Source organism: Stegostoma tigrinum, chromosome 13 (genome assembly GCF_030684315.1).
Source record: "Stegostoma tigrinum isolate sSteTig4 chromosome 13, sSteTig4.hap1, whole genome shotgun sequence".
Lineage (NCBI taxonomy): Eukaryota > Metazoa > Chordata > Chondrichthyes > Orectolobiformes > Stegostomatidae > Stegostoma > Stegostoma tigrinum.
Genome location: NC_081366.1, coordinates 23,408,121 through 23,536,350, shown reverse-complemented (window position 1 = coordinate 23,536,350; position 128,230 = coordinate 23,408,121). Strand labels below are relative to the sequence as shown.

Sequence of the window (128,230 nt, the reverse complement as noted above, 5' to 3'; positions counted from 1 at the left end):
ATTTTCAATTCACTAAACCCATCTTATCAGTCATAAAATTCAAGTGCCATCTACAAAGTAAGGACATTGACTAGTATATTATAAGAATGGTAGACTTGGCACAGCTGGTGCTTTTCACAATTTGGAGAGGTTGGAATGTAATAAATTTCATGCAAGTTTAAAATTCCACGTCTGATATTTCAGCTGTTCATTTCTAGCCCACATTACAGCTACAGAGAAGTTACTTCCAGTAAAAGAACAATCCATGTTTACCAACTAATGATCATGGCTTCTTAATATTTTCTTTTTAATTAGTACAGAAAAAGTTCACTAGATTTCTATTCTTGTATATAAGAGAACATAAATGACATCAATGGAGAGACACAGATGATAGAATATTTAGTGTGAGGAACCCATATTCTCAGAGTCAGGGTTCTTCAAAAGATGATCAACCAGCTACTCTGGTTCTCCAATAGAATCCAGTTCCACATCTTCCAACTTACTGTTTTTAGTAAACTTTGCACCTCATGAATGTAACTCAATGTCCTGCAGTGGCAAACTCCGGGCATTATTCCGTTAACGTATTTCTTTTTGTGTGAAAATACTTGTAGAGTTAAGAGCATGTTCCGGGCAGGGATAGTGGAATTGTCTTTTTTCAAACTAGCAAGACCAAATACAGTAAACATGTATGACACACAGACCTATATACAGTACTTCTAATTCGCCCCACTGCTAATACAAATCAAAATGGTTTGCCTAACTAATTCTCACCCGACATAAAATGGATGCTTCCATTGACATGCACAATTCAATTCAAGAAAATTAGCTAAGATTTACTTTCTATCCAAGAAGTGAAGTTCGATCACTGCCTCAGTCAGAAATGTTTCTCAATGTACAATCAGCTTGCAAGATGGCAAGGTGCTTGACACAATGGTAAGGTGAATTGTGTAATTCAATCACTCTCAATAAATCTTTCATGTCTTGCATGAGCAGACAAAGCAGCTTACGCACATTGCCAGTGACCCTGGGCCATGGTTTCTCTCATAAATTGCTAGCTTGTGATTGGGAGGTAGCAAGCATGAGGTGGAGATATAATTAACCCTCCACAGCTCAGGGAGGGAAAAAAAACAAACAATCATACAGGGGCCTTTATAATATTAGTTCACAACTTCAAACCATAAAAGTGAGAGATAAAGATGTTTTAATGCAAATGAACTCTGTTCTCACAGATTTAACTCTTTGAACATCTCCTTCATGAGATATTCTTTCTGAACCATGATGCAAGGTTTTGGCTGATATTTTCACAATTCAAGGACACCATTACATTCTGCTGATAAAACACTCCACCAAATTCTCTCAATTATTAAATAGAAAGCAACTTGCCAAGACATTTAGATAGCTATGGTAAATGTACCTGCTATTCCTCAAGGCAATGGTTTATTCTCACTGGCAGTGCTCAATATCTGGAAGACAGATCCAGATATTTCTTCCCTTGCACACTCTTGTCACACCAACATGCTCTTTGTTAGCAAGAAGGGAGAAAATGTTACAAGAGCATGATCAACAACCATGCAGACAATGAGGCCAACTTGAACCGGGCCAAAGCATGCAAGATTTTAATAAGAACACATGGTTTTTTGGAAATATGTGATGACATTGTAGACAGTGGGGACTGCAGATGCTGGAAGCTACAGTCAATAACAGTGGAGCTGGAAAAGCACAGCAGGTCAGACAGGAGCCACGGAGTAGGAAAGTCAACATTTCGGGCCGAAACATTGACTTTCCTTCTCCTTGGATGCTGTCTGACCTGCTGTGCTTTTCCACCTCCACTGTTATTGGCACTACGATGACTTTGTGTCCAGCCTAGGTCATATGACGCCATAATAAGCAATGGTCAAATCCTGAGAAAAAGTTGACAACATGTCTAGATTTGATATCATTAACCACACATCACAAACCGAAGATATCATCCCAGTGAACAACGATAGATTGACAACAAATGATATACATCTATCCATGACAACAGATAGCACACTGCAGAGTGAAGCAAAACCACTAAGTCATGATAACTGTAAAAGCAGTAGATCTGGTCATGTCATATGTTCACCAAGGTGTTATTTGAATTTATTGGAACATTATCTCTATATACACCATTTGTATATGTTTATCAGAAAAAAAGTTTCCATCTTTAAGAGGGAGATGGAGAGATGTTGTATCATGGCATAAATTTCAGACAAGACATTTTAAGATAGTTACATGAAGAAATGACATGTGGCATTCTGATATAAAAGGTTCCCGCCTTCCTTTCAGTCTCTCTCTCTGTATCACGGAGTAATTGCAGCATGTTCAGTCATCTATGTTTATGTAATGTACATTAATACCAAAAAGGACAGAGCCCAGATTATGTGCCTACACCTGTGACATTGTAACCATATGAATAGGGAGTGTTTTTCATAAACTTCAGGAAATCTGTCTCAACAACCACCTGACTTTGTGATACATGTAATGTGGATAAATATATACAAGACTGCAAAGTACATCACACGAGTAGTGAAGTACATGAGCGCAAAAAGCTGGTCATGACAGCCAGACAACGGCAGTAAGGGTGACTAAAGGCTGAAAAAATGGAAGCTGTTAAGTGTTTTTTTTTCCTAATTATCATCCATCAATCTGTCTGAGTGTAGAATTAATGTTACAATTACAATCCAGATTAAAGCGCTAAAACCAAAAGTAAAATGACAAACCTGTACTGAAGCACAGCGAGTACTCTAACTGTACCCCTTTGCTCTTGCGTTTACAAACAACGAATTTTACTGTTCCACTCCAAATAAAAAGGGCAGTTTCTATGTAATTATAGGAGAGCTCCAGCCTAAAAAGAAATGGTCCTAGAATAATACAGGTAAAAACATTTCAGAAAAATCTTACCTGTATATAGACAACGGTTGCTTCTGCCATTCCCTTTTCCAAAATGGTGTGAAAATTTGAAAAAAAAATGCATGTGACATCACCACAGCTTTTTTTGTCAAATGCTACCTATGGAGCAAACTTGTAACTTTTAAAGGGGCAACAACATTTAATAATGGGGACAAAATTTCAAACAACAAAAACAAACAGAAAAAGCCCTGCACCACAAGTTAGGTTTTGTAGCTGTAGATACAAGCATGTAGACAGTTCTCCCAACTTAAGCCAGGATAAAGTACACAAGTTTGAGGTTTTCACCATGGAAAGGTTCTGTTTCACCATGTCCAGCCTAGATCACATGAGCTGTAAATAACAATGGTCAAATACTGAAAAGAAATGGACAATATATCTGATTGCTCTTAATGACACATGGAATAATGACTCAGTTGGGAAAATACAATGAGATTGGAAAAATTAGGTTTTTGATATCGTTTAACAAAACAGCCCAATTTTCCATTCAAGCTTTTAACAGTGACATAAGAACTTCACTAGTGAGTGTGAGAAGCACATTTCCATGTATTAACACTTAATTTCACCAGATTTATTTGCAGAGGGAGATGGTGGCATGGCAGTAATGTCACTGGAACTAGCAATCCAATGTCCTAGGCTCATGTCCTGTGGATATGCATTTAAATCACATCATGGCTGATGGTGAATTCACTAAAATTCTGAAATTAAGGAATCCAATTGAATGCTGACCACATAACCACTGTTGATTCTTATAAAAACCAATCTCATTCACAGAGGTCCTTTAGGAAAGTAAATCTATCATTTTAATCTGGTCCTAACAACATATGACTCTAGACCCACTGGCGAGGCTAACACCTTTAAATGCCCGCTGGGCAATCCCAGCCCGCGATGCCCATAGGCCATGAAAGAAATTTTAAAAGATTTTGCAAACAGTGGCGACATTCTTGACATGAGATTCTGAGCAGTACCTGGTGGATACTGCTCACTGCTGCTCCTGTGGGTCACATGTTGTCCAGCATTCCCCACTATTTCACGATATGCTCCATGTGCCACTGCTGCCTGTATCCTTCATCCACTGAAGTTGGCTCTGAATAACAATCAGCCTCACATTGTCCTCATATTATGTCTCTCTGACTTGCTTACAGTACAGTTCTCAACTTCAATGCTGCAATTTGGAGTGCACCAACACCTTTTACTGGAACACTAATGTAAGGTCACTTTGCATGTATCTCATGCATTTGAACAGGACACATTTAAGTGGTCTCAGTTGTTCTTCTAGCATGAACCCACTTTGTACTTTCTTGGATGTTCACGGCATCTCTGCTTTGCCTTTTCATGCGTTGCAACTTCATTTGGGTCTTGTACTTTCACAGTACATCTGTCTTGCCTTGCATATTAGTTAAGCAACTTGTCATGGTTGCCAACGGTAATTAGTCAAGGGGGAAGCTGTGTTGCTGCATTGTGCTACATCAATATTACACTTACAGCAAGTGCCAGTAGTGTACATGGCAAACAGACTGAATCAAATGGCTATATCTTAAAGTCTAGGAGGACCAGTTCTCATTTAAGTACAATATCACAGACACCTTTAACCTGTACTGTGTAAGTGCCTAAAAGTGGACTGTAATCAGTCGGGGATAGACATTATCCAACTCAGTATAGGCACATGAGCATTCATGTTAGGAGTTCCATACCATTATAGTCCAGGGATTGTGCCACAGTTAGTCTACTATAACCAGTACGGGCATTATATTAAGTCAGTCAGAGAGTTGCAGAGATGTCATTCAGGGTTGGTCAGTCATCAGTTGTGGCTGTCGCTTTATGTTAGTTGGGGAAAGACCACAGTCAGGTCTCATAATCTGTTCAGTGAAAGTCAAATGTAGTTAACAGGGACTACTGCTTTGGTGGCAAGTTGACAAAATCAATAGTGGGTCTTGGAGACATCATGCTGGGATGTAGAGGGGAAATAATTGTGAGAGGGAGAAACCCAGTATTTATGATAATAGTGCAGAAAAAAGCATTGGAGGTCATGGGTTACTACAGGAAAGGTAATCATCAATGGTCATCCTCAGCCTGACTTCAATTGGAGGGGGCGGGGAGGTTCAGTGTATCGCAATGTTTGGCATTAATAAGCCAGGAAACCAGCCCTTTGGGCAATGTGAATGTATTAATTAGGCACTTGCCCTGCACAGGTCAAAGGTATCTGTGATCATGGAATTCTGGATGTGAGCAATGTAATTCTGAATGCAGTCTCTCCATTTTTACAACATCCTACTCTATTTGTGCAGATGCTAAGAGCTGATATTATTTATGTTGTTTTGATGTTTTTGACATGCAAGCTATTGCCAAGGTATCACAAAGGGATATTATGGGCGGAACACAAATTTCCTGCAGCAGGACAAGTAGTGTTACTAAACATTTGAGTGCCCATTTTACTGGTCAGGTCTTCACACATCATAATTTCCTATTTAGTTTATGGAACCAGAAGTTCCATCAAAGTCTTTACCTTCACCATCATTGACAACACTTGCCCTTGCCCTGTGCTTTCATTGAACTCGTCAGAAGCCAAATGACACCTGACAAGGTGGGTTATACCTAGAAAGCTCATGATTTCAAATAAACTTGTTGGATTATAACCTGGTGTCATGTGACTTCATCCACCCCAATCCAACACTATCACCTCCATTTCACAAACTCAATTGTGGCTAGATTCATCACTTGATCAGCTAACAGTAACTTTTCAAAGAAAGCTTCAAATTGTTTTTTAGTTCCTTCCAGGGTATCTTCATACTTCATCCATATAACCTACACAATTTGAAGCCCTGGTTCCAACTTGGCTCACGAGTCTTCGGAAAGTAGCTAGATAATTTTATAAACCTGAATGGCATGACCTGGCATTGAAATAACCTACATGGCATAATAAAAGCTGATATTTCATTTAATCTTCATATCAATCGTATTGCCCGTATCCCTTCAATAAAAACATTTTAATAAACATGAGGCGCTATCGGTACAATATTTCATCTGAGGAATTGTTATGAATCTGTTTTTGATACTGCAATTACTTTCCTGTAATCTGTGTAGAATCTAGTTGGCATATTAGGGTTAGGAACTAATAGAATTAGAGAACTCCAAATGCTTTGATAATGTTCAATCAAATAGTTTTCTTTATTTTTGTTTCTATATCCAGAAGTGCTCTTAAACACCATTTCTGTATTTCTAAACACCATTTGGAACATTTTTATTCCATCACTAAATCAGCTCTGCTTCTCCATCTATTAACCAACGCCAGTAAATCACCTGTGTTTCCAATTGAATAATTTACACGCAAAGCCCATTTATGGTAATACAAACCATCAAAGGTGAGGGAAAGGTAGGGAAGAGAGGGTCAAATAATTTTTCTAATTTTTAAAATTGATTACAGGTAATTGTCTAATGTGTATCGAATCTTGTTTTCACTTGAGTCTGTTTCTCTGGACTGGGGCATTAAGGATGTCATTATTGGTACAGCTTTTCCTGCATCCATACTGAAAATTTGTACAAACTTTAGCACATCAGCTGCTTCCCTAACAGATTTATTGCAATAGTATGATAAGGTAATGTTTTTAAAAGAGAGCCAAACAGCACTGATAAGCTGAAGGCAATTCTAACAAATCAACCAATGTAGGCCATCCTCTTACTTCATTAAACTCTTTAAAAATAGTGGCTGATGCTAGTGACTTGGGGTAAGTTATTAATGCATCATGATGAAATAGGCATTGAGAAGTCAGTTGGGTATTCTTCTAAAAAGAACTATTTATTAATACACAAAATGGTGATGATTTTGAGTTTGTTGAAGAGGTCTGGTGATGTCTCTTTTATTCTGGAAAGCAGTATAAAAGGGAAATGATTAGCTTTTTTGGCAATTGAATTTAAATCACTGTATTAATAATGGGACTTCTGGAGAGTTGGGCTTGATTATCAGCACATCCTGTCACAGTCTTAACATGTTCTTACTATGATGTAGATTCCAGTCTAGACAGTAAAACATCACAACATGTAATATTCCACTTCAAAAAGGTACCCACCTCATATTGACAGAGTCACCGTACTCTTATGATGCAGGAGGCGGCCATTCAGCCCAATGTGTCTTTTCAAACTCTTCAAACAAGCATCATTCCCCAGAACCAATCGCCTGCTTTTTCCCCATACCCCTGCATGCTATTTCCATCCAAATAATTATCCAATGCCCTCATGAATGCCTCAATTGAACTTACCTCTACTACATTTATAGACAATCAATCCATTTCATGCCCTGACTACTCACTGTGTGAAAAAGTCTTTTCTCACACTACTCTTGCTTCTTTTGCACATCTCTTTAAATCGATACACTTTTGCACTTCTTCCTGTCACAATATTTAATCACACACACAGTTCCGTGAAATATGTACTTTCATAGAGTCATACAGCATGGAAACAAACCTTTCCATCCAACCAGTCCATTTCAGTCAGTTGTGTGTATGGAATGTTCAGTAACATTCGTGGGCACAGAATCAAAAGTGTGTGTGCAAGTCTGAGACATTGAAGCCATGCAAATAATTAGTGTTGTTAATAAACTTTAAGACAACTGTCTCAACATGAACATAAGTGCCTGTGCTATGTAATATCTGGACCAAGTGTTTAGCAACCCACACAATTCATCATAGTGAAACTCACTGGTCAATAATGGAAATAGTACAATTATTGGAAAAGTGATTGAAAGTGCTGTCTGTGTTGAATTAATTAACCTTAGCTTGGTAGCAGCACTGGACTACCAGTTGTCTTCAGTTAGGAAAAGGCAAATCTACTGGAAATCTATGAAGACAGGATGGTACTTCTGAACAACAAGGAGAAATTAGCCTTCTGGTACTTATACATGAACATTCCTAGATGGAAAGCTAGTGCTATTTTATAACTATATCAAGCATAAGGCTGTCCCCTGAAAAGGAGGGAAAGCTGAAAAACACAAAAAAAAAATCACATTGATGACACATCTGGGGATTTATTTTCCTAGTGACATCTTATTGCAGTATCAGCAGTGACAGAAGATATTCTCAAACATTCATAATTTTATGAGATGGGTGTAGTTAATTTACAATTGAAAATTGTCATTGGATATTCACCTCTGTGGTGATGATCTTATTTCCAATTCTGTTCTCTAAGAGAGACCATTTAAAACTTAAGGTAAATTTAATGCACAGAAGATGGGACTTAAATAATGGGCCTGCTCTGAAAGGTTAATAAAATCTCTTCTAATGAGACATTAACCGAATCACATTGGAAAAGGCTTCATCTGACAATTCCAGGAAAAATGTTAAAATTGGCAAAAAAAACTATTCATTTATAGGGCCTGGTGATATAATTGTGAAGTGCTTATTGCTTATAATGTTAATCCCTGGATTACCGTGGAATTACACATTTCTGTTGCATCCTGTAAAATTAAGCCAATCTATATTTATGTAGGCTCACTGTAAGATACTGCATTTCTACTTAAAAAAAAACACAAGTGAAGAGTTAACTCCAAACTCTAGTGTGTATGAGTTGTTGCTCTCAATTATCATTTAATTGATGACTAATAAAAAGAACTATATCCATCCAAATTTCTACTTCAACTTGTGTGATAAAGAGAGGGATCTATGCCTCTGCATTAGTGCCTTTGAGTTTTCCTTCCTTCTATATGTGCAGTAACACCATTGATCAGAAGCAGACTTGTATCAGCCATTACAGATGGAGAAGTATGCTTAAAATTCCTCGATCTCAACTATGCTGCTGCAATGCAAAAAACAGCCACATTGAATTTCAGTTGTCAATAATGTCTTCGAATGCCACTAAGTGAGGAAAAATCCTTCCATTTACAACACTTAACACAAACACCAAGCCATATCCATTTTAAAACAAAAGCATGTCAAAGCATTAAAAATAAGAAGTATTTTCCAGTAACAAGCTCAGAAAACAGGATTTCTTTTACACTAACAATTTTAAATCTGGAATTGCAAAGCTTTGGCATTAATCCAACTTGTCAGAATCAAATGGGCACTAATTCTTTATATACACACACACACAAATTTAACCATACCGAGAAATTGTACTGGAAGTGAACAGATCAAATAGCAAAGAGGAGACTGGAAAGATAAGGCTATTCCTATTGATTGAGGAGTTAGGACTTTATAAAAATGCATCTTCAAAGTACAGCCTCTTCTATAAGTCAAAGAATAGGGGTAAGAATTTGTGTCCTTGCTGATTGCAAGCTTGGAGGTGAAAAGTGCATTGGCAGGGTCATGTCTTAACTGAATCCTGTTACATTCCCTCATTTCTGAATATTAAGTTCTAGGTAGGAAAGTCCAAGGTTGATCTTCATGATCTTGCCAACTTACGCCCTTAAACGCCCATGTAATGATCCGATCCCAATCCCAGTGCTGCTAGGAATAACTCAGCTGCAGAATCAAAAGAAAAACTAAAAATCACATTAAAAAAAGCAATACAAACCAATTCTATGGACATGTTATTTGACTCTCAATTTGATGGAGAATTCTAATTCATTAAAGCTGATGCCTTCAATTATATTCTGTTCAGACTGATATCAGTATGAATTGAAACCAAATTACCTACTTCTTTACTAAGACACCTTTGCGACAAGGCAAAAGACAAACACTATAGGCAATTTCTGAAAGAAGTGATAGTGCATAAATTGAGCCAATGGGTTTTGCCATGGTTTAATGATTCCAAACCAACTCAGAGAAAGGGTCAGAGTTATACATGGTTTTAAGAAATAGCAGCATATTTAGTAAGTACAAATAGGCCTCCTATGGCCTTGGTCATGGTTAGATAAGGTAAACTGCATTTGATATGAATCCATTGGGAAAAATGTGGGAGGCAGAGGTGATGTTAGGAGGGCTGAGTAGCACTTGTTAGTGCTACATTTAAAAGAAATAAAATCAGGCATTACAATCACACTTAGGCAATAATAAAGTCAGAGGTGTCAGTAATACCACAAAAATATGACTAAAGTACAACTTTTGGAAATATTTCAAATATCACAGGCAGAATGGAGTGACCCTACAGCCAACAGATCAGATCAGATCAAAGCCCTGCCATCCTGCTATGTTCAGCCATAAATGGTAGTGGACAATTCACAATTACAGAAGGAGCAGGTCTCATAAAAGTCCCTTTCCAATGATGCTCAGACCACCGTAAGTGTTTAAAAAAACTATAATCAGTTTCAGCCAGAAGTTTCAAGCGATTGGTTCATTTTGTCCTCTCCTGAGGACCCTGCAATCACAGAGGTCAGTTTTCAACCAATTTGATTTACACCATTTGCTATCAAGAAACTGGCTACATCAAAGGGATATAGGCCCTGACAAATTTCCCAGTCAGAGTGCTGAAGATTTGTACTCCAAAATTGGCACCCTGTTTAAGTCATTCCTGCGCATCTTATACAAGGAATTTCCCAGTTACGTCCCGTTTACTGAAAGCAGGACAAATACATTCTGACTGATCGCTGTCCATAATGCACGCTTCACGAGTGACAGACCACGACAATCTCCAGTAGGCGAGAATCCAACTATCACTCCTCGACATTCAAAGACATTACCATTACTGAATTCCCCACTATCAAGACTCGGGGTTGACATTAACCAGAAAATAAACTGGAACAGTTTTGAGTATAAATACTCAAAAAGGTAAAGTCACCACAGTTTTACCAGAACATACGGCTGCTCTCTCATTAGGGAGACAACTGGTGGTTAACCTGAGGGAATGCCTCCAGAGTAATGTCAGCTGGTGCAAGAATTAAACTCATGCTGTTGGCATCACCTGCATTTCAAACCAACTGTGCAGCCATCTAGGTTAACTGACTATATTGCTTCAAGACTAGGCCAGACCTTGGAAGTCTGTGGCGATTCATTTACCCCTTGTCTTTCCAATACTTTCTTGAAGCTCAAGTCAGAAGTATGATGGAACAATCCACACTTACCCTGATAAGTGCAGCTCCAGTCACACTCAAAAAACTCAATACCATCCAGGACAAAGCATTCTGTTTGATTTGTGTCCCATCTACAACATTCCACATTGACTTCCTCCACCGCCGAGTGTATACCCTCTACGAGATGTTATGCACTAAGTCACCAAGGATGAATCTTCCAAACCCATGACCTCCACCACTCAGAAGGACAAGTGCAGCAGATGCATGGGAAAGACACTGTCTACAAGGCACCCCCCTCTCCCCCGAAGCCACGCATCATCTTGACTTTGAACCATACTACCATTCTTTCAATGTTGCTGAACTCCGTCTCTAAAAGCACTGTGGGTGCAGGCACTTCACATGGGCAGCAACCATTCAAGAAGGCAGCTCAGTCAGGATGTTTGCCACAGACTGCATTCTGTTCAGTACTATCTGCCACTCCTCGAATAATAATAAAGCAATCCTCTGCCTGCATACCTCAAGTGCTGACATCATTGAACTTTGTTACAAGTGAACATACAAATAGGCCACATGGCCCTGTAAGCCTTCAATGCCATTCAGTAGGATTATTGCTGACATCATTGTTTCACAGTCCTGCCTACCCATAATCACCTTGCATTCCCTTGTTTATCAAGAATCTAAATATCCCTTAAAACAATCAAAAGACTCTTCTTCCACTCCTTTTGAGGAACAGAGCTCAAATAACTCATGAACTTCTGTACAAAAAAAAAATTCTGTTAATCTTTATGTCTACCTTGGTGGCCTCTAATATAGAACTAAATGTCATAGTTTCAGTGTTTTTCCACATGAAATAGGATCCTTCCTGTCTGCACCCTGTCAAGACCCTACAGGTTCTGTTTCAATGAAATTGAGTCTTACTCTTCAAAACTCCAGGAGATACAAACTGAGTTTGTCCAACATTTCCTCACAAGACAATATGCTCATTCCAGATATTGAACTAGATGTTGGAACAGCTTCCAACACATTTACATACTTGCTTAAATAAGGAGACCACTATGCATAATACCCCAGATAAAATTTTATTGGTGCCTTGTATAAGTGAAGAAAACTACCCACACTTGTATTCAATTTCCTTCACAATAAATGATAGCATTCTATTAGCTTTCCTAATGACATCCTGCACCTGCATACTAACTTCCATGTTCAGGGATGCCCAGGTCCCTTTGCATCTCAGAGCACTGTAATCTCTCACTATTTAGATTTATACTTTTTTTACTCTTCCTGCCAAAATGGATTATTCCACATATTCCCACATTATACTCAATATGCCAGATATTTTCCCAGTCATGTAGCCTCCTGCATCCCTTTTGAAGCTTATGTCCTCTTTGCAACTTACTTTTCTAGCTAGCTTTGAGTCAGCAAATTTAGCAACCACATGTCCATCCAAATTGTTAATAGAAACTGTTTAAAAAAAGGCTTTGGCACTAATTCCTCTGGCGTACCACTTATTAAATCCTGCCAATCAGGAAATGACTCATTAATGCCTAATTAATGCCTATACTCTGTTTCTAGTGAGCTAGCCAATCTTCTAGCCCTACTAATATGTTACTTACTACACCAAAGCAATAAATGAACTTTTACTTTTTGCAGTTATCTTTGATGTTGTGTGTTATCAAATGCCTTGTGGAAATCTAGGCGCAAAACATCTCCCTGTGTCTGTCACTAATGGCACATTACTTCCTTAAAGAACTCCAAAAAATTGTTCAAAAAGATTCCTTTCACAAATCCATATTGATTCTGCTTAATAATAAAATGTGAGGCTGGATGAACACAGCAGGCCAAGCAGCATCTCAGGAGCACAAAAGCTGACGTTTCGGGCCTGGACCCTTCATCAGAGAGGGGGATGGGGAGAGGGAACTGGAATAAATAGGGAGAGAGGGGGAGGCGGACCGAAGATGGAGAGTAAAGAAGATAGGTGGAGAGAGTAGAGGTGGGGAGGTAGGGAGGGGATAGGTCAGTCCAGGGAAAACGGACAGGTCAAGGAGGTGGGATGAGGTTAGTAAGTAGATGGGGGCACAGCTTGGGGTGGGAGGAAGGGATGGGTGAGAGGAAGAACCGGTTAGGGAGGCAGAGACAGGTTGGACTGGTTTTGGGATGCGGGGGGGGGGGGAGAGCTGGGCTGGTTGTGTGGTGCAGTGGGGGGAGGGGACGAACTGGGCTGGTTTAGGGATGCAGTAGGGGAAGGGGAGATTTTGAAACTGGTGAAGTCCACATTGATACCATTAGGCTGCAGGGTTCCCAGGCGGAATATGAGTTGCTGTTCCTGCAACCTTCGGGTGGCATCATTGTGGCACTGCAGGAGGCCCATGATGGACATGTTGTCTGAGGAATGGAAGGGGGAGTGGAAATGGTTTGCGACTGGGAGGTGCAGTTGTTTGTTGTGAACTGAGCGGAGGTGTTCTGCAAAGCGGTCTCCAAGCCTCCGCTTGGTTTCCCCAATGTAGAGGAAGCCACACCGGGTACAGTGGATGCAGTATACCACATTGGCAGATGTGCAGGTGAACCTCTGCTTAATGTGGAATGTCATCTTGGGGCCTGGGATAGGGGTGAGGGAGGAGGTGTGGCGGCAAGTGTAGCATTTCCTGCGGTTGCAGGGGAAGGTGCCGGGTGTGGTGGGGTTGGAGGGCAGTGTGGAGCGAACAAGGGAGTCACGGAGGGAGTGGTCTCTCCGGAAAGCAGACAGGGGTGGGGATGGAAAAATGTCTTGGGTGGTGGGGTCGGATTGTAAATGGCGAAAGTGTCGGAGGATGATGCGTTGTATCCGGAGGTTGGTAGGGTGGTGTGTGAGAACGAGGGGGATCCTTTTAGGGCAGTTGTGGCGGGGGCGGGGTATGAGGGAAGTGGGAGGAGTCAAAAGAGAAGTTGTTGAGGGTGAGGACGAGTTCAGCTAGGCGGATGAGAGTGTCGGTGGAGGGGGACTGGTCGGGCCTGCGGGACAGGAAGAAGCGGAGTGCCTTGAGGCCATCTGCATGTGGAATGCAGGTGTATATGGCCTCAAGGCCCTCCGCTTCTTCCTGTCCCCCTCCACCGACACTCTCATCCGCCTAGCTGAACTCGTCCTCACCCTCAACAACTTCTCTTTTGACTCCTCCCACTTCCTACAGACTAAAGGGGTGGCCATGGGCACCAGCTATGCCTGCCTCTTTGTAGGTTACGTGGAACAGTCCCTCTTCCGCACCTACACAGGCCCCAAACCCCACCTCTTCCTCCGGTACATTGATGACTGTATCGGCGCCGCCTCTTGCTCCCCAGAGGAGCTCGAACAGTTCATCCACTTCACCAACACCTTCCACCCCAACCTTCAGTTCACCTGGGCCATCTCCAGCACATCCCTCACCTTCCTGGACCTCTCAGTCTCCATCTCAGGCAACCAGCTTGTAACTGATGTCCATTTCTAGCCCACCGACTCCCACAGCTACCTAGAATACACCTCCTCCCACCCACCCTCCTGCAAAAATTCCATTCCTTATTCCCAATTCCTCCGCCTCCGCCGCATCTGCTCCCACGATAAGACATTCCACTCCCGCACATCCCAGATGTCCAAGTTCTTCAAGGACCGCAAGTTTCCCCCCACAGTGATCGAGAACGCCCTTGACCGCGTCTCCCGTATTTCCCGCAACACATCCCTCACACCCCGCCCCCGCCACAACCGCCCTAAGAGGATCCCCCTCGTTCTCACACACCACCCTACCAACCTCCGGATACAACGCATCATCCTCCGACACTTTCGCCATTTACAATCCGACCCCACCACCCAAGATATTTTTCCATCCCCACCCCTGTCTGCTTTCTGGAGAGACCGCTCCCTCCGTGACTCCCTTGTTCGCTCCACACTGCCCTCCAACCCCACCACACCCAGCACCTTCCCCTGCAACCGCAGGAAATGCTACACTTGCCCCCACACCTCCTCCCTCACCCCTATCCCAGGCCCCAAGATGACATTCCACATTAAGCAGAGGTTCACCTGCACATCTGCCAATGTGGTATACTGCATCCACTGTACCCGGTGTGGCTTCCTCTACATTGGGGAAACCAAGCGGAGGCTTGGAGATCGCTTTGCAGAACACCTCCGCTCAGTTCGCAACAAACAACTGCACCTCCCAGTCGCAAACCATTTCCACTCCCCCTCCCATTCTCTAGATGACATGTCCATCATGGGCCTCCTGCACTGCCACAATGATGCCACCCGAAGGTTGCAGGAACAGCAACTCATATTCCGACTGGGAACCCTGCAGCCTAATGGTATCAATGTGGACTTCACCAGTTTCAAAATCTCCCCTTCCCCTACTGCATCCCTAAACCAGCCCAGTTCGTCCCCTCCCCCCACTGCACCACACAACCAGCCCAGCTCTTCCCCCCTCCCGCATCCCAATACCAGTCCAACCTGTCTCTGCCTCCCTAACCGGTTCTTCCTCTCACCCATCCCTTCCTCCCACCCCAAGCCGCACCCCCAGCTACCTACTAACCTCATCCCACGTCCTTGACCTGTCCGTCTTCCCTGGACTGACCTATCCCCTCCCTACCTCCCCACCTATACTCTCTCCACCTATCTTCTTTACTCTCCATCTTCGGTCCGCCTCCCCCTCTCTCCCTATTTATTCCAGTTCCCTCCCCCCATCCCCCTCTCTGATGAAGGGTCCAGGCCCGAAACGTCAGCTTTTGTGCTCCTGAGATGCTGCTTGGCCTGCTGTGTTCATCCAGCCTCACATTTTATTATCTTGGAATTCTCCAGCATCTGCAGTTCCCATTATCTTTGATTCTGCTTGATTACCTTGATCTTTTCTAAATGCTCAGTTCTTGCCTGCTTTCTGTCTCCCTCCATTTTTGAAGGCGAATATAATGAATAGGGTTAGACCCTTCAGCTCATCGAGCCTGCTCCCTCATTCAATACAATCACCACTGATCAAAGGCTTTTATGCCTTTTATCTACTCGCTCCCCTTTATCATCATTAGTAATCAGAAATCTATCATTCCCTACACTAAACAGTCTCAGAGAGAGTTGCACTGTGACTCAGTGATTAGCACTGCTGCCACACAGCACCAGGGACCTGGGTTTGATGCCAGCCTCAGGCAACTGTCTACATGGAGTTTGCACATTCTTCGTGTCTGCGTGGGCTTCTTCCCACAGTCCAAAGATGTGCTGGTTAGGTAGTTTGGACATGCTAAATTGCCCATGGTGTTCAGGGATGTGTAGATTAGGTACATTATAAGGGGGATAGGTTTGGGTGGGATGCTCCACGGTTCAGTCTGGAATTGGTGAGCCGAAGGGCCTGTTTCCACACTGTAGGGACTCTATTAAAAACTGAGCTTCCATTGCCCCCGTAGAGAATTCCAAAGGTTCACAATGCTTTGAGTAAAACATTTCTCCTCATCTTGGATTATAGTGACATCTCCCTTCAGTTTTGAATTATTGCCCCTGGTTCTTGACTTCCCAACAAAGAGGAAACATCTCATTGCATCTACCTTGTTTGTTGGTTTAAATATTTGTTAGTTGCATTGACATCTCCTCTCATTCTTTGAAACTCTGGAGAATACAGACTCAAGTTTGTTCCAACTCTCTTAAAAGGCCAGTTCTGCAATCCACCTCTTACAATATTATCTTTCTTGAGATAGAGTCCAAAACCGTACACAGTACTCCAGGGTGGTCTAACCAAGCTCCCACAGAATGGAAGCAAGATTTCACTACTCATGTCGCCAAATTCTCTGGCAGTAAAGACTAACAATCCATTAATCTTCTTAATAGCTTGATTCACCTACATGTTAGTCTCGAGTGGTTTATCGAGAAGTATTAGTTTTTTTTTCTGTACCAATGTCTGACGTCCACATGTGACAGCGAGTCCTGGAATCAGAAGTTAATGCTGTGAACGATGTCAGCACACTGATTGTCAGGCATTGACCTTCAAAGTGGTTGCTCCACACAAGGGTCTCCTACACCAAAGTGGATAACCATACATTTTTCCACATTACGTTTCATCTGCCACGTTTGCCCATTCACTAAGCCTGTACATATCCTCCTGAAGCTACTTCACATCTTCTTCACAACAGACATTCCTATTTATCTGCAAATTTAGGAATATTACATTTGCTCCCCAGCTCCAAATCATTAATACATAGTGAACAATTGTGCCGAAGGACTGATCCTTGCGATAACCCATTAGACACAGCGAGGATGACCTGTTTATTCTTCAGTTTTAAGCCCATCAGCCAAACATTAACCCACGTCGGTACATTAACTTCCATCCTACCTGCTTTAACTTTTCTAAGCAGCCTCCTGTGGGAGACTTTATCAAAATCCTTCTGGAAATGATATATGTTGGTTCCCCTTTATCAATTTTGTTGATATTATCTTCAAAAAAAACCACCAAAACGTCTGACGAATGTGATTTGCCATTTGCAAATCTGTGCTGACTGTGCCCAATCAGATCATTATTTTCTTAGTGCTTATTTATTACATCACTGGCTAAGAAATAATGTCACAGTAATCATTTACAAAGTCTTAGGAGGCAGTTTTGCTAAGAGTGCATGTTTCCCTATTGTCACAGGTGTTATTGGCTCCACCTTCATTGCCTCCTGATTGACAAAACTGCCATATACTAGAATTCCTGAAAGAGGTACCAGTCCCAGTGTCCAGTTGTTGTGTGAAGCATGCATGTATTCTGCCTTCAGTTAGAAGGTCTTAATTTGGTGGTGATGTACCATAGCATCAACCTCCGAGGTATGGAGGCAAATGAATAGGTAGCTATTTATGGACAAGCACTACCCACTGATGATGAGAGTCATGACACCAGTGGTGAATCTACCAGAGTTCAGCGTGTACCAAGCGTGACCATAGAATCAATGAACCACTACAGAGTAGAACAAGGCCATTTGGCCCATCAAAGTCACTGACCCACCGAAGAGCATCCCATCCAGATGCAGCTGCAGTCTCCCATTCCATTTAATTGATGCTAATCCATCTAGCCCACATATCTCAAAACACTATGGACAATTTCGCATGGCTGATCCATCTAACCTGCACTTCTTTGGACGTGCAGAGAAACTGGAATACCCAACAGAGACTCATGCAGACACTGGGACAACATGCTGACTCCACACAGATAGTCACCAGAGGATGGAATTGAACCTGGGTCCCTTGTGTTGGGAGGTATCAGAGCTAACCAACTGAACCACTGTGCTGCCCTTTTTAAGAAAACTTTTGCAAATGTCTGGTCAAGGAAGCCTCTTCTATTCAGCAACTAGAATGTGACATAATTGACCATTGGCATATTGATGTATCACAAGTTCCTCTGGGTAGAGTCCTAGGTCCAACCATCCTCAACTGCATCATAAATGACCTTCCCTCCATCATAAGGACTGAAGTGGGATGTTCACTGATGATTACACAACGTCCAGCACCATTCGCGACACCTCAAATACTGTTCAAATTCCGCAAGACCTGGGCAATGATCATCTCCAATAAGAGACAATCTAACCACCATTCCTTGATATTCAATGGCATTACCATCACTATCAGTGACCAGAAACTGAACTGGACTCGCTATGTAAATACAGTGGCAATAAGAGCTTGTAGATATCTAGGAATGCTGCAGTGAGTAACTCACCTTCTGACTCCCCAAAGCTCATTCATCATCTACAAGTTCATAGTTTTAAAGTTGTGGTGCCATTCCCCCATCTTCTCCGCATAATTCTACACATTCTTCTTTTTCGGGTAACGATCCGTTTCCCTTTGATAGCCTCAATTAAATCTACTTCCAAACACATTAACAGGTAATACAGTTCAGAAATTAATCACTGTGCTATCTCAAGATTTCTTTCCCTGTTCCGCATTTTGAAGTTTAATTCCATTTAGCATATAATCCACATCAGCATTTCCTCCAAATTTCATAACTTTCTATTTCCTTGTATTAACTGCAAGTGACACCTCTCTGCCCAATGACTGAAACTCAAAAGCATCTTGACAGGTTCAAAGTATTCATATTGATCATTTGTTGTTGCTCCCAATTTAAAATCCTCTGCAAATTTGAAACTTTATCAAATTTGAAACTTTATCAAATTTATTCCTAAGAATTAGAGACAGCAAAAGCTCAAACACTGAAACTTGAGGCTCTTAACAAGGCACTGACTCTTATAACATTTGCACTGTTGTTGAATGATCTGCTCATTGCTAATATATTTACGAACATACAAGATGGGAGCAGAAGCCGATTTAGCCTTAATTCTGCACTGCTATTCAGTGCAATCAAGGCAGATCCACTTGTGGTTCCACATTCTCACCAACCTCTCATCGCCCTTAAAATATTCAATGACCTGCCTCCACTGCCTTCTGAGGCAGAGTATTATGAAGTCTCACAACCCTGGAAGGGGGAAATAGAAAAAAAAAGTGTCTCCTTACCTCAGTCTTATGAGGGCAACCCCTAATTTTAAAGCAGGAGGACACTTTTGGACTCAGGCTATAAGAGGAAATGTCATTTTCATGTCCACTTTTTAAAGGATCTTATTCATTTCAATTAACTGAACTGATTTGCCTAATCTCCAGCATTTTAGATAAACATCACTTACTTCTGAGGATTGATTAATTAATTTGAAAAGCGCTTGGTTAGTTCAGTGGGATAGACAACTCTAGTGTGATGCACAATAAAGTCTACAGTGCAGGTTCAATCCTCTACCAGTTATTGTACTAAATGGAGGTCTGCCATCTTGCCTTACTTCATGCTTGTACAGTCGTTACTGTTAAGCTACACATAACCAAGTGCTCTATCCCTCTGTTTCTCATGAAGAGACATTTTAAAAGTCTTTTGTGGACTTTGGCTCCTTACTTTGAAAATTATTAGGCAGTCCAAAGTAATAAATGAATTGGAAAAGTAATTTTAAATTTACTTCAGTTAATTGTTTTCGGAGAGGCACATTAAATAGCATTCTATAAGGCCTATAAAGAGAGAAACATTGAAAAAGTTTTGATACAAGTGAATGAATGACTCCATCTTTCACAAATAACACGTATACACAAATCAGTTAATAGACTATTGTATTAACCAACTGACCATTTGGCAATATTATTATTTAAAGATGGCAAACACATTGAAAGATGTCAGCAACACCATGAAGTCTTTTGGTAGCCTTTAACAATGAAGCAACATTTAGTAACAAATCTGTATGGAAATGTTGACATTAACAATTTATACTGATTAAATATGGTCTAAAAAGTGTGCTGAAAATTGAGCCAACAGAAAATTCATGTCCTATTTTTGTACTGGGCAAGTAGGAATGTTGAGCACAGAACCTGTACAGCATCATACAGGTAAATAGTGGCTTACTCAGTGCATCGTTTCTCCTTTTACTAGTCTCTTACTATAATTACTGATTCATACTGATTTACCCTTTTGAAGCGATTTCCCTCTCTTCTATTTTAACTTCTAAAGAATGGACATCAAACATGAGATGGAAACAAGCAACATAAATCTCAGAAACAAATGATTTATTTAATATTTAATGATAAACAGTTAGCATGAAGCAAATAATGAAAATTTAAAACAAAAACAAAACAGGACATTTTAAATACAACCTAGACTAATCTGGCACAGAAATAACCATTTTGATTTTGCTGTATGCATATCATTTTTTTTGAAACTGAATCAACAAATTAAAGATGGGCACAATGTATTGGAGTAAAATGGATAACTAAATGAAACACCAGAATATAATTAGAAAGACAACAGTCAATGGTAGATGTCAGAGCAATACTGTCACACAATGAAGAATTAAAAGGTTTGTTCCAAATATAAAGACAATGTACAAAGGTTCCACAACAGCACATGACCTGAACAAACTAACAGGTACACAGAATTACAGTGGCTGAAAGCAAGATAAGAATTACATAAGGACATCAAAAGGCAAATTTTAAAAAAAATTACAATGAACTGGAATACTATATGGAGTGATATAGTTTCAAGTCATAATATTAGTAATTGTATTATATGCAAACTTTTTAGAACAATTCAATGTTTAACTCTAACGTCTATGTAAAAATTATATAATTTTATAAATAGTTATGGGTTTCAAGCAAGCACCCTTCTTAAGAAACAATGCAAAAATACTTGTTTTTCTACAATGTGCTTTAGAATAATTTGGTCCAACAACACGAGAAATTACATCTCAAGGTGAACCTGATTTTTTTGAAAAATAAATCTCTCCATTTCCAGAAATAATGTACAGTATGCACATGTGTATAACCAAGGAGAACAATACAACATCCATTTTCTCAAAAGAATTTCAAACTGGAGATCATTTAGACCTACAAATCAATAAAGTCAGGTGGCACTTGCCAATGGAATATCTTTATCTACAGCCAAAACCAAAACAAAAAGGTACAAAATATTTGCTTCATCTTGAAAGATCAGATCAATGCAAGTCACACAAAGATATACAGATTTAATGTGCCACAAGTGAGACAGTAGCTGGTTACCATGTCACCTCCTTTCTGTCCCGACCTGATTTTCTCTTATAATGCCTACTCTGCTGAAAGTACTAAATCAGAGTGAGGTAGAATTCAAAAGGTATTAAAATCCAGCACATTTATGATACCTCAATACAGGTGGCTAGCTTTCAGTTGAGAACTAGTTGACAATGCAAAAGGCCACCTGAATGTAATTCGCCTTTCAACTAGAAGACCACAGCATCTTCCAACTTCAATCCATTCCACCATAGTAAGAAAAGGAACATTCATTTCTAGCCACTTGGTGTCCTCTCTCAGCATTCATGAGCCAAAAAGGAAGGTAACAAGCTACAGCAGATCTCTGTTACTTCTATAATTAGCCAGGAGGTGAATGGCTGCTTTGGGTGACCTACTCGAAGACTTTCCCACGTTCTCTCTGCCCACTTACTGGCTTCCATTCTCTACATCTACCATCAGCATTTCTGTACCATTGGATGAACTGAAAATATGAAATCAGAATGCTTCCTCCTTTACCAGTAGATGGAGTGTTAGCCTATTCTGAGTTCTTATTTTTAATTAATATTGTTTGAACATAAGTAATCTCTAACGTTAAGGTGTAAATGAAAATCAAGAGACTATTCACCAACCTGTTTCTTCTGAATGATACCAATGATTCAACAGAAATACTGAAGAAACAGACAACTGATGAAAGTGAAATCTTGCAGCTTTGCATGCGTGAAAGATTTATTTTACATTTAATGAATTACCTAATTGTCATGGTTTCACACCTTGCACTTGAATTGAAATTGGTGACCAAACAAGCACAGTAGGAAAACAGTAAGCAACCTAAAACCTTTTTGATACTGTATACGCAACTTAAAATGTAACCAAAAAAATACAAGTGCAGCATAAACCCGCTGGTCATGTCAGCATAACGTAAACACTTCGGTTCATATTGGTTTACATCATAAACCAGAGCTGCCTTCAAATTCCATTTTGGTCTGTTCTATTGTGATAAAATACTGTGTAAGCACCCCAATGTTAAAACACGATGGTATTCATTGTAGAACAACAGTAAGTCAACTGATTAGGAATACATATTTCTCAATGATTAATCATGTCTCGCAGCACTACAGGCTATGGGGAGTAAAGAAAATGCATGATTAATTCTAAAGAGTAATACTAGTAAAATCTCACATTTGACTTAAAGGTAGACACGATTATAAGCTATGCAAGTGCTGATCAGTTTAATATTTCATTACAATAGAGGTTTACATGCACAAGTGTATCTTTCTGTAGTTTTGCTTCAGCTAGTTGCAGTACTGGAAATGCAGGGACAGGGGAAAGGCTGGGTGTAGACCTATAAACCATAACACCCCCAGCATTTTATTAACCAAAGGAAAACAACTGGAGCTAAATACGTTGAATGAAAAAATTACTATGCCTGATCAATGCAAATATATTACTGTTGATTTAATCATGCGTGTAAGTGTATGTGCTAAAAGGGTTGTGCTATTTGTGTAAATGTGTGTAATATATTAAATAAGTCCTTGATATTTATATGCTACTTTGTGGATACATGCATTTCATTATAAAAATAAAATTATTACATATTTCCTAATTTTGTTTAAAACATTTTGTTCTCAATTTGTTGCGTGGTCACCAAAATTAATGTAGTCACTCTGTGAATTGGAGCAAATTTCAAGAAGGGAAATTTCAAGACAAATTTCAAAACAAAAATCTAACCTTGAGCCTGCTCTGTAAGCCAATACGTAGAACTTTATAATATATTCAGTAAAAAAATTCTAAAACAAAAAATCTAAATTTTGAATTAATCTAAAACTGCAATTCCTTCATACAAAAAAGAAGTAAAAAAAACTATAAAATGCTGCAGTGACCACCTTTCTTAAAAAGGGACACCTCAAAGTGACCTAATTTATCTAATAATTCCTCATATCAATTTTTTTTGCTGCCAAACAATCTCCTTTAAATGCGCTTCTGGAGGAATCTCATTGAATCTCTCATTTACATGGAACAAGAGAAAAGACAATAGAATAAGATAGTGTCTCATACTCTTGCAGCACATCAGTTACTACTAGTACCGATCAATCCAATTTATTAAAAATATACTGACACGCAATAAAACTACAAGACAGGTACCAATGCAAGTTGCAATTTATCCATCACCTGTAACACATAGTGAGATCATCCAACTATCTGACTGCTTAAGTGTAGAGGGCTTCAAAATAAGTGTGTGTAAAGCAAGATATTTACAATATTATTTATTTAATTACTTTGGAAAGGAAAATGCATAAGTAATCTGTTATATTGATGTAACAATTTCACCCAGCCTTATATTATGTGCTAAAATGTAAGAGTTTGGTACAGGAATAAAAAGTCAAAGTGACAAAGGCTAGTACTTCTGTCCCAGGGTCAACATATAACCCCGGATATTAAACGTTAAAAGAGGAGTCGATGTTAACTGCAACCAGGTGTTTGCTGTGAAGTCTAAAGTAATCCAATAATTGAACAATTTTCCGTAGTTCAATAGTTTAAGTCATATAGTGTGTTGTTCCACTGTTTAAAATACTAGATGTAAGAAATTGAGCATCCAACAAACTATGGCTGGGGAAACACAAGCGCATTCCACTTTCTTTCTTAAGATCCCATTTTAGAATATAAAACTAGTACTTCTTTCCCCTTAACTTGGAACCAGGACTAAACAATCTGGCAGAAAATTGCACAATCAGGCATTCCCAAGAGATGACTTCAAGATTCAAAAACATCCTTCATTTTTAAGAAAATCAAATCTATAAAACATGGTTAATAAAGATTGACTTAATTTTCATCTTACATATACTCTTTGGTACATTACATCTTAAAGTTAAGAAAACAGTTCTGTCATTGCCGCACATGCATTTCTTAAAATACATTGTCAAATGACATTGTATTTTTAATTTTTATTTTAACTCGAGATGTTTACAAAAATATTTTGAATATAAATATTCTGTGTCAATGTTCCGTTAAAAAAGGCTCTTTAGAAAATAAAAGTGAACAATTCATTTGAAGATTTGACATATGAAGCCAATGTTTCCGATAATGAAATTAGGATTAATAACAGCGATGAAATAAGTGGAAAAACAAAATTCATGCAAATGATTGTCCAAACAGGGTTTTACAGGTCTTGATGCTTGAGTTTCTCCATGAAATATTTGATGTCCATTTTGTAAGGAGGAGTGGAAAAGTTAGAGCAAAGAGACTTTTTTATATACTGTAACTATTGTTATTAAGGTCACAAGAAATCATCCCATACTGACAGATTTAAACGTGTATGAAGCTTTAACTGAAAGAGAAATAAAACAAAAATTAGAAATCATATCAAATAAAGTAAATAATAAATGCTCTGTTGAATATTATTGCAATGATTTTTCAAGTACTCAGCATTGGAGAATGGGAGGTGGTTATCTGACATTCAGCAGAAATTGCCTCAATTAAATACTGGAAATACCGAAGCCTATTGCCTTCTGAGCCCACGTTAAACTCTATTCTCTAACTACTGATTCCATTCTCCCTGGCAACTCTCCGATTCAAAACCAGATCACTCAAATCTTGGTGTCATATTTGCCCTCAGGATGAATTTCCAACCATTTATTAACATCAGTACAAAAAATCCCTCCTATTTCTAATGACACAATAACACCCAACACCATCCCTGCCTCTGCTTTCCTGTTGCTGAAACTCTCATCCAAGCTTTCTTACCTCCAGACCAAATTATTCCAATGCACCCTTGGCCAGCCTCTTGCATTCTGCCCTCTATAAACTTGAGATCATCCAAATGTCTGCTGCACACATCCCTACTCTTCCTAAGCTCCATTCACCCATCACTTCTGAACTTGGAGATCTACAATGGCTCCTGGAAAACCCTTAATTTTAGAATTCTCATCTTGGTTTTTAAAAGTCTCTCCGTGCTCTCAACCCTTTAGTTGTCAACTTTCAGATATCAGCAATCAATATAATTCTAACTTCTTAAGCGCATTGATTTTAATTGCAACATTTTGACAACTACACCTTCAGCTCCCCAGTCTATGATCTTTGGAATTCTGTCTCCAAACTCCTCCACTTGGGTTACTTTTTGAAACCTACCCTTTAGAGCAAGCTTTTGGCTGTTTGCCTTAATATGTCTAATGGAGTTTGGTGATTAATGTTGCTTTATAACACTCTAGTGCCTTGGGGTATTTTACTAAAGCATATAACACAATTAGGGCAAGTTGTTGTGGAGGTAGTCTGAAAAGCAGCAAGGAAACCGGGGAAACTAAAGAGAGGAAAAGGAACTGGAGGTGGGGGGGGGGTGGAAGTGAAAGCATATTCGACAGAGTAAATAGGCAAATGTATAGAGGATGAAGCAAAAAGGAGATTGAGACAAATAAAACAGGGGACAGAAGATTGGGAAAGTAAAAAGTAGAAAATGAAAATATACCCAGATAACTCTGAGGTGAGTGCTCCCATTTGATCCAAGTTGACGACGAAATTAGCAAACCAACACTTGGTGACAAATACATGAAATGGATTGACCCTGTAATTAGTTTTGATATAAATTTGGAGTGTACAGTTTGAGAAACTTACACCAAAAAGGGAGAATACCACAGATGGTGAAAATGTGAGATATAAACTGAAAATGTAGGAACTATTCAGTAGGTCAGATATGATCAATGGAGACAGCAACCGAGTTTAATGGGTAGGGACTTAATGCAACATGTCTCAGCTGGGCTCTTTAATTGTGGGGCAGGCTTTACGCCAATCTCCCATTGGCAGGAGCATGTCCCAAACTTAAGTGGAAGGGGAGTTGAAGGGGGTGGCATCGAATCTTCTGTTGCTGCTGCCGAGGTGTTAATTAGGCTTATCAATGAACGTTTTAACATCCACAACCTCCGGAGATAACTGGTGTCTCAGAGATCTAACGTGGGGAGAAAGGCTATACCTTCCAACAAACCCTATTGAGTTGGCCAACAACCTCCTGGGGTTAATAGGGTGGGTTCCTAATTTACAGGTTACCAATTGAAGGGCTCAGCAACATCGAGGGGAAATGGTCTTTGAACGTCACTGTTGCCCCATGTCTCATGTGATCCCCATCCTGCTACACTCACATTTGGTCTACGTGTACTGAGAGACATCCCTGGGTCGCTGGTGGGTGTGCTACGGCCGGCAGTCACCTTTCCCACTGGCAACGGTAGCAGTGAGCAGTTGCCAGGTTCTGATTCACTTGGAGCTGCCAGTCAATGGAATATCTACTCCAAAGGATATCATAGAGAGGACCCAAAGTGCCTAAAATACACAATTCCACAGGCCTCAGCCATGGAGCTCATGGGGCACCACAGCAGCTCTCCAGCCAATGAAGAAAACTCATTCCAGCCCAATGTTTCATGTTAATAGTCCACTACCAGAACTAGTCTCATGAGCATTTCCAGTGCTTTCTATTTATACTATCTAAAAACCAGGACTTAGTGTGTGGAGGTGGCATTCACAGAAGGTAACTGTAAACAAAAACCTCACTTTTACACAAGCAGTTCATTCGGATAATATCCATTTTGAATTCACTTTAGATAACAAAACAATATTCTATTTCAGAAAATGTTGATGCAGTAAAACAAATTGAGTAGCATCAAGGTGATAGATCACTGAAAAACTTTGCATCCTGAAACAGTTACAGCAGGCAAACAATGTTGTGGCATAAAAGGCAAAGCATTTTTAGATTAGATTAGATTCCCGACAGTGTGGAAACAGGCCCTTTGGCCCAACAAGTCCACACTGCCGCTTGAAGCATCCCACCCAGAGCCATCCCCCTATAACGCACACACCCTTGAACACTATGGGCAATTTAGCCTGGCCGGTCCACCTAGCCTGCACATCTTTGGACTGTGGGAGGAAACCCACGCAGACACGGGGAGATTGTGCAAACTCCACACAGACAGTCACCCGAGTCTGGAATCGAAACGGGTCCCTGGCGCTGTGAGTCTGCAGTGCTAACCACTGAGCCACTGTGCCACCCAATTCAGTAGCAATTCAGTTGAAAAGGGGAACAATCATGTAGAACTTCAAAATGCAGGTGGACTTGGAAAATCAGGCTGATCCCAAGAAAAGAAATTTGCGGGATGTCGACGAGATTTTCTTTCGGAGCAGCCTGTGGTAGAGTTCACTAAAGGAGCAGGCAAATCCAGATTTGGCGATGTACAATCAGGTACACTCGATTAGTGAGCTTACAGTGAAGGAGCCCCTAGGTGATAGAATTCCTCATGCAGTTTGAGAGAATAAAAACTGGAATCAGGTCAAATTACAATTGAGTAAAAGTAACTATGAAGTCATGAAGGAGGACCTGGCCAGAATTGATCGGAAGAGGATCCTAGCAGGGAAGATGGTGGAGCAGCAATGGCAGGAGATTTTAAATGAGACAATTTGGAAGGCACAGCAAAATTACATTCCAAGGAAGAGCCAAAATGAGGGGGGGGGGGGGGGGGGGGGCGGGGGGAGAGGCAACAATAGATGACAGAAGAGGTCAGGGACAATATAAAAGCAAAATAAAAAGTATACAAATGTGGTGAAGATCAGCAGGAAGCCAGAACCCGATCAAGTGTTTCCCAGGGCTTTGTGGGAAGCTAGGGTAACGATTGCTGGGCCCCTTGCTCAGGTATTGTGTCATTAACAGACACGGATGAGGTGTTGGAAGACTGGAGGTTGGCTAATGTGTTGCCATTATTTAAGTAAGGCTGCAAGGAAAAGCCAGAGAATTTACAGACTGGTGAGCCCGATGTCAGCAGTGGGTAAATTGTTGGAGGACATTCCGAGGAACAGGGCTTACACACATTTGGAAAGGCAAGGACTGATTAGGGAGAGTCAATGTAGCTTTGAAGTAGGCTGTGCTTTTTCTTCCTGGAGCGTTGGAGGCTGAGGGATGATTTTATTGAGGTTTCTAAAATCATGATGGGCACAGATAGGGTGAATAGCCAAGGCCTTTTCCCTAGGGTGAGGGAGTCCAAAACTAGAGGACATAGGTTTAAGGTGTGAGATGAAGGACCTGAGGGGTAGCATTTTCAATGCAGAAGGTGGTGAGAGTATGGAACGAGCTGTGGAAGTACTCGAGGAGGGTACAATTACAACATTTAGAAGGCATCTGGATGGGTATAAAGAAAAGGGAAATTTAGAGTGATATGGTCTAAATGCTGGCAATGGGACTAAATCAGATTGGGACGTCTGATCAGCATTGAACAAGTTGGGGCTGAAGGGTCTGTTTCCATGCTGTATGACTAAGATTCTGTAAGATGAGGAAGCCTTTAAAAACCAGAGGACAACTAAAAAAACAGCAATGAGAGGTGAAAGGATGAAGTAGGATAGGAAGCTAGCTGATGATCAAAATATTGCAAGAGTATTTTTAGACTTGTAAAAGTTAAGAGAATGAAAAGAGTGTACATTGGACCACTGAAAAATGAGGCTAGAGTAGCAGTAATGGGAACAAAGAAATGGCAGAGGAACTGAGTAGTCTTGCAGCAGTCTTCATGGAGAAAGACACCAAGCGTATCACAGAACCAGATGAGAGTTAAGGAGCAGAGGAGAGTGTAGTGGCCATCATTTTGGGAGAAGGTGCTGGAAAAGGCACAAAAGGGCCGAAGGTGGATAAGCCACCTGGACCAGATGGGCTACATCCCAGACTTGTAAAGAAGATAGTGAAGGAGATTGGGGAGACGTTAGTAGTGGTCTTTCAGGAATCGCTGGAGTCAGGGAGGACTGGAAAAGAAATAATGGAACACCCTTATTTAAAAGGAAGGAACAAGTTAGGAAATCATTTGCCAGTTGGCCTGACCTCAATCATTATTCAGATTTTAGAGCCCATGATCATGGATGAGCTGCACAGTACTTGGGAAGGATGGTAAAATAGGGGTGAATCAGCACAGCTTCATCAAGGGGAGATCATGCCTGACAAGTCTGATCAAATTCTTTGAGGAGGTAACAAGCAAGTGAGACAAAGGAGAGCTAGTGGATGTGCTATATTTAGACTTCCTGAAGACCTTTGACAAGCTGCTGTACAAGAGGCTGCTAAATAAGAGCCCATGGTGTTGGGGCCAAGGAACGGGCAAGGATAAAGGACTGGCTTACTGGCAGTAGGCAGAGAGTAGGTGTAAGAGTGGATGGCAGCTGGTGACAAGTGGTGTTCCGTAAGAGGCAATGTTGGAGCAGAACGATTCTTCACATTATACATTAACGCTCTGGTTGAAGGAACTGAAGGCATCGTTGCTCAGTTGCAGATGGCACATTAGATAGGTGGAGTGACAGATAATTTTGAGGAAGGACTTTGACAGGCTAGGAGAGTGAGTGAAGAACTGGCAGATAGAATGCTACATGGAAAAAACAGGGAAATGTTTTGGAAATCTGCAGGGCAAAGGGGACTTAAGCGAATCCTGAACTAGAAATCCTAAGGTAAACATGCAGGTTCACGTCATAGTTAGAATGGCAAATACAATGTTAGCATTCATTTTGAGGATACTAGAATACAAGTGGCTATGGAAAAATACTGAGGCTACGTAAGGCTCTGGTCACACGTTTGGAATATTGTGATCAGTTTTGGGGCCCATATCCAAGGAAGGACGTGCTGGCCTTAGAGATTTACAAGAATGATTGGGAAGATAAATGGCCTGTCATATAAGGTGTGGTTGAGGGCTCTTGGTCTGTACTTGATCAAGTTTAGAAGGATAAGATTGAATGTGATTGAAATGTACAGAATAGCCTGCTTAGAGTGAGAATATATTTCCACAAGTGGGAGAGACTAGGACCAGACGGCACAGCCTAAGAGTGAAGGTATGACCCTTTAGAATGAGATGAGGAGGAATTTCTTCCACTAGAGGGTGGTGAACTTGAGAGCTTATTGCTGCAAAAAGCTGTGGAGACCAAGTCATTGAGTGTATTTCAGACAGAGATAGATAAGTTCTTGATTAGAAAGGAAATCTAGTATTACAAGGAGAAGGCAGAAGAATAGGGTTGAGAAACATTTTAGCCATGATCAAATGATGCAGCCAACTTCTTGGGCCAAATGGCCAAATTCTGCACCTACACCAAAATGAAGGAACATTTTCCTCTCGTTGTCATCTGAGGCAAGTTCCTTTCCAAACCCCACACTATTCTGATTTGAAGCTAACCTGCTGATCCTTCAGAGGTGCTGACTCAAAAATTCTGGAATTCCTCCCCTACCAGCATTGTGGATGTGCCAAATTAGATCAATAGTAGCTGTTCAAAAAGGTTCATCGTCGCTTTCTCAAGGTCAATTAGGAATGGGCAATAAATGGTGGCATGGTCAGCAATCCCCACATTCTGTCAACACAAATAAATATGTATTGGCCTTGTTGCCTGGTAACCATCCACTTTTAAACTACTTTCTCTTTCATAAATTAAACTATTGAGTGGAAAGAGTTGTACATTCTGAATTGTTTTCCCCCCAATCTACAAACAAAGTAACAACTTACTCTTTATAGGTAACTGGATCTAATAGAACAGGCTAATAGAACAATACAGCGCAGTACAGGCCCTTTGGCCCATGATGTTGTGCCGTGGAATAATCCTAATCCAAAAATAAAATAACCTAACCTACATTCCCCTCAATTCATTGCTGTCCATGTGCATGTCCAGTAGTCGCTTAAATGTCACTAATGGCTCCGCTTCCACAACTACCACTGGTAAACTATTCCATGCGCTCACAACTCTCTGGGTGAAGAACCTCCCTCTGACGTCTCCTCTATACCTTCTTCCCAACACCTTCAAACTATGACCCCTCGTGACAGATCCTGCCCTGGGGAAAAGTCTCTGGCTATTTACTCTTCGGGCCCAGCCTTTGTCACATACACTTTTGTTGCTAATATGGGTGACTGACTGACTCTCCATACCTTCACCATATTGGAAAAAGACAGCAAATAATAAAGCTCTGCAAACCAAGCTGCTCTTCCTTCAAGCTATGTACTTTCCTTCTTCTCCAATAGATGGATCTCAGCTGAGATCCATGTTTCAACATAAAATCAGACAAAAACCTTCGTCTATGTGCCATAGTATCAAACCAAATCAGTGAAGATAAATTCAGATTACTTCTTCTTTGCAATGAATTCTTGCTGAAGAAGGGAACATTTATTTAATTGTAAAACTACACAAACTCTCTGGCCACAAGGCAAGCCAATCCACTGATTAAAATCCCAAATGGGAGTTTAGTTTGTCCTGACTAAAACAAAAGTGTTTCACCTAATATTAACTTAATTAGAAACAACAGCAAAATAAAGAAATGAGGATGTATTTACTTATAACTAAAAGTATGTTGAGAATCAATGGTTTCAACCAACTTCATAAATCAGTAGCAGTATAGCACCTTCTGATAAATGTGTGAATCACTGATTCCTAGATGTATATTCCTTTCCTACTTTTATGATTAGTTTAGTTATCTGGATTGCTGGTTTGCGATGCAGAGTGACGCCAACAGTGTGGGTTCATTTCCTGCACTGGCTGAGGATACAATGGATACCATGCCTCTCAATCTCACCTGAGGTGACCCTCAGGTTAAACTGACCATAATTATCCTTAATCTATAATCAGACAGCAGTCCAATAATCCTCTGGGAATTCAGCAGCTTTACCTTATGCGGAAATCTGCAGGACCAGTAGGTAACTCAAACTGTATTATGATGTTGACATAGGCTTAACTAAACTAGTCTTCTTTTGGATACCTGCAAATGATCCTTTTAGTTCCAACTGATTTGTACAATAGAAATATTTCTACATACACACAAATACAGATATATGTTTATAAATATTCAAATTTAAAACTACTGTACAAGGAAGATGGTAACATTATCTTAGCCTAGGCTAGGTGAGAGATTTCTGAAAATTCTCCTAAACACATAGATGCGTAGAATGCCCACATCACAGACGCAAAAGAGTTATAGTTGCATAAAATGAATTGTATAGATCAACATAAACTCTTAAGTTTTTGTTCCAGCACATATAATACTCTAGCTAGAACTTGCTAAAGGCCAAATTTATAGGCACAGAGAAAGCAATGGCTCTAAGCAGAAGGCAACTTAGCCTTTCAATTAACTGAAACAACTAAGTATCCTCATCATAACTGTGTTCCAACCATCACCCTGAAAATCATATACAATTTTTTGCTTTGTTATTTACATGCACTGTAATGATACCATGCCTAAGTTTATATATCTCAATGGAATAGAGAGCTTCAAGTTTATACAGTACTTGAAGGTGTCCCAGCTATTTCTGCTCGGTTAAGGTGACACTGTCGGAAACAGGAAAGATTCAAGGATTGGATGAGGAGTGGGGCAATTGGCTAACTCAAATTAGGAAAACAACACATTTATTCCTGTTGGTGCTCTAATGCACAAGAGCATGCTCTCTAGCATATTATTCAACATATGAGTGACAGAGTAGGATTACGTATATATGCACTTATGCATAACGCAGGGAGAACAAGCCCGAGTCATTAAAGCGTTTTCACGAAATAGATATTTTGAAGAAAATTTACATTTTATGTACTTAACTATAGGAAGCTAGTTAAACCAGCTTACTTTTTTCTATCTTTGTCTTTCTTGACTGGCTGTTGTCCTGTAGCCTGGCAAAACTGCCCCTGCAGTGTCTGTGCCGCCACCCTCCTCCGGTTAAATGCATTAATTTCTTCTTCCAGTTCTCTTCGCTTTTCCTCTAACTTTTTCTTCTCTTCCTGGTGTGACTTCTTCAGTTGATCAAACTGATCGTGCAGCTGTAACACACAGCCAGAGGAGAAATGCAAGCAACATTTCAGCATCCAGTAGAGAGAATTTATTTCTTTTAAGAAACATGTTAGAGCGAGTTTTGAGAAGATTTGTAGCTCAGGTTGAGGTTCTGGATGTGAGTTTGCTCGCTGAGCTGGAAGGCTAGTTTTCAGATGTTTCGTCACCATTCTAGGTAACATCATCAGTGAGCCTCCGACGAAGCGCTGGTGTTATGTCCCGCTTTCTATTTATCTGGTTAGGTTTCCTTGGGTTGGTGATGTCATTTCCTGTTCTTTTTCTCAGGGGATGGTAGATTGGCTCCAAATCAATGTGTTTGTTGATGGAGTTCCGGTTGGAATGCCATGCTTCTAGGAATTCTCGTGCATGTCTCTGTTTGGCTTGTCCTAGGATGGATGTGTTGTCCCAATCAAAGTGGTGTCCTGCCTTATCTGTATGTAAGGATACGAGTGATAGTGGGTCATGTCAAGGACACCACTTTGATTGGGACAACACATCCACCCTAGGACAAGCCAAACAGAGACATGCACGAGAATTCCTAGAAGCATGGCATTCCAACTGGAACTCCATCAACAAACACATTGATTTGGAGCCAATGTGTTTGTTGATGGAGTTCCGGTTGGAATGCCATGCTTCTAGGAATTCTCGTGCATGTCTCTGTTTGGCTTGTCCTAGGGTGGATGTGTTGTCCCAATCAAAGTGGTGTCCTTGACATGACCCACTATCACTCGTATCCTTACATACAGATAAGGAAGGACACCACTTTGATTGGGACAACACATCCACCCTAGGACAAGCCAAACAGAGACATGCACGAGAATTCCTAGAAGCATGGCATTCCAACCGGAACTCCATCAACAAACACATTGATTTGGAGCCAATCTACCATCCCCTGAGAAAAAGAACAGGAAATGACATCACCAACCCAAGGAAACCTAACCAGATAAATAGAAAGCGGGACATAACACCAGCGCTTCGTCGGAGGCTCACTGATGATGTTACCTAGAATGGTGACGAAACATCTGAAAACTAGCCTTCCAGCTCAGCGAGCAAACTCACATCCAAAACATGTTAGAATTGTCGTCATGTCAACTTCCTTAACATCGGGCTAGATTGGCTAATGCCTCATGTTACACAGGTTTGTTTTTACACCATTTCTCTTCTATGCACAGGTGGTGCAAAAACACTATCTAAACATTGAATTCTAGGCCAAAACTAAAGTTGCTGGAAAAGCTCAGCAGGTCTGGCAGCATCTGTAAATCAAAAGTCAGAGTTAATGTTTTGAGTCCAGTGGCCCTTGCTCAGAACATGTACATGTACTATTATGTATATATTATTTATTAAATTCTAGATGTTATTTTCTTCAGATTTTGCAGTTGCAATGACAGAAACCTCTGGCATCTGCACATCGGAACCAAGAGGTTATGGTGAAGCTGTATAAAACTCTGGTGCGGCTGCTCTGGAGTATTGTGTACAGTTCTGGTCACTGCATTATAAGGAGGATGTGGAAGCTTTGGAGAGGGTGCAGAGGAGATTTACTAGGATGTTGCCTGGTATGGAAGGAAGGTCTTACGAGGATAGGTTGAGAGGTGACTTAATTGAAACATATAAAATAATCAGAGGGTTAGATAGGGTGGATAGGGAAAGCCATTTTCCTAGGATGGTGACAGCAAGCACGAGAGGGCATAGCTTTAAATTGAGGGGTGAAAGATATAGGACAGATGTCAGAGGTAGTTTCTTTACTCAGAGAGTAGTAAGGGAATGGAACGCTTTGCCTGCAACAGTAGTAGATTCGCCAACTTTGGGTACATTTAAGGCGTCATTGGATAAGCATATGGACGCACATGGAATAGTGTAGGTTAGATGGGCTTGAGATCGGTATGACAGGTCGGCACAACATCGAGGGCCGAAGGGCCTGTACTGTGCTGTAATGTTCAATGTTCTATGTGTAGCTGAACACTGAAATCTAGAAGTCACTCTGATTTTTTCTGATTCCTAGGGCATGTTATCTCAGGGTGAACAATTCTTAGAAAACAATGAACTGATGCAAAATTTCCTTTTAAGCTTTAATATTGTTATAGGAACACCCCCCCACCCCAAAAGAGATGTTTTGTTAATGAAATGCAATCCCAGTTTTAAGGAAAGATGTTGTGAAACTTAAAAGGCTTCAGAGGATTTACAAGGATGTTGCCAGGGTTGGAGGGTTTGAACAATAGGGAGAGGCGGAAGAGGCTGGGGCTATTTTCTCTGAAGCATATGGCTGAGGGGTGGCCTCATTGAAGTTTAGAAAATCATGGGAACATGGATAGGGTGAATAGTCAAGGTCTTTTCCCCAGGGTAGAGGAGTTCAAAACTAGGAGGGAATAGGTTTAAGGTGAGAGGGGAAGTTTTAAAAGGGACCTAAGGGGCAGCTTTTTCACACAGAGGGTGGTGTGTGTATGGAATGAGCCTGCCAGAGAGAGTGGTGGAGGTTGGTACAATTACAACATTTAAAAAGGCATCTGGATGGATACTTGAATAAGTAGGGTTTAGAGGGATATGGGCCAAATGCTGGCAAATGGGACTAGCTTAATTTGGGATGTCTAGTCGGCATGGATGAGTTGGACAGAAGAGGCTGTTTCTGTGCTGTATGTTTGTATTACTCTTTAGCTAACTTTTTAAACAACATACCAAACTCATGCTCAATGTTGAAGAACCTTTCTGCACAGGAAACTAACTTTATATTTGTCTAACATGAAATTTTATGATGTAAAATTCCAGTTTTTAAAATATATTTTGTTCCAGGTGTTAGGCGTTGAAATACCATAACATTGGCCCCAATCCTAATTTCACTCTGCAAAATCTACACAAATGAAGGACAATCAGTGCATTTCACTCCCTGGTTTACTGTTTGTGAAAATACTTCAATGCGAAGTTCGTTACTTGCCCCACTGAATGATATCACTGTTGTGGGATGCCTGGAAATCCTCCACCCCCACACCCCTGGCTTGGCCCCACATTTAAATTAACTTCAGGAAAAATTGGAATTCCGACCACAAAGTTCACTAGATCTCGGTGGGCAGCTTCATGGTCAGCAGCAAGCACCGCTTTGCTGGTGATGGCATAATTCACGCCATTTCCAACGTTAGAGAAACTGACAGAAGTGTTGAACATTTCTATGAAAAACCCCAGTTTCAACAGCGAGATCTAATGTTTAATATTCACATAAAAGGTATGAAGTTTACTTTTTAAAACATATCTTCACTTGTTTTAAATGGCAGACTAGGGAACTCGAGACCCAAGATTCCAATACAAGTTCCATATTGCTGATATAATGCAAGGCCGGGCAATTTTATTCTTTCTGTTATGTACAGTCTGGAATATCAATAGAAAACCAACAAATAAAATTTATAATTCAGCAAAATAAACAGTTACAAGAATGTAACTAATTTCCCCTTTCTAAGGTGTAGGCTTACCTCCTTCTCTTTCTCTTTCAGGTCTGTCTCAGTCTCTTTAACTCTTGTGACAAACGTTTGCCTCATCTCCTCCTCTTTTTTCTGCAGCTCACTCATGAATTCGTTTCTCTTAGCCTCATATGTTTCCTGCAGGCTTAAACCCAGAGCAATACATTCAGAATTATGGATGTTAAATTATGGAGCAGTTTAACAGATGTGAATCTAGGAGGTTTTATTTTCTGCTGAGTATTGTGAATAAACCTTTCTGATTGACAGAATGGTTCCTGCTTCTTCTTTTACTTGCTGGATATTTATCACAATAGCACGTTAGTGCACCTTAACCTGAAAAGGACACAATCTTATTCAATCATAAAATTTCCCTTTAACCGACTCATCTGCTTGTGACCTACATGAAAGAAATTTCCATTTTGTCCTAATTTATAGATTAACAAAGATTCCAGCAAGACTGTTAAGCTTCTAATCCCATCTAAACATGGCGAACCCTCACAGTCAGAAGGAAAGGAGATTTACCTACAATATTCTTGGACTGGATTTAAATATTGATCCTACAGAATGGATCATGTGTTAAACCAGTCTGCTACCCTTTAACAGTTTCTGCATCCTAGTTAAATTTCTAGGTGGCTGCCTATTTTATAGCTAAGAAAACAGACAGTGAGAAAAGACACTGCTGTATACTTTGGTTTGGTTGGTTCAATTACAATATTTATCATGTGACATAAGGCAAGGAAGGGTCAGGCTTCCAACAAGTCCTTCAGTTACTTGTTGGTTTTTCATAGTCTTAGACCACCAAATAATGCTAGTTTTCCCATCCTCTAGCCAACACACAAAACTGCAGCTCCAAAGGAGACTGTTGACCTACTTCCATATCTCTTTCAAAGCAACAGCAGGGAGGTGCACAGGATCGTCATGGTGAGGCGCCTTCATTCCCTACAGAGGAGCCACCATATTACCACAGAGACTGGTGAAAATGATCTCCACCAATCTGCCTGGAGCATGCTACAGCATTCATGTGCTGGAGTATCATTGGGGTGTGTTGCTTCTCAACTTCAGTTGGTAGCCAGAAAGACAATAATCTTAGTATTTCTGAAAAAAAACTCAAAACAACTTACAGTACATACCAGCTATGCAAATTTAATATTCATTTTATTCATGATAGATTTCAGTAGGTGCATTTGTCATAGTCAGAGTCATGCAACATGGAAACAGATTGTTCAGTCCAACTGGCCCACGCCGACCACGTTTCCAAACTAAACTAGTCCCAGCTGCTTGTGTTTGGCCCATATCCCTCTAAACCTTTTCTATTTACGCACTTATCCAAACATCTTTTCAATGTTTTATCTGGATCTGCATCCATCGCTTCCTCTGGCAGTTCGTTGCACACATGAACAAAAAGGTTGCTCCTTATGTCCCTTATAAAACTTTCTCCCATCACCTTAAAATTATGCCCCGGTCCTATATTATCACCGATATTTGACAGGAACTTTGCACCACCATTGCTCATTTGTATGTTGTGGAATGATTTATATTACTAGTCACTACATGTCTTTCTTCACTCCTATCACATCGCAACATCACTATGACCTCTGGAGGAATGCTGATAATTCAGTACCAAAGAATCCTAGCAATGTTCCGAAAGAATCCAAAACAGGGAATTGCTTTATATACTCAGTTTCTTGATGCTTTTGACACTAGACAAAAACATTATATTTGTGTACTAGCGTAAAGGATTAGCATAGTTGAATGATGGGCATGGTTACAAAACATGACCTAGTAGTTATAACAACTCCAAATGACATTGCTTTACAGGCAGATCATGTAATAAATTCTCTTTTCCTTCCAGTCAAAAGTAAAGTGACTTTACATCATATTTCCTCACAATCAAAATAGATTGACAGTGCCCATCCATATTTTGGGAATATAAATTAAATATACTTTGTATTGAAAAGATAACAATTATGATTTTCTACATTGCATTAATTTCCTATTTATTTGACCTGGCAAGAGTTAGAGAATTTCTGTTGGCCTTCATTTCCATCCAATAAAAATGCATTTCCCACAATACCAATAATTAACATTGATTCCCCAGTCGTAAAAGAGGTTGCTTTAGTCAACATTTTACACCAGAAAATCCAGATAAATGTTTAACCTGAATGGTTTGCTATCAGGGTCGGTATCTTTGAACCCCATCTCCTCCAACTTGCATCGCCGATATAACTCATAGTGACGTGTGTGTGTTTGCTCTCGGAGGTCTTCCATATTAACACGGATCAGCATTTCCCGCAGCTTTACAAAGTCACAATGATTTTCATTTTCAACTGTCAAAAGAATAAGTATTTCTAACTTAAGTAATGGATGAGTAACTATTTTAAAATTAATGCTGCCTTTTGCATTTAATCAAGGAAAGACAATGTTAAGGAATAAGTCATTTTCCATAATGATATTAAACTTGTAGTGGATGGAACAACAGAAAATGTGCAATTCAAATCCGTTTGAACTTCATCCTTCATTAACTACAACATAACACATTTTTAAATAATTGAGAAAAAATCGTTATTTTTATTTAATTTTCTTCCAACAGATTAAGCAGAAAAATGAACATAAAAACGTCCCTGCAAAATGAATAAGATTATATCATGTTAATATGGAGGAAACTACCTCAAATAATAGTAAATACAGCAGCATGCTAGTCCCCTTACGAGTTTATTTATTATCATGAGTATTTTGTTACAAAATACAGTGAAAGTGTTGGTACAGTGTAGTTAAACATACTGTGGACATTTATCCATATTACCTACCATTTTATGAAAATTGTTGCTATTATGGTTTCACAAAACCTTCACCTACCCTGAACAACACCCCATGGATACTGTCGAGCTTTCACCAGTTTATTTCCCACCTTCACGTCTTCCATACTGCCAACAACTGCAAATGGAAGATGGGCCTGGGGGGGTGGGGGGGGGGGGGGAAAAAGAGTAAAAACAGATCTACATGTAACAAAAAAACTGTCTTTTCTTCAATTGCCATTGTACCTCAACAGATCATAAATGCATCTTTAATAACTTACAAAGGGCCAGGTGATGCAGTTTAACAGAACTATTGCAGAACCTCAAGGTGTAGTTCACACTAATCTAAAAAAGTTATGTTGCTGCAAATATGTCACCGAGCTATTTAAGGAAATGGCTGTGCAACAATGTTTGCAGCTCTGAGTTTGGAAGGCGCCTCTATATTGCTGGAACATCTCGGCTTTGCAACTCGAGTATGCTTAAAATTTCTATTTTACGAGTGACACTTCCATTTCAAAGAGCTGTCATTGTAGCACTTCTGAGTGACACTGCAAATTAGATCTGAGACACACCAAATTCTGTGCTGCTCCCATACAAAACCATACTGAGACTAGCCTAGTCAATACTAAACCCCACTAACAGCAAATGAGAGAAAACAGATACTTGATAACTATGAAATGTTACCTACTAGGTTCGGGTACTTACATTCATTGCTGAGTTGATCTCTGCCATTGCATCATCGTCTGTTGGAAACTGGTAAATCTGCACACCATTGCTGACCAACTCACTCATTATCTTTATCTTAAATTTGTGCAATTCACTTTTGGAAATTGTATCAGCTTTGGCTACAATGGGGATTATATTTACCTAAAGTCGTAAAAGGAAAATCTAGTGAAGTAGCATTGACAAACATCACACAAAACGATAAAACTGGATAAACTTTGAGACTGGCATACATGGTTATTAAAATTTATGTCCCTTTTGCAATTATCCCCAGATTTAATATAGAGTCTTCATCAACCATTGCTGTCCCAACAGTTGCTCATAATAGTTCACAGCTCCATTTATGTAGAGGGTTTATTTGCAGAATTTGTAAAAGTTTTAGCAGCATCTACTGTTCCTGATACAATCCTTGAAGTAGTGAAACAAATAGTAGGGTCAACATTCACAATCAAACCTATTAGGACATACCAATATATTTTACAATGAAAATTTTAGAAATAGCGCAGTATTTTCAATCTTGTGATACAAAGCATTGACTAGGAGTATTTGCCAAATCAAATTAACTTCACACAATTTCTTACATTCAAAAGATCAGCCACTTTGGTACAAACAAATCATTAGCCAAAATGATAGATTATTTCTTACTATAAATAACATATAGGTGCAGAAGAGAGGCAGCTGCAGAAATAAGCTGCCACAAAACAGAAAATGTGAATTGAACAAAAATGAATAACATCTCAGAAATTAAGTCCTTTTATCCTGCAAAACTGACTAAAGTGCAATTTTGCAAATCTACTTATCTGTGATTTATCAGAAATAAAAGCGATAAAGCATTGCAGGGATGGGTGGGGATGAGGTGAAAGGTGGGTGTTTTGGTAGGAATAGAGCTAACAAGTATCTCAACTTAAAAATATCGATCTGGTAGCTTCAAATCATTCAATGTATTTTAAATGCACAAATCATTGCACCATGACTGCTCCTTGTTGAGAAGATGGTAGCTTGGAATGCCCAGCTCATAAGAGTTGGTCTCTGATTTCACAGTAAGAGACAGTGACAAAGGTGTTAAGTGAAGGATTCTTGTCCACACATTCTATTATTAGCATGCTGCCAAAAAGAGCTGGAAAGTTGTTAGTTCTGTTTATATCGTTCCTCGATTTATTATTTCTTAAATGGTGAGAGATGGGAAATGTTGGTGTACAAAGGGACCCACATCCTAGGTCAGAAGTCATTGAAAGCTAGAAAGCAGATACAGCAAGCGGTTTGGAGGGTGAATGGTTTGTAACCACAACAGAGTGACAGCACTGGAGCAAAGATGCTTTGCTTCAATTGCATTGTGGATCTGGAAGACCATACCTCAAGTATGGTGTGCAGTTTGGTCCCCTTATCTAAGGGAGGATTTATTTGTCATAGAAACAGTACAGCTGAAGTTCACCATACTGATTCCTAGGATGGCGGGACTATCTTGAGGGGAAACTGAGGGGGTTGGGCTCATGTTCTCTTAAATCAAAGAGATTGAAGGGTAATCTCGAGAAACAATAACATTCTTAAAGGGATAGTCTGAATAAATGCAGAAAGGAGGTTTCTCCGAATTGTTGGGTCTGCAATCAGAGGACACAGTCTCAGAATAAAACCCAAGCCATTTAGGACTAAAGGAAGACTTCATGCAGAAAATATGTATCTTTGAAATTATCTATGCAGAGGGCTGTGGAAGTTCAGTCATTAAGTTCAAGGTAGAGGCTGAGCGATTTCTAGTCGTTAATGATGCCAAGGGTATTGAGGAAAGCAGAAAAATGGCACTGAGGTAGATAAATCAGCCATGATCTAGAATGTTGCATCAGGTTTGAGGGCTTCAATCAGTTACTCCTGCAATGCTATGTTCCAATGTTCCTATTCTTTGGTTCACTTACACTGACCTCCAACACAGTTCTATTTGTAATTAAGAAAGATGTGTGTAAACTGCAATAACTGCTTTAACTAAAACAAGCAAATTTAATTGAAGAGCATTGTCCAAAGCCAGTATAACACTGTTTCACATCTGGAAGTACCAGTAACTGTTCTTTTCAGGTGGGGAACAAATCAAAAAGAAACCATGAATAAGCTGGGAGGTCACAATTTCGAGTGAAATAGGTGCTGGTGCTTTTAAAAATTTGGCTTTTAGATATTGAAGCCACAGGCATGAACATATCATCATATTGGACAACAATATTAAAATTAATATTCTAAATATAGGGGAAAACTCAGAGGATCAGGGCCATGATTTATAATAAATAGAATTCAGCTTTGAGTGTTTCCCATAAACTTCACGATTGTCTCCCCTCCCACACCAAATTCAGACTTTCTCAATTACTTCAGGTGGATTAACTTCTTAAAATTTTTGGATGAACAATAAATGTGAATTTCAAAATGAACACCACAAAGCATAATTTAAACAAAACAAAAAAATCAACACTGTACAAACACAAATCTTTTACAGGAGAAGGTGAAAGTAAAAAGGTCTAAGTAGAAAGCAAAAGTATGGATCTATGTCTCTCAAATGTACAGACTGCGAATTTGTCTGCAACCAAACCAGTCAGCTGTCAGGAATAATGGGAACTGCAAATGCTGGAGAATGAAAGATAACAAAGTGTGAAGTTGGATGAACACAGCAGGCCAAGCAGCATCTCAGGAGCACAAAAGCTGACGTTTCGGGCCTAGGCCCTTCATCAGAGAGGGGGATGGGGAGAGGGTTCTGGAATAAATAGGGAGAGAGGAGGAGGCAGACGGATGATGGAGAGAAAAGATAGGTGTAGAGGAGAGTATAGGTGGGGAGGTAGGGAGGGGATAGGTCAGTCTAGGGAAGATGGACAGGTCAAGGAGGCGGGATGAGGTTAGTAGGTAGGAAATGGAGGTGCAGCTTGCGGTGGGAGGAAGGGATGCATGAGAGGAAGAACCGGTTAGGGAGGGGGGGACAGGCTGGGCTGGTTTTGGGATGCAGTGGGTGGAGGGGAAGAGCTGGGCTGGCTGTGTGGTGCATTGGGGGGAGGGGACGAACTGGGCTGGTTTAGGGATGCGTTGGGGGAAGGGGAGATTTTGAAGCTTGTGAAGTCCACATTGATACCATTGGGCTGCAGGGTTCCCAAGCGGAATATGAGTTGCTGTTCTTGCAAACTTTGGGTGGCATCATTGTGGCACTGCAGGAGGCCCACGATGGACACGTTGTCTGAGGAATGGGAGGGGGAGTTAAAATGGTTCGCAACTGGGAGGTGCAGTTGTTTATTGCGAACCGAGCGGAGGTGTACTGCAAAGCGGTCCCCAAGCCTCCGCTTGGTTTCCCCAATGTAGAGGAAGTCACACCGAGTGCAGTGGATACAGTATACCACATTGGCAGATGTGCAGGTAAACATCTGCTTAACATGGAAAGTCAACTTGAGGCCTGGGATGGGGGTGAGGGAGGAGTTGTGGGGGCAAGTGTAGCACTTCCTGCTGTTGCAGGGGAAGGTGCCAGGTGTGGTGGGGTTGGAGGGGATTGTGGAGCGAACAAGGGAGTCACGGAGAGTGTGGTCTCTCCGGAAGGCAGACAAGGGTGGGGATGGAAAAATGTCTTGGGTGTTGGGGTCGAATTGTAGATGGCGGAAGTGTTGGAGGATGATGAGTTGTATCCAGAGGTTGGTGGGGTGGTATATAAGAACGAGGGGGATCCTCTGGGGGTGGTTGTGGTGAGGGCGAAGTGTGAGGGAGGTGTTGCGGGAAATGCAGGAGACGCGGACAAGGGCGTTCTCGACCACTGCGGGGGGAAAGTTGCAGTCCTTGAAGAGCGTGGACATCTGAGATGTGCAGGAGTGGAATGCCTCATCCTGGGAGCAGATGCGGTAGAGGTGGAGGAATTGGGAATAGGGGATGGAATTTTTGCAGGAGGGTGGGTGGGAGGAGCTGTGGGAGTTGGTGGGCTTGAAATGGACATCAGTTTCTAGCTGGTCACCTGAGATGGAGACTGAGAGGTGCAGGAAAGTGAGGGATGTGTTGGAGATGGCCCAGGTGAACTTGAGGTTGGGGTGGAAGGTGTTGGTAAAGTGGATGTCAGGAATATTAACTTTTAATGTCCAAACTGTTTATGTGTGAGATAACCGGTTGTTTTAATTAAATTTGATGGAGAAGTTGTGGGGAAGAATTGAAGCACAAATTCAGTATAACAATTACCCCACAGTCGAATAAAAGCATAATCAAATGGTGCTGCTGAGAAGGCAGCTTGTTGACCCATTGAGTTTGTTTCTTGCTCTCTGTAAGAGTGTTTTTGGTAACACTTGTCTCTTTGCTGTAACTCAGTTTATTTTTTAAATGTGTTGATCCAATTTTCCTTTTGAGGTTACAAATGAATCCACTTCCACTACACACTCAGCAATGTATTTGAAATCCTAACACTTTTTAAATTCAGTGACTGGGGGTTTTCTTATGTCATGTTTGATTCTTTTGACAATCACAACTTTATGAACATTGGCTGGTGCAGCAGTCAATGATTTAAGACAGCAAGGCATTTACATCTGACAGGTTGTAAGGGGTCCAAAGTGGCTGGACAGAATACGGAGCAACACTTGCAATAAACAACATGATACCACGAGACATGATACCCACCTACAGGAGATAATAACAGCTGCAGATGCTGGAGTCAGAGATAACACAGTGTGGAGCTGGAGGATTACAGCACGCCAGGCAGCATCAGAGGAGCAGGAAAGTTGACATTTGGGGCTGGGACCCTTCTTCTGACCCGAAGGATCAACTTTCCTGCTCCTCAAATGCTACCTGGCCTGCTGTGTTCCTCGAGCTCCACACTATGTTATCTATGCCCACCTATGGTCTTCATGTTTATCAGCTGGAGACAGAACCTTGGAAACGTTACTGTACAAAGAGAGGTCATCAAGTCCCCCATGTATCTGCCAGCTGAACAAACCAGCTAACCATTCTAATCCCATTTACCACATTGATCCATAGCTTTGTATGTTACAGCTCTTCTGACACAGACAGGTTCCTTTTAAATGGGTTGAGGATTTTTACCTCAAACCCCAAACTGGAATGCAATTATTAGACACCTTTCACCCTCTGGATGAAAGCATTTTCTTTATGTTCCTTCTAATCCTTGTCCAAATCATCTGTGCTCACTGCTAAGTGACCTATCTGCTACAGGAAATAGGTTTACCTCATCCACTCTATCAAGCCCTCATTATTTTGTATGCCTTGGTTAAGTCACCCGTCAAACTCATCTGTTCGGAGGAAAACAAACCTAGTATACCCAATCTTTGCTCCTACAAGGTCAGAAATCACATGACACCAGGTTATAGTCCAACGGGTTTAAATGAAAACACAAGCTTTCAAATAAACCCATTGGACTATAACCTGGTGTCGTGTAATCTCTGACCTTGTCCACCTCAGTCCAACACTGGCACCTCTATATCATTTCCTCCTATGGGCGGTCCCTGGGTTGCGAACAGGTTCCTCGGTTCCGTATGCAAGTTGACTTACACCACACAAGGCAGGATGATATAAAGGAGCTGTCTTTAAGTACAGGAAATATGGATATATTGGATCTTTAAAATTATATCCCTGTATACGATTCTGTTTGTAAGTTAGGCATTCATAAATCAGGGACTTCCTGAACTTGCAATTGTCAAGCTATGGCAACCTCCTTCTGAATCACCTCAGTCTCTCTATTACATCCTTCCAATAATGTGGTGACGAGCTATTCACAAAATTCCAACTGTGGCCTGATCAGTGTTTTACATAGTTCCAGCATTACATCCATGCTTTCGTATTCAATACCTTGTCCAATGAAGGAAGCATCACATTTGCCTTCTTTATCACTTTATGTACCTGTCCTGACCCCTTGAGGAATCTGTGGGCATGCATCCTAAGGTCTCCACTTCCTCTACCCTTCTGAATACCTTGCTGTTTGGATTTTTTGCCCTCTCCAGATGCAAACCATGCACTTCTCCAGATTGAATTCAATTTGCCACTTTTCTACCCACTCACCCAATCTAACAATATCTTTCCGTACTCTTCACTAGTAACTGCCTTGCCAATTTTTGTCATCTGCAAATTTTCCAATCATACAATGCTGTAGGATATCCACATAACCAAGAAAAAAAAATATTTCTATTATATTAAACATGTTGTAGCCCTCACTATTTATAAGAAAAATCTCAGATTGCTGTGCATTGAACACCATTGCACATGTTGCAAGGGGAAAAGAGAAAATCATGGCTTATGGATAACTGATTGATGGTACCTTGCTGTCCAGCTTCTTCATTGTGACTAAGTCCAACGATTTGAGACAATGACCAGTGGGAGCAATGAAATAAAGGCAGACATGAATTCTTGTGTCATGAAAATCATGCAGTGAGCGCTTGATCTTCAACTCCTCCTGAAGGTAATTCTCAAACTGTGCATCAATGTAGTCAACAATTGGTTTATAGCTGAAAAATAAAAATATAACGAGCTGATGGAAATGCTGTTGCTCAAAAAAGCTAGTTGAGCTACCTCATGAGTTCAGATTCTAAAGTAATTATTTCTGGTCCATAGTATCTGCATTAAAATATTTAAAATTGCATTACGGACAATTCATTGTTTACCATCTAAAGATAACTATTACATGGTTTATGGTTAATACTACAATATTAGTAATTTCAGGTAATAATTCCATTATATTAGCAATTAATGTTCCAGTAAATCAATATTGTTTACGCTAAGCTCGAAACAACAGTAGATATCCTTAATAACAAAAAAAAAATTTGTATTATCTTCTCATTTTATTGTATTTTCTGTCTCTTTCATTGCATCATATAAATACATGGGTTCAGTTGGCTGAATAGCTGGTTTGTGAGGCACAGTATCGCCAACAACTTGGGTTCAAATCCCACACCAGCTGAGGTTACCATGAAAAAAATCTCATTCTCAACCTCTAGGTGTGCCTGAGGCATATGGACTCTCAGGTGAAATCAGCACCATCTCTCTCTAACGGGAAAGCAGATATCTGGTCCAGTAGGACTATGGCTTTCAAAAGGAAAAAAAAAAAGTACAGTAAAGGGTTTTCTGATATACTAGTGGTCCTTGGGTCAAGAATAAATCTATTATTTAGCAGAGGGAAAAAAAAGTAATTGGCTGAATTTACTTCACATCAAGAATCTTGGCTCTGTATTCAAGCATGGAACACTTAAGAAAATGGGAAGCTTATTACTGCAGACATTCAGAGAATACCTCAGGTTAAGTCGACACTTTTGAAGTTTGCCATTGTCTTTGTTTCCTTACATTCACAAACTATTTTCTTGGACTACCCCATTGATCATGGTTATTTAGCGCTGTGATAGCTCCTCCCAGCATGTGCTGTAATCAGAGGCTCTACAACTAACTTCATGGCTTTATCGAGTTGGATTAAAATTACAACAGGAGTGAGACTGCTCCAAAATTGAAAATACTCAACATTTTGAACTTCTACTGTCTTCAGCTGAAAGAAGCATTCTTTGCTATGCTCTATTTCTTCAAATAAAGTTAATTTGCAAACTAAAAAGAAATTCTCAGAACTGTTAGCGGAAATAAAAGTAGCTTGCTCCTTTGCAAATGATTGCTAGAGTCGGCAAATGTCAAGATTAGACAGGAATAAAATCAGGTCAAGTTGCAAGATATTCTGTAGCCAAACAGTTTGTTAACACACCTAGCCAATACTCATGTGTGCATTGGCTACGTTAGGGAGATGGCGAGTTACTGGCAATAGGGAAAATATGTTAAGCAATGAATACCTTTTGAGGAAAGAGAACATTAAAGAGTTTAAAAAACACACTTTTTTTGGAATGGGTATACGGGGAGGATTTGTGCAAGCCAATTCAAGGAAAATGAACTCTTCATTTAAAGTTTTGCTGTTTTCATCAGCAATTGCTATTGATAATACATTTTTGGTTCAGAGCAAAGCTCCAAAGGACACTACCTTCGTACTTCATGCACAAGAATGAATGATGGCTGTTTGTATATTCTTATGGCCAGTTCCGTATTATGGACTCACTTGGAACCAGAACAAAGCTAGCCATATGGATATTTGGGTGGAAATAAGAGAGATGTGGTGGGATAGGGTGTTATGAAAACTCGAAAGAAGTAGGGGGGAGGGGAAAAGAGGTAAAAATGCCTAGATTGAATGTAGAGTACAACTGACCAAAAATAGGAAGCAAATTTTCTAGCTAATAACCTGCTCAGAAGGTTGTGCATTGCAGTCAGGAAAGATGATTCCACTTAAAAAAAAAGGACATGCAAGTTAACGTATAGGAGAACATAAAATGAGCCATTCCTGATTAAATGTACACCTGCTTATTTCAAGAGCTTACCTTTCTTCTTTATTCACTTGGTCACCAAAACCCACTGTATTAACAACAGTTAGTTTAAGGTCTACATTACTCTCCTTCAACATGTAACTTTGTGGCTTTAAACGAACACCTGGTTCGTAGTGTGTAGCCTCTTCACTTTCAAACATTGTGTTGAACAGGGTGTTCATTAACGTCGATTTACCTATACCAGTTTCTCCTGTGGAAGCAAGAGAAATCAGTTAAATCTTTGAAAATAATAACCTAGCAGCTATGTTAACATTCCGATCCCGCTATTGGGCTAATAAACCAGATGTCTGGACTAATGATCCTGAGACACAAGTTCAAATTCCTTCTCAGCCTCTAGGGAAAATTTTAAAAATCCCATTTGATTCACTAATGTCCTTAGAAAATGTCCTTATTTAGTCTAGCTTGCAACTCCAGACCTATCCCAATATGTTGACTCTTAAATCAAATCTCTCAATTTTACTTTATTGTCCGTAAAGAAATTCATTTCGGTTGCGTTGCTCATTCTTTAAAATAAATACAGAAATGAATAATAACAATAAAAAAATTTCGATCTCAGAAATCCAAGTTTATTTAAAATATGCACCGAAAATTATTCCAATGCATTAAAACAGTCCACCAGTGAGTCCCAAACTAAATGGATATATCTTTGTTCATACATCAAACTCCTGTTAAAAGTTCTTATGGGCAAGGGCACAAGCAAGTTCAGGAACTGAAGTTTTTCATTCAAGGGATTGCATCCAATAGTAATTTTAAAAAAATCATTTGCTGAATGTGGGTGTCACTGGCTGGCCAGCATTTATTGTCTGCTCCTAGTTGCAATGAGAAGGTGGTGGTGAGTTGCCTTCTTGAACTGCAGTCCACCAGCTGTGGGTTGACCCACAATGTCATTAGGGAGGGAATTTCAGGATTTTGACCCAGCAACCGTGAAGTAACAATGATATATTTCCAAGTCAGCTCAGTGACTGGCTTGGACGGGAACTTGAAGGTGGTGGCATTCCCATGTATCTGCTGCCCTTGTCCCCTTCCAGATGGAAGTGGTCACGCTGTTGAGACAAGTCTGATTTTCATCATTCATGACACAACTTTCTTCCAAATTTTGAGAGCAAGATTTCATCAAGATCGACCTGCTCATCATATACCCCTCAAAAACCTCTATCTTTTAAGAGTCCACTTTCCGAAAACATTACCAGAACAGGTATAAAGGACAGACCAAATTACTGCAGATGTGGGAATCTGCACCGAAAACAAAAAATGCTGGGCAAAGCGTCCATGGAGCAACAGCAAGCTAACATTTTGAGTCCAGGTGACACTTTATCACAGCTGATATGAAGTATGGAGGGCACAGCATTTGTACAATATCGCTCATGGAGAAAGGATGTTGATAGTTCAGATTAAGTGGTCAGAATGTGAGAATGGCAGAATAATGATGTGTTTAACTGCCAGATTGGAAAGAAGAGGCAGTCACCCTGGAGTGCGGGGAAGGGGTGGGGTGGGGTGGTGGCGGCGATGTGGGAGACAGGACATGGTGACAGAGAATGTAACAAGCAAAGCTAAAAGAAAAAGGAAGGAATGGGTCACAATTTGAAGGTGTTGAACTCAATATTGAGCCCAGAAGGTTGTAAACTAGACTTAATTAAAGCCGTACAGAAGAGTTTCGTCATTGTAGGATTGACTGGAAAAAGTATTTAAGTTTTTTAACATATTATAGTGGCCTAGTAAGTCATTTGTTTATGCTAAACTGCTAAAAATGCTCAGAGTAGAACAATAGATCAAACATTCTTGCATGACTAGATGGTGTAATGCATCTTTGGATGAGGAAGTAGAAGGGTGGGTTAGCAAGCTTGCCGATGACATGAAGGTTGGAGGAGTTGTGGACAGCGTGGACGACTGTTGTAGTTTGCAACAGGGCCTCGACAGGATGCAGTGCTGGGCAAAGAAGTGGCAGATGGAATACAACCCAGAAAAGTGTGAAATGTTTCATTTTGGAAGGTCAAATTTGAACGCAGAATACAGAGTTAATGGCAGGATCCTTGGCAGTGTAGAGGAACAGAGGGATCTTGGGGTCCACATCCATAGGTACCTCAAGGTCGCTACCCAAGTTGATAGGGTTGTGAAGAAAGTGTACAGTCGGTTGGCTTTCACTGGCGGGGGAATTGAGTTTAAGAGCCATAAGGTTACGCTGCAGCTTTATAAAACTCTGGTTAGACTACACTTGGAATATTGTGTTCAGTTCTGGTCACCTCATTGTAGGAAAGGTGTGGAAGGTTTAGAGAGGGTGCTGAGGAGATTTACAGGATGCTGCCTGGACTGGAGGGCAGGTCTTATAAAGAAGAGTTGAGGGAGCTAGGGCTTTTTTCATTGGAGCAAAGAAGGATGAAAGGTGACTTAATAGAGGTGTACAAGATGCTGAGGCAGAGGTAGAGTGTATAGTCAGAGACTTTTTCCCAGGGCAGAAATGACTATTATGAGGGGGTATAATTTTATGGTGATTGGAGGAAGGCACAGGGGAGATATCAGAGGTTGGTTCTTCACACAGAGTGATGAGCATTTGGAATGTGTTGCCGGCAGTGGCAGTGGAGTCAGATACTTTACAGACTTTTAAGCAACTCTTGGATAGGCACATGGAGGGAGGTAAAATGTAAATTGTAGGGTAGATTGATCTTAGTAGGACAACAGGTCGGCACAACATCGTGGGCTGAAGGGCCTGTACTGTTCGATGTTCTACGTTCAATATCAGAGTCTTTCAGGGTGAGGAAAGGAAGATGAGCTTTGGGTCCCTACAATCATTGCCTCGCTGTTGTTGTTTGACAAAGCACAGAAGGAGATAAAATTAGGTTGTTTGATACAGACTAATAAACTGTGGAAGGCATTAGCGAGAATTTTAGAATGCGTGAAATTAAATACCAAGACATTCATGAATTAACTATTTTTGGAAGACAGGAAACAGAGATGGAGCAACAGACACAATCTTAAAAAATGTGAAAGGTACAGCTTCAATTTAAAACTTCATAATTTTAAAAAATCTCAACAGGCATTTCACAATCCCCTTGGACCAGATTTGATTATGTTGGTCGAAACTAGGACAGTAAGTTAAATACTCAAGACTAATTAAAATTAATGACACTGCGATTTAAACCTTTATGAATTAAATAAAAGAGCTGTCAGGTATGATTTAGAACATAAAAAGATCAGGCCACATGCTGATTAAAGAAAAAAGGGAAACTGGAGGAATAAGCTGTCAAAATAAGTTGTCTCTTTGCCACCATGTTATTGTTTTCAATAACATCTACTGAGACTGGTCTACATTTTCATGCACAGGCTCAGCAAGCACCCAGTACTTCAGCCCAATTACTTAAAGAGAGAGAGAGAGAGAGAGAGAGAGAGAGGGGGGGGGGATTTCACGGCAGAGCACAGCATTCAAGGGAATGCCTATTGAAAAAAAAATGCATTTAAAAAAACCAACCTGTTTGGGAATGTTACAACACTCTTTGATGGTGAGTACAACTTAAAAATGTACCTTCTGGTAAGGAAACTACTGCTGCACCATAAGGCCCTTGATGAAGTGATTTGATGATGGCATGTTCATTTTGGGTCATTAACAAATGATGAGCAGGAAACCAAAAGGACTTTTCCTCTCTTTGACCAGTGTCCTTAATTTAACTGTAATAATAGCCACAGCTAGCTAACTGACATTAATTAACTCAGTCCTAATCAGAAGAAACTCCTGAGGTGCAATGACCCATGGAGTGATCTGAAGTATCACAGATTTTAAAAGATCAGAATATTTGAAATCATTTAAACTAACAAGCTTGCATCCAATTACTATATAGATGACAGTCCATGCTAGGATGAGGGCAGTGGTAGTACTCACCTACACAAAGAATGTTGAAACAGAAGCCTTGTGATACAGACTTGCTGACTAATTGATCGGGGAGACTGTCAAAACCCACATGACCGCTGAGGCTTAGGTTACGTTTCTCCGCCGCCTGGGTGTGAAGGAATGAACATGGTAAGTGTTATAGAAATGCAGTAAGCATCGTTTAGATAGTAGTACGCATATATGCTAGCCAAATAAACCAAAACATACCAGACATCCACCCAACAGGCCACCTTCAGTAACCTACTTAGCATGGGTTAGTAGGAAACAATGGATACTGTCATTTATACACATGAAGTTACCTCGTGAGGGGGTCTATCCAAACCCTCAGTTATGTTACTTTACTTCATACTACTTCTTTCCAGCTCATTGTACATTGCACCTTGCTTGCTTTGTTCCCATCATTAATAATTTTCAGCCGTTCGTAGACAAAATTTTCCCAGTTTCACACTTTTTTTTGCTATAGGAAGAAACCCACTTGTCACTTTTGTTGTTCCTCCAACCCCTCTTTATCTTTGAAATTACTAAAGGATTATACAATTTGGGATTCCCACCTTAAAAGGTATCTCCCAAATGAGATAAAGTTTTGTTCATTTCAGTATTAATTTGCAAATTAATTTCATAGCACATTCTGGAGTGCATCTAAATAATTATCAGTACGGCATAAACACATGGCTTATTTAATCAGGCAGCTTCACTAATGTTAATCAGTGCCCAACATTAGGACTAAGATGGGCATTTTCTCATTCCAAAATTCATGTAAATTTCACAGAAAAATTAATTGTTCATCAAAGTGAGAGATTGAGTGAAAAAAAGAGTTATACAGGTGGGATGAGAGATACAGGTTATGAATAATTGAACACAAGGGTAACAGATCATTATATTAACCTCTAAATTATTGTAGATTCATCACTTTTAGAATGTTAAAAAAAGTGATGACAAGACTTTTTAAAATTAAAGAAGAGTAGTAGCAACAGAAACCAAAAAAACTTATTCTACTAAATCTCTGCCTATAAATTTCTCATTTATATTTACTTATATGCCATTTAAATGAAGGGTGATTTAAAATGCAAACCTCACTGATTGAATAAAAATCTTGATGCATAAGCAGTGAGTTTTTAAATAATGTACCTTAATGTACAATATTTGAGCCATCAACTCGCTTTAATTAAAGCATATCTGAATCGCACCATTTGCTTTATTTTTCATTGATCATTACTTTTGATAGATAAACAAAACTAATTACCAGAATCCAGCGCTTCCCTTACAAAATCATAGTATTAATCCAGTAAAACACTGATATCTTACTATCAATTACATTGGAAGTGTAACAGAGCAGGCCTTAGTACAATAGATCAGCGCACCAATGAATGCTGAAAACAGGCCAGTGACAAGTTTTTAATTATTTAAAAAGCATCGTTAGAGTTAGAGAATTGATGACATCTCTGGAGAAGTATTAGACTCAGTTGTAAACATCCAAAGGTAGCATGCATTTAACTAATCTATGTAAAATGCATAGGAGTTGTAGAACACACCAGGGACCAACATTAGTTAACGCTGGTACTTTTCAATGCTATTAGAATATGTGCTGTAGGTTTCAAAACAACACATTAATACACTTTTGTGAACTGCTCCTGTCAAATGGGCTTATGATGTTAACAATATATAAAATTCAAAAGCATAGATATCAAGGATTCTTGATAGCAGCTAGGACAATGGCAGCTTGTAATTGCACAAGCCTGCCACGAGAACTAACCTGAACTCCATTTGAGTTTGATTAACAGCTCTAACCACAGTGACAGTATGGTTAGGTCTAGAGGGTAGGGTTCTTATGATTATTTTTCTGGTCCCTTTGAAGAAGAGCTTTACTGCTGAGAGTCTGATAATTGTGGGTTTATGGGAACTGTGTCAGGAAGCCAACTAATTCAGGTCAATGTCATAACTAACGGGCTATGCAGAAGTTGTATTCCATAGCATGAGGACTCAGTTGTTTGCGTTTCAGGTATCACCTTCAGGGTTTAATTAGCATTGTAGAGCCTTTATTATTTTAACACAACATAACACTACTATTTGTATCTTCTTTAATATACTTATAATTGTGAATGGACTTCAGATATAATGTTCTTTTAGTTTATGGTATGACCCTCAGTCTAATGCAGCATATATTTTTCAACCTACCCAAAATGAGATTATATGATAGCACATGGACATTGAATAGATTTAATATTAGTGCCTCTGGGTCTCACTATATTTACTCGGAAGTTGTATCAGGTAAAGACACTAAATTGTGAGGGGTTAGCGGTTATCTGACAGGAATTAATAGTGAGAATGTTTATAATTGCAATACAGTATCCACCTTAAATGGTTTACCTAAAATTACAAACCATGCTTTTCCGGCTAACAATTGGCTCAGTTATCTTTAATGTCTTCAAACAGGCCGTCTTTCAACAATGAAAAGGCTATAATAGTGTTTGTGTCTGTCTAAGACTGACAAAGCGAAATTGATTTGTGCTGTACGTTGAGAAGATATGGAATAGCGAGTGAAAAACATGGGCAGATAGAAGCATGAAAAAGAAACCAGGGTTCCACAAGAAGTGAAAGTCGCCATTATCCCAGTCAACCAGGGAGAGAGAGAGAGAGAGAGAGAGAGAGAGAGAACACAAGCAAGCAGGGGATGAGCACGGTGGGGGGGGGGGCGGAGGGGAAGGGTGAGGAGAGGGAGAGGGAGAAGGCGAGAGCACAAGCAAGCAGGGGATGCGCACGAGGGGAGGGTGGTGGGGGGGAAGACAGAGAGGGGGGGAGAGAGAGAGAGAGAGAGAGAGAGAGAGAGAGAGAGAGAGAGAGAGAGAGAGACTTAGGTGGGTTGGGGAAGAGGCAGTGAGAGAGAACTGGTTAGAGAAATCTAAATGGAGAATTGACAGATTGAAAATATGCTCTAAACTTGATCAACATGGGATTGTCAGATGACCCAACATCCTGTGTTCACAAAACCACAACAGGCCCTTGGAGATTAAGTACACAAAGGAAACACTGACTATCTTCCCAATTGGGTAGGTGTCATCAGCCTTCAAAATTGAATATTGTTGCCCCAGGCATGGGGATAATTACTGTAACACAGTCTTGTGTGCAGTTTAAACAATGGTTGCTTCAATATTGCAGCTAAAACATTACAAAAGCTTCTATCACATTGCCTGGTACTATCAAACCCAGGGAAACAACAACGCTGTTCAGCTAATCACAGTTAATAGATCAACAACTGTAATGGAGGGAAACTGTTGCAACTGAAGAATGATTAAAGGGAAGTTGAGAATATTTTTACAAAGCGGATATTTGGAAGTTAGAAGTTACTGCCTGATAAGTATGAAAGAAACAGTCAATTGAAAAAAAATGACTATGCATTTGAAATGCTGTAATCTACAGGGCTGTGGATGTAATGTTGGAAAGTGACATTAGGCTGGCTGGACAGCTGTTTAGAGGAATCACAGGCACCATGAGCCAATTGGCCTTATATTGCAATTTTGCTATGAGGCAAGTTTAAACCCTTCAAACAAATTTCTAAGACCACAAATCCAAATGATTGAATGTACAGAATATATAAACAAGAGAGGGTTGCTGGATCTCTAAATATTTTGCAGAATTAGCCAAATTTTGCAAATTAACGGTCAAGAAACAGGGAGATCATTAATCACACCCCAGTACAACCTAGTTACCATGAAGTTACAATTCTACTTAAAATATGCTTTGTTGCACATTTGCATTTCCTTTCACAGCGCACCATTGTTTAGCCTTCGGAAGACTAGAGCAATTGAGTAATTTTGCTAAGTCTTTAAGTCAAAGCCCATTGGTTGTTGGCCTCTTAATGGAGCTTTGACTAATCAACTGTTATTAATCAACTGCAGATATCCAACTGGATGTGCTTTGGAATTATGAAATGAGGAAGGAGAAAAAATGTAAATAAACCTCTAAGTAACTTTGTTTATGGATTGTATAAAAAGTTGATCACAATTTTAGATTGACAGACTTGTTATAAAGATGGAATAATTGTTGCCTAACTAATGACCATATCTAATCTTCCCAAACTGAATTTCAAAGTATATCAAATCATAAACAATTATTGTCAGCCTGATCTTTAAACAACCCAATTTGTATTTTTTTAAATTCAAATTCCTTTCTTGGGACTTGGGTGTCATTGGTTTGGCCAGTATTTTTGCCCATCCCTAATTTCCCTGTAAAAGATGTAGGAAGCTACCTTTTCAAATTGCTGCAGTCCTTGGGGGTACGTGTACACACAGCCCTATGAGAAAGGAGTTCCAGAATGTTTATCCAGCAACAATGATGAAATAGCAATATAGTTCCAAGACATTGAGAGAGGAGACTTGGAGGTTGTGGAGTTCCCTTACATCTGTTAATCTTGACCTTTCAGATGGGCAAAGGTTGCAGATTTGCAAGGTGCTGTCAAAGGAGCCATAAATTACTGTAGTACATTTTGTAGGCAGTAAAAACTGCATCTATTGTTCAGTGTGGTGAAGGGAGTGAATATTGAAGGTGGTGGATGTAATGCCAAAGCCTGAAAAGTGATTGATATAGTGGTTGATAAGCACCAGGAATCCGGGTTTGATTCCAGCCTTGGCTGACTGTGTGGAGTTTGCACGTTCTCCCCATTTCTGCACGAGTCCCCTCTGGATGCCTCGGTTTCCTCCCCTAGTCCAAAGATGTTCAGGTCAGGTGGATTGGCCATGCTAAAACTGCTGTGTCTAGGGATGTATAGGTCAGGCCATAGGGATGGAATAGGGTAAAGGAATGAATCTGGGAGGGATGCTTTTCAGAAGATCTGCGTGGACCCAGAGGGTTGAATGGCACACTTCCACATTGTAGGGATTCTATGATTCTATATTTACATCTATAGATTCTATATTCTACCTCCAGTAGGTAATATACTTACTGGATGTGACAATACTAATGTTACCATTCATGGCACAAGAAACAACGTGGTAGGAACAAATTAGGCATTTACTCCTGATCTCCAATACATCCAAATATTATATTCACAGGCACATTATTGCCTGAGCTCACAAACTATTAATTTACAAAGAACAGCGTACTGTTAACAGCATTTAATTAACATGCTCACAGTGATCTACATTCAAGTAAAGTCTCTCTTTTACATCATTGCATGTTCGTAATATCCTCAGATGTCTCAAAAGGTATATTGACATACTGAACGTAAGATAGAAAACAACAGCGTCAAGCTTAAGTATTGCAGGAGCAGCATTCTTACACACAATTAGAGACTATCCCACCTCATGTCTGACTTGTGCTTTGTAGCCAGTTAATAGGCATTGGGAAACAAGGGGAAAAGGAGTTACCTGTCAGAGGACATGCTCTTGTCGCCACTGTATTTTTATAGCTTGTCCACTTCAGCTTCTGGTCTATATCAACCTTCAGGAAAGTTGATAGCAGGGAATTCAGTCAGGGTAATACCAGTCAACATCAAGGAAATGATGGTTAGGCCTTTTTTTGTTGGAGATGGTCTTTGTTTGGCACTTGGTTAGATCAAATGATTCCAGCCACTTGTCGGCCAAAACCTGGATACTGTCCAGGTCTTGCTACAATTTGATGAGCTGCTTCATCATCAGAGTCGTCCTGAATTGAGCTGAATATTGTGCAGTCATTAGGAGCATCTCTACTTCTGAACTTGTATGACAGAAAGCTATTGATGAGAAAGTTGATGATGATCAGGCCACGGACCCCATGGAACTCCTGCAGAGATGTCCTGGAGCAAAAATAATAGACTACCACTGATCACAACCATCTTTCTTTGTGAAATGTAATGATTTCAATCAATGGAGAAAGATTTCTGCTCCCTCCACAACTCCAACCTATCTCCATTGACTCCAGTTTCGCTGTAGAACCTCGTGCCAGATTCAATCAAATTGTGCTTTGACATTAAGGGCAGTCATTCTGACTACTGGAGTTTAGCTCTTTTGTCCATGTTTGGCCAAAGCTGTAATGAGTTCAGGAGATAAGTGATCATGGCAGAACCCAAACTGAGAAGCAATGAGCAGGTTATTCCTTTTCAAGGACCACTTGCCAGCACAGTCAACAACGCCTCCCCATTTTTTTTTAAAACATGCTCGAGAATAGGCTGATATCAAAGCCAACCAATTGGCACTGTATGTCCTACTTTGTGTGTCCAGGACATACCTGGGCATTTTACCACATTGTCAGACAGATGTCAATGTTGCAATTGTATTGGAACAACTTGTCTGAGTGCATGATTAATCTGGAGTGCAAGCCTTCAGCACTATTATTGGAATGATGCCAGCCTCCATGCTTCTGGAGTGTCTGATTTTTACAACCCTTTCTTGATATCATGTGAAGTGAATTCAATTAGCATGAGCCTGGGATCTGTGATCTTCGGGCTCCTGAAGGAGGCCAAGATGTACTATCCATTCAGTGCCTCTGATGGAAGAATTTTTCAAAATGCTTCATGGTGGTATTTTTCGCTGATGTGTTGGGCTCACCCCCTCATTGAATTTGTGCCTTTCTGTGAGCTGTCTTCTCTTTTAGGTTAGTTAATTGTCCAACTATATTTATGGCTGGATAAGACAGAACAGCAATGCTTAGATCTGATCTGTTGTTTGTGGGATCAGCCACGCCTGCCGATTGCATGCTGCTTCTCCTGATTGACATGCCAGTAGTTGTAGCTTCACCAGATTGACAATTCATTAACTGCGCCTGTTGCTGCTCCCGGAATGGCTTCCTGTCCTCTTCAGTGCACCAGGACTGATCTTGGCCATAAGTAACAGTAGAATGGAGGAAACATTGGGCCATGTTTGCAGATTATGGTTGAACATAATTCTGCTTCTGCTGTTCATGGTGCCTTGTGGATGCTCAGTTTTGATTTGATCCATTCGAAATCTGTTCCCATTCAACACACTGGCAGCGCTACACAAATGATGGATGGCATCCTTAACATGAAAATGTGACTTTGTTTCCACAATCACTTCTACAAATACTGTCATGGATAGATGGTAGATTTCTGAGGATGAGATTAAGTAGATTTTCCCAGTTCTGACAAAGAATCACTGGACTCGAAATATTAACTTTGTTTCTCTCTCTACACAAGTTGCCAGACCTTCTGAATTCCTCCAGCATTTTCTTTTTGTTTTTGTTTCAAATTTTTCCCTCGTTGTCTCACTCATCACCAGTTGCAGATACAATCAACAAACTGCTTATTTTAGGAAGTGGTCAACTTGGTCTGTTGTAGTGCTGGTGATGGGTGATGGACTTTGAAGCCCATCAACCCAGAATACTTTTTATACCGTTGCCACACACAGCACTTCTTTCAGGTGTTCAACATTGAGGAGCTGTAATTCATCAGCTGAGGGGGGTGCTGTGTCTGGTAACTGGGAGGCTTCTTTATGCACGCCTGTCATGATGCCACAAGACTTTATAGATCGAGAGTTAATGCTGAGGATTCTCATGGAAAACTCTTCTTGGCTGTATACCACTGTATTGCCAACTCTGTTGGGTCTTTCTTGCCAGTAGGGCAGGACATACCCAGAATGGTGATGGCATGTTTGAGACATTGTAAGATATGATTCTATTGGTATGACTCTCTGCCACATTGTTGATTGATTAGTCTGTGAGGCAGCTCTCTCAACTTTAGCAATAACCCTCAGATGGTGGTAAGGAGGACCCTGCAAGATCGGCAAAGCTAAGTTTACTATTTTTGTTTCTGGTGCCTTGATCAATGCTATGCAGTCCGCTCAACTTCTGAGCTTCGTTAAGACTTTATAACAGTATGAATGACTTGCCAGATCATTTCGGAGGCCAGTTAAGAGTCACTCACAAAACTGTGGGTCTGGAGTCACGCATCAGCCAGCCCAGGAAAGGGCAGTGGATTTTCCTTATTAAAAAAGGACATCAGTGAAAACCAGATTTTTAAAACTGAATTCAAATTTCACCACCTGCTGTGGTGAGATTTGAACTCCTGTTTGTAGAACATTACCTTGGGTTTCTGGATTACTGGTCGCCGTTACCATTTTGCCACCATCTTCCTAAGAATCTCAAAGATAAAGTGCACCAATTTAACCTTGCAACAAAATACTAAAAATTGGAAATGTACACACGTAGAAGAGAGAGAGATATCCACAAAGAATGTCAGATATTCAGAAACCAACATTGCTGCATGCAGCCAAGGTTAGCACATTTGGTAACTGCTTCTGGTCAAAGAGGACCGTGACCGGCTTAACAGAACGCTGAAGTCATTCTGACACCAGCTTTGTAATTGCTATTCTGCACACCCACACATACAGGAAGCTCCTTTTAATAAACTCTTCAGCAGAGCAAGCACAAACCAACTGACATATGCAGCCTCTTATATTAAAACATCTTAAGTTATTTCTAGGTTAATGATTTACGGAGTTAGCAATTTTAGTATTACTAAAGGGAAAACCTTGTGTAGTTCAACTGCAAATTAAGTTTCGTGTCAGTTACTAATCCTCGAGACCACATCAAGATCATTGTGGAATATATTTTTGACAGGATTCTTCCTGGATAAAAGCAAAAAAAGGTTTAAACTGATAACAGTCATCTGTTCATACAACACTTGAAGCTTTAAACTAAAAAGTCAATTTTTATTTTGACTTCAAAATAGTCTTGTTCAATTTGCATTAACCCCAAGGAAAGACTGCTTTGCACAAAAGCAATAACAGCTAACCACAACATCCGAGGAACTGTGTGCTGACAATAATATGTTTGAATTTTCAAAGAAGGACTGTTTTCATTTTAAAATACTATGCATGCCTGTCTCTGTTTGTCTGTCTGAGTTACAAACCCATCCACATTTGAACATTGTAACCAGATCAGACTACTGTGACGCTAATTATGATTAGTTTACCAAAACATAAACAAATTGAAATGCGAAAAAACTCAATGCAAAATTACCCTGCATTTCAGTGATTACCCAGCTATATAGGGGTAGAAGGCATAGAATTGATGATGGTAGAGTTGAGGAACTGCAAAGGGAAAAGACGACCTTGATTGGAGATAACAAACTGTGGAGCTGGATGAACACAGCAGGCCAAGCAGCATCTTAGGAGCACAAAAGCTGGCATTTCCGGCCTAAAAAAAGGTCTAGGCCCAAAACGTCAACTTTTGTGCTTCTAAGATGCTGCTTGGCCTGCTGTGTTCATCCAGCTCTACACCTTGTTATCTCGGATTCTCCAGCAACTGCAGTTTCTATTATTTCCAACACAATTTTGACCTTGATTGGAGAGGTGTTTTGGCCTCCGAGTGGTAGTCAGGATGTGACACAAAATAAATCAGGAGATAGAAAAGGTATGTAAGAAAGGCACTATTACAATAACAATGGGAGTCTTCAATATGCAGGTGGACTGGAAAAATCGGTTTGATAGTGGATCCCAAGAAAAAGGATTTGTGGAATGTCGAGGAGATGATTTTTTTTGAAGCAGCTTCTGATAAATCCCATTAGGAAACAGGCCATTCTGAATTTGGTGATGTGAAATGAGGCAAAGTTGATTAAGGAGCTTAAAAATTGAAGGAATCCTTAGGGGGGGGGCAGTGACCTTAATGTGATAGCTGTCACTCTGCTGTTTGAGGGGGAGAAGCTAGTAACAGACATAACAGTATTAATTGAGTGAGGGTAACTACAAAGACACAAGGGAGGAGCTGGCCAAAGTTGATTAGACAGGGAGCCGAGCTGGGAAGCAATGGAGCAGCCATGGCAGGGGTTTCTGGAGGTAATTTGGGAGGCACAGCAGAAATTCATCTGAAGGAAGAACAACCATACCACAGAGAGGACAAGGCTACCACGGCTGACAAGGGAAGTCAGAGACAGCATAAAAGCAAAAGGAAAAGCATATACATGGTGAAGATTAGTGGGAAGCTAAAGGATTGGGAAATATTCAAACACCAGCACAGGACAACTAAATAAAAGCATGGGGAGGAAGAAGCTGAAAAAGGAGAGTAAGCTAGCTGGTAAAGGATTGCAAAAAAAAAAAACTTTTCTTTTCAGATATGTAGGAGGTGAGAGAGAAGCAGAAGTAGACATTGAACTGCTTGAAAATGAAGCTGGAGAAACAGTAATGGGGAACAAAGAAATGGTGAAGGAGCTGAATGGGTACTTTGCATCAGTCTTCTTGGTGAAAATCTTCAGAAGCATACCAGAACTTCAAGAAAGTCAATGGACAGATGACAGTAGTGTCCATCAATAAGTAGTTGTTGCTGGGGTAGCTGAAAGTCTGAAGTTAGATGAATAACCTGGACTAGATGGACTATGCCCAGATTTCTGAAGGCAATAGCTGAAGAAATTATGGGGGCATTGGAGATAATCTTTCAGGAATGACTTGGATCAGGGAGGGTCCTAGAGGACTGGAAAATGCATAATGTAACACCCCTGTTTATGATAGGAGAGAGATAGAATATGGGAAATTATAGACTGATTAACCTGACCTCAGTCATTGGTAAGGTTTAAAAGTCCATTATTAAAGATGAGGTTGGAGAGTAAATGGAAGTGTATAGTAAAATAGTGCTGAATACAGCATGACTTCATAAAGGGGAGGTCATGCATGACAAATTTGTTAGAAATCTTTGAGGAGGCAATGACCAAGTTAGAAAAAGGACAGCTTGAGGACGTGATCTGTATGAATTTCCAGAAGGACTTTGACAATGTGTAGCACAGGAGGCTGTTAATAAAGTAACAGCCCATTGTGTTCGGGGCAAGGTACTGGCAAGGACAGAAAGTAGCTGCCAATGACTTTGATTCCTGCAGAAATCTTGGGACCACAACAATTTACGTTAAGTATTTATGATCTGAACAAATGAACTGAGTGCATTGCTGCTAAGTTTGCAGATGACACAAAGATAGGTGGAGAGACAGGTAATGTTGAGGAAGTGGGGAGGCTGCAGAAAGACTTGGACAGGCTAGGAGAGTGGGCAAACTGGCTGATGGAATGCAATTTGAGAATGCATGAGTTTATGCACTTTGGTAGGGTAAAAAAAGGCATAGATTATTCACTGAATGGAGAATGGCTTTGGAAATCTGAAGCACAAAGTGACGTAGGACTCCTAATTCAGGATTTGCTCAAAGTTAACATGCAAGATCAGTTGGCAGTTAGGAAGGCAAATGTAGCGTTAGCATTCATTTTGAGAAGGCTAGAATACAAAAGCAGGGACGTACTGCTGAGGCTGTATAAAGTGTGCGGTCAGATTGCTTTTGGAATATTGTGAGCAGGTTTGTGTGTGGTATCTGAAAGGAGCATGTGCTGGCTTTAAAAGAGGTCAAGGTGGTTTACAAGAATGATCCTGGAGATGAAGGGTTTGTCATATGAAGGGCGATTGTGGGAAATGGTTCCATACTTGGAGTATAGAAGGTTTAGGAGGTGACTCTCATTGAAACTTACAGAATACTGGGAGGTTTGGATGGACTGGACATGGAGAAGATGTTTCCACAAGTAGGAGAGACTAGGACAGGAGGGCGCAGCCTCACAGCGAGAGGATGGTCCTTTAGAACAGAGATGAGGAGGAATTTCTTCAGCCAGAGGGTGGTGGATTGGTGTAACTCATAGCTGCAGAAGAATGTGGGGGCCAAGTCATTTAGTGTATTCAAATCAGAGATAGACAGGTTCATGATTATTAAGATGATCAAAGGTTATGGGGAGAAGGCAGAAGAATGGGGTTGAGAAACAAATCAGTCCTGGCCAAATGGCAGAGCAGACTTGATGGGCTGAGTGGCCTAACACTACCCTTACATCTTATGGTCTTATTTTCACATGTATTTGAATGACACAATATCCAAACTGACTTCAAATGCTTTAGTTCCAAGCACGCAACCTTTCCATTCAACTCCAGACCCTTTCTGGTTTTCTTCACCTGCTTTGTAATATCCCTGACATTCCTTCTGCCAGTTGTAACAAGTAGTATCATGGCCTCAGACCACCGTTAAATCTGTCACTCAAGGAAGCACTTGGTTAGGATCTGGTATTTTCATGACTGTGCAGAGCATCCTTGCATTTGCTCGCTTTAATTTTTCCTTCCCTTTCCCCAACGAGTGCTGTTGCTAATTACCCAATGCTACAATAAAACTTGAAAACCAAATGCATGAAACTGGTGTCCTCCTATATATGACAGCATATATTTGTAATTACTTTCAAAAAAGAAAATCAACCTCCTCAGAAGGTAATGACCCTGCTCGAGGGCAAGTAGGTCTTGAATATGCCCCTTGTTGCCGTGAGCCATCAATTCAGAATTGACCTTTCTGCAAGACACCAGCTGTTGAACAGGCAGTTACCAACACTCATAGATCGGATTCAACACAATAAAAGATGGCATGAACGTGAGCTGAAAGTCAGTTAGGTAAGAAGGAATTATGTGTACTTGTATCAAAGTAAGTCCAAAGTTGCTTTTGTTCACCGTCAAAATGTCCCAGCTCTCTATGCATCAATAACTGCAAAGTTCTCCTATTAAGGAATAGTGGGCACTATGGTGTGAAGGAAATCCATTGTAGCCTGCAGAATTGTATAGTTGGCAGCAATAATGCTGGTGGGATTACAGGCTGTGGACAGTTTAAACTAAAAATAACACACAAAGCTAGTGAGGAAGCTGAAGCCAAAGCCAAAGTCAACTGCCTTGGTGGATTTTATTCACCTTTAGGATCAAGAGAGTAGAAATGCAAAAAGCTCAAACTGACAGTCTACCTTTCCAGCCAGGCAACTAGTATGAAAAAACAAATGTAAAATAAAAAATATCCTTTGAAGAAAATAAAGGGTAAATATTGTTCTTCATAGTATTTATATAACACTTTTCATGCACCACCATAACATCGTTCATTATAATATGGATGGAAACAGCTGGTCTGCTTGCCTTTGGAGCAAACACAAAATGAATTTGAGACAGCGATGCTTCCAGATAAAATGACAAGGGTGCAAAGTTTTTTTTTTATTTGCGTCAGCATCAGACCAGAGCAAGACTATAGCCAGGTGTTCAATCTTTTTCTAGTTTCCTCCAAGTCAGCTCAATTATCCCAATTGACCACAATTTAGCCTTATTCTAATTTGTTACTCAGGACATCAACTCACCCCAATAATCTAATGCAACTGGATGTCACCAAAATTCTGAAAATAATATAAATTAAGTCAGTGTTGCCTTTACACTGCAAGTTCAGAGGATCTGTCCACAATGTAATTGTATTAAAAGGGATTTAAAGTCTGTTGGGTTAGCCTATAACCCAAAAGACAATGAAAGAGGACTTGTGCACTTACTTTTGGTCCTGTATATCTCATTCCATGCTTTTTAACTGGATGGAAGCCATCTCAGGGAAACTTAATGAATCACTCCCTTTGACATCTCACAGCCCACAGTTTCAATTATGTTGGTGGTAGATCAAATCTTTATTTTAAGTCAGAAACTGTCCTCAACGAGAAAAGGCTTCGCGTTTACCTCTTAATCTGAAGATGCACCATTTAAAACACAGGTAGGATGTCTTTTGAAGCATTGAGAGATCAGAAACATGTCAACAGTCTCAACGTCACTTCAAAAGGTAAATCATTTGAGAGCTCTGGCTGACCAAATTAAAGGGGCAGTTCTTTGAACTGTCAGCTCGTCTTAATTGCCAATTCTTCAGTGCCTCCTCTCATTCTTTTTTGACCTTTTGCTAAAAACTTTAAAGTAAAGATTTACTGCTAACAGTAGAACATTTCTTCCATTGACTTTTAGCAAACAAACTGTGGGTAGCACTTCATTTTAGTACGAGTATCGCATATGAGAAAGGGATTGTTCACAAAAGATTTTTCCCCTTATATGAAGAAAGTATAAAAACCCAACCTTAGTGGATAGTGTTGAGATCACAGAAAGTGAAAAGAGGAACTTATAGAGGGTATGGAGAGCTGGATGGCTTAGTTAGCTGTTAGATGATTAAACAGCAATGCACAATAATGCCAACAGCATGGGTTCAATCCCTTAGTAGACACTAGATATAGTAGACTAATGGTTATGTTATGCAGCTAATAACCCAGAATCTTGAACTACATTAGAGACAAAGAAAATTGAAGATGTTGGATCCAAGGTAGATAAACAGGAGGCATCTGGAGGAAAGCAGAAGTCAACATTTCAAGTATTACCTTTCTTCAGGCATGGATGTGGGGTTAGGGGGAACTGCAGATAAAGGGAGGGGGTGTAGTGGAATACTGCTGATGGGCGGACACTGGTAGGTCAGTGGCAGAGCTGAATCCCCCGGCTGGTGGCTGCAAGGAAGGGTCAGAAGGTGGAATGGAAGGGAGGACGTGGGGCTAGAAAGGGAGCCGGGGATAGGTGGGAAGGTTACTTCAAATTAGAGGAATCAATGTTATGTCCTCCGGGCTGTAGGGTGCCCAGGCAGAAGATAAGATGTTTTTCTGCAAATTTGTGTTCTGAGTCACTGCGACAATGGAAGAGGCCGAGAATGGACATGTTGGAGGGGGAGTGTTTCCTGCAAAAACTTCTTCCCAGTTTCCCAAATTTCTCTGTCTTCGCCACATCTGCTCTGACACGGAGACGTTCCACTCCCAAGCATCCTGGATGTCCGCCTTTTTAAACAATGCTCTTTTCCCTCCTCTGTCATCCAGACAGCCTTCCACCATATCTCCCACTCCCCTCCATTCACTGCTCTTAACCACCCTCCAAAACAATACAAAGATAGGGTTGCCCTTATCCTCGCTTTCCACTGCGCCAGACCCGCAACTGGTGCGTCATCCTCAAACATTTCAACCAACTCCAGTTGGGCCCCACCACTCGGAATATCTTCCGCCACCCACCCCTCTCTAGCTCCCGCAAAGACCATTCCATTGCCATTCCTTAGTTCGGACCACAATCCCTACTAACCACTCTAATCTATGTCTTCCCTGTAACCATACAAGATGCAACACCCGCCCACACACCACCTCCCTCACCTGCATTCAGGATCCTAAACAGTCCTTCCAGGTGAGACAGAGTTTCGCTTGCATCTCCACCAACCTACTCTATTGCATTTGGTGCTCCCGATGTGGTCTTCTCGGAACGCAAATTTGAAGAACAAGACCTTATTTTCCACCTGGTCACCCCGCAGCCCAGAGGACTCAACATTTAGCTCTATTTTCAAATAACCTTCCCACCCATACCCGGTCCCCTTTCTAGCCCAACTTCTTCCCTTCCATTCCATCTTCTGACCCTCCCTTACAGCTCCCAACCAGATTCATCCCTCCCATCGACCAACCAGGTCATACCTATTACCAGTGTCCAGCTATCACCACCATTCCGCCAATCGCCCCCCCCCCCCCAACCTTTATCTGCAGCACACCCCACCCCTCCTGAAGAGGGGGTAATACTGAAAACATTGACTTCTCCTTTCTTCCAGATGCTGCCTGACTTGCTGTGTTCTTCCAGCCTCCTGTTTGTCTATCTTGAACTAAGAGTTTGGCTGTCAGACTTCAGAAGACACCATAGCAATGGGAGAACCTGGGCTCTTATGGTGTAGTGGTAGTGTCCCTACCTCTCAGCCAGAAGGTCTACATTCAAGTCACACCTGGAAAAAAAGGAAGGTGTGTATAACATGTCCAGATAGAGTGATTGAAAGAAACATGCCGAGTTTTTGCACTTTGGGGGCTTTGGGCATTATCACCCTCTCAAATACCATTAGCATTTGGCTTGGTTAGTTAAAGATTCTATCTCAGCAGATCCTGCATTTGAATCTCAGCAGCATCTGTGCATTGTTTTAAGTTAACTGGATAATGGCTTGTACTTTATAGCAGAGTCCTGTAGTGCGAACGTACTGTGCTCATATCCCTGAGGCTGCAGGACCTACTATTTACATTCTCATTAACGTTGAAAAATAGACTTTTCTGCTCCAATTATTAGACTCACTTTCTCTTAGACTTTTTGTATCAGCATCCTGTTTTGAGTAAACGCTTCAATTCTCTTACTGGTTGAGGCAAATCTGCAGCCCTAACTCCCCAGCTTGCACTGCAATGATGCTGTAGCGTAAGCCATGATTAGCAATACTGAAAAAGACAAATGAGGATGCTGCACAAATAACTAAAATAACTAACCTATTTATGTTGACTCATCGGAAGGTTTCTGTTGATTGGGGACACTAAGTCGGAATGAGCCTAAAAATTAACCCCAGGTTTTCCTGGGTGAAGTCTATGACTCTTTCCCCAAAATAGCCCAGTTGATCATTTTAGGCTTGCTTTTGATAGGCTTTTCCTAAAAAAAAACACACAGTTCAGAAGAGGGTCTTTGGGCAATCAAGTCTGTACTACCCAAAATACACAGTCTACCTTAGACCCAATTTCCTGCACGTGGACCATAGCCTTGAGCGTTATGACAGTTCAAGTGCTCACCCAAGTACTTTTAAAGGTTGTGAGATTTCCTTCCTCAACTACCCTTCCAGGCAGTGCATTCCAGAAATCCACCAACCTCTGGGGTGAAAAAAATAGATTTCTCAAAACCTTCTTCCTTCCAAATTCAAAGTTTTTAAAAATTAATATTTTATTTTCTATTAAAACCGTTCGGACATGTTATTACACACCTCTGGAGCAACTGGGCCTTGAACCTAAGCCTCCCGGTCTGGGGGAACGGACATTACAACTGTGCTACAAGAGGGCCATTAAAATTATTTGGTCACCGTTCAACTGCTTTCTACTCAGCCTGCCCATGCCCCTCCATCTTATGTACCTCAACCTTCCATGCTCCAAAATAAAAACAGCTAGGTAAAGTTAGATACATGGAGTTAGGTCAGATCAACAAGACTATGCTAACTGGAAGCAGAACACACTTGATGGAGTAACTGGCTGACTGCTGCTCCTTTGGATGTTGCTTTCAGCTTAACCTCTTAAAATAATGTAGATCAGTGCTTCTCAAATCTTTTCTCATTGTGACGCCTTTTCAAGGTTTAAAAACTGTTGTGACTCATTGAGGTTTTGTGGGAGGAGGAGAAGAAGGAGAAGAAAGAGGAGAAGAAAGGGAAGAGGCATACCCCACGCTGGAAAGCTTAGGACTACAAAATTTCAGCTCGCAATCTCACTTGGAGCCCAAACAGCAGCCCCCCACCCCCAACTTTAGGAAGCCCTGGTATGGCCGCACTAACAAAGAACGTGCTCCAGAGACTCTTATTATTTCAACTGCATCATGTTAGATTAAACAGATGCGCTTCTCATTTTTATGCATTTGGAGTGCCAACTGGATGTCAATATCTGACATGGTTACTGCAAGTCTCATCTGTCTCTGTTCTAATGCCAAATGTGGACCCAGCATTGCAATTTAGCTGCAATCAACTAAAACTGCAGTGTTAGTTAAATACATCGCCGAACTCTGAGACATGCTGACACAAACTGGTAGCACCAACTGTCCACTGCACTTGCAGTTGGCCACAGCTCCTCTGTAATTTTGCTCTGAAACCTCCTGTAAAAGTTGCAAGCTAAACCAATGTGATACACTCAGCAGGGGTCTGGGACTTGAAGGTTGCAAGCAACTATGTTAAATTAATGACAATCTGACATACAACACTACTTAGGTCCCACTGGTGTATGATCATGGTACTATTGTCAATGCCACTTGCACCAAAAAAGGCAAAAGTAGGGAAGATTTACAGGAATTAGACAAAAAAAAAACTGCCCACACTGAAAATCTGAAACAGAGTGCTAGACAAACTCAGAAGATCTGGTAATATCTGTGGTGAGAGAAACATAGCAAATAGAAGCATTTCTGATATAAAACACAAGCCTTTCAACCTGCTCCACCATTCATTATAATCATACAACTCAACACCCTGTTCCCACTTTTCCGCCCCCACCTCCCTCCCCCCCCCGCCCCCCATGTCCTTCGATCCCTTTAGCTCCAACTCTTTCTTGAAATAGTCCAATGTTTTGGATTTGGATGCTTTCTATGGTCGTGAATTCTACAGACTCACCCCTCTCTGGGTGAAGAAATGTCTCCTCATTTCAGTCCTAAATGTTTTACCCAATGTCCTTAAACTGCAACCCCTGGCTCTGGACTCCCTTGTTGTTGGGAATACTCTTCCTGTATTTACCCTGTCTCGTGGCATTAGAATTTTGTAGGGTTACGAGATTCCCCTCATTCTCCTGAGCTCCACCAAAACCGTCTTAACCAATTCAGAAATCAGTCTGGTTCACCTTCTCTGCGCTCCATCTTTAGCCAGATACCAAAACTGCACACAATAATCGAGGTGCGTTGTCTCACCCAGGTCCTGTATAATTGCAGCAAGACATCCCTGCTCATGTACTCAAACATGTTAACAGGAAGAGATATACAAACAAATTTCTATCCACAATCAAGAAAGCAAATGGAATGCTGACATTTATAACTAGAGAACTGGAGTACAGGTATTTTTGCTATAATGCGTGTTTTTCTCATGCAGATCGGCTGTATTTGATAAATAGTGGATGCTGTTTGGATAAAAACTTTCTGCTGTATAGCAATTTTCTCTAGTGATTTCCCCTATAACATGATTTTCTGCAGTGCGAGGACACAACTATTGCATTATAGGAGAAATATCTGTACAAGGATCCAGAAGTTACACTGCAGTTATAAAATTCCTGGTTAGACTCTACTTTGAGTACTGTCAGCAGATTTGGGCACCACTCCTTAGAATGGATACATTGGCCTTAGAGGGTATAACTTTGGTCTACAAGAATGATTCCTAGACTTCAGGTATTAAATTCTGAGAAGCATTTATGCAAATTTGGCCTGTTTTCTCTAGAAATTAAAAGAATAAGGGGTGATCTGATCAAAGTTTTTAAGATATTCACAGCAAAACACAGTAAATAAAGATAAACTATTTCCACTGGTTTGGGATTCTAGAATTAGGGCCAGGTCATTCAGGAGAGATGGTAGGAAGCCCTTCAATGCACAAACAATGGTAGGTGTATGGAACTCTCTTCCACAAATGGGAATGGATGCTGGATCAGTTGTTAATTTTAAATGAGAGATAGATAAGTGTTTGTTAAGCAAAGGTATTAATTGATATGGGCCAAAAGGCAGGTAAATGGAGTTATGCCACAGATCAACCCATGATCTTATTGAATGGTGGAACATGTTTGAAGAGCTGAATGGCCCACTCCTGGTCTTATATGCTTATAAAAAAATGGTTTGAAAACTAATCTTTGAACTCGTAACACTTCAAGTGGGAAAGAAAGTCTTTGCAGCTCCACCTAGAGATGGAGGCATCGGCAACCTTACAGATGGACTTATCACCAAATTAATTTCAGCAGCTCTTACATTCAGAAATAATATCACAGATCTTCAGGAGTTGTAGGAAAGGTTAAAAAAAGTTGCCTCCTTCCTGCGAGTGAAAATCTTTTTAAGAGCACTTCACTTGAAATTAACTGTATTTTGGGAGAACAAGCAATAAACAGAAGGCACAGCCGATCTAAATAGGCAAGCCAGAGACACAGCTCTTGTGATGCTGGTCTGTATAAACAGTCTCTATATAGCAGCCAGGGATTAGGTTGAGTTTCTAAAGTCATAATAGCTACTTTCCAGCAGTTTCATGCACAAAATCGTGCACATACACGTAATTGCTTGCCACACACCGAGTTTGAGGAGACAGGAGACAGATTTGAGAATTCCAGTAATCTGGTCACATTTCGCAACTACTTCAATTGGAAGTAATTTGATGAGAGAAGCACAAATCAAAGAACATACTTGACTTGAACATATTTATTAAGAATGAGAATATAGCTTAGACCATCATTAATTTACGGGCCATCTATTTGCAATGCAATAATACCAATAATTGAAGCAATAATTGAAGTCAAGTTTGCTAGGACATTCAGATTAGGAACAAAATAGACCATTTGGTCCCTTGAGCCTGCTTTATGATTCAATAAAATCACGGCTGATTTGTTTGTGTTCCAATCCCATTCTTACCCCCTTTGATTCCTTTGCCTAACAAGAATCTGTTCATCTCTTTCTTTAAAAAATTCAGTAACCTATCTCGACTGCTTTCCGAGGCAGAGTTCCAAAGTTGTACTACCCTCTGACTGAAAAGAATTTCCCTCAACTCTTCTAGAATGGTGGCGCCAAATTTTAAACAATGAACCTTCTTTTTGGATTCACCCAGAAAAGGAAATATCTTTTCCAAATCCATCTTGTCAAGTTCATTCAGAATCTTATACACTTCAAACAAGTCACCACACACTCAAACTCAGATCCCTCTTCCCCTCCCCTATTTCTGAAGGGGAATCTAGGCCCAAAACATCAGCTGCTTCGCCCGCTGTGTTCAGCCAGTTCCACACCTTGTTATCTCGGATCCTCCAGCATCTGCAGTTCCTATTATAAGGCCATAAGACAAAGGAGTGGAAGGAAGGCCATTTGGCCCATCGAGTCCACTCCGCCATTTAAATCATGGCTGATGGGCATTTCAACTCCACTTCCCTGCACTCTCCCCGTAGCCCTTGATTCCTTGTGAGATCAAGAAATTATCCATCTCTGCCTTGAAGGCATTTAATGTCCTGGCCTCCACTGCACTCCGTGGCAATGAATTCCACAAGCCCACCACTCTCTGGCTGAAGAAATGTCTCCTCATTTCTGTTTTAAACTTACCCCCTCTAATTCTAAGGCTGTGCCCACAGGTCCTAGTCTCCCTGCCTAACGGAAACAACATCCCAGCTTTCTCAGCCATACATTATCTTGTAAGTTTCTATTAGATCTCCCCTCAACCTTCTAAACTCCAATGAATAGAATCCCAATTATCTCTCCCATAAATTTCCTCTTAATTTTCTTCAAAACATTTACAATGTTTCTGTAATGAGGAGACCAAAATTGCACACAGTATTGAAGAGGTAGTCTCCCCAGCTCACCATATAATTGTAGCACAATCTCCTAACCTTTACGTTCAATTCATCGCCAGAAAGCCTTCTTGATTATGTGCTGAATCTGCACAGAACACTTAGATCTTGAATACCATCGATGTCCTCAAAACTTAACATGCAACATTTAATGTCATCAGGATGGTTAAAATTGAAAGCACTTTACCTAGTTTTATTGTCTAAAAGTCTGCAAATATGGTTCCCAAGCTTCCAGTCAGTGATTTTAATTCTCACCTTGTTCCTACTCTAACCTTTCTGTTAATGCCCCAAATAGTGTTCTAATTAATGACAATGCAACAGCCACTTTACAGCCTTTGGGACTTGGCACAGAAGCTCAACAATTTCAAATTATGACCTCTTCCCTATTTCATGTTCTCTGCTGGTTTTGTTTTGTTCTCCAGTTTTCTTTTAAGTTTCCTTTCTTTCAATTTGAACAGCAGCTAATTTGACTCCTCATTCAGAGGCATCACTGGTTTATTTGTTGTTTCAATATTATTCACCTTCCCGTACATGAAGAAACGGATGTTAATTAATCTCTCCTTTAACTTATCCAATTGTTCTTTCTATCCCCGCTTTGCAATTACTTTTATTCTTTCACAGGAATGCAGGTGTTGTTGGCTCGGCCATCCTTAACAGGTTTGTAGTGAGACGCATGCTTGAACTTTGCAGTTAGGTTAACTTGCTGAAGTCAATAAAAAAACAAATATTAAGCTTATTCCTATGCAGAACTGGCTTCACAGTATGTAAACTCCCAATTATTGTTCCTTTCTGCAGAGGCCTACTTATGTGTCAGAACCTGAAGCTCAGTGCAGAGCACCTATTATCGAGTTGGGATTTGGTGTTCATTTTCCCTGATATCTGTGCTGCCCTGATTAGTTAGAGTTCTTGACTCCAAAATGCAACACAGCAACAATGTTGATTGAGTAAGAACACAATTTAAAAAAAAGTGAAAAAAAAAACAAATCTTCAATTGTCAAGGGAGTTGTAGCTGGATGAGAAAATATAAGATTGTCGCTTAAAAGCCAAAAGGCAAGAGATTGTTAGAACTTGGTCTTACCATTAAAGAGCGGAGGAAAATTTGAGGCAGGAAGTTTGTAAGACATTTGGAAAACATTAAAAAAAATGTATGGGAAAGGGACTAAATTATTTCTTTAGTGAACCAGCAGAGGAACAAAGGCCAACTGCCTCCTCTGTGCTGTAAAATTCCAAGAATTTGTAGGTTACAGGGCCTTCTAAAGAATGCGCTTAAAGTCCAAAATTCTTTTAAAGCAGAGTCTGCAAGTACAACAACACAAATATAAAGGGGGCAAGTAACAGGAGGTCAAACTAATAAGAGGTGGTGGATTCACTTAGTTTTTACAGCACAAATTCAAGACAGACAATCTAAAATAACATCCAATGCTCTGTCTGTTTTATTGTACTATTGATAAAATTAAATGCATACAGTTAAAATACACAAAGTGCCAAATTAGTCATTAAATATTATGCAATTAATATAATAGAAAGTTTGCCATAGCAAGTCATCTCATGCTTCTGTTAAATATAAGCCTCTACTGAGCCTGACAAACTAGCTGATATTGCTGATATTCACTGCAAATGATTAGAAACAAAACATCAAAAATTGCACCAGATGGAAAAGTTCCATCCTAAAGCTAATTTTAAGGAAGAAAATTTTCCCCAACTTATTGCCATTATTGGATAAATCAGTAAACTAAAGGCTGAACTAATGCACAAACTGCTATTTAATGGGTTGGAGGGTTTTTAAGCTCAATTACCAATAGATTATTTTAAAAGATATGCATCTTTATAGTATAAGAAAGAAACTTTTTTTTAAAATGTAGAACATGCCAGTTTTACTGTTTCACTGAAGGTAGGCAGTTTGGCGAAGGCCTATAGGATGTTTGCCTTCATTAGCCAGGGCACAGAATATGTGAGCAAGGAAGCCTGATCACAACTTGTATAAAACATTGATTAGGCCACAAATGGAATCTGTGTGCAACTCTGGTTGCCAACCTATTGGATGGACATGACTGCATTGGAGGGGGTGCAGAGGAGACTGACTAGGATGTTGCCTGAGTTGTAGAAATATGGAATGCATTGCCCGAGAGGTGATGGAGACAGGGACTGTGGTCGGTTGGCTCACCGAGCTGAATCGTTGTTCCGCAAACATTTTATTTCCCTGCTGGGTAACATCATCAGTGCAGCCTTTGATGAAGCGCTGTTGTGTTTTCCCACCTGTTTTTTAAACTCTGGTGTCCGTTGAGCTGGGTTTATCACTTCTGGTTTTCCTTCACAAATGGTGTGTATGTGGGGTCTATACTAGTTCAATTGGGACAACACCAGGATACTGGGACAGGCGAAGCAGAGACAAGCACAGGAATTCCTAGAAGCCTAATTCTCCACTAAGAAAGACATCAATAAACACAGACGTAGACCCCATATACACTCCATTGCAAAGGAAAATTGGAAGTGAGGTAACCCAACTCAACAGACCCCTCAGTTTAAATACCAGGCGGGAAAACACCACAGTGCTTCATCAGAGGCCGCACTGATGATGTTATCCAGCAGGGTAATGAAACATCTACGGAACAATGAACCAAAGTGTGGAGCTGGATGAACACAGCAGGCCAAGCAACATCTCAGGAGCACAAAAGCTGGCGTTTCGGGCCTACCTGAAACATCAGCTTTTGTGTTCCTGAGATGCTGCTTAGCCTGCTGTGTTCATCCAGCTCCACACTATTATCTCGGATTCTCCAGCATCTACAGTTCCCATTATCGCTGGAACAATGAACCAGTTTGGTGAGCGAACCAACCACAACATCCATGACTGGAGCTACAAATCTACTCTAAAACCTTAGAGATAGGTACTGTCACAACACTTAAATGTCATCTGGATGAGCATTTACAATACCAGGGTGTAGTAGGCTAGGGACCAAGTGTAGATAAATGAGATTAGTGTAGTTTGGTGTTTGTAGGTCAGCACAGAGGCAGCCAGCCAGTTTTACACAGAATGACTCTGTCTGCAAAGAGGATACTGAATTCTAAGGATGTGTGCCTATGACATTCAAATTGATAAATTCTAACAATATTTTTTGAGATGGAGTCAAGATTCTTTCAACACATGCTCTATTCTCAGATCTCCTTTGGAAATCAATGATGACTTCAAAGTAGATTGTCTGTTATTATTCCAGGTGAATAGTGTCTGCAGGAGTTTTTTGTGGGTGGGTAGAAGTGCATTTCCTTTCATGCTTGGTGTTATGCCCTGTCAGTAGCCATCATTGAGACATATGCAATTGACTTGATGAAGAGCATCACAGTGAAAGGGGCAAATGGTGTAGGGGAGCATTTGAACTAACTTGTCAAATCGAGTTGTAAATCTGAGAGATAACCCAAATTGGAAATGAGTAAAGTTGGCAACACGAAGTAGAAAAGACTTCTAGGAAGACAAGAAAACGGGAGAGAAAAAAGGTCACTTGCTGAATTATGTCAAAACAAATTTAAAGGCAGTAAAACCTGAAAGCTCCATTCACAGCAACGTCTAAAAATTACAGATACAAATAGAGGTAAATGGGTATGGTATATTTACCATTGTAAAAACATGAGTCCATGGCGACCAAGACTGGGAACTGAATATTCAGTGATATTCTATGTGAAGGAAGAGTAAAAGGGAAAATGGGGTATAATTGCATTGATATTGGATAGGACTAGTATATTACTAAAGGAGGATCTCAGATCGGAAAAACAATGTGTCGAATGGTGTTCGGATGGAGATAAGAAACAGCAAGGTGCAGCAGACATTGGCTGGAATTATTCATTAGCCACTAAATTATAGCAGAAGTGCGGGACATGGTATTAATCAGCAGATGAGAAAAGCATGCAGAATGGGCAATTGAGCACTAAAGCTGCAGAGGACAAGTTTCTGGAGTGTGTTAGGGATGGTTTCCTAGAGTGGTATGTTGAGGAATCAACTAGAGGATGGGATATTTTAGACCTAGGATTATGCAATGAGGAAAGACTAATTAATCTTGTAAAAGAATGCTTAGGAATGAGTGACCACAATATGTTGTGACAATTTCGTATGACATTTGACAGTGAGGTTGTTCATCTTGAAATACGGGGGTTACCTTTGACTAAGGGAAATCATGAAGGCATGAGGCACAAATTTGTTGAGGTAGGTTGGTAAATGCAATGAAAGACATGATCACAGAATCTATTACTTGGCTTACATCAGTTATACATTCTTTCAAGATGCAACAACTCAAATGCGGCTAGCAAAAGAAAATAAGGATTGTAGAAGATTAGAAAGAAAAGACTTACATAGTTGCCAGAGATAAAGGCAATTCTGAGGATTGGGAAGTTTTATTTAGAAGACAGTAAAAAGAGGACAAAAAAAGTGATAAGATCAAGGAGAATAGATATGAATAACATCTAATTAAAAAATAACAAAAAGACTTAACAGCTTCTGAAGGTACATAGAAAGGAAGTATTTGGCTATGGTGAATGTAGATGTGTTACAGGCAAAGTCAAGAGAATTTACACAGAAATAATTAGAATGAGCTGAATTTGACCAAAATCAGCCACATATCCATTTCATCATGTATCATCTCTCTGCAAGCCCCAATGGGTTTTCTTGCTTGAGTTTTCCAAATTTTCCCCATCATCTTTGCATCATGGCCCAAGTCACCCCACTTATTATATTCTCCCATGTACCAATGTTTGGAAGTACTGGCCACTCCCACCAAGGCTTTTGGTACTGGCATCACTTCAAAGCCCAACATGCACCCAGTCAAGCACTGGCAGTCTTTTATCTTTGAATGACAGGAAGCTCCTCACAGTCTACCTCGTGATTCTACTAATTTTGTTGAAAATGCCTATATTGTTCTGGCACTGCAAACATTTATCCAAAGTATGTTTTCACTGAGGAAATCATAGAAATCTCAAAGAATTAGACATCCAAGTGAATAGGGAGAGTGAGGAATTGAAGGAAATTAACATTGCTAAGAAAGTTGTACTGAAAAATTAGTGATGCTGAAAGTTGGTGTCCCCAGGGCCTAATAGTCTACATTCCAGATTGTTGATGGCGTTGACGATAGAAGTAGCTTTGCTAAATCATCTTTTAAAATTTTATAGATTCAGGAATGATTCTTACAGATTACAAGCTAGCAAATATCGCCCTTCAACTCATGAAGGGACTGAGACGGAAAACAAAATTACAAAAAGATCTTGATTACTCGAGTCAATGGGCTGTGCAGTAGCAGGTCGAGTTTAATTTGGATAAGTGTGAGGTTTTGCATTTTTGTAAAACAAACAAGGACAGGACTTATACCATTAAAAGTAGGGCATTGGGTAGGGTTGCAGAACAGAGAGACCTTGGTGTTCAGGTACATAATACTTTGAAATTTGTGTCACATATAGATAGGGTGGTTAAAAAGGCATTTAGCCTCTGCTACATCTGCTCCTGAGATGAGGCATTCCACTCCTGGACATCCCAGATATCCACATTTTGCAAGGACCGCAATTTCCCCTCCCCAGTGGTCGAAAACACCCTTGATCGCATCTCTTGCATTTCCCGTGACTCATCCTCACACCCCCTCCCGCAATAACAAACAAAACAGAATCCACCTCCTCCTCACGTACACCCCACCAACCTCCGGATCCAACACATCACCCTCTGGCACTTCTGCCACCTGCAATCTGACCCCACTACCAAGGACATTTTTTCCTGCCCACCCGTATCTGCTTTCTGGAGGGACCACTCTCTCTGGGACTCCCTCGTCCTCTCCACACTCCTCATTAGCCCCACCACCCCCAGCACTTTTCCCTGCAACTTCAGGGAGTGCTACGCCTGGCCCTACACCTCCCCCTGCCTCACTCCCATCCCAGGCCCCAAGAAAACCTTCCACATTTAGTAGATGTTCACCTGCACATCGACTATGTGGTATATTGTGTCTGCTGTTCCTGATGTGGCCTCCTCTACATTAGGGAAACCAAGCGGAGGCTTGGAGACCACTTTGTGGAACACCTATGCTCGGTTCATGACAAACAACTGCACCTCCCAGTCGCAAGCCATTTCAACTCCCCCTCCCACTACTTGGGCAACCCTGCAGCCCAAAGGTCTCAATGTGGACTTCACAAGCTTCAAAATCTCACCACCCCCAACCTCATCCCAAAACCAGCCCAGCTCAGCCCTGCCTCCTGGAACTGTCTGTCTTCCCTCCCACCTACCTGCCCCTCCCTCCTCACTGACCAACCCCCATCCCAACTTGCTACCTACACTCACTTTTACTGGCTCCATCCCCTCCTCCTTGACCTGTCCTATCTGCTCCTTCACCCACCTTCCATCATCACCTCCCCCACCCCATTTATTCTAGAGTCCCCTTCCCCTCCCCCATTTCTGAAGAAGGGCCTAGACCTGAAACATCACCTTTCCTCCTCCTCCAATTCTGCCTGGCCTGCTGTGTTCCTCCTGCTCTACACTTTGTTATCTCTCTTTCACACTCTTGCCTTCATTGCTCAGACCTTTGTGGACATTATGTTGAGGTTGTACAGGATGTTAGTGAGGCCTATTCTGGAGTTATAGCTTCCAGTTCTGATTGCTACGTAACAGGAAAGATATTACTAACCCAAGGACGGTACAGAAGAGATTTATCAGGATGTTGCTGGTAATGGAGGGTTTGAGTTATAAAGAGAGGCTGAATAGGCAGGGGCTTTCACTGGAGCTTGGAGGTTGAGGGGTGCCTTACACAAGTTTATAAAATCAGGAAGGGTATAGATAAGGTGAATAGCAGGTATCTTTTCCCTAGGGTGGGCGATTTTAAGACAAGGAAGCATTTTTAAAAGGCGAGAGAAGAAAAATTTTAAAAAGACATGAAAGGCAATTTTTTTATTTTTACACAGTGCTTTGTTTGTGGAATGAGCTTCCAGAGGAATTGGTGGATGCAGGTGCAGTTACAATGTTTAACAGGTAAATACATGAATAAGAAATGTTTGGAGGGATATGGGCCAAGCACAGGCAAATGGGACTAGTTTAGTTTGGCATTATAGTTGGCATGGACTGGTTGGACCGAAACATTTTTTTTGCGCTTATGACTCTAGACTCTATAAAGGCACTACAAACCGTTGTCCCACATGAGTAATAGGGAAAATACTGGAATCTATTATAAAGGATGAAACAAAATGGATAATTACAGAATAATGAGCATAGTCAACATGACTTTGCAAATGGGAAATTGTATTTGTCAAACTTGGAAGTTTTTTTTAAAAAATAAACAAACAATGTCAGTAACATTGTTGACGGATGTACTAAATTTTGATTTTAACAGGGCTTTGATAAGGACTCCTACAGGAGGTTAGTCAGCAAAATTCAATCATATGGGATAACATGATTGATTTGGATGTGGAGATCAAATGTAATATTTTTGCATTTGGACAAGGTTGGTGAGTGAGCAAGATATGGCAGACAGAATACAATCTTAAAAATGTGAGGTTATCCACTTTAACAAGAAGGCATAGATATACAGAGTATTTTTTTTAAATGGTAAGAGGTAGAAAATTGTAGGCATATAAAAAAGGGCCTAGCTGTCCTTGTTGACTGCTCACAGAAGGCTAACATTCGCTAACATTCAGGTGCAGCAATCCTAATAGAACGTTAGCCTTTGTTAGCACAGAGTAGTAAAATCTTGTTTCAATTGTGTACAAGCTTGGTTGGACTGCACCTAGAGTATTGTGATATTATTGCCATTGAGGGAAGGAGACTAAGATTAACCAGATTTGTCCTGGGACGGCAGGACTGTCGTATGGAAACAGATTGGGTAAACTGGGCATGCATTCTCTGTAGATTTGAAGAATGAAAAGTGGTCTCATTGAAACATACAAATAGCTTGCAAAGATATAGTGATTGTTTCAAAAATATTTCACCATGGGATCAGGGTGTCACTGGCTAGATCAGTATTTATTTCCCATACCTCATTGTCCAGAGGGCAGTCGAGAGTCAATCACATTGACTTGATTTGATTTATTATTGTCACGTGCTAAGTGACAGTGAAAAGTTTTGTTTTGCATACTATCCAGACAAAACAGAATACATCCTATATTGTTATAGCTATAGGGAAGGTGCAGAGAAAGGTCAGCTCTAGTACATTGCCGTGGGTCGAGAGTCACATGTAGTTTCCTTCCCTAAAAGGACAGTGGTGAACCAGATGGGATTTTCCAACAGTCAACAATGGATTCATGGTCATAATTTAGAGTCTTAATTCCAGATGTTTATTGAAATCAAATTTTTCCATTTGTCATAGTGGGATTCAAACCCCTGTCCCCAGAACATTACTTGGGCCTCTGGATTAACAGTCCAGTGATAATACCAGCAGACCATAGCTTCCTTTAAATTCAGGTCAGGTGTCTAGAACCAGCAGACAGGCAGGAGGAATGAAATCTTCAGCCAGATGGTGGTTAATCGCTGGAAGGCTGTGGGGGTCCAGTCACTGACTGCATTTAAGACAGAGATAAAAAGGTTCTTGATTAATAAAGGGAACATGGGGTTACCTGGAGAAAGCAGCAGAATGGGTTTGAGAAGCATATCAGCCGTGGCTGACATCAAACTCAATGGGCTGAATGTCCTCATTTTGTTCCTATATCTTTTGGGCACATTTTAAAAAGAAGGCATTGCCATTAAGTACCAGGATGAGAAATGATTTTACAGAGGTTTGTGAACCTTTGGAATTCTTAAGCCCAGAGGGCTGTGCTGAGTCTTTCAGTATCTTTAAAGTACAATTGATAGATTCCTGATTATCAACGGCATAAAATGTTATGGAGATAATTTGGATAAAAGGTATTGAAGTATGTGATCAGCTGTGACTATATTAAATGGTGGTGCAGGCTCAATGGACAGAATGGCCTACTCCTGTTCCAATGTTTCCACATAAATTGTAAAACGAGGAGGAGAATCAACTCTAAATCAAGGCATTCTGAAGAGAACAAAGCATGCTGGAGTTCAAAGCATCACAATTTGATGTCACAAGCTGAGTCATGTTGCAATTATGTTGCTCAGCCACATCACAAAAAGGTGGAGAAGGAAGCAAATTCTGAGATCTTCTCAGGCTGCCTTTACTGGTATTGTCAAGTAGAGTTTAGAGAATTAGTTAGCTTAATTGACTGGATGGCTGGATTGCAATGCAGAGTGAGGCCAAGAGCACAAGTTCAATTCCCTCACCAGAGGTTACCATAAAGGACACTCCTTCTCAACCTCTTCCCTCACCTGAAGTATGGTGATCCTCAGGTTAAACCACCACCAGTCATCTTTCATTAAGATGACAGAGCAGCTTGACTGTCTGGTAAGACTATGGCAACTTTTGAGGATATTTGGGGTGTATTACAGAGATAATGGCTAGAGTCTTTGGACATTTTGAAGCAATTCTTTTACTGGTACTACACCAGTTACGTATATATATTCTGATGGACCACAACAGTTTAATGGTTTCTTGCTCTCTTCAAAGTGTACCCATTGTGCCTGTGATATCATCATTGACCCAGCTTGCTATGTACATCAACAGTTAACTCTTTACACTACATCTCCTCTCCCAACCCCAATATATAAATTGCAGAGAGACAATCTCCCAAAAGTCAAGCTGTAGTCTGAAAATTTTCAATTGAAGAAACATCAGTCTCAACATTGGTTGGGAGTGCAGGATCATAATGAGCTAGGACCGCTGAAGCAAATAGTCCAAGATAATTACTATACATTTTCCCATTTGAGGCCATCACAACAATCACTTTGACTAACCTTGAAGACTGAATCAGCAGAACGAGCAAACATATTTGCATATTCAAAATTAGAGCCAGGCCACAGAGGAAAGAAATTAAGAGACAATTTTACATACAACTGGAGGAAAAATGAGAATTTACTCCCCCAAAATGTTGTGGAAGTTAGCTTAAATGAAATTTTCATGAGTAGAATACACAGATTTTTATCAGTTAAGGATATCAAGCATATAGAGTAATGATTGGTAAATAAAGAAGTGACATGTTACAATCTAACTGCATGGTTGGACAGACTTGATGGGCAGAATGGCCTACCCATAGCTGTGGTTTCCATGTTTCCAAATTTTTTTTTCATTTAAAAACACTTTCAGAAGAAATGAGTGTTCATTATTTGAGCCTTTATGAAAAGCAGCATCTTTCCTTTCATCGCTGTAATCAAAAACATCAAACCCATGAATCACAATGTTAAGGTTAACAGCTGCCTGCCTGTTCATTGACAACAGATTGCTGTACTGTTGACTAAGTAAAAAGGTGGTGATTATGTACAGGTGCTATAATTGACAGCTGGTTGTCCTATTAAGGATTTTCATGACATTTGTGAACAAATATGAGCATTCATCTAGTAAACCTATTAAAGCATATCCGTTGTGGGGAGCTGATGCTTGCAGAAGTAAAACAAACAGGAAACTCTACGGTGACTCATGTCTATCTGTTAAATGATTGACCAGCAAACCAGATTCACTGCTTAAGACCTTGTTTTGGCTGAGATCACTCTGTACAGATCACCAGTGAGCTACAATTAGCCCAAAACCAAATGGGAAATGATTAATGGGAGAAGAGCTTAGAAAGCAAATCTCCAAATCTAACTAGTGCTATATCTTGTTGGCAGACATCAATATTAGAAAATATTCCAATCTTCAGCAGTGAGCACATACCTCAAGAAGCATGTATAAATTGGCAAATACTTTCAAAATATTTTGTTCAGATCTTGGCATAAACATTAAGGATGTGAAAGAGTCAAAGTAGCAATGTTCTGGCCACACCTTTGTCAGGTCAAAGGGATGGTTAGGAGTACGTACATGGCCCCCAGTTACGCCTGCCTCTTTGTGGAGTACATGGAGCATTCCTTGTTCCAGACCTACTCAGGGCCCCATCTATAATGCTTTCACCATATATGGATGACATCATCAGTCTGCTTCGCTCATTTGTCTGGAACCGATAAAGTTTATTAATTTTGCTTCCAATTTTCATCTTGCTCTCACCTTCACCCGATCCATTTGACTCCTCCCACCCTCTCCCTGATATCTGTTTCCATTTCTGAGAGTACACTGGGCACTGATATCCATTGTAAGCCCGGTGACTCCCACAATTGTTTTGATTGTGCATCTTCACAGGAAGCAGGGTGTGAGGACTCCATTCCATTCTCCCATTTTCACTATCCCCATTGCATAAGATCCAAGAGGGCCTCCAAAACGTCCACTTTCTTCCCCAACCAAGGATTCCCCACCACTATGGTTTACAGTCCCGAGTCATGATCAACCCATCTCCTGCACTTTGTCCCTCACCCCTTCTCTTCCCTCCCAGGACACCGATACAATCCCCCTCATTGTCACGTGTCATCCTGCCAGCAACTAGATCCAAAGGATCATTAGCTGCCATATCCACCACCTCCAGTGGAATGCCACCAGCAGACATATATACCCCTCCCCTTCCCTGTCAGCATCTGTGAAGCAAAAAAAAATCTGAGTTTACGTTTTGGATCAGGTGATCCTTCCTCAGAACTTCAATAATCTTAGGATCTAAGCACCTTCTCCCATGTTCTTATTCCCAGCCCCCTACACCAGGCCTTGTCACTACATGGGCTGCTATGACAAACAATCCCTTGTCAGCCACTAATGGTCTCCATGAGCAGCTACTCATTCTCCTGGACTGACCTTGACCCATTTCTTTATCTGTCCCAATGTTTTTCTCTCTCTCTCTCGGGCCACCATCTCCACCTATCATTCACTCCTCCCCCCGCCAGCCCCCCTCCCCCACCGACCCATTCAGCATATAAATCATTTTCCTAGCTACAATCAATTCTGAGGAAAGGTCACTGGAACCTCCAAAGTGTAACTACTTCTCTGTCCACAGGTGCTGCCAGACCTCCTGAGATTTTCCAGCAACTTTTGTTTCTTTCAGTGATGCTTTATGTCACATTGTTGTAGTGATATTGTGCAGCAAAACAAAACACACAGACTAGTGCAACATGTTTCTACTAAATAAATACATTTCTCACAGACATTCCTCTGATTTGGTTGGCACTGGCCACGTGACCTCTCAGGGTGCAGTTTCTCCTTCAGTATCAACAATCATTGTTGGACGGATAAAGTCCTATGGATTTACTATAAAGGCCAAAACTCTTTTTCCACTGTTCTCAAATCCTTCACTGACCAAGGATTATTAGCAATTCAATTGAAATTGTTTGGAACAATGGCTGTTGGTGCTACATGTTAGTTAATCATTCAATATTCCAAGCTGTGGGTGTAATTCATTGCACAAATCTGCACAAAAAGTATTTCATGAATCAAGTCTTCTTTTAAATGCACTTTCGATTAGTGTACAGATACTGTGCAATTTTCCAGTAACCAACCAAGGCAAGGTTTGCATTACATTGCACTTTGTGACTCCCAACACTACTTTTGTGGTTTTAGTATACTTACAAAAAACTTGAATCCCTGTTGCTCATTCAGTGTTAATATCCTTTGGATTTTGATGTACTGACCTGTTACTTTGCTGAAAATGCTTACAAAATGTAATTATTTTCTACCATTTCTTCATTTTCAGTAACCATCGCTTCTAGCAAATGTTACAAATACAATTGCCAAAACCTGTGTTGATACTAATCCCACTGCAGTTTGTTCATATATCCCTCTATTTTATTACCCCTTCCCTGTTCCGCTTTTCCCCCATTTATCAGAATGTGCTATTATTTGCTTATCCTAGGCTGTCTATTTTAGTCTTATACTGTTTCTTGCCTCTTCATCAATCCCTAGTAGAACTTCTGCCCTTAGGAATATAAACTTTTTGCTTTGCATTAAATACTTTTCCTTCCTGGAGAGATCTCATTTTGCCCTTTGCAGATTTTTCTCAGTTTACTATGAAATCAAGAATTTCTCCTTTCATTGCTCATCACTAAATCTAAACTGGCCAGCCTCGTTTTTTCAAAGGTATATTTCTTACAAAATTCGATCCAAACATGCAAGAAATTCACGACTGTCCTGATCTCCTAATGCCAAACAAATGGCAAGTATCTCTGGACATTGGAGTTCAGTCAAAGAAAAATAAACAACGGTGCTCGATAAATGAGGAGTGCTGCATGTTGAAAAGGCAAATCGGGGCAGTACTAATAAAGTTAATGGTGAGGTCATAGGGTGTGTTGCTGAACAAAGAGACCTTGGAGTACAAGTTCATAGTTCCTTGAAAGTGGAGTCACAGCTAGACAGGATAGTGAAGGCAGCATTTGGCATATTGGCCGTTATTGGTCAGATTGCTGCGTACAGGAGTTGGGAGGTCACATTGCAGCTGTACAAGACATTGGTCAGGCCACTGTTGGAATACTGATTCAATTCTGGTCTCCCTGCTATTGGAAAAATGCTAAAATTTGAAAAGCTTCAGAAAATATTTACAAGGATTTTGCCAGGGTTTGAGGCTTTGAGCTATAGGGAGAGGCTGAATATGCTGGGGCTATTCTCCCTGGAGCATCGGAGGCGGAGGGGTGACCTTATACAGGTTTATAAGGTCATGAGGGGCATGGATAGGATGAATAGTCAAGACTTATTCTTCTGGGTAGGGGATTCCAAAACTAGACGGCACGGGTTTAAGGGGAGAGGGGAAAGATTTAAAAGGAACTTAAGAGGTAAGTTTTCCCAAACAAAGAGCGGGATCAGCTGCCAGAGGAAGTAGTGGAGGCTTGTAAAATTAGAAGATTTAAAAGGCATCTCGTTGGGTACATGAATGGGAAGCATTTAGAGGGAAATCAACCATCTGCTGACGAACGGGACTAGATTAATTTAGGATATCTAGTAGGTATGGACAAGTTGGACTGAAGGGCCTGTTTCTGTGTTGTACATCTGGCTGTAAATTCACAGAGTTACAATGATGTACTATTGTAGTCACCGTGGAATCTAGGAAATGTAACAGCCCACAGCTGCAGAGTAAAAGGTTTACATAGCATCCAAAGCTACAGGAGCAATTCAGAAGACAGGGTCAGCAAAACAAAAACAAAAAAACAAAAAGTGAGATCACATTCAGAAGTGTAAATTTTAGATAGGGATTACATTTATTGGTTAGTGCTTTTTGAGATTTGCATTCTTGCCTCCTTGCACGCTCAAGTTTAGTGGCCCTGAAGCTAAAGTTAAAAAAGAAATCAATGAATAAATATGGACTAAGAGATAAGCCAGAGCAAGTTTCAAAAAGTGTGGTTTAACCTAAATTGCCATTCGCTCAACACTACACAAGGGAAGGATCTGATTGGCAAGTGTTCTTTTCAGTGAGATATCTTAAATTTTATTTCCGGTAAATTTAGATTATAATCTAATCATTACGTGTATACCAGGGCACGTCATACCCATCAGTTGCACATCCTGTGCCAGATGGGAACTTGTGGACATTTTTTATGTGCTAGACAACCACAAATGCAGGAGGCATCAACAACGAGAGGAGCTCAAACTCTGGATTTCAAAGCTTCAGTAGCAACTAGGGTCACTGTAGCCTGACTGAGAATTGAGAGATAGGATTCTCAGGAGGTGGTCATACAAAGAACAAAGAAAGTTACAGCGCCGGAACAGGCCCTTCGGCCCTCCAAGCCTGCGCTGATCCAGATCCTCTATCTGAGCCTGTCGCCTATTTTCATCCTGCTGCTTATCAAAATGCAGGTAGACAAAAAAAAAAGAGAGACTGCTAGGTAGGTGAGGATGGCCAGGAGAGTAGTATAGAAGGTCCTCCAACTGCATCTTACGTCATGTATTCGGTTCTGAACATTAGCAAATGAAACAGCTTCTTTCATCACCAGCATCACATGTCACTCAACTGTATATTAAAGGCGGTGTGGAGGAATGAGGGAGGGAGAAGGTTGGAAAAGTACAAGAACTTTATGGGGATCAGTCATTAGACCAAAAGATGGCAGAAGGCACAGAAAGAAATTTCAATAGGCGAGTATAGAACCATTGCAGCTGTGAAAGAGATATAATAAATTAGAACAATTCTTAAGTGAGGTAATGTGGATTCAACCTAATGGGGAAAAAAGTAGGGGAGTATAGTATAGAACTCTAAATAGTTAAGATGAGCTCAACCATATCCTTCCAACTACCTAAAGTGACAGACATGCAAAAAATTGTGTAGGGGAGGGGCTTAGATTAGTTCACAGGTCGGCACAACATCGAGGGCCGAAGGGCCTGTTCTGCGCCGTATTGTCCTACGTTCTAAGTAAATCCATTAGAGATAGGATAGCTGCATGTAGTGCTTTTCTGTAGGTGACTGAAAAGACCAATCTGTGAGGAAACAAGTTCTGACAGAAATGTCACGTCTAAAATAGTTATCAAATGTTGTTGGTACCAGTTGTCAACCCACTGCAGACACTAATTGCCATGGTTGCACAAAGCAACAAACACGTGACGTTATCATTTTCCTTTGTCCACTTATGCCTCCCTCGTCTAAAATTTAGTGTTATCACGTTATTCCTGAAGTAAAGTTCTGTATGTCTAATTGGTCATTTGGCGCCAGCTACTTTGCTGTACAGAAAATACTTAGGCATCGCACCATCTTCCATCCTACAAACATGTCAGGAAAGTCACCCATGCTCAAGAGCACTGCTACATCTATGATTTTATCCATTACATGAATGCCCAGAATGTGCCTAAAATGGCCAAAATGTTGGAGAAGCTGTTAAGCTTCCTTTCTTGATTACTATAACTAAGCCACGGCTCACACATAATGCTGAGAATGCAGGTGCAATCAACCCACATTTTGGATATTGCATGTTTTGACTGACTAACAAAGAATTTAGTTGCTTTTAGTATGTGTTACAGGGTAAAGAGTGACATTAAATAGGATGTATCCTAGCCCCCACTTAGTCTGTTACAAATCTGCAGGGAAAGCAAAGGAGGAGGATCTTGCAGCAGAAAGTAAGGAGTTTAACTGCATATTAGACCAGGGAGCAAGCTTTATACTTTGCCAAGACTGAACGTGAAGGCAAAAAATATAGCATAGCAAAGAACTCATCTAAATTGCCGACATGGAAACTCAACTAGAAAGACACTGTCTCTTGCTCTATGATGCCTGTAACTTGTCTTCTCTGATCAAGGGCATCAACAAAATAATGAGACAGGGGTGTCATATCTCTGTCTATAATCTCACTAAATAACAAGCTGCTGGAAGTGGTTAGCAAATTCTGTAACCTTGAATTCAGGTGTCGATCTGTCACTTAATGCAGAACCTGATACATACTAACAGACAGAGGAAGACAGGACAGTATAAAAAGAAGTAAGTTTCTGAGAAAAACAAACACAATAAAGCGGTAGTTGACAGGGATTTTATGTACTATAACTAGAACTGAGTCAGTGTTAATGTAAAAAAGGCATGGTTGTCAATTGCAGAGAGCTTAATACTGCAGAAGACGCAGAGATGTACAGCGAATGCTGGGGTGAAGTTAATAAGCGAAACTAGGAAAACAAACAGAAGTGATGGAAAATAACAAAATCAGTTTCGTAAAAACAAAAGAAAAAGTAGAGCTAATGGGACATTAAAACAAACCTGTTAGAAGGGAAAGACATGTGGTATGGCTTGTCTTGGGTATTTTGTGACTGTATTTGAAATAGAGAGGGACAAAGGTGATCTTGTATTTAATGAGGAGGAATGTCAAAGTGAGCAATGAAATATTAAGGAATGTGTGTCAATGAAGAAATAAGTTGCAAGGCCTGGATAAAATATATCCTAGGCTGGTATGATAAGCAAAGGAAGAACAGCAAAAAATGCAGACATCATTTTTCAGTCTTCCAGTGGGGTGCCAAGAGACTGCAGCATGACTAATGTAGCACAATGGTTTAAAATGGGAGAAAAGGGAATGATTGACAAACTACAGGCAGCCAGCCTAATTTTAGATGATGCATTTGTCAATGTAAAATGCCCTGAGGGTCAATATTAATTGTCTTTCAAAACGACATTAAAGGTCAGTCAATACGTATTTGTTAGGAGGAGTTGTGTCTGATTAACTTCCAATTTTTATGACAAGGAAGGCCAACGAGGAAACTGTGCCTGATGTAGTTTACAAGAATTTTTAATTAAGCTTTTCACAAGATTCCACATGGGAGACTGATCAGGAAAGCAGAAGACCCTGAATCCAGAAAAGGGATAAACTGGGTCCAAAATTGACTCAGTAACAGGAAGCAAAGGGTCGACGAGCATGTGTGAACAGAAAGGTTCAGCCACAGTTAGAGTACAATATACTGCGCCTGGCATTTAAAAAGAAAGAATGTGGTCATCTTAGAGGCAGTAGGAGAGATTTATGAGGATGCTGCGGGGAATGGATGATTCAGGTTTTGAGAGAATTGGATAGCCTGAAAATTAATTTGGAATAGAGGAAGATGAGGGGAGATTTTACAGAATGTATAAAAGTATGAAGGGCCTGGATAGAATGAATAGTCTTATTTTCTTTTGCAGCACGGTCAATAACCACAAGGCATAAATTTAGTTTAGCTGGTGCTACAATTAGAAGGGAATGGAAGAGAAATGTTTTCACCTACACAGTGTCTGAAACTCTCTGCCTTAAGAGGTAGTAAAGGCAGAAACCATCATATGAAAATGACTTGGTTACACGCTTGAAAAAGCATAATCTTCCTGACTATAGCCCATGAGATAGAAAATAGGCCAAGAGTGGGTAGCCCCTTTATGGCCAGGGCTGATAGGGTGGATCAAACGACCAAATTTTGTGCTATAAGTCTGTATGATTCAATGAACACAATAACCTGTGATCAACAACATGGTAACAACCCAATAACTTGGCATCCTCTGCCTCAGAGACACTGAGAAACAGGTGTTTCTTGGGAAGGAAGTTTAAATCAGGAATACACAAGGCTTTGCAACACCACAGGAATATCATCAGGATAATCATTAGGAGCATTTAAACAGTCCTTGGATAGGCATATGGATAATGATGGGATAGTGTAGGGGGAGGGGCTTAGATTAGTTCACAGGTCAGCACAACATCGAGGGCTGAAGGGCCTGTTCTGCGCTGTATGTTATAGAACATAGAACAAATGATGACAATGTTTAGGGCCAAAGGTTCCGCAATGACACCTAATGAGTCAGAGGTTGTGGTTCTGCTCCATTCCAGTGATTTTTGTACATTACCTTGACACTCCAAAGTGTGAGAATGAGAGCACAGAGCTGTCTTTTGGTTAAGACAGTAAAAGGAGGCCTCATCCATTTTCCTCGGGAAGATACAAAAGATAGTGTTTGAAAAACAGAAAAGCTTTTCCAGCTGCTTCTGCCCAATATTCATCCCAAAACCAATAAAAAGAGATAATATAATTATCATGACTTAAAGGAACCTCATTCTACATGAATTGTCTGCCATGTTTTCTACATATGACAATATATAAGAAGGCACGACCCAAAACATAGTACTGGCAAAGATTTTTCCTTTCACCAACTTATAACAAGAAATTACCAACAATAAAAGATGCAAGACAATGCAACAAGGCTACTTCAAGAACTAGAACTGATCAGAATATTCAGTTTAAATTCTAAGATTTCCTGCAATATTCCCTATGGTGTTTGAATGAAACTCTGTTTCAAGACAAATGGATCTTATGTAATATGATGGCCAGTGTATTACTAAAGACTCAACTGTAATTTGATTTATTCAGGCAAAGGAAAATCTTATTACATAGTTTTCTAGGTTCAAATTCCACCAATTCTGCCATAAACAATAAATTGCTAGTCTTACTAACTACAGATGCAATCAATGGATAAATACAAAGACATCCTCGGCTGGAGGCAGTCAGCGTTGGATACAAGGATTAGAGAAGTGTGAAAGTGAATGCAGGTATGATAAGATCAGTATATATTGTGGTTTTGAGGGAGTTGTACTGGGTCTCAGCTTCACACTACATGCATACTATTATACGTACACACATATCTATTAATGACCCGATTAACACAAAATATTCATTCTCATGGACATAAATAATGGTTAACAACAAAAATCAACTGCGAGCAAGAATGGTTTCTGAAATGCCTGTTTCACTGACAAGAGACTGTGCAATCAGTTGCGTCCAAGAGTCACCCTGACAAAAATCAGGAACATGGCAGAGCTACAACGTGCCAAGAATAAAGTCGGGTCAATACAATACGAGCTAGGCCAATCTGAGGGGAGCATGGGTAAGGTGAAGGCAGCAGTCTAGCAATTGTAGGCCAGTTTGATATTGAGAAAGTGTCTTGAAATAGTTGTTCCTCATATAGAAAATAGAGGGTTGATTAAGAAGCAAGTCTCACAACATCCACACTGACTTGGAACAACATGTTAGGATGAGATGTGAAGGCTCAGTTAGGGTGCTTGAGAGCTACGAGGTAGCCAGGAAAGACCTAAAGAGAGAGCTCAGAAGAGCCAGGAGGAGACACAAGAAGTTGTTGGCAGATAGGATCAGTGTAAACCCTAAGGCTTTCTATAGGTATTTAAGGAATAAAAGAATGACGAAAGTAAGATTAGGGCCAATCAAGTATAGTAGTGGGAAGTTGTGTGTGGAGTCAGAGGAGATAGGGAAGCACTAAATGAATATTTTTTGACAGTATTCACTCTAGAAAACGACAATGTTGTTGAGGAGAATAGTGAGATACTGTCTACTAGACTAGGTGGGATTGAGGTTCACAAGGAAGAGGTATTACAAATCCTACAGGAGGGTGAAGATAGATAAGTCCCCTGGGCTGGATGGGATTTATCCTAGGATCCTCTGGGAAGCCAGGGAAGAGATTGCCGAGCCTTTGGCATTGATAGTTAACTCATCATTGTCTACAGGAATAGTGCCAGATGACTGGAGGATAGCAAATGTGGTTCCCCTGTTCAAGAAGGGGAGTAGAGACAACCCTGGTAATTATAGACCAGTGAGCCTTACCTCAGTTGTTGGTAAAGTGTTGGAAAAGGTTATAAGGGATAGGATTTATAATCATCTAGAAAAGAATAAATTGATTAGGGATAGTCAGCACGGTTTTGTGAAGGGTAGGTCGTGCCTCACAAACCTTATTGAGTTCTTTGAGAAGGTGACCAAACAGGTAGATGAGAGTAAACCGGTTGATGTGGTGTATATGGATTTCAGCAAGGCGTTCGATAAGGTTCCCCACAGTAGGCTATTGTACAAAATGCGGAAGAATGGAATTGTGGGAGATATAGCAGTTTGGATCAGAAATTGGCTTGCTGAAAGAAGACAGAGGGTGGTAGTTGATGGGAAATGTTCATCCTGGAGGCCAGTTACTAGTGGTGTACCACAAGGGTCAGTGTTGGGTCCACTGCTGTTTGTCATTTTTATAAATGACCTGGATGAGGGTGTAGAAGGATGGGTTAGTAAATTTGCAGACGACACTAAGGTTGGTGGAGTTGCGGATAGTGACAAAGGATGCTGTAGGTTGCAGAGAGACATAGATAAGCTGCAGAGCTAGGCTGAGAGGTGGCAAATGGAGTTTAATGCAGACAAGTGTGAGGTGATGCACTTTGGTAGGAGTAACCGGAAGGCAAAGTACTGGGCTAATGGTAAGATTCTTGGTAGTGTAGATGAGCAGAGAGATCTCGGTGTCCATGTACACAGATCCTTGAAAGTTGCCACCCAGGTTGACAGGGCTGTTAAGAAGGCATACAGTGTTTTAGTTTTTATTAATAGAGGGATCGAGTTCCAGAACCAAGAGGTTATGCTGCAGCTGTACAAAACTCTGGTGCAGCCGCACTTGGAGTATTGCGTACAGTTCTGGTCACCGCATTTTAAGGAGGATGTGGAAGCTTTGGAAAGGGTGCAGAGGAGATTTACTAGGATGTTGCCTGGTATAGAGGGAAGGTCTTATGAGGAAAGGCTGAGGGACTTGAGGCTGTTTTCATTCGAGAGAAGAAGTTTGAGAGGTGACTTAATTGAAACATATAAAATAATCAGAGTTAGATAGGGTGGATAGGGAGAGCCTTTTTCCTAGGATGGTGATGGCGAGCACGAGGGGGCATAGCTTTAAATTGAGGGGTGAAAGATATAGGACAGATGTCAGAGGTGGTTTCTTTACTCACAGAGTAGGAAGGGAATGGAACGCTTTGCCTGCAATGGTAGTAGATTCGCCAACTTTGGGTACATTTAAGTCGTCATTGGATAAGCATATGGACGTACATGGAATAGTGTAGGTTAGATGGGCTTCAGATCGATATGACAGGTCGGCACAACATCGAGGGCCGAAGGACCTGTACTGTGCTGTAATGTTCTATGTTCTAACATCACCATTCCTACACTGCTAACGGGTCAAAACCCAGGAATGTCCTGCATACAGCACAGTGGGTGTAGCTACACCAAGTGGATTGGAGGAAATTCAGCAAGGCAACTCATCACCACGTTCCTCAAGGGTATTGAGGGACAGACAACAAACGCAGACTTTTCCAGTGACAGTGACATTCACATATCTCGTGAAAGAATTTTTTTTAAAAAAGTTTTGAAACATAGAATACTCCAGCTTTTTAGGTTCTTATAAAATGTATTCATTTTAATGTTATTAAAGGTTTACAGTAAATGTTTTTAAAACTCACATTTCCTTGTTTCTTAATCAGTTTTCTGATTGTTGGAAGCAGTAAATTATCACCTCTTCCCCAGCCTAATCATGACAAAAGAATTGTATTTGCAGTGCAAATAATGAAAGGTCATCAAAATGGCTATTAGACAATATATTGAGCAGTAGAATAGTAACAGAGAGGGAAAAAAAAGTTTGTCTGTTGGATCCAGTAGCTGTAAATCTAGCGACAAGTCACATTTTGGCAGACATGTTGCTGAGCAAGTTTTCACACCAACTTCAAAATGAACCTGCATGGAAAAGGCAGTAAAAAAATTGTTTTTCTCGTAGTAAGTAGTGTTCACCCAGATTAGGAAGGATTCAGAACGGTGCTAAATTATGTTAACTGAACTGGTCAGAGAGAGAGGTGTGACACTTGGAACAAAAAGCAAGAACTGTTTTGGAGTCCCAAATAAAACCCTGAAGCAGTCTCTCTTCGGAAGACTGAAAGGCTGAAATGACCAATACACACACACACGAGAGTAGGGGCATTGCCATTGACAAACCCTGCACCCAGACTGGTAGGAAGGATCTTTAGGCCCGCCAAGAGTGCAGGCCCCACTTGGTTGAACACTAATTTCTCAATCCAAAGTCCCAATTGACCTAGTTTAAATATGCTTAATAGTTTATTAAATGACAAACAGGTCACAGAGCTGGGGCATCAATTGTTTCTCTTTGCTCAAATGCTGCCAGACAGCTGAGGGTTTCCAGCGTTTTCTGTTTTTATTTCAGATTTGCAGATTCTGCAACACTGCTTTTGTCTTAAATGTGCCTCATCGGCTATCCACTTTGCAGGGGCAGATAGCTCTGCCAGCTCTAAATCTGCACCAGTAAAAATATCCAGTGCCCAGAACGGGATCAGAAAATGGAATCCCCACTGGCTCCAGTATTTTTGAACCCAGTCTGCCTCTGTTCAAAAATTCAGATCTCAAATCTAGCACTCCTGGATTGCAAAGGCTCAGTTTCGGATTATGCTCGATTATTATCCAGCAACTTATGCCAGACATTTCGGGGAGAAGTTCACATTTGGCTGTGGTATCAATGGTTTTCTGAAAACTCACTATAAAAGAGATCAAAAGTGTTATTCGGACAAGGAAACTTCCGAAACAAAGAGTCTAACAGTTATCAACAAAATGTATAAAATCTGTTCTATGACACATGAGGCAAATGAAAAGCAGACAAGAATTATAAGACGAAAACTGTGCCACTTAATGTCAATTCAATTCACCACATTCAAATAATGTGCGATGTATACAACAAATTCATACAATAAATTATGTGGGGCGATTATTGGGTGGGGGAGGAGTTGAGGACATTTTAGTTTTAAAAAGCCACTACTTAAATATGAAAGAAAAGTGTTTATTTTAACTGATGAGGAAATGTCACCTCCTTTTAACTACAGACATGAGAGGCATGTTGTCAACATTGCATCTCCATTTTGAATGCACTAGTAGATCAGTGGTTTCGACTAAATTACGTGGAATTAAGGTTTTTTGCTGCATGGTGGTTTCATTGGCTTTCCTGCAAGGCCTACTATCAGATTTTTCTTCCTGAGCAAATTTAACCACAAACGAGCACATTACATATGCCAGAGAAACTAAATTTTATGTTTTGCTGCATTCGTTTACTTATCATTTCAAATATTTGCATGAATTCCCATCACTGTCAAATCACATTAGAGATAAATGTCACTTTGAACATTGGAGAATTAGTTGAAATTTGATCATGTTAGATAAAAACATCTAGCAGACAGTGACAAATTTCCACTGACTCATGTGGAGCCATTAAGTGAAACAAAACCAAATGGTGGTTTTGCAAAAGGAAATGTACTAAAAAGGAAATACGTTCATCAGATTTTAAAAACTCTTAACCAAACATGTTCTGTCTTCTGAGATAAAAAGGTGTAGAGTTGGATGAGCACAGTAGGCCAAGCAGCTTCTGAGGAGCAGGAAAGCTGACGTTTCGGGCCAAGATCTTTCTTCAGAAATGGGGGGAGGTGAAGTGGGTTCTGAAATAAGTAGCGAGAGAGGGGGAGGCAGATCGAAGATAGATGGAGGAGAAGATAGGTGGAGAGGAGACCAACAAGTCAAAGAGGTGGGGATGGGCCAGTAAAAAGGAGTGTTGGTGGGGAGGAGATAGGTCATTCCAGGGAGGATGGACAAGTCAAGGATGAGGCTAGTAGGTAGGAAATGGGGGTGCAGTTTGGAGGTGGGAGGAGGGGATAGGTGGGAGGAAGGGCAGGTTGAGCTGGGCTGGTTTTGGGATGCGGTAGGGGGAGGGGAGATTGTGAAGCCTGTGAAATACCCCATTGGGCTGCAGGGTTCCCAAGCAGAATATAAGTTGCTGTTCCTGCAATCTTCGGGTGGCATCGTTGTGGCACTGCAGGAGGCCCAGGATGGACGTGTCGTCTGAGGAATGGGAGGGGGAGTTGAAATGGTTCGCAACTGGGAGGTGCAGTTGTTTATTGCAAACTGAGCGTAGGTGTTCTACAAAGTGGTCCCCAAACCTCCGCTTGCTTTCCCTGATGTAGGGAGGCCACAACGGGTACAGCAGATGCAGTATACCGCATTAGCAAGTGCTAATAAACAACTGCACCTCCCAGTCGCGAACCATTTCAACTCCACTTCCCATTCTTCAGGCGACATGTCCATCCTGGGCCTCCTGCAGTGCCACAACGATGACACCCCCAGGTTGCAGGAACAGCAACTCATTCCCCTTGTGATACCATTGGGCTGCAGGGTTCCATGTGGATTTCACAAGCTTCAAAATCTCCCCTCCCCCTACCGTATCCCAAAACCAGCCCAGCTCATCCTCGCCTCCCTAGCCTGTTCTTCCTCTCACCTACCCGCTCCTCCCACCTCAAGCCACAACCCACCCCCTTGACTGACCTATCTCCTCCCTACCTACATTCGCCTTTACTGGCTTCATCCCCGCTCTTTGACCTGTCTGTCTCCTCTCCATCTATCTTCTCTTCTATCCATCTTCAATCCACCTCCCCCTCTCTCCCTATTTAGTTCAGAGCCCCCTCCCCTCCCCCATTTCTGATGAAGGGCCTAGGCCCAGAATGTCAGCTTTCCTGCTCCTCTGATGCTGCTTGGCCTGCTGTGTTCATCCAGCTTCAGACTTTGTTATCGCAGATTCTCCAGCATCTGCAGTTCCTATTATCTATGTTCTGCCTTCTGATTTAGATGCAAAACGTTTCATTGGTGTATTGTGCAAAGTGGGAAATATTGAGGACAAAGTTTGAATTATCCACATTCTTAGCATTAACTGTCAATTAAATGGGAAGAAGAAAGGAGGCTGGAGGCAGAGACACACTGTAACACGAGAGATTAGTCAAACTGGGTTTGAATTTGATTGTCAGTTGTGTCTTGTGCAGCAAGCCAAAGCGCAACATGATTGCCAAACAATTTAATCATGTAAGCAAATGATCTGTAGATATTGTGCAGTTTACTTCTATCAGGTAGGTTACGCACCACTGGCAAATCTGCTAAGAGTTGGAGTTAAGAAAAACTTCATGGCTAACAAAATCAAAGCAAGATTTCAGTTAGCTTAGACTTTGTGTCACCACATGTAGCTTTATAAGTGAGAGGGGTAATTTGTGGTTCCACATTTGATTATAACTGGTCAAACTTTAACCTAAATATACAGATAATGTTTCAGTTGCCAGTAATGAGTTGGTTACTCACAGAGAGTTGTTGGCATAGTGGTAATATCATAAAAACTAATAAACCAGAAACCCAGGCTAATGTCTGGGAAAATAGGTCCGAACCCCATCTTAGCAGCTGGTGGAATTTAAATTCGAAATCAATAGAAGTGGAATCGTAAGCTAGCTTCAATATTGGTAACCATGAAATTGTTGTGATACAAAAAGCTAAACAAATGTTGTGGGGGCTTTGGTCTAGGTGTATGGGGGGTTTTAATGAATACCTTGTCAGTATTTTTGAGCAATTTGTTTTATGAGTGAGCTTCTGAAATGGTGATGGGAATGTGTTTTCATTGCGAGAGTTTTACAAAGAGACAGAGAGCACAATGAACAGCATTAGCTTGATTTCATTTTAGAAAAATTAGGAATTGATTTTGTTTTTGCTTAGGGGAGAAACCCATAGCTTGAAAGCTTTTGGTTTCAGTTTGCAGAAGTCCTGGTTGAAGTTAGATGAAAGAGATTATTTCTCTATGATAAATGAGTCAGTTCAGTAGAATTAGGAAACAAGTTACCTCATTGTCAGAGCTGTACTTTGAAATTTTAGGTCAGATGTGTTTAGTTCTAACACTAAGAGGTTATTTGAAGCTGAGAAAGTTTAAACTCAATTGTGTAACAAATCAAGGTAAAGACTCAAAAAAATCTCAGGGCTATGAATTTGAAGAATCTGAAAAGAAAAACCTATAAATGTGACAGAGAAGGGAACTCTGGCATTTGAGTACTATTGCAAGAACAAGTTGGATGAATCTGAGTTGCAGTCCCTCTGCATCAATAACAACTTTCCTAAGATAATGAGACTAAAACTGCACACAATACTCCAAACCACACTGGAAAAAGTTGACCAGGCATGTTCACAAGGACTGTCTAATGAAAACAGTTGGGGCAAACTGAACTTAGATTCTCTGTAGTTTCAAAGAATGAGAGGTGATCTCATTGAAACTTACAAAATACTTTAAAGGATCAACAAGGTAGATGCAAATACATTATTCCCTGTGGTTGTAGAGTCTAGAACCAGTGGACAGATATATAAAGAAGGCAAATGCTGTTTAGGTGCGAGATGAGGAGAATTTCTTTTACAACTCAAGAGTTGTGAATCTTTGGAATTTTTTTAAAGTCACAGAATACTGTAGAAGCTCTGCCTTCAAATATATGTTTAAAAGGTAGAGATTTGTAGATTTCTGATGATCAGTAGTGTGCTAGGTTATAAGAATGGGTGGGTAAAAGATATTGATGTTTTCGATCAGACCTGATCATACTGAAGAAATGATGGGCTGAAAGGCATATTCTTATGTTCCTTAAACACTTGTGCTGAAATTGATGGTATTGTACTTCATACTTTTTTTTCAAAATCTTTCAGACAGCTCAATATGTAAATAGCTTGGTTTATTCTATTTTGTCATTTATTTTGTATAATAAAATTATGGCTATTGTTAAAATTCAATCTGTAATACGTGCTGGTGTTTCAGTGAAACTTGTTCACGTTGTTAACTAAAAACAAATGTGATTTATCAAACCAGATTTCAGTATAACTTCAGCTAACACTATAACATGATATTTTTTAATCTCAATTGATAATCCAATTCAGTAATGCCCTCACAGAAGGAAATCTGTTGTTCTTACCTGCTCTGGCCTATGTGACTCCAGACTAAAGCACTGGGACTCGTTCTTAGGTGTCATCCAAAATAGCCCAGCAAACTGAAGGGTAATTAGGGCTGGGCATTGCCAATGGTACCCAAATTCCATGAAAGAAAATTTTTTAAAAAGTCACTCTTCAACACCAGATCCTGGTGTTAAACAGTATCTTGATTTTGAAATGTTCCTCATACTTTTCAAATTCCTCCACAGCCTCACTCCCTATCTCTGCATGTATGTCCTTCCAGCCCCACAACTGTCTAGTTCTGGCCCTGATGGATCCCCAAATTTAATTGCTCCAGCATTGGAGATTTCTCTTTCAGTTGTCAAGACCCTAAGCTTTCAATCACTTGCCTACACCATGACTTTCATGTCTCTATCTCCTTTCTTCCTTTAAGACATTCCTTCAAACCTATCTTTTTGGACTTGCCTTTAGCTAATAACAAACTTAATTCCCGTTGTGGCTCATAATGTGTTTTATAATGCTACTGTGAAATACTTTTGGAGGATTGCTTATATGAAAGGCTAAACATAAATGTAAACAGTTGTTTTTTTTGTTGGCAATCAGAATGCAAAACAACAACTGTCAAACAAACAGTTTGTCTCCATTGCTTTATAGCATAATAAGAAATAAATGTATTGGACCATTATGGGTTGCTAGATTGGTATACACTCAGTCATATTACCTGCATTATTATTTCTAGGTAAGTATCATTCTTTAATCTGTTTGCTTTCACAGATGTTGAAGTATATTCTATAAATACTTATAGTGTACATAATACTTATGTACAGAACAGTTATTCTTTAGCTCGCCAAGTCATTGTTCCATGGTGTACAGATGTTTTGTTACCATTCTAGGCAACATCATCAGTGTGACCTCTGATCAAACTGTTGGTGTTCCACTCCGTTTTGAATTTATACAACCCTTTGGTCTTGTCACTTCCTGTTCTGTTTTTCAGCAGCGTCATATTTCTGTGTGTTTGTTAATGGAGTCCCGTGTTGACAACCAGGCTTCCAGACATTCCCTTGCATATCTGTTGTTCGCTTGTCCCAGTATGGTCACTTTGTCGCAGTTGAACAGATGGGCAGTAAAAAGACATGACCAATATTCACTTGTACCGATAAACAGATGAGGGCTATCAGTTTGACTGGGACAAAGTGACTATACTGGGACAGGTGAACAACAGACATGCAAGGGAATTTCTGGAAGCCTGGTTCTCAACACCGGACTCCATTAACAAATACAAATACATAGGAATAGACCCCATATATATATAGATCGCTGTTGAATAACAGAACTGGAAGTGATAAGACCCATGACCACCAGAGGATCATATAAATTTGGAATGGAGCAGAACACCAACACTTCAGTTAGAGGTCGCATTGATAATGTTGCCTGGAATGGCAACAAAATGTCCACACACCACGGAACGAATGTCTAGGCAAGCAAAAACAACTGTATCCGCAACCCCAGCTACAAATTTTCACTAAGTCCGTCAGAACAATTCAACACATACAATATGCCCATGAAATAGTAAATGCAACACTTGTCCAACATGAAAATATTTAATCCATTATAACTTTGAAAACACCACCTGCTTTACATACATCTTAAATAGCTGAAGGACTTGCTGGGATATGCTAAAAAGAGATGGACATACAAAGTGATGCACAATTTGATGATGCCCAGTTAAGATAGTGGGGAGTAGATTAGATCAAATGGAAATGGCAAGAACATTTATTTAGACAACCAGTCATGTCTTCAAATACAAGAAAAATATTAAATCTTGACAGGCCAACAACAAGCATATTCCACAAACAGGAGAATACAATACTCATTCATGACCTACAATTATGCCATTCAGGAATTCCTATATATTTGGAAAAGCCTCACAGCCTTCAAGTGATAGAGACACATATCTTAAAGGAAAGAGATATGGGGGTGGAGGGGCAGTGTCGGGCAAGACGGGTGGGTTGTATCAAACAGCCTCTCTTTGACTGCTTGCAACAAGTGAAGCATTTACCACACCCAATCAGCCTGTGTTTGCAAAACTCACAAGTGTCCACATTAAATGTGATTCTGCATGTGGAAAAATTTCATAAATAATCCTGAGTGTGCAAAGGATTGCAGAGAAGCAATTTAGGATTGTCAGTTAGGATCACAGTATATGCACTTGTGTACTAGAATCTTCACAGGCAAGGAACATGAATACATACCGTGCCTGTTTCAACTCACTGAAATAGGTGACAGATATTCACTGGTTCCTTCTTCAGGACAATGCCCTGATTAATCAGAATCAATCTGCCTTGCTTAACACATAAACAAAGCCTGGCACTTAACTGTCAAACAGCATGAAAGAATGATAACGCCTTTACCAAACAGAGCCCACTTTGGTTCACCAACCAGTACTCTCTTCAAGAAGTACAAATATTAGCCTTCTCCTTCGATTAATATTCTAGAAAATTGTCCTGATGGAAAGCTTTGACAAAAGTTATCCTTCTTCAGTAGAAAGAAGAGAAGAAGAAAGTAGATATGATCTTTCTCAACTCTATTTTGTCAGAATGCCAAGAATATGTTTTCAGAATTTAAAGAGAAATAAATTCCTTGATATTTCAGTTAAATGACCATTTTAAGGATGAGTGTACAAAGCATGTTCCCAATGACAGGGGAGTACAGAACTAAGGGTCACAGTCTCAAGATATGGGGTAAACCATTTAGGACCAGGATAAGGAGACATTTCTCTTCGCAGCGTGTAGTGAACGTGCAGAATTCGTTACCACAGAAAGCAGTTGAGGCCAAAACATTCCAATTTCACAAAGAAGTTAGGTATTGCAATTGGGGAGGTGATGGCCTAGTGGTATTATCGCTGGACTGTTAATCCAGAGACCCAGATAATGGTCTGGATACTCAGGTTCGAATCCTGCCACAGCAGATGGTGGAATTTGATTCAATCAATATCTGGAATTAAGAATCTAATGATGACTATGAATCCATCGTTGATTGTCAGGGGAAAACCCATCTGGTTGACTAATGTTCTTTAGGGAAGGAAACTGCCATCCTTACCTGGTCTGGCCTACATATGACTCCAGAACCCTCAGCAATGTGATTGACCCTAATTGCCCAGGGGACAGTTAAGAGATAGGCAATAAATGCTGCCTCACCAGTGGTGCCCTCATCCCATGAATGAATAAAGGAAATGGGGCTAAAGAGATCAAAGGATCTGGGGGATAAAGCAGGAATAGGCTATGGAGTTGGATGAACAGCCACAACCATCATGAAGAGCACAGCAGGCTCAAAGAGCTGAATGACCTATTCCTGCTTCTATTTTCCAGGTATATATGTTAATCGCCACTATTTGCCAACTTGATTTGGGTACTGTTCCCTTCCTGACCAACGACAATTAAATTGAAGTACACTTAAGCAGCTTCTTCAGAAGCAACAAGGGCCATAAAATTAAAATAGAACAGTTACAGTGTACAGAAAAGACAAACAGCTGGAATGGTAACTTCCCAACAGACAGTGTGGTTTCCCAGATGTAGCAGCTTTCTATGATTCTCAGCCATCCGAGGTTATAGCTCCTTATGTTTTCCATGGAGCAATTCCAAGATTAATACAGATTGCCCTCAGTGGTGATATCAAGGAAGAAATAGCAGACTCAGTGGTTGTCATATTTATGAGGAGATATTACTAAAACAATAAATATGATTCACATTTTATTTTCTTATACAATCATATAGCACCGAAACAGGCCCTTTAGTCCAACCAGTCCATACCCACCATGCTTCCAAACCAAACAAGATCCACTTGTCTGCATTTGGCCTATATCCCTCCAAACTTTTTCTATTCATGTACTGATCCAAATGCCTTTTAAACATTGTAACTGTACCTGCATCCACCACTTCCTCTTTAAGTTCATTCCACATACAAATCAATCTGTTAAAAAAGTTGCCCCTCATGTCCTTTTTAAATCTTTCTTGTCTCACCGTAAAACGTACCCCCTTGTTTTGAACTCACCACCCTTGCTATTCAACTTACCTATGGCCCTCATATTATAACTGTCTATGAGATCACCTCTTAACCTCTTATGCTCCAGTGAAAAAAGTCCTAGCCTATCCTTATAGCTAAAACCTTCCATTTCCAGCAACATCCTGGTAAATATTTTCTGAACACTCTCCAATTTAATAATATCTTTCCTAAAGCAGGGTGATCAGACTGTACACAGTACTCCTGAAGATGCCTCACCAACATCCTGTACAACCTCAACATGACATCCCAACTCCTATACTCAATGTTCTGAGCATGACAAGCATGCTAAACACCTCCCGAGTTGTCACGTATATTCAAAAGATACAGTGAAAAGTGTGTACTTTTGCTGTACATAAATGGCGCCATTCACATTAACTTAGAATAAGAAAAATTAAACACCCTTTCTACACATGACGCAAATTTCAAAGCAGCATGTACCTGAACCCCTCGGTCTCTGGTCTGCAACATTACCCTGATCACCACCATTAATTATATTAGTCCTGTGCTTAGTTGTTTTACCAAAATGCAATAGATTGCATTTATCCAAAAAAACTCCACAGCACATTGACCCAACTGATTAAGATCTATTTGTAACCTTAGATAACCTTCTTCACTGTCCACTGTACTACTAATTTTGGTGTTATCTGCAAACTTACTAGCCACACCACCTAAATTTTCATATGAATTGTTTGTATAAATGACAAACAAAAGTGGAACCTTACCGATCTCTGTGGAACAGCGCTGGTCACATAGGTTGAGTCCGAAAAACAAACCCCTATCCCCAAAAAAAACCCCTCCAACATAAGAGATAATGGGAACTGCAGATGCTGGAGAATTCCAAGATAATAAAATGTGAGGCTGGATGAACACAGCAGGCCAAGCAGCATCTCAGGAGCACAAAAGCTGACGTTTCGGGCCTAGACCCTTCATCAGAGAGGGGGATGGGGAGAGGGTACTGGAATAAATAGGGAGAGAGGGGGAGGCGGACCGAAGATGGAGAGTAAAGAAGATAGGTGAAGAGAGTATAGGTGGGGAGGTAGGGAGGGGATAGGTCAGTCCAGGGAAGACGGACAGGTCAAGGAGGTGGGATGAGGTTAGTAGGTAGATGGGGGGTGTGGCTTCGGGTGGGAGGAAGGGATGGGTGAGAGGAAGAACCGGTTAGGGAGGCAGAGACAGGTTGGACTGGTTTTGGGATGCAGTGGGTGGGGGGGGAAGAGCTGGGCTGGTTGTGTGGTGCAGTGGGGGGAGGGGACGAACTGGGCTGGTTTAGGGATGCAGTAGGGGAAGGGGAGATTTTGAAACTGGTGAAGTCCACATTGATACCATATGGCTGCAGGGTTCCCAGGCGGAATATGAGTTGCTGTTCCTGCAACCTTCGGGTGGCATCATTGTGGCAGTGCAGGAGGCCCATGATGGACATGTCATCTAGAGAATGGGAGGGGGAGTGGAAATGGTTTGCGACTGGGAGGTGCAGTTGTTTGTTGCGAGCTGAGCGGAGGTGTTCTGCAAAGCGGTCCCCAAGCCTCCGCTTGGTTTCCCCGATGTAGAGGAAGCCGCACCGGGTACAGTGGATGCAGTATACCACATTGGCAGATGTGCAGGTGAACCTCTGCTTAATGTGGAATGTCATCTTGGGGCCTGGGATAGGGGTGAGGGAGGAGGTGTGGGGGCAAGTGTAGCATTTCCTGCGGTTGCAGGGGAAGGTGCCGGGTGTGGTGGGGTTGGAGGGCAGTGTGGAGCGAACAAGGGAGTCACGGAGAGAGTGGTCTCTCCGGAAAGCAGACAGGGGTGGGGATGGAAAAATGTCTTGGGTGGTGGGGTCGGATTGTAAATGGCGGAAGTGTCGGAGGATGATGCGTTGTATCCGGAGGTTGGTGGGGTGGTGTGTGAGAACGAGGGGGATCCTTTTAGGGCGGTTCTGGCGAGGGCGGGGTGTGAGGGATGTGTTGCGGGAAATACGGGAGACGCGGTCAAGGGCGTTCTCGATGACTGTGGGGGGAAAGTTGCGGTCCTTAAATAACTTGGACATCTGGGATGTGCGGGAGTGGAATGTCTTATCGTGGGAGCAGATGCGGCGGAGGCGGAGGAATTGGGAATGGAATTTTTGCAGGAGGGTGGGTGGGAGGAGGTGTATTCTAGGTAGCTGTGGGAGTCGGTGGGCTTGAAACGGACGTCAGTTACAAGCTGGTTCCCTCCAACATAACCCTCTGTCTCCTACCGTCAAGCCAATTTTGTACCCAGTTGGTAAGTTCACCCTGAATTCCATGTGATTTAAGTTTACTAATTAGTTTACCGTGCAGAATCTTGACAAAGTCCATGTAAAGAAAGTCTACTGCTCTACCCTCAATCTTTTTGGTTCCCTCAATTAAAAAGACTTGTTCAAGTTTGTCAGAAATGATTTCCCTCGCACATAGCCATACTGACTATACTTAATCAGTCCTTGTCTCTCCAAATGCATGTAACTCCTATCTTTCAGAATCTCCTCCAACAACTTACACCACTAATGCTAGACTCTCAGGTCTATAGTACCCAAGCTGCTCCTTATAGCCTCTCTTAAATAACAACATTACAACAATACAATGGCCTAGCGGTATTATTGCTGGGATGTTTTTTATCCAGAGGCCCAGATAATGTTTTGAGGGCCTGGGTTTAAATCCCACCATGACAAAATGGTGGAATTTGAGTCCAATAAATACCTGGAATTAAGAGTCTAATGATGACCATGATTGTTGGAGAAACCATCTGGCTCACGAGTCCCCTTTAAGGATGGAAACTGCCATCCTACCTGGTCTGGCCTACATTTGACTCCAGACTCACAGCAACGTGACTGACTCTTAACTGCCCTTGCAGAACTAGGGTAATAAATGTTGCCTAGCCAGCATGCCCTCATCTCATGAATGATTAATAAAAAAAAAAATTAGTGATCCTCCAGTTTGCCAGTACCTCACCTGTGGTTATAGATGACAACTATTTCTGCTAGGGACCCCACAATTTCTTCTGAAACTTCCCACAAGGTCCCGGGAAACACTTGCATCAGGCACTGGGATTTATTCATTTTTAATGTTTTCTAAGGCATCCAGCCATTTACTGTTCTGTAACATGAACTTCATTATTAAGGATCAATGCAACATTCCCTAAATTTTCCTTCCTCTATAAAAAGAGACTAGCTAGGAAACAAACACCTACAAAATAGGCTGAAATACACTAAAAGATTACTAATACCATTTTGGTAATCCAGATTGATACAAAGACCAATAAACTTATTGGCCTGTGCACATGGCCATAAAATGTCTCTCCACAACATCTTGCGTTGCAATGTTTTATAATGTGATTCTATAGTTAAGTGAAAAGGTTTGCTTCTTCAAGAGTTACTTCATAAAATATTGTGTGGCTGCAACACATTTCTAAGGTCACTGATCTGATTTCTTTCAATATTGTTCACCTACTGATCAAGCACAGTGAAGGAATGGGTGCTACTATCCAAAATTCCTGGGGGGAAAAAAAACAAAGAAATTAAAATGTACATGATCTTTAAAATTAAACAGTTCCATCAGCTGGAATAATACATACTTTACAGTGCACACACTACGAACCAAACACCCATGAGGATCCTCTTGAATAAGAGATTCAGACAACTGTTTGAAAAGCATAAAAGAAAATAGAACACAAAGGCACATGCAAACAGAATCACGATCAATTGACAAAACAAAAAAGGACTCATCACAGATAGGCGGCTTCATCCACTGTCTGGCCTTAATGATGAGCCAGAAAAACAGGAGAAACGTCAGCATTCTAACACATATATCAATTCTATTTGTTGACCAATTAAAAAGCATGCAGAAATATTTCTTTCTTTTGTATCAAGAGCAGCAACATTTTCACTACTAGTTTTTTAAAAAGCATACACTTTGCTAATAAAAAAGAGAGGGGGACCCTGGGAAACACACATCTGCTTGGACACTGGCCTTGAATCCAATAAGTTTGTGCTGGAGCTATTGCTGGGGACATGAAATTGGGGTTGAGATGGGAGTGCAGCAGCAAAATTTTATCCCTCACCAATTATCAAACATTCATTAACTATATCCAAACAATGTATACATCCTTCTCATGTGTGAATCAAACCCTTCTCCGCCCAAAAAGATTGTATTATATAGGCTAAATAGCTTCCTGATTAACTGATTCCCACGAGTTTGCTTGCCTTTTGCATAAAATAGGCCTGCCCCACTTCTGTTTTTCATTTCAAAAGGTACTGGTTACTTCCCCCGTGAAAGTAAAACCTCTCTTAGATCATGGATTTGATGGCTTCTGCGCAAGCTTTGAGATCATCGTCAAGTCAGCATCCTTCAGATTGGAGTCTCAACCAAGAGTTAGAAAGCCATCACATTCAAGACCAATCTGTCCTCATCTGGCATTTGTTACTTACAGAGGTCCCTGGATTGTGATCAGATTAAAATCAATTCCTCTTTGGTACAGGGTGTCAAGACTAACTGTAAAGCCTCTAACCTTACTTCCCTTGAGATTTTCTAACTGGCTAGGACTCTACAGGCTGGAATTAAATAGATTTCTGATAGATAAGGGAATGAAAGGACATCAACAAGCGAACAAGTAGGGTGAGACTGCACCAGAGCAGATAAGATCTTATCAAATGGTAGAGCAAGTTCAAAGGTCTGAATGGTCTAATCTAACTCCCATGTTGCAATGTTGCTTGAATCAAATTTGCAACCTTCCTTCTCCTTATATCTAGGTAAGCTGTTTAAAGAATTGCTTAACATTTCACCTGAATTTTAAAAAGTAGTAACTTTCAGAGTACGTAAATGAGGAAAACAACAAACATCCTTAACCTTTCCACATAGCTGCCAGTTCTCCAGCAATTTTATGCATCAGACTACATTCAACTCATACGCTATGTTGCAACCCGTAATTCACTCTGGAGGTACACAATATTGTAACTTCAATCTTCACATCACTAATAAAAGAAAAAGTTGAAGTTATCTGTCTTGCATTCATCAGGACTGGAACATAAACGAAACACTGTATAGAAGAGGAAAAACAATTTTAAACGTTTGAGAAAAGGGTGCTGATTGTTTGGACCATGGTTGGCATGGGAAAAGAAACAGCAGGAACTGTTAACTTTCAATTTTAGTCAGCTGAAACAACAACTCAGATCACACAGGTAGACTGTTTGCTCAGTGCGTTGCTATAGGAAATGCAATAGAAATTGATTGTTTCCATAATCTTTCCTCAATGAAAATTGTGCAATATGGACAATTTTACTTTGCCTACAAAAGAATACACGTGAATGTATGTAACTTCTAGCTCGTATAAATTAATCACATTGCAAGTCTGTATGATAATATTAAATTGTTTTCGAACATAATTCCTAACAGCCAAGATCTTCAAATAACCTTTTTGATGCTGAATATTTACGTTCAAACCAGAACCCTCAAGGGGGAATATCATACTTCCACGCTTTTATATGTCAGTAATTGGAGTTAGAGCTACTTTTACAGTCAGACACACCCAAATCCACTTTCTCCTTTGGGAAAGTGATGGTCTGACTGCAGTTTGAAACCCTCAGGCTCCTACTCATCAGACACAGCGTTTTGTAAAGCACCTTCCACAGAAAGAATGTTTCCAAGTGTTTTACAGATCAAGAAGACACACACTGAACCAGGAAGTGCCCAAAGAAATTTTTACGACGATTAAGAATTGGCTCAGGGCACGAGTTTGAGGGAGCATGACTCGGATGACCGAAAGCCCTGCCGAAAGGGTTAAGAAATAAAAACATCCTGGATTTATATAACACTTTTAAATGAACTGCAATATACCATGGGGCTTCATGGATGTTTAATTTAATAAAAATGCGAAACCAAATCTAAACAGCAGACATTGGGATTGGCGATGAAAAGTTTGATCAAAGTTGTCAATTTTAAAAGAGCTTCTTAAGGTAAGAGATTTCAGGAGAACATCTCACGAGTTTAAGATCTAAACAGAAAAGTAGTTGACAATGGCAGAATGAAGGATGTCGGAGATGCACAACAGGCTGGATTTTGATAATGGCAAAGCCCAGAGAATAGAGCTTTCTGGCGAGTGGAGAAGTTACACAGGGCTGTTGGCCTTTGCAGAATTTGGGTAATGTGAGCTCATGGAGAGGTTTAAAATGGAACATGTTTGGGAAACAGGTATTTAACTCTGCAAGAAATGCAGGACCCAGTTGTCCTAGGTATCAACTGGTAATCATTGCTCTCCACAAAAATACAACACCTTATTTTTAAAAAGACAATGCAGTAGCTGTGTTTTAGTTGATACCTTCATAATGAGACAGTAGTGTGGGGTCCTCAACTTGCTCTCTTCCTTAAAGAAACTCTTTAAAACCTACCTACTTGCCAAAGCCATCTGTACTAACATTCCATGTGGTTGGGTATCAAATTTAATTCAGTAACTCGCTTGTAAAACGCCCTAGTATGTTTTACCAGGTCGGAGGCGCTACATAAGTGCAGCAGCTCGTTATTTTTAAATAACCCATATCCGCTGCAGACGCACTGTGGGGCTGAAGAGGTCAAAGAAGCGCTATCACAATTATTTATTATCAATATCAGTAAATTAAATTGTCATTTCATCAGGGGAGAACCCATTTGTATTTCACTTTCGATTTTTGAATAATTATTACATCCCATGTGTATTTTCCAGATGCCGATGTTGTTTTAACCTCCAAGTTTGGAAGAGTGAGAAAACCATTGTTTTTACCGCCATTTATTGAAGAAAGTTTGAAAGTCAAACATTGGATCAGACGACACAGAACAAGTGGAATTGTGTTTATAAACAATAATCCAAGATGGAGAAAGATTTAAATCACAGACGAAACGGCACAATAGTTTCCTGCAGAAATATTAACAGACACAATGTGCAGAAATACAAAACCAAAAAAGCAGTCATTTGCTGAATTTCCACCTTAGACTGAAAGCACCAGTTTCTGAATGGGAGAACCGTAAGCGGACACCTGCTGAGATGAGAATAAGAAGCTTCTTTATAATTCACCGCATATCAAATACGCGGCTAGAACCCCAGCTTTCAGGGAGATTCGAGCAACGCCGTGGGTAGTCATGTCTACTTGGAATTTGAAGCACATTTATCCCGGGTAGGGGTTTTGGGGATGGAGAGGACTGAACGTCAAAGGATGCTTTTTTTTTGCTAGGACAAACACTTCTGATGAACTGTTAAAAATGAGTGGAAAAAGGATAAGAATTAACAAGGAGATGGATACAATATATCCACTACACACTTTATTTTTGCAACATTGTATGCGCCAGAGAGCGGTTCGAGGAGCCACAACAAAGGGCGGCCGCAGAGTGACAGCAAGCAGCCAAGCCAGGCTGCGAACACGGAGCCACCCCATCCCCAAAACCAACCCCAACCATAACCCCGCAAACACACTACCTAAGGAGATTGAAACCCAGCAAATTCCAAACCCCGTATTACTCACAGGCCGCCGCTCTGCTTCGTTTGCCTCCATTGCCTTCAGTAACTGAGGAGCAGCAGTACCAACTCCCCTTCTGTATCTCCACCGGCTGCCGCCTTCCCAGCTCGGTCAACACGGCCCTCCCCTCACCCCAACCCCTTCAAAACCTCCAGCAGGTACCATTTCACAAGAGAAAGGGGCTCCGAAGAAATTACAGTTTAAACAGTGCCTCTGGGCACGGTAAATAAATCCTATTCTTGTTAGGGTTACAGACATTGCCATCATATTAACGCTTTATTTTATTTTCACCACACGAGCTGAGTTTACGCAAAGTCAACGATTAGAGTGGTTTCTTCCATCACCGCAGGAGGCTCTGGGATTTGTAGTCTATTGAGGGAGAAGTTCATATCTCAGATGTGTGCGATATCAATAGTGTGCACACCGATGAAATGGTTTTCTGAGATTGCAATTACACATGGGGTAACAGGCAAATGCAGCATTTTTTTAATGTGGCTGTGCACATAAATGAGAATCAAAATGTTCTTACGACTACTTTTTTTCATAATAGTGGATTTAAATTTTAAAAATAACGCAAGTTTGACAGCTTACTGACGACCAGACACAGCAGTGACCGCCTCCACAACCTATTGTGTTTTTCAACACAGGCAAAGAAAAGTTACATCCCTCAAATAATGCAGGGATTCGATGTGAAACAAGATCCGACCTCTTGGTCGGCTAAGAGTGCGCCATATAATTATCATCATCCTTGGCCAGAAATGGAATAAAATGAGTTCAGAAAATACTGGAGAAACTCAACGGGTCTGGCAGCCTCTACGGAGAGAGACTAACAGAGTTACAAGTTCGAGCCTAGTATGACTGTTTTGAAGAAGCCATGTCAGACTCGAAAATGTGAACTCTGTTTCTCCCTCCACAGGTGCTGTCAGATCTATTGAGTTTCTCCAGTAGTCTCTGTGTTTGATTCAGATTTCCAGCATCCACAGTATTTTGCTTTTAATAAAATGAGCTGCAGCAGATAATATAAGTCATGTGAGAAGGTTTCTCTTTCCGTGTTGTCTCTTGGGATTAAGATGAATTGCGTGCACAGCAATGGGTTCTGACGACTTTTTAAAAATAGAAACAAAAATCACTGGGGGGGGGGCGGCGGGATTCGGGCATCGTTAGCTTGGCCAGTGTTAATTGCCTTGAGAAGGTGGTGGTGAAATGCTTTCTTGAACCACTGCAGTCCATGTGCTGCATGTTAACCCACATTGCCATGAGGAAAGGGATTTTGCCAAGTCCTATTCATGGTCTGCAGGTTGCGCAAGTGGTTGTTTGGTGCGTTGTTTCACAGTCTGTGTGCTTTCTTCAATGCCTCAATATCAACTGCACATTCCTGACAACTCAAAACGTGTTTGATGCCTTTCTGAATAAGCCTACTCCATTTTGCCCACTTTGTGGAGGTGCCTGGTGTTGGACTGGGGTGGACAAGGTTAGAAGTCAGACCACATCATCCACCAGGTTTATTTATAATTACAAGATTTCTGAGCATTGCCCCTTCATCAGTTGAAGTGGGAGAGAAGCACAGAGACACATAATTTATAGGCAGAGAGATCAAAACATCATACAAATGGTGAGTGTGGAGTCTTGACAGGCCACATAATAGGTCTCTGCAGGTGATCAGGAGGGTCAGGCTGTGTGAGTAAAGTGTCAACAGCAGAATAACAAGCAAAAGGATGACCTATAAACTGATTAAATGAGGCAGAGACATAATTACAAATAAAAAGTACAAAATAAGGATTGCTCATTTACAAGCCAGGGTCTCCATGACTCAGCAGCAATGCTTACACCTTTAAAGCTGACTTGAGGACACTTACAGTGTTTCCATTGACCTCCTATAGGTTTCAATTCTTGAACAAGTTCCGAGTACAGCATTTCCTTTCGGAGTTAAATGTGTTTGACACTGATGGGAAGACTGTCTGAAAATCAAGCCCCACGACTCCAGCAGCCATAACCAAACTGTAAATTTCTGATTTAATGGCCAAAATAGTCCATCGGTTTCTCTTTGTTTTATTGCTATCTAGCACAAATGAGACTTTCACCAGGTTTTTCCAAGAAACTCAAAAATGCAACTTCTTTACTAAGGACAAACTTATTCTTTGAACAAGTGCAAAATGGATGATTAACCAATGTATTAAGCAGGCTTAAACAATAGCATTCTTAATCTTGAATATGCTTACATTCATGCACAAACTGGCTGAGCTAAAACCACTCTGCAGAGAAATAAATGACCAGAAGGACAGGAAAGCTCTGCTGGTCAAGAGTCAAAATCTAAAAAAGTAGAATGAGGTCCTTCAGTTTCTTGTTGACAAGATTACATTGCCGTTTGTCGACAAATGATAGAAGGCCTTCAGTTCAGATAACAAGTCAATTAACAATAGAGACCTCATGATTGAGTTAACAATTCTTGGAGATCATAGTCAAACACTTAGGAAATACTTATTTGAGATATCTCTTGAGCTGGTTTTATTTGAGCATTATTTTTCACTTACAGAGAGGGGAACATAACATATCTTCCTTGCAAGCTTCACCACACCAAACAACTCCCAAGTCTACTGCAAATCAAAAAATACCTGAATTCCAGAGACTGCTTGGCAACCTTCAGCAATAGGCTTCTTCTAGAACTTAGCCTGTTTGCCGTTAGGCCATTCAGCAAGTTTTATGCCTATTTTAAATATTGCTTTCTTGCAAATTCACTTGGCTTTGTGTAAACCAGCAATCCACAGTTACCTTGACCTAACATTGTCAGAATTTTGAAAGATAAAATGACAAATCACTCACAACCCAGGAGATGCCCAAATTCTTATGATTCCCAAATATATACATTCTCAACAAGTGCCAGGCATAAGAATGACATGCTCGATCTAACACATCTCATTTTGAGTGGTTAGACTGTAACACTAAGCAAATTAGCTTTGAAGAGGAGATAGCAAGAACTGCAGATGCTAGAGTCAGAGGTAACACAGTGTAGAACTAGAGGAACACAGTAGGAACAAATATGAAGGAATATTGCAAATTCTGTTACATTGTAGATGCAAATTGAATATCAGTAACCAGTTAGAAAAACTGTCAATATTAAGTCAAGTTAAGCCAAGTTTATATTATTCATCGAACGAGTGAGGTGAGGCAAGGCCTTGAGCCTATGTGCTTCCTCAGAGTTTACACAGGATTGCATAGGTCATATGACACAAAATAAGCCATTCAGCCCAACATTTTATGCTGGTTTTTATGCTTCACTTAAGATGTAGAGCTGGATGAACACAGCAGGCCAAGCAGCATCAGAGGAGCAGGAAAACTGATGTTTCAGGCCTAGACCCTTCTTCAGAAATGAAGGGTTCTGAAATAAATAGGAAGAGAGGGGGAGGTGGACAGAAGATGGGTGAAGGAGAAGATAGATGGAGAGGAGACAGACAGGTCAAAGAGGCAGGGATGGAGCCACTAAAGATGAGTGTAGATGGGGAGTTAGGGAGGGGATAGGTCAGTCCAGGGACGACGGACAGGTCAAGGGGGCAGGATGAGGCTAGTAGGTAGGAGATGGGGTGGGGTTTGAGGTGGGAGGAGGGTATGGTGGGAGGAAGGGCAGGTTGGGGAGGCGGGGACAAGCTGGTCTTGTTTTGGGATGCGGTGGGGGGGGGGGGGGAGTGGATATTGAAGCTTGTGAAGCCTGCCTCTTTGTAGGCTACATGGAACAATCCCTCTTCTGTAGCTGCACTGGCCCTAAACCCTATCTCTTCCTCCATTACATCAAATGGGGCTGGTTTTGGGATGTTGTAGGGGGAAGCAAGATTTTGAAGCTTATGAAGTCCACATTGATACCATTGGGTAGCAGGGTTCCCAAATGAAATATGAGGTGCTGTTTTTGCAACCTTCGGGTGGCATCGTTGTGGCACTGCAGGAGGCCCAGGATGGACATGTCGTCTGGGGAATGTGAGGGGGAGTTGAAGTGGTTCATGACTGGAAGGTGCAGTTGTTTATTGTGAAAAAAGCGTACGTGTTCCGCAAAGCGGTCCCCAAGCCTCCGCTTGGTTTCCCCGATGTAGAGAAGGCCACATCTGGAACAGCGGATACAGTATCCCCCATTAGCAGATGTGCAGGTGAACATCTGCTTGATGTGGAAAGTCTTCTTGGAACCTGGGATGGGGGTGAGGGGGGAAGTGTAGGGGCAGGTGCAGCACTTCCTGCGATTGCGGGGAAAAGTGCTGGGTTTGGTGGGGCTGGAGAGGAGTGTGGAGCGGACAAGGGAGGCACAGAGAGAGTGGTCCCTCCAGAAAGCAGATAAGGGTGGGGAGGGAAAATGTCTTCAGTGGTGGGGTCAGATTGCAGATGGCGGAAGTGTTCGAGGATGATGTGTTAGATCCAGAGGTTGGTGGCGTGGTATGTCAGGATGAGGGGGATTCAGTTTTAGTTGTTATTGTTGAGAGGGGGGAGTGTGAGGGATGAGTTGTGAGAAATGCAGGAGACATGGTCGAGGGTGTTCTCGACCACTGAGGTGGGGGGGGAATGTTGCAGTCCTTGTAAAATGAGGACATCTGAGATGTTCAGGAATGGAACGCTTCATCCTGTGAACAGATGTAGCGGAGGCGAAGGAATTGGGAATAGGAGATGGCATTTTTGCAAGAAGGTGGATGGGAGGAGTTGGCTGTGGGAGTCAGTGGGCTTGAAATGGATATCGGTTTCCAGGTGGTTGCCAGAGATGGAAACAGAGAGATCCAGGAAGGAGAGAGAAGTGTCAGAGATGGTCCAGGTGAACTTAACGTTGGGGTGGAAGGTGTTGGTGAAGTGGATGAACTGTTCGAGCTCTTTGTGGGAGCATGAGGCAGCGCCAATACAGTCATCGATGTAATGGAGGAAGAGGTAAGGTTTAGGGCCAGTGTAGCTATGGAAGAGGGATTGTTCCACATAACCTACAAAGAGGCAGGCTTCACAAGCTTCAAAATCCACCCCCCTTCCCCCCACTATATCCCAAAACCAGCCCAAGTTGTCCCCACCTCCCTAACTTGTCCTTCCTCCCACCATTCCCTCCTCCCATCTCAAGCCCCAACCCCATCTCCTACCTAGAGCCTCATCCCAACCCCTTGACCTGTCCATACTCCCTGGACTGACCTATCCCCTCCTCAACTCCCAGCCTACTCTCACCAATACTGGCTCCACTCCCGCCTCTTTGACCTGCCTGTCTCCTCTCCACCTATCTTCTCCTTCATCCATCTTCTATCTGCCTCCCCTCTCTCCCTATTTATTTCAGAACTCTCTTCCCCTCCCCCATTTCTGAAGAAGGGTCTAGACCTGAAACGTCAGCTTTCCTGCTCCTCTGATGCTGCTTGGCCTGCTGTGTTCATCCAGCTCTACACCTTGTTATCTCAGATTCTCCAGCATCTGCAGATCCTACTATCTCTCTACCTCACATTTGCTTGTGTTGAACTTATTTTTGCCAATTATCTCACATCCTGCAAGTTTATTGATGTCCACCTGTAAGTTGTTGCTGCCCTCCTCCAGTACCATTTATACTATCGCTACAAATTTGGTGTACACTGCAAATTTAGAAATTGTGTTTATGATTGCAAAATCCAAATCATTAATGCAAATTGTGAACTGTATTAGTCCCAGCACTGATCCTTTTGGAGCACCATTTCCTGCATTCTACCATTCTGAATAACTATCTTTAATTCACATTCACGGCTTTCTGCTTTGGAGATAGCCAGCAATCCATTCCAACACATGTCCTGTCACTCCACATACTCTGATCTTATACATCAATCTATTATGGGCTGTTTGGAAATTCAGATAAATTACATCTATCATATTTCCTTTGCCTATCCCTTTGCTACTTCTTCAAAATTTCAGTATCATTTGTCAAGTAAGACTTTTCCTTTTGAATCCAACTATTTATAATTATTCCTCTCTTTTCTGGATGCTATTCTATTCTTTCCTTTTGAATTATGCATAATGGTAACCAATTGTTTTTAATTTTATTCTTAAGGGTAAAATTGCCATAGAGCCAGGGGACAATAGAGCTGTTCACTCATTAGAGAGAAAGAGATGGCTGATAGTGGTTTAATCTGATGGTCACCACACCTCAGGCAAGGGGAGAGGTTGAGAAGGAGAACTGAATGTACTCTGTTGGCACCAGTTATCCAGCTAACTGATCCCACCCCAGAATTATTATTAGTAAAGAATTGAACTAGTTTAGAAATCTTATACGATATATATAAGTTCAGGTAATCTTACGTTGTTTATGCTAATCAAAAATTAGTTGGAAACCGCAAGGTAGGCTATAGATTCTATGTAAATCTATGTCAATTTAATATAAAGTTAGAACTAAATGTTTTTTCTTCAGTGATCGGTTAGAGCAAATCTACAAAACAGAACTTCCTGTACTGTAGCTTTAATTAGAACTTCAGGAAAGCTTGATGAATGGCTAGTGCAGTTACAGTTAGTCATTGTACTGAAGCAGAGAAAAGGGAGCTTTAACCTTCATCTAATCTGTTGTGCAATAGGCCTTGAAGTGGTGGATGCTGAAATTAGCGTGAAATGTGAAGATAAAAACATTCCATACATACAACCAACATCTCCATAGATAGATGCATCCCCAAGGACTGTGAAAAGCACTGGGCACAATAAACCAGGTGCTAAGTTTTATGCCTCATACTCCTGGTTTCCCATAACACAGCAACTGAACATAATAATAGTAGCTCTGCTCAGGCATGAGGAGGTCAGTTTATAACATTGATGTGTGTTACATGTACAAAATGGGTAGAAATTGAATTTTGTACAACAATATTTTAGGTTTTATTTGCATAACCAACCATCTTCAGCTGCCTCATCAATGATCTTTCCTCCATCATAAAGTCAGAAATGGGAATGCTCACTGATGATTGCACAATGTACAGCACTGTTTGCGACTCTTCAGATACTGAAGGAGTCCATGTTCAAATGCAACAAAATCTGGACAATATCCAAGCTTGGGCCGACAAGTGGCAAGTAACATTCACGCCACACAAATGCCAGGCTATGACCATCACCAATTAGACACAATCTAACCACCACTCCTTGCCATTCAATGGTCTTACCATCACTGAATCCCCCACTATTAACATCTTAGAGATTACTGTTGACCAGAAACTCAACTGGACTCACCACATAAACACAGTGGCTACAAGAGCATGCCAAAAGCTAGGAATACCACTGTGAGTAACTCGTCCCCTGACTCCCCAAAGCCTGTCCACCATCTACAAGGCACAAGTCAGGAATATGATAGAATACTCCCCACTTGCCTGAATGAGTGCAGCCCCAACAACACTTCAGAAGTTTAACACCATTCAGGACAAAGCTGGCCACTGGGCTGGCACTACATCCAAAAGCATTCACTCCTTCCGCCACTGACAGTCAGTAGTAGCAGTGTGTACTATCTACATGAAGCACTACAGAAATTCACCAAAGATCTCTAGGCAGCACCTTCCAAATCCACGACCACTTCCATCTAGAAGGACAAAGGCAGCAGGAATATGGGAACACCACCACCTTCAAGTTCCTCTCCAAGCCACTCACCCTCCTGATTTGGAAATATATCGCCATTCCTTCACTGTCACTGGATCAAAATGCTGAAATTCCTTCCCTATTGGCATTGTGGGTCAACCCACAACAGGAGGATTGTAGTGATTAAGAAGGCAGTTCACCACCACCTTTGCAAGGGCAACTAAGGACGGGCAATAAATGCTGGCCAGCCAGCAATGTCCACAACCTACAAATAAATTTAAACAATTACAACAAGTAAATGTCAAATTAATCAGTTGTCAGTAGCAGAAATAAGTACAATGATTTGTGTCTAAGTTGTGCCTTAGAATTTGTGAAAGGTCTCAAAGCACTTCACAGAAACATAAGACTTTAACACCAAACCACTTAAGAAGAAACTGGGAAAGGTGACCAAAGTTTGGACAAAGAGCTAGGATTTAAGGAGCATCTTAAAGAAAGAAAGAAGAGGAAAGATTTATAAAGGAAATTCTATAATTTAGGATCTGGGCAGTGTAGGCAATAATACAGCAATGAAAATTGATGGTGCAGAAGAAGCAGGAAGAGGTTAGATATCCTGGAAGATTATCAGGGTGGTGAAGAACAGAGAGAGAGGAAGTAGCTTGATCATGGGAGGCTTTTCAAACAAGGTTCAGAATTTTAAAACTGTCGTTTGGCAGAGTGACAAGCCACAATTAGTGAGTGAGTACAGTGGTGAATGCAAATTAGTGCCTTAGCAAACAAAAGTTAAAAAGCTGAAAGACCAATATTAAGAAATGTTATTTTGTAAATAAACTGGAAGAATTGTTGTGAGTGACGCTGGAAATATGCAACATGTATTCGGAGAGAACGGCTGTAAATAAACAACGGTGCAAATATGTTTCACTTGACATACCTAAACTAGTATGAAACTTTCATGCACAAAGCCAATCAAGTATTGGGATGCATCTCTGGGAGTATCTTGATTTTACCCTGAGGCAATTTTATTTTGACCTTGAAACAAAAGTGCTGAAAACACCCAGAAAGTTAGGCATAACATTTGGAGAAAGATGTGACAAATTATTTTTTCCCACATTACTTTTCGTCAGAATTTTCAAAACATTACAATAACAACTTTCATTTTAAAAGTGCTTTCCACATGAGGCCTGACAGAAACACTTTAAAATGGAATTGGATGCAGAACCATACGAAAAGACAATTAGAGCAGGGGACAAAAAGAGAGCTTTTAGAACATCTTAAATGAGGAAAGACAAGCAGAGATGTGGAAAGCTTTAGGGAGAAATTTCAGAACTGAATGTTTGATTACATATGTCAGAGCAGTTACATTTGGGGACTTTCAAGGGACTGCAATTAACATCTGCAGATATCTTGACGTATTGTGGATCTGGAGGAGAAAGGCGTTCCTGAAGCCATGGAGGGAAAGAAATCTCATTTGGGAGTGATCATGGGCAAAATTGACAAAAGGGGAGTGATCAGCCAGGAGGGGAGATAGCAGATGGAATGGAGAGGAAACAGGGGAAGGGAAAGAGACCACCAGTGATGGAAAGTCACAGGAAAGGAAGAGGTTAGCGGGATTGTAATTGGGAACAGATAAAAGCAAGATGAAAAGCTAGCCAAGGGACGGAGAAATGGTAGGCAATAGGGGTTAGGCAGAGAGAAGAGGAAAGATTAATTAAGGAAATTCTATAGTTTAGGATCTGAGCAGAGTAGGCAATGATACAGCAATGAAAACTGATGGTGCAGAAGAAGCTGAAGGGGGTTAGATATCTTGGAGGATTATCAGGGCGGAAAAGAACAGAGAGAGAGAGGAAGTGGCATGATCATGGAGGCTTTTCAAACAAGGATAAGAATTTTAAAACTAAGTTTTGGCAGAACCACAAGACAAGATTGGCTAGTGAGTACAGTGGTGAATGCAAATTAGTGCATTATCATTGCTGGATGGAGAGTTAGTGGCAAGGTGAACAGACTGTAGTGACTTGACGTCCTCATTAAATTGGAGTGATGGTCATCCAATCACAGGGATTGGATCAGTAGTTCTATGGGATCAAGGCAGACCAGACATGTTTTCATATTGGTCCGGGGGACATTTCTGCACCAAATTTGTGGAAAACGTTTCTCTGCTGCATCCAATGATTCTCAGCTCCCTTTAGCTGCTGGACTTTAAAAGGATACAATGGTCAAAGTCCTTTCCCAGGGTAGAAATGCAAATTACATAGGCTTAAGGTAATAGGAAGAAAGTTTAAAGGAGATGTGAGAAGCGAGTTTTTTACACTTGATAAGTGCCTGGTGTGTCCTGCCAGGGGAGGTGCTGGAGGCTTATACAACAGCAATGTTTAAGAGGCATTTTGACAGCTAAATGAATGGACAGGGATGAGAGGGATGCTGACTGCATAGAGGCAAAAAGGTTTTATTTTAGAAAGGCATCATGTGTTTGTGTAGCCTTGGTGGGCCTGTTCCCGTGCTGCACTGTTACTTGTTCTTTGTCTTTAAGATACAGGCATTACAACAAAATTACTGATAAATTCTGGGGCAGGTCATCTCTTTGAAAATGTATAAGTTAAATCTTGTGTCACAGGTACATTACTCTTGAACCCTTTACTCCATTACTCCTTTGACACCCTGATTCACCCTAGTTCAATCAAATTTGGGCATTTTTGTGACAGTTTGCAGTGAGCCCCCTTTATTTTATCAACTTGGGTTTCCTTGGTTTCAAAATAATAAAACTGATGGCACTTTGCAAAACACAACGGCAGATTTAATTTCTTAAAAGCACCTTATAACTGGAAGATGTTTGACTTTGCTGTAGTGCTAGTGTATAAGATTCTGGGGAAAAAAAACTTTGCAAGTTGTTTCACAGAGTTGTAATCAGATTAAAAACCACAAGGCAAAGGGAAGTCTGGATGAGTAGGAGAAGTGTCCCAAAGCTTTGTCAATAGGGCCAATGGTGTTCCCATAAGTCTACATTTTTAAGTAAGTTATGATCATTCACCCTACCATTTCTTATGTGAGCTGGTAACAGAACATGTTTGTCAACCTCATGGTTTTTTTACAATGTTAAAGGTGCAATGTAAAATAAAATTTTTGTTGTCTTAAAGGAGGAGAGTGAGACCAGAATGTATAGGGGTTTCCCAGAGGGAAATTCAGTGCTTAACACTGAGCAAGGCAGAGTTTGGACAACATGGACAAACACAGGGAAGGTGGAGTGACATCAGCTGATCTGGCAGCATCTGTAGAGACAGGAACGAGGTTAATGTCTCAAATTTGGCATGACTCTTTTTTCAGAACAAGAAGAGGAAAAGTCATACAGGAACTTGAAATGTTAGCTCTGCATTTCTCTCTCCACTGATGCTGCCAGATCTGCTGAGTTTCTCCAGCATCCTCCTAATTTGTTTCAGATTTCCAGATTCCAGAGTATTCTGCCTTTACTTGAGGAAGCATTTTTGGTAGAAGCAGCCATTATCGTTGGGGTAAGTTTCAGAAAGAGTCAAGGCCACAAAGAGATTCGAAATGAGGTTGACTTTTTTAAAAACTGAAGTGTTCGGGGAACTGGGAACCACTATTGGCTGGTGGTTGAGGACAGTGATGGTGTGAGATCAACTTTGTATTGGATAGAGTGTCGTATTAGAGAAGACATTTTGGTGTGTTAAAGATTTTTGGAAGGTGAATCCTCTTTGTTATACAAAACCTCATTTGGTACCACTGACCTTCCATCTGCTCTCAATGGTTTTAACATCTTCACCTCAAATTGAGCTCCAGTATCACATAACAGAAATAAATCATTATAGGCAGCCAACTGTTGTCAGATAAATCTTCAACATCTTTGAAGTTTAGAATTTATCAAAAGATATAAAACCAATATTCTTTATCACTTAATTATTGCTGAGGCTGTCACTTGTATATGTTTGCAGGGAATTGCTGCCCCCTGCTGTGTCAGGAGACTCACAGAGATGCTCAACACAAATCTGTTCATTGAACACCATTTGTAATATTGTCTCTATTTCAAATGGCCATTTGTAGAAAAATAGGTAGTTGTGTCATTTGATTGCTAATTCATTTGTAATCAAATCATCATTTACAAAAGAAAGTTGCCCAAGTTAGGTAGAAGTCCTGGCCTTCCATATTTTCATTAGCCGCAAGGAAAGTCAAGGATATATCCTAATTTTGATTTTTGGCGAGTAATGACACAAAATTGTGACATTTTGTATCAAAATGTCATTGTTTAGTTCCATTACGATATGAGTTGAATTATAGTCACATGATGAAGTGTACAGTAGATGAAGATTCATGTGACCTGTCTGTCCTGATAGGTTAAAATAGTATCAGAGATAATGGGAACTGCAGATGCTGGAGAATTCCAAGATAATAAAATGTGAGGCTGGATGAACACAGCAGGCCAAGCAGCATCTCAGGAGCACACCTGATAGGTTCTTAGGTTCTCGCTTACATAAGTTATGCCTTGGTGCAATACCAACATCAACAATTGAGATGAAGTTAAGCTACTGAGTGCAATGTTGTCTTGTCTGTGATCATTTTAGCCATAATACTCTGTTGGTGGGCCAAGGGTTTGAGGACTCTGGCATGAGTGTAGGGGCCTTCCCTTGTTCTCATCGGTGGGTGGCTCTCTGGACTCGACAGCAGAAGAATTATAGCTGCTCAAGCTGAAAGTCCTAGGGGAACACCATCCTGGGGGGTGGATACACACTAACCCTCTGCTTCATGCCTACAACATGCACTGTGTTCATCAAGGGATGTTCATTGTAGTGAGCTCAAAACATCGGCCTATAGGGTGCACAGCTTATAGTAAAGGTTATAAGACTGTGGCAGATAAGGAGGGGCATTTGTACATGATTGCATTTCTATACAAACATCTGTCTTTTTATACTAAAGAATATTTTAAAATTGTATTAAATCATTTAAAATTTGAGTTACCCAAGTTACCAAATTAAAAACAACTGTTCTCATGCCCTAACAGTTCATTATTCCCATCAGGCTATGCATATGCATTGCTATACCTCTTGAATGATGCTGGTCTCTTAATGGAACACATGTGTGTTATTGTTGTTGCCTGTAAATCTGAGCATTGGTTCCCCGGGGACTGTTGTTCCTGTGCCATTTGCTGTTGCTGTGGTAATCATTGTTGTTCCATCTCTGTTGTTGGGTTGTTGTGGAATTTGGGTCTGATGGGTTGATCTGCAGAGTTTCACATCTTCCTGATCAACTGCCGGCAGTTGAGGAACAGCTTCTGCAATTGCACGTGGTTACGCAGGTATGTCTGGTTGTTCATGTTCACAACCTGCTGTTACAGAGTTATAGTGTCATACAACATAGAAATAGATCCTTCAGTCCAACGACCCATAGCGAACATCATCCCAAGCTAAACTAGTCCCACTTACCTGCATTTGACCCATGTCCCTCCAAACATTTCTTATTCATGTACTTATCCAAACATCTTTTAAATGTTGTAACTTTATCCGCAACACCCACTTCCTCTGGAAGTTCATTCCACACATGAATCACTCTCCAGGTAAAAAAGTTGCCCCTCACGTCATTTTTAAATCTTCCTCCCCTTACCATAAAAATAGTCTTGCTATCAGTCACCCTAAGGAGAAGACACCTGCCATTCACCTTACCTATCCCCCTCATGATTTAATAAACCTCTCTCCAGTTACGTCTCAACATCCTATGCTCCAGTTAAAAAAGCCTCTGCCTATCCAACATCTCCTTATAACTCATTGAACATAGAACATAGAACAGTACAGCACAGTACATGCACTTCGGCCCACGATCTTGTGCCGAACTTTTACCCTAAACCTAAGGTCTATCTAACCTCCACCCCATACCTTATACAATCATCCATATTCCTATCTAATAGCTTCTTAAATGCCCGAATGAGGCCAACTCCACTACCCTCTCCGGAAATGTATTCCACGCCCCTACCACTCTCTCAGTAAAGAATCTACCTCTGATGTCTCCCCTATATCTACCTCCACTCACTTTAAAACTATGCCGTCTCGCAATAGCTACTTCCACTCTAGGAAAAAGTCTCTGGCTGTCCACTCTATCTACAACTCTGATTATTTTGTACACCTCTATCCAGTCACCTCTCATCCTTCGTCATTCTAAAGAGAAAGGTCCTAGCTCTCTCAACCTTTCCTCATAAGACCTTCTCTCCATTCCAGACAACATCCTGGTAAATCTCCTTTGCATCTTTTTCAATGCTTCCACATCTTTCCTGTAATGAGGTGACCAGAACTGGACACAATACTCCAGATGTGTCTGAACCAGGCTTTTGTACAGCTGGAGCATAACTTCACGGCTCTTGAACTCAATCCCTCTATTAATGAAAGCTAACACACCATATCCCTTCTCAACAACTCTATCCACTTGGGTAGCAGCTTTCAGGGAGCTGTTGACATGAACCCCGAGCTCCCTCTGCTCCTGCACACTGCCAAGAATCTTTCCGTTAACCCTGTATTCTGCTTTCAAGTTTGTCCTTCCAAAATGAATCAACTCACACTTTTCAGGGTTAAACTCCATCTGCCACTTCTCAGCCTAGCTCTACATTTTATCAACGTCCCTTTGTAACCTCGAACAGCCCTCTGCACTATCCACAACTCGACCCACCTTCACATCGTCCACGAACTTACTAATCCACCCTTCCACTCCTTCATCCAAATCATTTACAAAAATCACAAATAGAAGAGGACACAGAACAGATCCTTGTGGTACACCACTCATAACTGAGTACCATATTGAATATTTTCCATCCACTACCACCTTTTTACTTCTAAGGGTCAGCCAATTCTGAATCCAATCTGCCACATTTCCCCCTATTCCATGCCTCCTTACTTTCTACATGAGCCTACCATGGGGAACCTTATCAAACACCTTACTTAAATCCATGTATACCGTATTCACTGCCCTAAATTCATCCACGTGCTTGATCACCTCTTTAAAGAATTCAGTAAGGTTTGTGAGGCATGATCTATCCCTCACAAATCTATACTGACTATCCCGAATCAAACTGTGCCTATCCAACTCCATCTGCCACTCTTCTGTCCATCGACCTTTTGATTGAGATCTCTTTAATGCTAGATAACCTACTTCACCGTCACCATACCACTGATTTTGGTGTCATCTGCAAAATTACTAACCTTGCCTTCTATATTCTTATCTAAATCATTTACATAAATGACAAGCAAAATTGGACCCAGCACAATTGAAGTGACAACATCTTCCTGCTGATCCTAAATTGCCTCTTGTGCTAGTGGACTCTATGGGGGAACCATGTGGTGGTGCATCCTCAAGGTCTTGGTGATCAGCATCCTTAGAGGTGGAATCCCTGTTTTCATAAAGAGGCCGTAACCTTGTCTCCAGATTGTAAGTACCTGCAGTGAAGAGCACAAATAAGTCAATCTTCAACACAGGCTATCAACACCTAACTGTTCAGTTTCATGCTTATTTCTGGTATAGCCATGTCTAAACACTAGTTTGGAAGTATTCTGGCTCATTTCCATGCCATTCCTAGTTTGTCATCCACAATATGACATCCACGCACCTCTCCTACAATTTCCGTGGCCTTCTCCTCTGATAAGGTCAGGTCCTACAATTCTGATAACCCTTCATCCATCTTGTTAATTTTCATATTAACTGTCAACATCCCCTCTATGATAAATTAATGTCTAGTGTCTGTCAACTGTTACCCAACGACATATATGACATGCATGCCTGGTCCCTTATTGTTCCTGGTACTCAATCACTCATTGAAAAATATCACATAGTTTGGTGTCAAGCGCAACAGCTCATTGTGGATGATCAGGCTTACTCCAGCTTGGTCTCCCTTTCCATTTGTTTGATGTTGTCATAAGAGCTCAATTAAAGTAACACCATTATGTCACTTGACCTGTTTATGGCATGGGAGTCGGGAACACATCTGTTCACTGCTTGAACACAGCCCAGGCTGCTCACTTCTGCTGTTATCCACATCCAGTCTCTTTGGTCATATGAGAGAGTCTTCTATTGCTGCGACTTGTGGCTTGCTGCCATTCTGGATAACAGGAGGAGAACCTGTGAGAAGATATCACATAAACCACGGGGACAATTGGTGTCGCTGACCTTGCATTGGTAGAGAGCAAGTGATGGTGGTCTTAGGAGGTTAATCAATAATGAATAATGGTTTAGGGTGGGGTTGTGGATGGAGTATCTGACAACTGATTCCAATGGAACAGACATATGACAGGGGTATTAAAGAATTTTGATGGGGTAAGTACTGTAGGTCAGGCATCCATAAGAATGTTTTTATTGTGCTGAATTGGAAATTGCTTGATGAAAGGCGCCTCTTAAATTTTCCCACCTGAATAGTCTATATGTTTATACAGACAACTTGTTTATAACCCATCCAGATCTTCAAACCAGCTGGCAATGGTAATATCTGCAGCATGATTGCATGCATCCCAAATGTCCAACACTTTAAGTAGAAGTGACATCTATTTCCAGTTCTGTTGTTGGGGAACCTTGCATCAACAAGTAAATTCCACCACAAAAACAGAAGTTGCTTGAAAAGCTCAGCAGGTCTGGCAGCATCTGTGAAGAAAAATCAGAGTTAACGTTTTGGATCTGGTGACCCTCCCTCAGAACATGAGTTTGGGTCACCGGACCCGAAACATTGCTGAACTTTACCAGCAACTTCCGTTTTTGGTCCTGATTTACAGCATCTGCAGTTCTTTTGACTTTTAATTAAATTATACCCTCTATTTCAGGTGATAGCAACTTATATAGTTCAATTTGTCTGAGTTTGTCTCCTCTTCTGTTCCTTGTAGGTGTCGGCTATGCCTGAAATGTCCAGCCTCTTGCCTCTGAGTCACAAAGTTTAATTGGAGGAAAGTGCAATAATCAAGGCTCAAACTCCAGTGCAAAACTGAAGGACCACTGTACAGTTGGAGGTAGCTATCCTTTGGATGAAACATTAAATTGAGGCTCTATTGCCTGTTCAAGTGATTCTAAACAATCCCATGGCACTACTTTCGTTATCCCTGGTGTCTTGGGAAATACTTATTGCCTCAATCAACTT

The 128,230-nt window shown here is 40.8% G+C and overlaps 1 protein-coding gene across 2 annotated transcripts; it reads right to left on the bottom strand.

The window, feature by feature from the left end:
• Positions 1–20,380: 20,380 nt before the first annotated feature.
• On the bottom strand, positions 20,381–111,736 carry LOC125458249 (septin-8-A-like). 2 transcript variants are annotated; one of them, XM_048543358.2, is made up of 10 exons: positions 111,622–111,736; positions 52,322–52,436; positions 48,445–48,640; positions 46,362–46,548; positions 40,088–40,249; positions 39,444–39,540; positions 38,746–38,914; positions 36,600–36,732; positions 32,944–33,134; positions 20,381–24,684 (listed from the first exon to the last, which is right to left on the bottom strand). In XM_048543358.2, exons 1-10 carry the CDS (start codon positions 111,649–111,651, stop codon positions 24,681–24,683), a joined length of 1,284 nt encoding a protein of 427 aa, XP_048399315.1. In that variant the 5' UTR covers positions 111,652–111,736; the 3' UTR covers positions 20,381–24,680. The 2 variants fall into 2 exon arrangements, with proteins under 2 accessions (XP_048399315.1, XP_048399314.1); XM_048543357.2 differs by lacking the exon at positions 20,381–24,684 and adding an exon at positions 30,508–30,695.
• Between the last annotated feature and the right edge of the window lie 16,494 nt (positions 111,737–128,230).

Bases quoted from the DNA above. Each gene is read 5' to 3' on its own strand.
- LOC125458249 (XM_048543357.2), bottom strand. From the start codon at position 111,651: ATGGAGGCAAACGAAGCAGAGCGGCGGCCT. The intron at 40,250-46,361 runs GTACCATCAATC...TTACGACTTTAG, and splicing joins TGAAGAAGCTGGACAGCAAG to GTAAATATAATCCCCATTGT. The intron at 39,541-40,087 runs GTAAGTACCCGA...CCACCCCCCCAG, and splicing joins AGATCAACTCAGCAATGAAT to GCCCATCTTCCATTTGCAGT.